Source organism: Ranitomeya variabilis, chromosome 1 (genome assembly GCF_051348905.1).
Source record: "Ranitomeya variabilis isolate aRanVar5 chromosome 1, aRanVar5.hap1, whole genome shotgun sequence".
NCBI classification, from domain to species: Eukaryota; Metazoa; Chordata; class Amphibia; order Anura; family Dendrobatidae; genus Ranitomeya; species Ranitomeya variabilis.
This window is the reverse complement of record NC_135232.1, coordinates 253,391,603-253,535,781: the sequence shown is the minus strand read 5'-3', so window position 1 is coordinate 253,535,781 and position 144,179 is coordinate 253,391,603. Positions and strand designations below refer to the sequence as shown.

Here is a 144,179-nt window from a genome sequence, read left to right as displayed (position 1 = left end):
ATGGGGCAGGATCATGGGACAGATGGGGCAGGATGGGACATCATTTGGGGGCAGAATGGATACTCATGAGGGCAGATTAGGAGAACATATGGCTGGAGCCAGGAATGAGACACAAGGGGGCCAGGATGGGGGATATTATTACCATAGGGGCTAATTAAGGGATATTATTACTGCAGTCATGTGTTTATTTATTTTTTATGAGCATACTGTTATAAATGGGGAGGCGATCCTGTTACTGTGCAGAGCGACACTGTTGCCTTTTTTTCTTCATCTGATGTAGTTTAGAATTTGGGAAAAAACTAAGTTATGTGTTCTGCAAGCGGTGCTCTAGCTAACTGTGTTATTTCCTGCAGAGACGAGCCCTGGCTGGATGAAGTGATGGCGGTGTCTGCTGGATGAAGAGTAAAAGCGAAGATGAGGAACTTCACCTAGAGAAGTCACTGGTGAGTCAGTGTGTTACATGTACACTGACACTATACACTGTATACTATATACAGAGGTGCTGTATGCAATGTCACCAGTGATCACTGTATTACCTTTACACTACACTATATACAGAGCTACTGTGTATAATGTCATTGATCACAGTATAACCTGTACAATATATACAGCGCTCATGTGTATAATGTCACCTGGATCACTGTATTACCTGTACACTGATACTGTATTCATAGCTCCTGTGCATAATGTCACTGGTGATCACTGTATTATCTGTACACCATTCACTATATACAGAACTCCTGTATATAATGTCACCAGTAGTGTTGAGCGATACCGTCCGATACTTGAAAGTATCGGTATCGGAAAGTATCGGCCGATACCGGCAAAGTATCGGATCCAATCCGATACCGATACCCGATACCAATACAAGTCAATGGGACTCAAGTATCGGACGGTATTCCTGATGGTTCCCAGGGTCTGAAGGAGAAGAAACTCTCCTTCAGGCCCTGGGAACCATATAAATGTGTAAAAGAAAGAATTAAAATAAAAAATATCGCTATACTCACCTGTCCGACGCAGCCGGGACCTCAGCGAGGGAACCGGCAGCGTTGTTTGTTTAAAATTCGCGCTTTTACTTGGTTACGTGAATTCCCGGCTTGTGATTGGTCAGGGCGGCCATGTTGCCGGGACGCGGACCAATCACAGCAAGCCGTGACGAAATTACGTCACGGCTTGCTGTGATTGGTCCGCGTCCCGGCAACATGGCCGCCATTAACCAATCACAAGCCGTGACGTCACGGGAGGCTGGACTTGCGCACTTTTTAAAAAACGCGCGTGTCCAGCCTCCCGTGACGTCACGGCTTGTGATTGGTTAATGGCGGCCATGTTGCCGGGACGCGGACCAATCACAGCAAGCCGTGACGTAATTTCGTCACGGCTTGCTGTGATTGGTCCGCGTCCCGGCAACATGGCGCCGTGACCAATCATAAGCCGGGACGTCACTGGAGGCTGGACACGCGCGTTTTTTAAAAAGTGCGCAAGTCCAGCCTCCCGTGACGTCACGGCTTGTGATTGGTTAATGGCGGCCATGTTGCCGGGACGCGGACCAATCACAGCAAGCCGTGACGTAATTTCGTCACGGCTTGCTGTGATTGGTCCGCGTCCCGGCAACATGGCCGCCCTGACCAATCACAAGCCGGGAATTCACGTAACCAAGTAAAAGCGCGAATTTTAAACAAACAACGCTGCCGGTTCCTTCGCTGAGGTCCAGGCAGCGTCGGACAGGTGAGTATAGCGATATTTTTTATTTTAATTCTTTCTTTTACACATTTTTACATTAATGTTGTTTCGATACCGATACCCGATATCACAAAAATATCGGATCTCGGTATCGGAAATTCCGATACAGCAAATATCGGCCGATACCCGATACTTGCAGCATCGGAATGCTCAACACTAGTCACCAGTAATCACTGTATTACCTGTACACAGACAAAGCGTACTAAGTACAGATCTTCTATGTATAATGTGTTGTGAATCTGCTTTTGGGCTCCTTCTGGTGGTGGCTAGTGGTACTGGTGACTCGGGTCTGTTTTCTTTCTCAGTTCACCTGTTTTCATCAGTAGTGGGGTGTTCCTATTTAATCCTGCTCTTCAGTCATTGCCTTGCCGGCCATCAATGTAACTAGAGCCTTTCTGTTGCATGTTCCTGCTCCTAGACTACTGATCAGCTAAGTTGGACTCTTAGTCCTAAGTTTGTTTTGCATTTTTGTTCCAGTTTACAGTTAAGTCTTTCTCTGTAGCTGGAAGCTCTTGTGGGCTGAAATTACCACTCCGGTGTCATGAGTTGACACATGAGTTTTAAAGTAATTTCAGGATGGTATTTTAAAAGGGTTTTCAGCTGACCGTGCAGTTCCCTTTTGTATCTTTCTACTATCTAGTAAGCGGACCTCGCTTTGCTGAACCTACCTTCATACTGCGTATGTCTTTTCCTCTGAACTCACCGTCAATATATGTGGGGGGCTTCTGTCTCCTTTTTGGGGGAATTTCCCTAGAGGTAAGCCAGGTCTGTTTTTTCCTCTACTAGGGTAAGGTAGTTCTCCGGCTGGCGAGAGACGTCTAGGGATAAAACTTAGGCACGCCCCCCGGCCACTATTAGTTGTGTGGTAGGTTTAGCTCACGGTCAGCTCGAGATTCCATCACCCAAGAGCTCGTTCGGTATTTATGTGTCCTGACGTTCCCCTGCCATTGGGAACCATGACAATAATGGCACTTATAGTAATATTAGCATTGTGTTTTTTTTTTATAATGATCAGTATTGTAGTATTCAGTCACTATGTGGAGGTAACATGTTGTGCGGCCAAGGTGTGGTGGTATTTGTTTCTTGTATGTGCTATTATTTGGTCACTATGTGGTGGTAATATGTATTCTGGTCATGGTGTGGTGGTATTTGTTCCTTGTATGTGGTATTATTGATCACCATGTGGTGGTAATATGTGGTCTGGACATGGTGCGGTGGTATTTGTTCCTTGTATGTGTTATTATTGATCACCATGTGGTGGTAATATGTGGTCTGGACATGGTGCGGTGGTATTTGTTCCTTGTATGTGGTATTATTTGGGCACTGTGGTGGTAATATGTTGTCTGGTCATGGTGTGCTGGTATTTATTCCTTGTATGTGGTATTATTGGTCACTGTGGTGGTAATATGTGGTCTGGACATGTTGTGGTGGTCTTTGTTCCTTGTATGTGGTATAGAAGTCACTATGTGGTGGTAATATGTGGTCTGGACATGATGTGGTGGTCTTTGTCCCTTGTATGTGATATTATTGGTCATTTTAAACATTGAAAAATAAATAAAAATATACCTAAATTGTCTACCTTTTGGCAGCTTAAGATATCTTTTGGCCAAAACAAAAGCTGCTGGCTTTATATGTGATCTGGTGATGGGAGCTTTTAATGTATGATTGGTGAGAAGTGGAGTTTTTACAAGAGAGAGCGGTGGGACTGTGGACAGTTCAAGGGGTGGAGGCGGGGCTGAGGTGGAGGCTGGGCCCCAAAATTCCTAAAGGCAGCCCTGACTGACATCACCATTATACCCAGTGATTGCTTTTTACTCTCATATATCAGAGTTGCATTTCATTGGTGCAGTGTTGTAAGTGGTGTGGGACCACTAGTGTTCAGCTCATCAGAGAAGTTAAATTTACATTGCAGCACAGAAATCATTACACAACCAAAGAACAAGCAAACTTGAGAGTTGCAGTTAATATTGGCTGATTGGCTCAATAGCGGTAAATACTCCGACACTCATGTACATATGGATTCAGGTGGTAGAACTGCATGTCCAAAAGTTTTACACATATTAGATGGATATTAGACGTCACCCTCACCACAACAAATATATAACAACATTAACATGGATCTAGAACATTTTTCACAAACTTCTCGTAGTGTAACTGTCCAAAGACCCTGCATAAAGACAGCCATAATGATGCTTACAAAAGCTTAGAACTTGTCTGCCCCGACTTTTGATATTTGTTTTACCCTATGTAGCTGTTAACTGAAGTTGCAGGTACATTTCCTCTGAGCTCAGCAGTGGCTTACTAACAAATGCCAACTTTTTTTTCATAGAACTTGTCATACAGGTGATAACTATTATTTTCAGATTTAAACTTTATATCTCAAGCAGGAGCGGACATACATCTTGTGCTACCAACGTAGTCACACAGGGACCCAAAAGATAAGCGGGCCACTTCTACCTCCAAAGCAGGTGGAATTATGCAGGTACATTATGATGATATATTATTATGATACATATCTTGTTCTTCCACAAGGCCTCTGTCTATTACTAACCTCATGTACCCTAAATAGGCCATGTTTTCAAGATTTCCTCAGATGAAGTTGCTGTTTGTGTTCTTTTTAAAGGATATCTTGAAATCATAACCTGTTATATGTAGAGATGAGCGGATCTAAAAAAAATCTAATTTGTGTAATTCGCCAAATCGCTCAAATTTTACTGTAAAATTCAATTATCAGCTAATTTATTCTCTGCAAATTTATTGTTCCCTATTATGCTCTGGGGTCTCTCCGGACCCTGGAAAATAATAAAGTTTCAGATGTGAAAAGAAATAAAACCTCATACCACACCACACACCTCTCCTATTGTTCCCTGCCAGATGTCTGGTCCTCTGTGACTCCAAAGCACCGAAACTCTGTCCTGGCTTTCATCATAGTCCCAGGTGTCTGGCTGCCAGCAGGCCCTGGGGTTAACTGTATCCAAAAGCCGAGGCCAAGAATGAACTCAGAGCTAGAATACAGGTGCTATGGAGGAGCAAAGGACCAGAAAAAAAGACAAGGAGCAGTGGGGGGTGGCAAGGAAGTTAAGCAAGGAAGGAGGTATGCTCATTTTTTAAATATTTCGCTGTCTCTCTACTGTTCTGCAAGATGATGGATGTCATTTTGCTGAATTTTGAGCAGAGTGAATTAGAAAAAATACTTATTTTCCAGAATGTGGATGTCTGTAAAATTCAAGTGGAATTAAAATCCACGCAAATAAATTAGTACGTCTCTAGTCTATATACTCAAGGATGGCAATATTCACTCCTAGCAGATTTGTATGAAAATTGTTTGCAGCGGGCTCTGCAAAAATACATGCATGGGCTGCAGAAAATAACCCCAGCAAAATGTATGGAATTAATGTTTCAGCAGTTTAAATTTCTGAAACAAATCTGCCAATGAATAAATAAAGCATCTAGCATGTTAAATGCACTTCCACCAATGGCTTATCCCAGGGATCATTTTCTATCAAAAGTCCCAAAAGTCATTTTCTAGCTGTCTTGAAGTAATTAATAGACATTCTAACATAAAAGTACAATTTTCTGCATTTTTTGCTTCTACATTTCCTCCATGATGCTGCTGATGGGATTCTTAAGTCAGTTTTCGAATCAGTCTCTTTCCCCCACTGGCATATTACCACTGACTTTCCCTGCTGAAGAAACTCATCATCTATATTTATAAGCTACAATGCAGCAGCTCAGATTCTTAAAGGAAATCTATCAGCAGGTTTTTGCTGTGTAATCTGAGAGTAGCAAGATATAGGAGCTGAGAAACTGACAGTTTTGCTGTTTCAAGGAAATTAGTGTTTTATCAGCAGGGGATGTTCACTAGAGGACTAGATCTCACATGCCTCCTAGTCCAAAAATGTTCTAATCACTGATAAGCAGCTTTCTGTAATATGCATTGAGCACATAAAGCTCCCAGTCATTGCTGTGGCCGAGGTTATATAAGGGTATGTGTCCATGTTCAGGATTACATCAGGATTAGCTGCGGATTGAACGCTGCGTACAACCACGCATCCGGTGGTCCTGCGTTTCCCGACATGCGGGACGTCTTTTTAGAACGCAGCATGTCCGTTTACCTTACGGCAACGCTGCATCGCCGCAAGGTAAATCACAGGGCCCTATGAATGGGGTGCGGAGATTCCGGATGTGTGCAGTGAACACATCCGGAATCACCGTGCGTATAGAAGGGGGCAGCGCTTTGGGCGGAGCGAGTTTTCCGCTCCGTCTAAAGCACCGGCAATTCGGAACGTGGAACATTACCCTAAGACTTAGTATTTAAGCTCTGCTAGGTCTGCAGCAGAGAAAACATTTATTCTATTACAGCTACTGCACCCAGTAAACTATGTGATACATTCCTGGAATCAAGGGATCAGCTCCTACATCATGCTTCATGCTGCAAAAACCTGCTGACAGATTCCCTGTAATTGTTCAACAGTGATGAAACTATTGAATCTGGCTCTTCAGCAGTGAACAAAGGGAAACAAGGCCAACAAATGGCAGAAACGTGAATGATTGAGCATGAGCATCCATGAACACTTACCTCATTAGGCAGACTTACACATTGCTCTATAATTCGAAGCTAGAGTGATGCTATAATATGCAAGTAAATATCATAATTTGTCTTTGGATTATTTTCTTACAGTATGCAGATGGCCTTTTTTAAGATCATCTTCAATAATCAAATAATAAAAATACATTGTTTCACATAAACAATTGTATACATCTTTACAGGTTAACTTTTTATTTATTTTTATGAGCTTTAATATATTTCATCATTGTAGGCTGTGATTGTTGTGTCTTTTATAATTTTGATTTTACCTACAACTGAAATGTTACTGTTTCTGATATAAATGGCTTTAGCTCTGTGCAAAAGCTCTTTTCATTTCATGGAAAGGGAGTAAAAAATCCTAAGAACATACTTACAGGCTCCAGGAGAAACATTATTTCCAGATTTACAAAGATTTAAATGACACGGCAAAGTTTCTGTTATCTCTAATGCAATTGTAAGCCGTGCTAAGACTACCTTACACTTTTTAAATATTTGAGATACAGTATATTCTCAGAGTTAACTCTGAAAATTCTGCTTTCTGTCCTGATGAAGAAGCAGGTGTGCTTTGAAACATGTTGATAAAGAACCACATTTATACCTTTACATTTTTTCCACTGAATCTTTTACCACTGGTAGGGCAGGTTTATCTCCATGTTCTCCAGTTGCACATATTTATTCTGAAATTAGAAATTTCAGTTAATCTAGTGGGTAACTTCCATGTCTTCTGGTTTAATATCTTTCATCAAATATTTCAAATAAAACAGGGTTGTCTCCTGTCGTCTTGGAAGAGTCATAGAGAAAGCAGATAATATACAGTAGATGCGCTATCCAAGCACTACACTGTGCATAATTATTAGGCAAGTGAATATTTTGACCAATCAGTCCAGAAAACCTTTGAAAAATCAACTTCAAATATTTCTTGGTTCATAAACAACATTTTTGATGGTTCTGAGATCACTCCCCAATATTTATTTAAGACTTGTAAAAATGTTTTACTTTTCAAAGTCAGTTAAATCTTTCCAATTTGCCTGAAGAAAACAAGATGCCAAATAATTCTGCTCACCTGGATAAAGGTATAACAGTCACAAGTTGGATCCTTTGCCTATGGTCATGGTTGGTGGCCATGCCTACAGGCTAGCCACCTACAAAAGTGATGAGCAAAGATGAATATGTGGATGTGTCTGCAATACTGTTCCCTTGTACAGTATATACGCATGTATAAGCCGACCCGAGAATAAGCCGACCTCCCTAATTTTGCCACAAAAACTGGGAAAATGTAATGATTCGAGTATAAGCCTAGGGTGCGAAATGCAGCAGCTACCGGTAAATTTCAAAAGTAAAAATAGATACCAATAAAAGTAAAATTAATTGAGACATCAGTAGGTTAAGTGTTTTTGAATATCCATATTGAATCAGGAGCCCCATATAATGCTCCATAAAGTTTATGATGGCCCCATAAGATGCTCCATATTAAAATATGCCCCATATAATCCTGCATAAATGTTAATAATGGCCCCATAAGATGCTCCATAGACACATTTGGCCAATATTATGCTGCACAATTGTTGATTATGGCCCCATAAGATGCTCCATACAGACACTTGCCCCATATAGTACTGCACAAACGTTGATTATGACCCCATAAGATGATCCATACAGACAGTTGCCCCATTTGCTGTTGCTACGATAAAAAATAAAATCACATACTCACCTCTCCGTCGCTCAGGCCCCTGGCACTTGCAATATTCACCTGACTTCATCCCGGTGCTGCTCCATCTTCAGCATCTTCTGCACTAACGTTCAGGCAGAGGGTGCGCACTAACCATGACATCGCACCTTCTGACCTGAGCATCACTGCAAAAGAAGCTGACCGGAATGGGGAGCAGGTGAATATCACGCAGCGCTCCCCGTTATACTCACCTGCTCCTGGCACGGTGCAGTCCCTGCTTCCCCGGCGCTGCAGCTTCTTCCTGTACTGAGCGGTCACCGTTACCGCTCATTACAGTAATGAAAATGCGGCTCCACCCCTATGGGAGGTGGAGCAGCATATTCATTACTGTAATGAGTGGTACCATGTGACCGCTCAGTACAGGAAGAAGCTGGGGCGCCGGTGAGCCAGGGACCTGCAGGGACCGCGCCAGGAGCAGGTGAGTATAATTAGACATCTCCAGCTCCCCCTCCCCTGCTGACCCCTGTGTATGACTCGAGTATAAGCTGAGAGGGGGACTTTCAGCCAAAAAAATGGGCTGAAAATCTCGGCTTATACTTGAGTATATACGGTATATAGATTGCAAGCAATGTCTGTCATGGTCTTTGTTATGGATTTATACAAAGCTGGTCTTCTATTCATTGCAACATTAATCATGGAAAGCACATGTACTACATACTGATGACATCCACGTGCTGTCCATGATTTTCTTGGACCCATAGACTTGTATAGGTTATGTCACGCTGTATCTTTTTTTTGGTGTGACAATGCATGTCTTTTGCTTTAACCCTTTGCTCCTCTCCCCTTAATTGAGCTGGGATACTGTTGGCTGTTACATGTATGGAGACATAAACACTTAAATTCACAAGCCAATACGCAGATAAAAAGCCAGTTCTTTTGGTTTGCAAAAACATGGTTGTCTGGGAAATTTAGATACAATCTGGTTTCTTCACAGTGTGTGTACTTGAAATGCTGTTCCCAGCCAATTGCTGAGGGGCAGCTCCTATATAAAGTTCCCCTGCCCTATGGGTGGGGCCTGATCTACTCACAAAGCTCCTGAACTTTGCTATGTGTGTTTTGTGTTCCTGCACCTCTCCTGTTTATGTTTTGGCACCAACGTCCTTGCCTTGATTCCTGCTATGTCCTGTTCTGGCACCTGTCCTGGAGGCGGTATATCGAGGCCTGAATCCTTGATCCTAAAAATCCTATAAAAATAAAAAATATGGATATACTCACCCCTCCGACGGACCCTGGACCTCAGCGGTGCAACGGGCAGCCTCCGTTCCTAAGAATGCAGTGAGTGTAGGACCTGCGATGACGTCGTGGTCTTGTGATTGGTCGCGTGACCGTTCATGTGACCGCTCACGTGACCGCGACGTCATCGAAGGTCCTTCACTCTCTGCATTCTTAGGAACGGAGGCAGACGCTTGCAGCGGTGACAGCCAGGGCTCGTCCGAGGGTGAGTATATCCATATTTTTTATTTTTATTCTTTATTTTTTACATGAATATGGATCCCAGGGCCTGAAGGAGAGTTTCCTCTCCTTCAGACCCTGGGAACCATCCAGGATCACTTCCGATATTTGTGTCCCATTGACTTGTATTGGTATCGGGTATCGGTATCGGCGATATCCGATATTTTTTTGATATCGGCCGATCCAATCCGATACCGTTACTTTCAAATATCGGAAGGTATCGCTCAACACTAATCACGATACATCCGGAAGACATTGGCAAGTCGATGATGAAGTCCATCGCGATGTGCCTCCATGGAGCAGGCGGATTGGGAAGAGGCAGAGGATGACCTGCAGGAAGCCTTTTGGGAACCTTGTTGCGAGCTTACAAAAGACAAGCGGCAATGAAATCACTGATATCAAGATGCATCTTGGGCCACCAGTAGTACCGTGAAATCACCTGCATGGCCTTTCTCAGCCCCGCATGACCAGCAAGTTAGAAAAATGCCTCCACTGAAGTACATGTCTCTTGTCCAGGACAGGGACAAACATCCTACCTGGAGGCGGTTGTCACAGCCGGACCGGTGCTACCAAGATCATTTTATGCAGGTCAATGATGTGGTGAGGTTCTTCATCTTGGTCATTGGAGATAAAAAACCTGGAATAGGAATCAGCCTTGATGTTCTTGTCAGCTGGATGGAAGTGCAGACAGAAATTGAACCAGGCGAAGAATAATGACCATCGGGCCTGACAAGGGTTAAGACTCTGAGCCGACTGAAGGTAGGACAAGTTCTTATGATCGGTGTAGAAAATAACTGAATTAACTGCACCCTCCAAAAGGTAACGCCATTCCTCCAAGGCCAATTTGATGGCCAACAGCTCTCTGTCCCCGATGGAGAAGTTGCATTCACAGGGTGAGAATGCCTTGGAGAAGAACCCACAGATCACCATCTGTTGTGAATTCCGTTCTCGAACTCCCTCCTGTGGTCATGAATGGTACTTCGGTGAGTTCTGTCCGTGGACTCCCTCTGGTGGCTGTGAGTGGAGCTGCTGGTTCTGAGATTCCTTCTCCTGCTGCCCTCGTTTGGGGCTAGGCTGATTCTCTATTTAACTCCACTCAGATCGTTACTCCATGCCAGCTGTCAATGTTCTAGTACTGGTTCAGATCTCTCCTGGCTCTTTCTGAGGACCTGTCTACTCCAGCACAAGCTAAGTTCCTGCTTGTTCATTTGTTACATATGGTTTTTCTTGCTAAGTTCTAGTCCAGCTTGCTATCATGAAACTACCTGGCTAGCTGGAAGCTTTGGGGGTGCAGAGTGGCACCACCGCATCGTGAGTCGGTGCGGGGGTATTTTTTGCACACTCTGCGTGGTTTTTGTAGCTTTTTGTGTTGACCGCAAAGATCCCTTTTCTATCCTCAATCTGTTTAGTTAGACTGGCCTCTCTTTGCTAAAACCTATTTCATCCTGTGTTTGTGATTTCCTCTTATCTCACAGTCAATACTTGTGGGGGGGCTGCTTTTACCTTTGGGGAAATTTCTCTGAGGCAAGTAAGGCTTTGTTTCCTTTCTTTAGGGGTAGTTAGCTCTTAGGCTGTGAAGAGGCGTCTAGGCAGAGTCAGGCACGCTCCACGGCTGTTTCTAGTTGTGTTGATAGGAGTAGGGTTTGCGGTCAGCAGAGTTCCCATTTCCCCAGAGCTCGTCCTGATTCCATGTTTAACTATCAGGTCATTCCTGGTGCACCTAACCACCAGGTCCATAACAGTACAGCTGGCCCACAAAGTGTTAATGCATCTCAATAGAGGGAAAAGAGAAGTTCTGAGACCATTTTTTTTTTCTCTGCAGTGTGTTTTGCCTTTCTTTTCCCCTTAGACTCTGGGTGGTTCAGAACTTAGGTGTGGATATGGACATTCAAGGTTTGTCCTCTAGTGTAGATCAACTCGCTGCAAGGGTACAAAACATTCAAGATTATGTAGTTCAGAATCCTATGTTGGAGCCTAGAATTCCAATTCCTGATTTGTTTTCTGGGGATATATCTAAATTTCAGAATTTCAAAAACAATTGTAAACTGTTTCTTGCTCTGAAACCCCGCTCTTCTGGTGACCCTATTCAGCAAGTAAGAATCATTATTTCTTTGTTGCGTGGTGACCCTCAAGACTGGGCATTCGCCCTGGCGCCAGGAGATCCTGCATTGCGTAATGTAGATGTGTTTTTTTCTGGCACTGGGTTTGCTTTATGATGAACCGAATTCTGTGGATCAGGCAGAGAAAATTTTGCTGGCTTTGTGTCAGGGTCAGGATGAAGCGGAGGTATATTGCCAGAAGTTCAGAAAGTGGTCTGTGCTTACTCAGTGGAATGAGTAAGACCCTTTCTGAAAATTGCTGCCAGGGCACATTTTCAGAAAGGGTCTTTCTGAAGCCCTTAAGGATGTTATGGTGGGGTTCCCCACGCCTGCTGGTCTGAATGAATCAAAGTCCTTGGCCATACAGATCGATCGGCGCTTACGTGAGCGCAAAACTGTGCACCATTTGGCGGTATCCTCTGAGCAGAGGCCTGAGCCTATGCAATGTGATAGGACTTTGACCAGAGCTGAACGGCAAGAACATAGATGTCAGAAGGGGCTGTGTTTTTACTGTGGTGACTCCACTCATACTATCTCTGATTGTCCTAAGCGCACTAAGCGGTTCGCTAGGTCCGTCACCATTGGTACTGTACAGCCTAAATTTCTTCTGTCCGTTACTCTGATTTGCTCTTTGTCATCCTATTCTGTTATGGCATTTGTGGATTCAGGCGCTGCCCTGAATTTGATGGACTTGGAGTTTGCCAGGCGCTGTGGTTTTTTCTTGGAGCCCTTGCAGCATCCCATTCCTTTGAGGGGAATTGATGCTATGCCTTTGGCCAAGAATAAGCCTCAGTACTGGACCCAGTTGACTATGTGCATGGCTCCTGCGCATCAGGAGGATATTCGCTTTTTGGTGTTGCATAATCTGCATGATGTGGTCGTGTTGGGTTTGCCATGGCTGCAGGTCCATAATCCAGTATTGGATTGGAAATCAATGTCGGTGTCCAGTTGGGGGTGTCAAGGGGTACATGGGGATGTTTCATTATTGTCAATTTCTTCCTCCACTCCTTCTGAAGTCCCTGAGTTTTTGTCGGATTACCGGGATGTATTTGATGAGCCCAAGTCTAGTACCCTACCTCCTCATAGGGATTATGATTGTGCTATTAATTTGATTCCTGGTAGCAAGTTCCCTAAGGGACGACTTTTCAATTTGTCTGTGCCAGAACACGCCGCTATGCGGAGTTATATAAAGGAGTCCTTGCAGAAAGGGCATATTCGCCCGTCGTCGTCACCATTGGGAGCAGGGTTCTTTTTTGTGGCCAAGAAGGATGGTTCTCTGAGACCTTGTATAGATTACCGCCTTCTTAATAAAATCACGGTCAAATTTCAGTACCCTTTGCCTCTACTGTCTGATTTATTTGCTCGGATTAAGGGGGCTAGTTGGTTTACCAAGATAGACCTTCGAGGGGCGTATAATCTCGTGCGTATTAAACAGGGCGATGAATGGAAAACAGCATTTAATACGCCCGAGGGCCATTTTGAGTACCCGGTGATGCCATTCGGCCTTTCTAATGCTCCCTCTGTGTTTCAGTCCTTTATGCATGACATCTTCCGAAAGTATCTGGATAGATTCATGATCGTATATTTGGATGATATTTTGGTCTTTTCGGATGATTGGGAGTCCCATGTGAAGCAGGTCAGAATGGTGTTCCAGGTCCTTCGTGCTAATTCCTTGTTTGTAAATGGATCTAAGTGTCTCTTTGGAGTTCAGAAGGTTTCCTTTTTGGGCTTCATTTTTTCCCCTTCTACTATCGAGATGGATCCTGTTAAAGTCCAAGCTATTTATGATTGGACTCGGCCTACATCTGTGAAGAGCCTTGAGAAATTTCTGGGCTTTGCCAATTTTTACCGTCACTTCATCGCTAATTTTTCTAGTGTTGTTAAACCATTGACTGATTTGACCAAGAAGGATGCTGATGTGGTGAATTGGTCCTCTGCGGCTTTTGAGGCTTTTCAGGAGTTGAAACGTCGTTTCTCTTCGGCTCCTGTGTTGTGTCAGCCAGATGTTTCGCTCCCTTTTCAGGTCGAGGTTGATGCTTCTGAAATTGGAGCAGGGGCTGTTTTGTCTCAGAGAAGTTCTGATTGCTCTGTAATGAAGCCATGCGCTTTCTTTTCGAGAAAGTTTTCGCCTGCTGAGCGTAATTATGATGTTGGCAATCGGGAGTTGTTGGCTATGAAGTGGGCATTCGAGGAGTGGCGCAATTGGCTTGAAGGAGCCAAGCATCGCGTGGTGGTCTTGACAGATCACAAGAATCTGACTTATCTCGAGTCTGCCAAGCGGTTGAATCCTAGACAGGCTCGTTGGTCGCTGTTTTTCTCCCGTTTCAATTTTGTGGTTTCGTACCTTCCGGGTTCTAAGAATGTGAAGGCTGATGCCCTTTCAAGGAGTTTTGTGCCTGATTCTCCTGGGGTTCCTGAGCCGACTGGTATTCTCAGAGAGGGGGTAGTTCTGTCTGCCATCTCCCCTGATTTGCGGCGGGTGATGCAGGAGTTTCAGGCTGATAGACCTGACCGTTGTCCAGCGGAGAAACTGTTTGTCCCTGATAGAGTTATCTCTGAGGTTCATTGTTCGGTGTTGGCTGGTCATCCTGGGATTTTTGGTACCAGAGATTTGGTGGCTAGGTCCTTTTGGTGGCCTTCCTTGTCGCAGGATGTGCGTTCTTTTGTGCAGTCTTGTGGGACTTGTGCTCGGGCTAAGCCCTGCTGTTCTCGTGCCAGTGGGTTACTTTTACCCTTGCCGGTCCCGAAAGGGCCTTGGACGCATGTTTCCATGGATTTTATTTCAGATCTTCCTGTTTCTCAAAGGATGTCGGTCATCTGGGTGGTTTGCGATCGCTTCTCTAAAATGGTCTATTTGGTACCCTTGCCTAAATTGCCTTCTTCCTCTGATTTGGTTCCATTATTTTTCCAACATGTGGTTCATTTGCATGGCATTCCGGAGAACATCGTGTCTGACAGAGGTTCCCAGTTTGTTTCAAGGTTTTGGCGGTCCTTTTGTGCTAAGATGGGCATTGATTTGTCTTTTTCTTCGGCTTTCCATCCTCAGACAAATGGCCAAACCGAACGAACCAATCAGACTTTGGAAACTTATCTGAGATGCTTTGTTTCTGCGGATCAGGATGATTGGGTGACCTTCTTGCCATTAGCTGAGTTCGCCCTTAATAATCGGGCCAGTTCGGCTACTTTGGTTTCGCCTTTTTTTTGTAATTTTGGTTTTCATCCTCGTTTTTTTTCAGGGCAGGTTGAGCCTTCGGACTGTCCTGGTGTGGATTCTGTGGTGGACAGGTTGCAACAAATTTGGACTCATGTGGTGGACAATTTGACCTTGTCCCAAGAGAAGGCTCAACGTTTCGCTAACCGCCGTCGCTGTGTTGGTCCCCGACTTCGTGTTGGGGATTTGGTTTGGTTATCATCTCGTTATGTTCCTATGAAGGTTTCTTCTCCTAAGTTTAAGCCTCGTTTCATTGGTCCTTATAAGATTTCTGAAACTCTTAATCCTGTATCATTTCGTTTGGCCCTTCCTGCTTCTTTTGCCATCCATAATGTGTTCCATAGGTCGTTGCTGCAGAGATATGTGGCGCCTATGGTTCCCTCCGTTGATCCTCCTGCTCCGGTGTTGGTCGAGGGGGAGTTGGAGTATGTGGTAGAGACGAAAACTTCAGTACTTGGTCAAATGGAAGGGCTATGGTCAGGAGGATAATTCCTGGGTTGTTGCCTCTGATGTCCATGCTGCCGATTTAGTTCGTGCCTTTCATTTGGCTCGTCCTGATCGGCCTGGGGGCTCTGGTGAGGGTTCGGTGACCCCTCCTCAAGGGGGGGGTACTGTTGTGAATTCCGTTCTCGAACTCCCTCCTGTGGTCATGAATGGTACTTCGGTGAGTTCTGTCCGTGGACTCCCTCTGGTGGCTGTGAGTGGAGCTGCTGGTTCTGAGATTCCTTCTCCAGCTGCCCCCGTTTGGGGCTAGGCTGATTCTCTATTTAACTCCACTCAGATCGTTACTCCATGCCAGCTGTCAATGTTCTAGTACTGGTTCAGATCTCTCCTGGATCTTTCTGAGGACCTGTCTACTCCAGCACAAGCTAAGTTCCTGCTTGTTCATTTGTTACATATGGTTTTTCTTGCTAAGTTCTAGTCCAGCTTGCTATCATGAAACTACCTGGCTAGCTGGAAGCTCTGGGGGTGCAGAGTGGCACCACCGCATCGTGAGTCGGTGCGGGGGTATTTTTTGCACACTCTGCGTGGTTTTTGTAGCTTTTTGTGTTGACCGCAAAGATCCCTTTTCTATCCTCAATCTGTTTAGTTAGACTGGCCTCTCTTTGCTAAAACCTATTTCATCCTGTGTTTGTGATTTCCTCTTATCTCACAGTCAATACTTGTGGGGGGGCTGCTTTTACCTTTGGGGAAATTTCTCTGAGGCAAGTAAGGCTTTGTTTCCTTTCTTAGGGGTAGTTATCTCTTAGGCTGTGAAGAGGCGTCTAGGCAGAGTCAGGCACGCTCCACGGCTGTTTCTAGTTGTGTTGATAGGAGTAGGGTTTGCGGTCAGCAGAGTTCCCATTTCCCCAGAGCTCGTCCTGATTCCGTGTTTAACTATCAGGTCATTCCTGGTGCACCTAACCACCAGGTCCATAACAACCATCTTCCCTGAAGGAAGTTTCTGCATGAGTATGACTCCGGCTCCAGAAGAGAAAGCGTCCACCTCCATGAAGAACTGCTTATTGACCATTGGTCTATGGAGAGAAGTAGCAATAGAGAAGGCTTGTTTGAGGGACAGAAAGGAAGACTCCACTTCTGCAGACTACTCCTTAGGATTGGATCCCTTTTGAGTCAGACCGGTGAGAGGTTTGGTCAGGTCCATAGTTACATAGTTACATAGTTATTAAGGTTGAAGGAAGACTTTAAGTCCATCTAGTTCAACCCATAGTCTAACCTAACATGCTCTAACATGTTGATCCAGAGGAAGGCAAAAAAAAACCATGTGGCAAAGAGTAAGCTCCACCTTGGGGAAAAAAATTCCTTCCCGACTCCACATACGGCAATCAGACTAGTTCCCTGGATTAATGCCCTATCAAGGAATCTAGTGTATATACCCTGTAACATTATACTTTTCCAGAAAGGTATCCAGTCCCCTCTTAAATTTAAGTAATGAATCACTCATTACAACATCATACGGCAGAGAGTTCCATAGTCTCACTGCTCTCACAATAAAGAATCCGCGTCTGTTATTATGCTTAAACCTTTTTTCCTCCAGACGTAGAGGATGCCCCCTTGTCCCTGTCTCAGGTCTATGATTAAAAAGATCATCAGAAAGGTCTTTGTACTGTCCCCTCATATATTTATACATTAAAATTAGATCTCCCCTTAGTCTTCGTTTTTCCAAACTAAATAGCCCCAAGTGTAATAACTAGGGTTGAGCGAAACGGGTCGGCAATTTTCAGAAGTCGCCGACTTTTGGCAAAGTCGGGTTTCATGAAACCCGACCCGACCCCTGTGTGGGGTCGGCCATGAAGTCGGCGATCTTCTGAATCTGGAATCGGAATTCCGATACCGATTCCCGATATGTTTAAGATATCGGGAATTGGTATCGGAATTCAGATTTAAGTGTAAAATAAAGAATTAAAATAAAAAATATCGCCATACTTACCATCTGATGCGCCCTGGTACTAACCGGGAACCTTCCTTCCTTAGAATCAGCCTTCCAGGACCTTGCGGTGACGTCGCGGTGACATCGCGGCTTGTGATTGGTCGCGCGGCCGCCCATGTGACCGCTGCGCGACCAATCACAAGCCACGACGTCACCGTGACGTCACCGTAGGTCCTGGAAGGGCTGATTCTTAGGAAGGAAGGCTGCCGGAACGAAGCCGAGGGTGAGTATATTCCTATTAGGTATATACTCACCCTCGGACACGCCCTGCTTCTTTCCGGCAGCCTTCCTTCCTAAGAATCAGCCCTTCCAGGACCTTCGGTGACGTCGCGGTGACGTCGCGGCTTGTGATTGGTCGCGCGGCCGCCCATGTGACCGCTCGCGCGACAAATCACAAGCCGCGACGTCACCATGATGTCACCGTAGGTCCTGGAAGGGCTGATTCTTAGGAAGGAAGGCTGCCGGAACGAAGCCGAGGGTGAGTATATTCGTATTAGGTATATACTCACCCTCGGACACGCCCTGCTTCTTTCCGGCAGCCTTCCTTCCTAAGAATCAGCCCTTCCAGGACCTTCGGTGACGTCACGGTGACGTCGCGGCTTGTGATTGGCTGCGCAGCGGTCACATGGGCGGCCGCGCGACCAATCACAAGCCGCGACATCACCGTGACGTCACCGCAAGGTCCTGGAAGGCTGATTCTAAGGAAGGAAGGTTCCCGCTTAGTACCAGGGCGCATCAGATGGTAAGTATGGCGATATTTTTTATTTTAATTCTTTATTTTACACTTAAATATGGATCCCAGGGCCTGAAGGAGAGTTTCCGCTCCTTCAGACCCTGGGAACCATTGGAAACCCAATGCACTGCATTGGGTTTCGAGTTTCGGCCGACCCCGACCCCGACTTTTTTATAGGATCGGCCGATTTCACTCGACCCGACTTTTGAAAAAGTCGGGTTTCGTGAAACCCGACCCGATCTTATAAAAGTAAAGGTCGCTCAACCCTAGTAATAACCTATCTTGGTATTGCAGACCCCCTGTCCTCTAATAACCTTGGTCGCTCTTCTCTGCACCCGCTCCAGTTCCGCTATGTCTTTCTTATACACCGGAGACCAGAACGGTGCACAGTATTCTAAGTGTGGTCGAACTAGTGACTTGTATAGAGGTTAAATTATGTTCTCCTCATGAGCATCTATGCCTCTTTTAATGCATCCCATTATTTTATTTGCCTTGTAGCAGCTGCCTGACACTGGCCACTGAGTATGAGTTTGTCATCCACCCATACTCCTAGGTCTTTTTCATTGACGGTTTTGCCCAGAGTTTTAGAATTAAGCACATAGTTATTCATCTTATTACTTCTACCCAAGTGCATGACCTTACATTTATCCCCATTAAAGCTCATTTGCCATTTATCAGCCCAAGCTTCTAGTTTACATAAATCATCCTGTAATATAAAATTGTCCTCCCCTGTATTGATTACCCTGCAGAGTTTAATGTCATCTGCAAATATTGAAATTCTACTCTGAATGCCCCCTACAAGGTCATTAATAAATATGTTAAAAAGAAGAGGGCCCAATACTGACCCCTGTGGTACCCCACTGCTAACCGCGACCGAGTCCGAGTGTGCTCCATTAATAACCACCCTTTGTTTCCTATCCCTGAGCCAGCTCTCAATCCACTTACACATATTTTCCCCTATCCCCATTATTCTCATTTTATGTAACAACCTTTTGTGTGGCACCGTATCAAAAGCTTTTGAAAAGTCCATATACACTACATCCACTGGGTTCCCCTGGTCCAGTCCGGAACTTACCTCTTCATAGAAGCTGATCAAATTAGTCTGACATGAACGGTCCCTAGTAAACCCGTGCTGATACTGGGTCATGAGGTTATTCCTCTTCAGATACTCCAGTATAGCATCCCTTAGAATGCCCTCCAGGATTTTACCCACAGTAGAGGTTAAGCTTACTGGCCTATAATTACCGAGTTCAGTTTTTGTCCCCTTTATGAATATTGGCACCACATTTGCTATACGCCAGTCCTGTGGTACAGACCCTGTTATTATGGAGTTTTTAAAGATTAAAAATAATGGTCTATCAATGACTGTACTTAATTCCAGCAGTACTCGAGGGTGTATCCCATCCGGGCCCGGAGATTTGTCAATTTTAGTGATTTTTAGACGCCGCCGTACTTCCTGCTGGGTTAAGCAGGTGACATTTAATTGGGAATTTTTATCACTAGTCATTTTGTCTGCCATGGGATTTTCTTTTAAAAATACTGATGAAAAAAAGTCATTTAGCATATTGGCTTTTTCCTCATCCTCATCCACCATTTCACCCAGACTATTTTTAAGGGGGCCAACACTATCATTTTTTAGTTTCTTACTATTTATGTAGTTAAAGAATATTTTGGGATTATTTTTACTCTCTCTGGCAATGAGTCTCTCTGTCTCAATCTTTGCTGCCTTCATTTGCTTTTTACAGAATTTATTTAATTTTTTGTATTTATTTAATGCCTCCTCACTACCCACTTCCTTTAATTCTCTAAATGCTTTCTTTTTGTCACTTATTGCGCCCCTTACAGCTCTATTTAGCCATATTGGTTTCCTCCTATTTCTAGTATGTTTATTCCCATACGGTATATACTGTGCACAGGTCCTATCCAGGATGCTAATAAACGTCTCCCATTTTCTTTGTGTATTTTTGTGTCTCAGGATATCGTCCCAGTTAGTTGCACCAAGATCATCTCTCATCCATTGGAAATTTGCCTTCCTGAAGTTTAGTGTCCGTGTAACCCCTCTATTACACATCTTATTAAAGGATACATGAAAACTTATTATTTTGTGATCACTATTCCCCAAGTGACCGCCAACCCTTATATTTGATATGCGGTCTGGCCTGTTGGTTAATATTAGGTCTATCAGTGCCCCCCTTCTTGTTGGGTCCTGAACCAGGTGTGAAAGGTAATTGTCTCTCATAGTTGTCAAAAACCGATTACCTTTGCTGGAACTGCATGTTTCTGTTCCCCAATCTATTTCAGGGTAGTTGAAGTCCCCCATAATAATGACTTCTCCTTGAGTCACAGCTTCATCTATTTTTTTTACGAGGATATTCTCCATTGCTTCCAATATTTTTGGAGATTTATAACAAACCCCTATCAGTAATTTATTATTTTTTCCCGGTCCCCTTATCTCAACCAACAAGGACTCCACATTTTCATTAGATTCACCTATATTATCACGCCGGATGGATTTTAAGGACGATTTTACATATAGACACACCCCACCCCCTTGCTTATCTGTACGGTCATTTCTGAACAGGCTATAGCCCTGCAAGTTAACAGCCCAGTCATGGCTCTCATCCAGCCATGTTTCAGACATCCCCACCATGTCATAATTATGTTCCAACAACATTAGTTCTAATTCATCCATTTTGTTGGCGAGTCTTCTGACAGTAATATACATGCACTTGATGTTCCTCTCTGTACCTCTATTATTTCTTAAATTATTAAGTGTTCTAACCCCACCCCCCATGCCACTGCCACCTCCAGCTTCCTTATTTGTGCCCAGGTCTTTATCTGCACTAACTTCCCCTCCTATAAATTGAATACCCTCCCCTCAATCCCTAGTTTAAACACTCCTCCAACCTTCTAGCTATTTTCTCCCACAGCACAGCTGCACCTTCCCCATTGAGGTCCAAGAAGTGTGGGATAAACTGCTGGTAGTAGTTAGCGAATGCTAGGAATTTCTGAATAGTTTTGACTCCCACCGGATGTGGCCACTTGAGTGCAGCCGACACCTTCTCAGGATCCATTTTAAGATCTGTGTCTGAGATTATGTAACAAAAAAAGGGCAGAGAGCTCTGCTTGAAGAGGCACTTCTCAAACTTGGCATACAGACGATTCTCTCTTAGCCGAAGGAGGACCTGACGGACATTCCCTCTATGAGTAGGGAGATCTGGCAAAAACACCAAGATGTCATCCAGATAGAAGACTACACAAAAGTAGAGAAGGTCATGGAAGACATAATTGACAAACTCCTGAAATATCGCTGGCGCGTTTCATAACCTGAAAGACATTACCTGGTATCCGTAGTGACCATCATGTGTGTTGAATGCGGTCTTCCACTAGACCACAGAACTAATCCTAATGAGATTTTAGGCCCCTCGAAGGTCCAACTTGGTGAAGTTCCTGGATCCATGAAGGCAACCAAAGAGCTCTGGAATTAGAGGCAGAGGATATTTATTCTTTACCGTGATAGTTTGAGACCTCATTAGTCGATGCATGGACACAAAGATCCATCCTTCTTTTTCACAAAAAAATGTACGCTGGCCCTTTAAATCACTTGCCAGCAAGCGTGCATGCCCTATGCTCGCTTCCCCGCAATCAGGAAGTGAAGGAGCAGAGGAGACATTCCGGGAGGATGTCACAGCCAGATGGGACCTTGCAGAATTGCGGACAGGGTAAGACAGACTGAGGGAACCAGGGACATAACTGCGGACCTCCGAAACCCAATCTCCCTGTACCTGGAAGACTGAATCTGCCGGCCGGAGTGCTACATTAATTTTGGTTTTATTTTTGTATGTTTTATTGTGAGTCTGCAAAAGTGGCGTAAGACTCTGACAACATTGCTCACAGCAGTGACCTGGGAGTCAGAAATGCTTGCAGGGGTCTTCCCCATGCTGTTCCCATGTCATTTGAGCACTGTTACCATCGATTTCAGCAATTTCTAGTCCCTCTGCAGACTGCTGGGGGGGCTTCTGGAAAAATGCTTGTGCATTCAAAATTGCTCGACCCGAGTAACGCGCACCCGAGCATTTTAGTGCTAGCCCATAACTAGTGTTTATGTGAATGAAAGCTCAACTGAAGAAAAACCGTATCATCCTATTCAAAGACCATTGACAACATCTGTTACTAGCCAGCCAATTTGACTAAATTTGTTTGGGAGGGCACCACAACAAATATAAAGGGATGTACCCAAGGTCAATGCAAAAACATCAGGAATTATGTAGAGAAAAAGCTGCAGTCCAAAAAATGGGGATCACCATAAAAGTACCAGAATAATTTTATTGAATACATGACTGACACATATAATAAAAACATTTAAAAGTAAAAAAACATAACAAATAGAAAACCCAGTTAGCTTGTGATAAAGCTTAGGGCTACTCCTCCAAAGGCCTATATATAGATTTTATACTATAGTTGGTACAGAAAATAGTGTACAAAAATCTCCCCAGCAAATGCTGATGGCATATACATTAGTGTGTGCAAACAACAATAATAACTGTACATTAATACGTGCTGTAAAAATGATGATGGTATGCAAATATTAACACTAAATAGCGGTAAACCACACTGAATTGCGCCACTGTAGCTATAAACCGAATCCAACTACAGTCAGGTAAGTGGCCACTCATAAATCATCTAAAGAGGCAGGCATTACAAATACTTACTTACATAAGCCAGTACCCAAAAACCTGCAAGGAAAAAGGTACAAAACCCTGATATAATAGAAATTGAGTGGTTAATACAGACCCAATGAGGAACAAAATATAAATACGGCCTAAGAATGGGGGAGCCCGTGGAGATGCCTGACGCGTGTTGCCACCGCAAGGTAGCCAGCCAATTTGACTCCCTTTCTTTGGTAGCTGCACAGCGGTACGACTTGTAAATGAGGCTCAAACAGAGCATGTGCTCCAGTGGATGGAGAGTGCAGCATCCAGTGGCCCCTCCTCCTCTTCTACCACCTTAACATCACACATAGTACAATCCTCAGAGGTGGCACCCCAATCATCTTTGCCTCCCCCGCATCAAACATTTTCAAACGCCCAACTGACTGTGGGGAACCTTAGATGAGCCATTCTGAAGAGCTGTTTACACATTCTACTCCATGGGAATCAGAGGTCTGCTTCAAAGAATCACAGGGAAGCATCTGCACCAATGCCCCTAATTGTTTCATGTTGGATCTGTGGCCGGACGAAGTAGGATCCGAGCAGAATTGAGACCCTCATCACCAGAAGTTAACCATCAAGGTTGGAGGTGATCCTGATGAGACTCAGATACCAGGTGTCAGGGCAGGAAGAGGAGGAGGGTAACAATCAGGGTGAGGAGTTTGAGAGCAGAGATAATGATGATGAGGTTGTAGATCCTACTTGGTTTGAACCCAGAAGTACACAGCTGAATAGCATAGCAGAGGAAGTGGATGAGGTGGAAGACGAGGAGGTTACGTTACGGCTTCCCACAAAGACACAAAGTGATGCAACCACGACAAGTACTGCATCTTCATCCCCAAAACTGGCTGTGATCAGCACCGGTTGCAAGTGTGTAGTTCGCAGGGGCAACAAGGGTTGCCTAACCTGGGTGTTTTTTGAGACCGCAAAGGATGACCCAACATATGTTATCTGTCAAATTTGCATAAAAAACACAGTAGAGGCAAAATCTGCAATAATTTGACAACTACATGCATAAACTGGCACATGCGAAATTAACATGCCTTAGTATGAGAATCTCACTGTGCTATAATGCAGACTAGTGGGCCTCGCCAACCACCAGCCATCCCATCAGCCCCATCTGCTGCTGCTTCTTCCTCCTCAGTCACCATTAAAAGTCTTCACACACAGGTCTCTGGCCACAGAAGCTACAATTGCTTATCCACCACAGTCGGGGTGAGTGAGAGCCGGTCAGCTGTTATGGAAGTAGACATGACTGCTGCTTTTCTCTCATCTAGCACAACACATCTTTCTAAATCCACCATAACATCTCCACCTGCACATCACTTCACAGTCTAGCTGTTTGTCCTTTTCGCTGTTCTCCTCCCTGTATCAGCACAGTAACCAGCTCACAGTCTTGCAGTTGTGGTCACGTAAAAGACTGATTCCTCCTACACATTTCAAAGCTAAGAGCTTGAACTCCACCATCTCCAGGGAAAGGGAAATGCTGCCTTTCCACATGGTGGATTCAGACAGTTTCCGAAAGTTGATCGCCATCGAAGTCCCCCAGTTCCAGTTGCCCAGTCACTATTACTTCTCTAAGTTAGTTGTGCCTACACCAGCATGTCGCCGACAACATCACCCATTCTCTGAAAAAATCTTTGCCTGCCAGGGTGCATTTCAACACTAACACAGGGATGAGCAAGAATGGACAGGGTCATTACATCTCAATGACTGGGCACAGGGTGACTCTGGTGGCAGTCAGGGAAGAGGCTGCTCCACAAGTCTTGCAATCTCCAAGGATGGGGACCTAAACCACACCTTAAGATGGATAACTAAACTACTAGACAACAGGGTTTGGAAAACTAAACTACTAAACAACTTGGGTTGGAGAACTGGACCACTACCGCCCTCACCAGGCCCCAGATCCCGAAAAATGGAGATGCTACGGGTCTTGGAAAATGGCGATTTTTTTGTACAAACTTTGGATTTTTTTTCACCAGTTAAATTAAAAAGAACCTATAAATGTTTGGTATCTACAAACTTGTAATGACCTGGAGAATCAAAATAGCAAGTCAGTTTTACCATTTAGTGAACACGTTAAAAAAAATCCAAAAAAACTATTGTGGAATTGAATTTTTTTGCAATTTCACCCCACTTCTAATTTTTTCCCCATTTTCCAGTACACAATATGGTAAAATCAAAAGTGCTGTTCAAAAGTACAACTCGTCTTGCAAAATGCAAGCCCTTGCATGGCTATACTAATGGAAAAATAACAAAGATATAGCTCTGGGAAGAAGGGGAGCAAAGAATGGGAAAAAAAATGTACTCCTGGTCCTTAAGGGGTTAAACAATTTCCCCGCAGATGAAGCCACAGGCGAAACGCGCGTCCGGGTCGGGTCACCGCCATTACTCACAGGTAATTGTTCCTTCATATTCACCTTCTCATGTCTCAGTACTTTAAGGCAAATGTTAGACTTCCTTTAGGGCACTAGGGCCCTTATCTTAACATTCACTCTGCTAAGACCATTTTGGTTATATAGACAAAGGTTCAAACCTTTGGTATAGTGGCGCAATTGATGCAATACCGCAAGACATGTTAGGAAATATGTGCAATAATTGATGAAAAATATTTATATATTTATTATTATTTTTTTACTTACCTTTAAAGGAATATATATCCTCTACATCAATTACTATATGTCATTCACTTACCTGTGTAGCATTTGGTGGTGTCTCTCTATGCAGCTTTATCCCCAATTTTTAACTTTGTTGATATTATAAGAAAATATATATGTTGTTCAAAGGATATATTTAAATAAAGAAAAAGTTTTTTTATATACTCCATGGCTAAATGCTTCTATCTTCTCAAATTAGATGTGTGCATTTATAATGATGTAGTCACTATTGACAGCAGCATCTAAGGGGTTAAACAGATTTGGAAGGTGCAAATACTGATCGTGGCTGATGCAGCAAGTTGTCAGCTATAGTGCACAACTGACAGCTGCAGGATTGTAACCTGTGTGGGGATACTATTCTCTTATATCTCAGGTCAGTTAAAAGACATATTGGCTATCATTAAGGGGTTAAAACTCTATGGATAAGCAAGTCTTATATAACAACGAACTGTACAGAAGAAGATGTAATACCCTATGTATGAGCAATATAATACCGATAAATTTCTGAGCACGTTTTTTTGAAGCTTATAAAGCAACAAAATGTACCCAAAAAGATGTAATACTCTATAGGTGAGCAATATGATTAACAAGTTTCTTAACCATTATATACCAACAGAATGTACTCCAGATGCTGAATTAGCCTACGGATGAGCAATATAATACAGATAAAATTTTGAAAAAGTTTTTTAAGGCTGTTATAACAATGAAATGGACTCCAGATGAGAGATGAGCGAACCTTTCAAAGTTCGGTTTGGTTTGATTCGCCAAATGTTTAGACGGTCACCGAACATGTTCTGAAGACACCACAAAGACGGCACAGACTGTAATAACGTGAGATCAGCATGACACTAAAAAACGACACCAGTCTTAGTCTGCCCAGTTTGCAACTAGAGATCTATGACTTGTTCATTTTGAAGAAAATTAGGCGGTCTACATTTTCAGGGGAGAACCAGATGAGCTTAACCATCAGGATACCACCAGCAGTGTTGAAGACAAGTTCTGAGAGAACCTTGGCTTGGGCATGACCAAACCTCCAAGATGTGACAGGCGAGCTCAGGCCACTCTTCCATTTTTGAAGATTAAAATGCAAAGGGGTCCAAACTCTCCCTGCTGGCATTGATATTGAACTCCAGATACTCCTACACCATCCTCTCTAGTCGTTCACAACATGTCAGACTTGTACTCGGTTCTGCTTGTGCACAGGCTGGTCTAAAAAATGTGTGAAATTACTCACAGATATTGCTTATGCCACTTACGCTCCTGCTGCTAATGTTTTTGCGATGATCTTTGATGTTCCCAGGGTTGGACGTTTAGAACTGGAATACAAACTGTGTGCCTCACTGCTGTCTTGGGGAAAACCACTCTTAAGATTGTCTACAAGCGTTTTTCGATACTCCAGCTTGTGCACATCCCTTTCCGGGGGGGGGGGAGGCATCTGGCTAAACTTACTCTTGTACTGTGGATCTAAAAGAGTGGCAACCCAGTAGCCAGCACTATTTTTAACCCTAAGAATACGAGCATCATGTTGACGATAGTGCAGCAAGTCAGGTGCTTCCATGAGGTCCAAGTCTATGATGTGTTGGTGGCAGGGTAACACTCAAGGTTGCTTCCTCCCTCCAACCATGGACAACAGAGAGGGGATCATTATCCTCTTCATCTCCTAACTTTTGCACATACATCACCTCACACTCCTTCATTTCTTCCTCGGCTCTTGCACCTTCACTAACAGTTTGTCTGGTACCATGAGTCCCCCTTTACAGCCAGGAATATTGTTATCCCTTCTGCATCGTCCTCTGCTTTCACCTCTTCCTCTGGGACCACCACCTCCTCATTCAGATTATTCAAAGTGTGCTCCAGCATGTAGATGACCAGAATAGTGATGCTGATGAGAGCATCATTAGCGCTAACCATATTAGCAGCCATTTCAAAATTATGCACAAGGGTGCAGAGGTCTTTCATCTGTGCCTACTCCAAAAGTGTGATTTGCACCATGTCCAGACTCCGTTGGCCTCATTATGAAGGACATACTGCACCAGTGCTTGTTGCTGCTGTGACATGTGCAGAGTGGAATTGCACCATTGAAAATCAAATTGTTAACCGGTAGGCCGACAGACCTCTGTAGGGATGCAAGTCGATGACCTGCGAAGTACGATTGTCAGAAGCGAGCACACAGCAACTGTACTTTCTGTAGCAGCTCATCCAGAACAGGATACTGGCAGAGAAATTGATGTACCACGCTTGTGTGTGAGGTTGCCCCAGTGTAGTGCCCCGGTGTAGAGCCTCCACCAAGTTTGCACCGGTATCACACACGGCTTTCCCTGGCTCCAGTTTAATTGGAGACAGCCATTGCTTGAATTCAGCCTAGATATCTGTCCACAACTTTTGAGCTCTGTTATTGCGATCTCGAAGGCATATTAATTTGAACCCTACCCAATTGCAGGGTGTCATGACTGCAAACTATGGAGGTGGGGGGATTCTATCTACACTGTTGGAACACGTATCAGATTAAGGGAGAGATTTAGGGAACAGGTGGAGGCCCTAGAAAAGGTGTAGGAGGCAGAAGGAGTGGAGCAACTGTTAGATAAAGAGGTGTGTCCTGCAAGCCTTGGGAATTCAAAGACTTGAGGAGCAGCCCCTTGATTGCCTTCCCCTCAGCCACCAGAGTCACCTAGTGGCCAGTCAGTGATATGTAATGCCCCTGCCCATGTTTGCTGGTCAAGGTGTCAGTGGTGAAATGCACCCTGGCAGACATAGATTTTTTCAGGGAATGGTTGATGCTGTCGGCAACCTGCTTGTGTAGTGCAGGCACAGCTTTCTTAGAGACGTAATGGCAACTGGGCAAAAGGTACTGGAGAACTGCAACTGACATTAACTTTCTGAAACTGTCTTTGTGAAAAGGCAGCATTTCAGTGGCCAAAAGATTGGAGATGGTGGAGTTGAAGGCATGTGTAGGAGGAAACAGTCTTTTATGTGATCTGTTGTGAACTATACTTTTTGGCTCCCTCTTGTGGTTACTAGTGATTTGGCACTTGGATTGTCTTTTACCAGGTTGGTGCTCACCTGCTTCGTTAGGCCTGGGGTGTTGCTATTTAAACTTCCTGGATTCTCAGTCCAGTGCCTGGCATCGTTGTAAACAGTTGACTTCTGTTTGCTCCTGTCTTCAGGTCCTAGTTCTTTGCAAGATAAGCTAAGTTCTGCTTTCGTACTCTTGATCATTTGCATTGTTCATATTTTTTTGTCCAGCTTGTACAATATGTGATTCCTGTTATTGCTGGAAGCTCTAGGGGGGCTGATATTCTCCCCCCACACCGTCAGTCGGTTTGGGGGTTCTTAGATATTCAGCGTGGATATTTTGCAGGGTTTTTTGCTGATTATATAAGTCTTCTTACTATATTCTGCTATTAGTCAGTGGGCCTCTCTTTGCTAAATGTAGTTCATTCTTACGTTTGTCTTTTCTTCTTACCTCACCGTTATTATTTGTTGGGGGCTTGTATTACTTTGGGGTCTTTTCTCTGGAGGCAAGAGAGGTCTTATTTTCCCTGATAGGGGTAGTTAGTTCTCCGGCTGGCGTGAGACGTCTAGGACCAACGTAGGCACGTTCCCCGGCTGCTGTTAGTGTTTGCGCTAGGATCAGGTATATGGTCAGCCTAGTTACCACTTCCCTATGAGCTGGTATTTATGTTTTGCAGACTTTGCTGTAATCTTTGAGGTCCCCTGCCATTGGGATCATAACAGTATGCCAGGCCTATAAATAGTTAATGCATTGCTGAAGTGGGATTAAAAGAAAAGAAGTTCTGAGTTTTTTTTTTTTTTTCTTCCTCCCCTTTATCTCTGAGTGGCTTGAAGCTTTGCTGCAGACATGAATGTTCAGACCTTGATTACTAGTGTGGATCAGCTTGCTGCACGTGTGCAGGGCATTCAGGATTTTGTTGTTAGCAGTCCTATGTCAGAGCCTAAGATACCTATTCCTGAGCTGTTCTCTGGAGATCGATTTAAATTTAGGAATTTTAGGAATAATTGTAAATTGTTTCTATCTTTGAAACCTCGTTCGTCTGGAGATTCAGCTCAGCAAGTCAAAATTATTATCTCCTTCTTGCCTGGCGACCCTCAGGACTGGGCTTTCTCGTTAGCGCCAGGAGATCCTGCATTGGCGGATGTTGATGCGTTTTTTCTGGCGCTCGGATTGCTTTATGAGGAGCCTAATCTTGAAATTCAGGCAGAAAAAGCTCTACTGGCCATCTCTCAGGGCCAGGATGAAGCTGAGGTGTACTGCCAAAAATTTCGGAAATGGTCCGTGCTTACTCGATGGAATGAATGTGCTCTGGCCGCAAATTTCAGAAATGGCCTTTCTGAAGCCATTAAGAATGTGATGGTGGGTTTTACAATTCCTACAAGTCTGAATGATTCTATGGCACTGGCTATTCAGATTGATCGGCGTTTGCGGGAGCGCAAATCCGCTAAACCTCTGGCGGTGTTGTCTGAACAGACACCTGTCTCAATGCAATGCGATAGAATCCTGACTAGAACCGAACGACAAAATCATAGACGTCAGAATGGGCTGTGTTTTTACTGTGGTGATTCTACACATGTTATATCAGCATGCTCTAAACGCCTAACCAAGGTTGTCAGTCCTGTCACCATTGGTAATTTGCAGCCTAAATTTATTTTGTCTGTGACTTTAATTTGTTCATTGTCTTCCTACCCTGTTATGGCATTTGTGGATTCAGGTGCTGCCCTGAGTCTTATGGACTTGTTGTTTGCCAAGCGCTGCGGTTTTGTCCTGGAGCCTTTAAAGGTTCCGATTCCTCTCAGAGGAATTGATGCTACGCCACTGGCGGAAAATAAACCGCATTATTGGACACAAGTGACCATGTGCATGACTCCTGAACATCGGGAGATGATTCGTTTTCTTGTTCTGCATAAAATGAATGATTTGGTCGTTTTAGGTCTGCCATGGTTACAGACCCATAATCCTGTTTTGGATTGGAAGGCTATGTCTGTCTCAAGTTGGGGTTGTCAGGGAATTCATTGCGATTCTCCGCCGGTGTCTATTGCTACTTCTACTCCTTCAGAAGTTCCTGAGTATTTGTGTGACTATCAGGATGTATTCAGTGAGTCCAGGTCCAGTGCTCTTCCTCCTCATAGGGACTGTGACTGTGCTATAGATTTGATTCCTGGCAGTAAATTTCCTAAGGGATGATTATTTAATTTGTCTGTACCCGAGCATGCCGCGATGCGTTCTTATCAAGCGATAGAAGAACAGCGCTCCATCCAGGTGTGTAGTATAAAAAAGAAGTTTTATTTTGCCATACAACAGCATGCTTGATAAAGGCCCTTAGGGCCGAAACGTTGCTGTTGTATGGCAAAATAAAACTTCTTTTTTATACTACACACCTGGATGGAGCGCTGTTCTTCTATCGCTTGATATTTCTATGGTCCTGGATGGTTCCCTGGACTTGGACGGGCGCCCCAGCTAGTGCGTGCTGTCAGCCTTCTGTTTATCTTTTGCAATGCGTTCTTATGTCAAGGAGTCTTTGGAGAAGGGGCATATTCGTCCATCCTCTTCCCCTCTCGGTGCGGGATTCTTTTTTGTGGCCAAGAAAGACGGGTCTTTGAGACCTTGTATAGACTATCGGCTTCTGAATAAAATCACTGTTAAGTTTCAGTATCCATTGCCGCTATTGTCAGACTTGTTTGCTCGGATTAAGGGCGCCAAGTGGTTCACCAAGATAGATCTTCGTGGTGCGTACAACCTTGTGCGCATTAGGCAGGGAGATGAATGGAAAACTGCATTCAATACGCCCGAAGGTCATTTTGAATACTTGGTGATGCCCTTTGGGCTCTCTAATGCCCCTTCAGTGTTTCAGTCCTTTATGCATGATATCTTCCGGAAGTATCTGGATAAATTTTTGATTGTGTATCTTGATGATATTCTAGTTTTCTCGGATGATTGGGATTCTCATGTAAAGCAGGTCAGGATGGTGTTTCAGGTTTTGCGTGATAACGCTTTGTTTGTGAAGGGCTCAAAGTGTCTCTTTGGAGTGCAGAAGGTTTCCTTTTTGGGTTTTATTTTCTCCCCTTCTGCCGTGGAGATGGACCCAGTCAAGGTCCGAGCTATTCATGATTGGACTCAGCCCACGTCTGTTAAGAGTCTTCAGAAGTTCTTGGGGTTCGCTAATTTCTACCGTCGCTTTATCGCTAATTTTTCTAGCGTTGTTAAACCTTTGACGGATATGACCAACAAAGGTTCTGATGTGGCTAATTGGGCTCCTGCAGCCATGGAGGCCTTCCAGGAGCTGAAGCGCCGGTTTACTTCGGCGCCTGTTTTGTGCCAGCCTGATGTCTCACTTCCCTTTCAGGTTGAAGTGGATGCTTCTGAGATCGCTGCTGGGGCTGTTTTGTCACAGAGAGGCTCTGGTTGTTCTGTGATGAGACCATGTGCCTTTTTCTCTAGGAAGTTTTCGCCTGCTGAGCGGAACTATGATGTTGGTAATCGGGAGTTGTTGGCCATGAAGTGGGCATTTGAGGAGTGGCGTCATTGGCTCGAGGGTGCTAAGCATCGTGTGGTGGTCTTGACTGATCACAAAAATCTGATGTATCTCGAGTCTGCTAAGTGCCTGAATCCTAGACAGGCTCGTTGGTCATTGTTTTTCTCTCGTTTTGACTTTGTGGTCTCATACCTGCCTGGTTCGAAGAATGTTAAGGCTGATGCTCTCTCTAGGAGCTTTGTGCCTGACTCTCCTGGAGTCTCGGAGCCAGCTGGTATTCTCAAAGAGGGAGTGATCGTGTCGGCCATATCTCCGGATTTGCGACGTGTGTTGCAGAGATTTCAGGCTGGTAGACCTGACTTGTGTCCACCCGACAGACTGTTTGTTCCTGATAAATGGACCAGCAGAGTCATTTCCGAGGTTCATTCCTCGGTGTTGGCAGGGCATCCGGGAATTTTTGGTACCCGAGATTTGGTGGCTAGGTCCTTTTGGTGGCCTTCCTTGTCACGGGATGTGCGGTCATTTGTGCAGTCCTGTGGGACTTGTGCTCGGGCTAAGCCTTGTTGTTCTCATGCTAGCGGGTTGCTTTTGCCCTTGCCCGTCCCGAAGAGGCCTTGGACGCACATTTCCATGGATTTCATTTCTGATCTTCCGGTGTCTCGGGGAATGTCTGTCATCTGGGTGGTGTGTGATCGTTTTTCCAAGATGGTCCATTTGGTACCCTTGCCTAAGTTGCCTTCCTTTTCCGATCTGGTTCCTTTGTTTTTTCAGAATGTGGTTCGTTTACATGGCATTCCGGAGAATATCGTGTCCGACAGAGGATCCCAGTTTGTGTCCAGATTCTGGCGATCTTTTTTTGCTAAGATGGGCATTGATTTGTCGTTTTCATCTGCCTTCCATCCTCAGACTAATGGTCAAACCTAGCGAACTAATCAGACACTGGAGGCTTATTTGAGATGTTTTGTTTCTGCGGACCAGGATGATTGGGTGACCTTCTTGCCATTGGCGGAGTTTGCCCTTAATAATCGGGCTAGTTCCGCTACTTTGGTTTCGCCATTCTTCTGCAACTCTGGTTTTCATCCTCGTTTCTCCTCGGGTCATGTTGAGTCTTCTGACTGTCCTGGGGTGGATTCCGTGGTGGATAGGTTGCAGCGGATTTGGAATCATGTGGTGGACAACTTGAAGTTGTCACAGGAGAAGGCTCAGCGTTTTGCCAACCGCCGCCGCGGTGTGGGCCCCCGACTTCGTGTTGGGGATTTGGTTTGGTTGTCTTCTCGGTATGTCCCTCTGAAGGTTTCCTCTCCTAAGTTTAAGCCTCGCTTTATTGGTCCTTATAAAATTTTGGAAGTTCTTAACCCGGTTTCTTTTCGTTTGGATCTTCCGGTGTCGTTTGCCATTCACAACGTGTTCCATAGGTCTTTGTTACGGCGGTACGTTGTGCCTGTGGTTCCTGCTGTTGAGCCTCCTGCTCCGGTGTTGGTTGAGGGCGAGTTGGAGTACGTGGTGGAGAAGATCTTGGATTCTCGTCTCTCTAGACGGAGGCTCCAGTATTTGGTCAAATGGAAGGGCTATGGTCAGGAGGATAATTCCTGGGTGGCCGCCTCTGATGTTCATGCGGCCGATTTGGTTCGTGCCTTCCACGCTGCTCATCCTGGTCGCCCTGGTGGTCTTGGTGAGGGTTCGGTGACCCCTCCTTAAAGGGGGGGTACTGTTGTGAACTATACTTTTTGGCTCCCTCTTGTGGTCACTAGTGATTTGGCACTTGGATTGTCTTTTACCAGGTTGGTGCTCACCTGCTTCGTTAGGCCTGGGGTGTTGCTATTTAAACTTCCTGGATTCTCAGTCCAGTGCCTGGCATCGTTGTAATCAGTTCACTTCTGTTTGCTCCTGTCTTCAGGTCCTGGTTCTTTGCAAGATAAGCTAAGTTCTGCTTTCGGACTCTTGATCATTTGCATTGTTCATATTTTTTTGTCCAGCTTGTACAATATGTGATTCCTGTTATTGCTGGAAGCTCTAGGGGGGCTGATATTCTCCCCCCACACCGTCAGTCGGTTTGGGGGTTCTTGGATATTCAGCGTGGATATTTTGCAGGGTTTTTTTGCTGACCATATAAGTCTTCTTACTATATTCTGCTATTAGTCAGTGGGCCTCTCTTTGCTAAATCTAGTTCATTCTTACGTTTGTCTTTTCTTCTTACCTCACCGTTATTATTTGTTGGGGGCTTGTATTACTTTGGGGTCTTTTCTCTGGAGGCAAGAGAGGTCTTATTTTCCCTGATAGGGGTAGTTAGTTCTCCGGCTGGCGCGAGACGTCTAGGACCAACGTAGGCACGTTCCCCGGCTGCTGTTAGTGTTTGCGCTAGGATCAGGTATATGGTCAGCCTAGTTACCACTTCCCTATGAGCTGGTATTTATGTTTTGCAGACTTTGCTGTAATCTTTGAGGTCCCCTGCCATTGGGATCATAACAGTGATCACAACTGCAGGACCAAGGGCTGTGCTAAAAGAGGGTGGAGAACAGGACAAATTGCTGTGAGTGACGTGCAGGGGGAGATGTTATGGTAGATTTAGAAAGATGAGTTGTGCTAGGTGCACAAAAGCAGCAGTCATGTCCACTTCTGTAACAACTGATAGGCTCTCACTCACCCTGACTGTAGAGGGTAAACAATTGTAGTTTCTGCAGCTGGAGACCTGTGTGTGAAGACTTGGCATGGTGACAGGGGAGGGAGAAGCAGCAGATGGGGATGATGAGATGGCTGGTGGTTGGCAAGGTCCGCTATTCCACATTTTCGTGCAGTGAGATTCAAGTACTAAGGCATGTTGATTAGTGTTGAGCATTCCTATACCACAAGTATCGGGTATCGGCCGATATTTGCTGTATCGGAATTCCGATACCGAGATCCGATACTTTTGTGGTATCGGGTATCGGTATCGAAACAACATTAATGTAAAAATGTGTAAAAGAGAGAATTAAAATAAAAAATATTGCTATACTCACCTCTCCGACGCAGCCTGCACCTTACCGAGGGAAGCGGCAGCGTTCTTTGTTTAAAATTCGCGCTTTTCTTTCCTTACGTGAAGTCCCGGCTTTGTGATTGGTTGCGTCGCAGTCACATGGGCGACGCAACCAATCACAGCAAGCCGTGACGTAATTTCAGGTCCTTAAGGATTTTAAAATTACGTCCCGGCTTGTGATTGGTTGCGTCGCGATCAACCAATCACAAGCCGGGAGGCTGGACACGCGCGCATTTTAAAATGCGCGCTTGTCCAACCTCCCGTGACGTCCCGGCTTGTGATTGGTTGCTTCGCGATCAACCAATCACAAGCCGGGAGGCTGGACACGCGCGCATTTTAAAATGCGCGCTTGTCCAACCTCCCGTGACGTCCCGGCTTGTGATTGGTTGCTTCGCGATCAACCAATCACAAGCCGGGAGGCTGGACACGCGCGCATTTTAAAAAAATTTTAAATGCATTTTAAAATGCGCGCGTGTCCAGCCTCCCGTGACGTCACGGCTTGTGATTGGTTGCGTCGCCCATGTGACTGCGACGCAACCAATCACAAAGCCGGGACGTAATTTTAAAATCCTTAAGGACCTGAAATTACGTCACGGCTTGCTGTGATTGGTTGCGTCGCCCATGTGACTGCGACGCAACCTATCACAAAGCCGGGACTTCACGTAAGGAAAGAAAAGCGCGAATTTTAAACAAAGAACGCTGCCGCTTCCCTCGGTAAGGTGCAGGCTGCGTCGGAGAGGTGAGTATAGCAATATTTTTTATTTTAATTCTCTCTTTTACACATTAATATGGATCCCAGGGCCTGAAGGAGAGTTTCCTCTCCTTCAGACCCTGAGAACCATCAGGAATACCATCCGATACTTGAGTCCCATTGACTTGTATTGGTATCGGGTATCGTTATCGGATTGGATCCGATACTTTGCCGGTATCGGCCGATACTTTCCGATACCGATACTTTCAAGTATCGGACGGTATCGCTCAACACTAATGTTGATCATTCATGTAGTTGTCAAATTATTGCAATTTTTGTCTGTACTGAGTTTTGCTTTACAAATTTGACAGAAAACGTGTGTTGGGTCATCCTTTGAGGTCTCAAAAAAGGCCCAAGCTAGACAATCCTTGTCGCCCCTGTGAACTGCATAATTGCGACCACTGCTGGCCACAGCCAAAGTTGGGGCTGATGATGCAGTGCTTGTTATGGTTTCATCACTTTGAGTCTCTGTGGGAAGCTGCAACATAACCTCCTCATCTTCCACCTCCTCTGCTGAGCTACTCAGCTGTGTACCTCTGGGTTCACAACAAGTGGGTTCTGCAACCTCATCGTCATCCTCTCTGTTCTCACACTCCTCACCCTGAGAGCCACCCTTCTCCTCTCCCTGCCTTGACACCACAGTACAGTTAATGTGCGCCTCTGTTATCTGAGTCTCATCAGGCTCACCTTCACATTTGGTGGTTAACGTCTAGTGACAAAGATCTGGATTCTGATCGGACCCTACTTCGTCCGGTCAGAGATCCAACATAAAAAAATGTTCAGCATCGTGCAGATGCTTTCCTCCTTTTAATTTTGTGATTCTTTCTTTCAGAATGGCCCATCTGAGGTTCCCCACAGTCAGTAAGGTGTTTGGAAATTTTTGACACAGGGGGAAACAAGAGTGATTTTTGTGCCAACTCTGAGGATTGTACTGTGTGTGATGTTAAGGTGGAGGAAGTGGAGGAGTGTGGCTGCTGTGTGGCTGCCAAAGAAAATGTTCAGTAACAGATGCTGGCAGTTGTCTTTGGATAGGATGTATAGTTGTTTGTTCAGCTGACATTTCAACACCTAACCCACATACACATCGAACACCAAGCCTATTCCCCCTTCCACCATGACCTTGCTTTTTCCCACTCATACTGTAAGTAGCCTTCCCCTCTTGAACCCTGCTGTTTGACAAACTTAGGCCCACACCTGTAACTAAATGAAAAATCACTATTTATTTTCTTAGATAGTGTGTCTGAACAACACTGTTATATCTAATAATTTTTAAGTGGAAATCTGGTCTTCTGATTTCACACTGAAACACTCTTTTATCACAAACAGGGAAGGGCAATGATGGATGTGGTGGGGAGGACAATGATGCAGGTGGTGGAGAGGGCAAAGATGGAGGTGGTGGAGAGGGAAATGATGGAGGTGGGGGAGAGGGCAATGATGGGGTAGTGGATAGGGCAATGATGTGGGTAGTAGGGGAGAACAATGATTGAGGTGGTGGAGAGGACAATGATGGAAATTGTGGAGAGGACAATGATGGAAATTGTGGAGGGGACAATGATGGGGTGGTGGGGGAGAACAATGATTGAGGTGGTGGAGAGGGCAATGATGGAGTTGGTAGGGGAGATCAATGATTGGTGTGGTGGAGAGGACAATGATGGATGTGGTGGAGAGGCCAATGATGGAGGTGGTGGAAATGGCAATGATGGAGTTGGTGGAGAGGGCATTGATGGAGGTGGTGGAGAGGGTAGTGATGGGTGGTGGTGGAGAGGGAAGTGATGTTGGGCAATGATGGAAGTGGGGGAGAAGACTGATGGAGGTAGGGGACAAAGCAATGATGGAGGGTGAGGAGGACAACAATGAGGGATATGGGGGATTGGGATGGGATGAAGGGGGACTTATAATGGACTTATGGGGAGGGGAAGGAGCATGTTAGATATGAAAGTAATATGAATTGGGTTGTGGATTAGGGTGCTAAGCCCATGATAGCATCCTCCTCCATCTCACAATTCATTGTGATGCTATCGGGAACATAGCATTTATTGGAGAGTGAGAATGTAGGCAGTAATATGCATTAGACACTCTCTAATGAATGGAAAGGTCAGAGAAGATGCTGTCAGGGACTTATAATGAATTGAGAGGTGGCGGAGGATGTTCAGTACTTGATAGTGTTTTCTCCCTTCCCCAAATTCATTATGATATTATCAGGGACTTATAATTAATGGAGGGACACAGGAAATGGACTAAGGGTATGTGCACATGTTCAGGATTTGCAGGCAAACATTTTACTGCATATCCTAATGTGTTGGCAGGAGGTATGCTGCATAAAATACATTTATTTTTTTGCAATGTTTTTTACATTCTTTTGCTTTTGTTACGTATTTCCCCCCACTCGTTAGTATGGGTGAAATCCGCTGCAAGAAATGACATTATGCAGATTTGAATCTGCTGCAAATCTGTAAGGAAAAAATAAGCAACCTGTGCCGGAGACTTCAGGGATCTCATTCACTTTGCTTTTACTGTAAAACCTTGCACATTTTCCATGTGTGTATAGCCTTACAGTTAATTGGGGAGAGTCAGAGAGACTAAATAATTTATATTGGGTGGCAGAGATTATAATTAATAGAGGGAACATTGCTGATTATCACTTTATATTTTTAATGGTGGGGTATATATCTGTATTCAGGGGGAAGACACATGTATGTATACAATGTATGTGACCTTGTTATTTTCAGGGCGATGATCATCGTGACAAGATGAATCATTGCTGTGAGATATCGACATGAAGGTCTGTCCACATAGAGAAGAAACAGCAGAACATGGCTCTGATCAGATGAGACATTAGCGGTAAATACCTGGATGTAATTATTATCCCTAAGTATACAGTACAGCATACTCTCTTATTATATATAGTTCCTTAGTATATAGTATACTCAATTATTATGTATAGCACAATCCCTTAGTATATAGTGTACTCATACCATTGGTTTTCTGTGCCTGCTTAAATCTAAGAATTTTGTGAACCAGCAATCCTTCTATATTATTTCAAAACACTCTTTTTCAGTGATTACTTTGTATCTCCATTCATACTGCACCCATACACACAAATGATACACCATTTGAAAGGTAAACTTGCCCCTTCAGCATGAAAATAGCCAAACAAACCACACATCCACAATGTGATCACAAAATACACTTTAAACATTAATTTTCATAAACCTGTAGTAAAGAAAAAGGACCTGCAGGTGGCACCACACTACCCCAAAGCATACTAATACAAAGCTGAAACAAATCCTAACATTTGCCTTGGGGGCTTTCCAGCTTGCCGAACTCCTTGCCCAGCCGATTTCAGGCAGGTACATATAAAACATTTGCTACATGTGCGGAAGTAGAATAAAAGTAAAACTTTACCTGTTTAAGACTTAAGCTTTAAAACTGAAGATATAAGTGAATGTAGCCTAAAAGGAACCGGACAGGTTCTGAACCATCAGATTTTCCGTATTATTGGACAGTCATTGAAAAGTCTATCTTCCTTCTAAGGTTACAGCTTATTGGTCACCTGGAGTCACCTCTGATTCCAAGTAAAAAACTGCAGCGTTGACATAACTCAGACTGTACATTGTTTCCCGATGGGAGAGATTGGTGGAAACAACCTTGCAAAAATTGAAAAAAAAAATCCAACCGTAGGGAAAAAAAGGTAAAATAATCTGCAGATATTACTTTTTTAAAAAGGGATATTCCCAATTATTATGCAATGGTGTAAATACGCTCAATGTTGGGGGATCTCCTTTAGGCTGGAGTCACACTCATCATATAAAAAAATCGGTCCATTTTACACGGCCGAGAATTGCAAAAATGTTCCCTAAACTGTGATCCATATGTCGTCCGTCTGCAGTGCGAGAATGCGATTTTCTTGCAAGTAAGCATCCGTGTGACTTCCGTATGACATGAAAATGGACATATAATGGATCTATAGGCTCAAATATTCATGAAAACACACATATATATATATATATATATATATATATATATATATATATATATATATATATATATATACAGTACAGACCAAAAGTTTGGACACACCTTCTCATTTAAAGATTTTTCCGTATTTTCATGACTATGAAAATCGGTAAATTCACACTGAAGACATCAAAACTATGAATTAACACATGTGGAATTATATACTTAACAAAAAAGTGTGAAACAACTGAAAATATGTCTGATATTCTAGGTTCTTCAAAGTAGCCACCTTTTGCTTTGATGACTGCTTTGCACACTCTTGGCATTCTCTTGATGAGCTTCAAGAGGTAGTCACCGGAAATGGTCTTCCAACAATCTTGAAGGAGTTCCCAGAGATGCTTAGCACTTGTTGGCCCTTTTGCCTTCACTCTGCGGACCAGCTTACCCCAAACCATCAGGTCATCTGGCATAGCACCCCATCCCTCTCCTTCTTGGTCAAATAGCCCTTACACAGACTGGAGGTGTGTTTGGGGTCATTGTCCTGTTGAAAATAAATGATGGTCCAACTAAATGCAAACCGGATGGAATAGCATGCTGCTGCAAGATGCTGTGGTAGCCATGCTGGTTCAGTATGCCTTCAGTTTTGAATAAATTCCCCACAGTGTCACCAGAAAAGCACTCTCACACAATCACAACACCTCCTCCATGCTTCACGGTGGGAACCAGGCATGTAGAGTCCATCCGTTCACCTTTTCTGCGTCGCACAAAGACACGGTGGTTGGAACCAAAGATCTCAAATATGGACTCATCAGACCAAAGCACAGATTTTCACTGGTCTATTGTCCATTCCTTGTGTTCTTTAGCCCAAACAAGTCTGTTCTGTGTGTTGCCTGTCCTTAGCAGTGGTTTCCTAGCAGCTATTTTACCATGAAGGCCTGCTGCACAAAGTCTCCTCTTAACAGTTGTTGTAGAGATGTGTCTGCTGCTAGAACTCTGTGTGGCATTGACCTGGTCTCTAATCTGAGCTGCTGTTAACCTGCGATTTCTGAGGCTGGTGACTCGGATAAACTTATCCTCAGAAGCAGAGGTGACTCTTGGTCTTCCTTTCCTGGGGCGGTCCTCATGTGAGTCAGGTTCTTTGTAGTTCTTGATGGTTTTTGCAACTGCACTTTTGATGCCTTCAGTATGAATTTAGTTTTCATAGTCATGAAAATACGGAAAAATCTTTAAATGACAAGGTGCGTCCAAACTTTTGGTCTGTACTGTATATATATATATATATATATATATATATATATATATATATATATATATATATATATATATATATATATATACTGTATATATATGTCTGTGACACACATACTTCTCTGTGTTCATCATCTCATTAAATTCATTTACAATTGACCAGCTTGATTCTCCTGAAATTGCCTGCTCCCCCGACAACCAAAGTGTGAAAATTTTGCAAAGGACAACTAGTAATTAAGTATTGCAAAGATAAACAATTATACGTTTTCAAGGATCATTGTCTATAAAGACTTGGAGATGCCTGGGTTATGAAAATATCGTATCTATGGAACATCAACTATGTCTTAAAATACTTGCTAATAATAACTGCAGTCTAAGCCTTGCTTTCATTTAGCTGAAAAAAAAACCCACATGATTTTATTAAACTGGTACCTAGCTGACATAAAACAAGTAATAAAACACATTGGCAAATTATGACTTATAAAAGATGTATTGATTATACTCTCTATCATGTGTATTACAACCCCTGGCAAAAATTATGGAATCACCTGCCTTGGAGGATGTTCATTCAGTTGTTTAATTTTGTAGATAAAAAGCAGATCACAGACATGGTACAAAACTAAAGTGATTTCAAATGGCAACTTTCTGGCTTTAAGAAACACTGAAAGAAATCAAGAACAAAAAATGTGGTAGTCAGTATTGGTTACTTTTTTAACCAAGCATAGGGAAAAAATTATGGAATCATTCAATTCTGAGGAAAAAATTATGGAATCATGAAAAACAAACAAACAAAAAAACACTCCAAAATATCACTAGTATTTAGTTGCACCACCTCTGACTTTTATAACAGTTTGCAGTCTCTGAGGCATGGACTTAATGAGTGTCAAACACAGGGCCGGCTCCAGGTTTTTGAGGGCCCCGGGCGTCTCAGTGGCCCCCCCCTTTAACACAAACCACGATTCATGATGCACAGATACAGCAGAGAAATATAGGTGTAGTACAATGCCAGATTAATAGCCCATGTAGTATATAACAGCCCACGTAGTATATAGCACAGCACACGTAGTATATAGCACAGCCCACGTAGTATATAACAGCCCACGTAGTATATAAGACAGCACAAGCAGTATATAACACAGCCCACGTAGTATATAGTATAGCCCACATAGTATATAGCACAGCCACGCAGTATATAGCACAGCCTGCCATGTAGTATATAGCAGCCCACATAGTATATAGCACAGCCACGTAGCATATAGCACAGCCCACATAGTATATAACACAGCCCATGTAGTATATAGCACAGCCCACGTACTATATATCACAGTCCACATAGTATATAGCACAGCCCACGCAGTATGTAACACAGCCCATGTATTATATAGCACAGTCCACATAGTATATAGCATAGCCCACATACTGTATAGCACAGCCCACCTAGTATATAACACAGCCATGTACTGTAGTATCTAGAGACAGTAGTCTACAAGTCCCAGCATCACTCACTCAGATGCCATACTGTATGTCTGCCTTTGCTCCAGGAAGGAAGACTGCTTCACTTTCACCATCATGGACACCCACAGGTGCTGCACGTCTTTCTGCTTGGCAACATGGGGCTCATGCTCTGGGCACTGGACGGTAGGACGATGAGGATTCCCAGGGCTGGACAGACCGTTCTGAGCTCTTAGAATAACGAGCTCATCCTCACTCTCACCCGGAAGTGACGACCCAGACCGGAAGTCACTTTGCGTATCCATGGTGAGACTGCTAATCAACGGCGACGCATCATGGCTCTCCAGCAGCTGCAAATCTCTCAGCTCTGTGCCGCCTGCTGCTGGGGATGTGCTCCGAGTTCTGGGAGTTGTACTGTGTATTATAGGGGACAGGGGATGCAGTCCGGCTGCGGGGGCCCCCCAGGATCCTCAGTATTATACCGTCAATGGGCCCCCCGTCTCGCCAGGACCCCGGCACTTGCCCGGGTATGCTGGGTGCTGACGCCGGCCCTGGTCAAACAGTACTCTTCATCAATCTGGCTCCAACTTTCTCTGATTGCTGTTGTCAGATCAGCTTTGTAGGTTGGAGCCTTGTCATGGACCATTTTCTTCAACTTCCACCAAAGATTTTTTGCAGGCCATGGCATTGACCTTATGTGTCTTTTTTCAAGGAATGTTTGCACAGCTTTTGCTCTATGGCAGGATGCATTATCATCTTGAAAAGTGATTTCATCATCCCGAAACATATTTTCAATTGATGGAATAAGAAAAGTGTCCAAAATATCAACATAAACTTGTGCATTTATTGACGATGTAATGACAGCCATCTCCCCAGTGCCTTTACCTGACATGCAACCCCATATCATCAATGACTGTGGAAATTTGCATGCTCTCTTCAGGCAGTCATCTTTTTAAATCTCATTGGAATGGCACCAAACAAAAGTTCCAGCATCATCACCTTGCCCAATGCAGATTCGTGATTCATCACTGAATATGACTTTCATCCAGTCATCCACAGTCCACGATTGCTTTTCCTTAGCCCATTGTAACCTTGTTTTTTTCAGTTTAGGTGTTAATGATGGATTTCATTTAGCTTTTCTGCATGTAAATCCTATTTCCTTTAGGTGGTTTCTTACAGTTCGGTCACAGACGTTGACTCCAGTATCCACCCATTCGTTCCTCACTTGTTTTGTTGTGCATTTCCTGTTTTTGGGGACATATTGCTTTAAGTTTCAGGTCTTGACACTTTGATGTCTTCCTTGGTCTACCAGTATGTTTGCCTTTAACAACCTTTCCATGTTGTTTGTATTTGGTCCAGATTTTAGATACAGCTGAACAACCAACATCTTTTGCAACATTGCGTGATGATTTACCCTCTTTTAAGAATTTGATAATCGTCTCCTTTGTTTCAATTGACGTCTCCCGTTTTGGAACCTTGATTCATGTCAGTCCAGTTGGTGCAACAGCTCTCTAAGTTGTGACCACTCCTTTTTAGATGCAGACTAACGAGCAGATCTAATTTGATGCAGGTATTATTTTTGAGTTTGAAAGTTTACATGGTGATTCCATAATTTTTTCCTCAGAATTGAGTGATTCCATAATTTTTTCCCTATGCATGGTTAAAAAAAGTACTAATTACTGGCTACCACATTTTTTGTTCTTGATTTCTTTTAGTGTTTCTTAAAGCCAGAAATTTGCCATTTGAAATGACTTTAGTTTTGTGCCATGTCTGTGATCTGCTTTTTTTCTACAAATTTAAACAATTGAATGAACATCCTCCAAGGCCAGTGATTCTATAATTTTTGCCAGGGGTTGTACAATATGTGTTATACTAAATAAATTTTATTAATAAAACATTGTGCATTGTTATTAAATTAAGGAAAACATTTTTCTATGGCACCTTCACAGTGTAATTAAATAACCCCTATGTTAGCAAACCATCAGGACGCATACTAAAATGTTTCATGCTGCTTTGAAACAATTTGTATGGTTTTTATTGTCACTACCTATAATGCTTTAGTTATTTCTCATGCTAAATGGATATTATATGCAGTAATTGAATAACGATTGTTTAAATATCACATGTATCTTACGCCAGTATCACACATCAGTGTTTCCGGTACTCATGGTGATAGTTTTCACATGTACCGGAGACACTGACACACGTAGACCCATTCAATTGAATGGGTCTGTGCACATATCTGTGTTTCTTCACAGACTGTGTGTCAGAGTGACACACACGTGCAGCTGCATGGAACACACGGACCCATTCAAGTCAATGGGTCCGTGTAAACACGTACCGCACACGAATGCCGTCTGTGTGATGCATCAGTATCAAACGGACGGCCGCCGGGGAAGAAGCGCTACAGTAAGCACTGTTCCCCAGTGGCTGGTGCTGAAGCTGGCTCTCATCATTCTCCCCTGCTTTGCCGGCGCGAGGAGAATGATGTCCGGACGATGACAGCAGGTGGGGGCTTTTGGGACTCTTACCCCATCATCTGACACCTGCAGCTGCTAATAACAGTGACAGAGGAGCGGAGGATGGGGGTATTCCACAGCTTCCACCTGCGATCTAACTAAATAAATTAATGAAAAACTAGACGTGGGTTCCCCTCTATTTTCTTGAACCAACCAGTCAAAACTCACAGCTGGGCAACTCACAGCTGCAACCCCCAGCTGTCAGCTTCAGCAAGGTTGGTTATCAAGAATAAAGGGGTCCCCACGCTGTTTTTTTAATTATTTAATTATTTAATTATTATTATTATTATTTAATTATTAATTATTTTAATTATTTAAATAAATAATAAATAAATAATTTAAAAAAACAGCATGGGGTCCCCCATTTTTGACAATCAGCCTTGCTGTAGCTCACAGCTGGGGGTTGCAATTCTCAGGCTGGTAACTTGCCATGGATTTTACTTCCAGCCTAAAACAGCAGCCCGCAGCTGGCCAGAAAGGTGCATCTATTAGATGTGCCAATTCTGCTGCTTTGCCTGGCTCTTCCCACTTGCCCTGTAGCGGTGGCAAGTGGGGTTCATATTTGTGGGGTTGATGTTGCCTTTCAGGTGACATCAGTTCCACGGCTTAGTAATGGAGAGGCATATATAAAACACCCATCCATTACTAATCCTATAGTTGTATTATTTGTAAATAAAGACACAGCCAGAATACAGTCCTTTATTTGATAAAAAATGACACAGACTCCTTTATTAATCTCAATTAAACCATACTAACAACCACGCCTAATCCAAGCAAAGCCCTCGATCTCCTGTAATAAAAATAAAATAAAAAAGCAACACTATACCGTGCCTGTTCGTCATTGTGTCCCACACCGTAATCCACGTCTGGGGGATATACAGTTTTCAACCTGGACGGTGGTAAGATGCAACCGTCCCAGCTGAAAAACACTGGCGAATGAGCTGCTGAGAGCGCAGCATCATTCACCAACAGTGACATCATCGAGGCTGGGCTGAACTGCGGTGACCTCCGGACCACGGAAAAATGCCGGTGATGACCATGTATGCATGTATGACCATGTGATATTTCAGGTTTTTTTTTGTATTAAATTTGCAAAAATTTCTGCATTTCTGTTTTTCAGTCAAGATGGGGTGCATAGTGTACATTAATGTGAAAAAATGAACTTTTTTGAACTTACCAAATGGCTGCAATGAAGCAAAGAGTGAAAAATTTAAAGGGGTCTGAATGAATACTTTCCGTACCCACTAAAAATACAGTTGAAACTAGAAGTTTACATACACTATATAAAAAGACACATATGCATGTTTTTTTCAATATCTGTCATGAAATCAGAATATATATAGAAAAACCTGGCACTCAACTTATATTTATGCAAGCGTTATTTTTTTTCATTCCAAAGTACAGTAACAGTACATATGTTTATCTCTATATATGAAATAAAAAAAAAACCTTTATCATTTTTGGTCAAAAAAGGTTTACATACTTATTAATATTTATGAAATGCCAGAATAATGAGAGAGAGAGAATGTTTAAAATATGCAAATTACCTCTTCTGAGAAATAGAGGAGTTAAACTCTATAGCGCCACCTGTTGGAAGTAGTAGAATGTTTTAAGGCATTTCTATTACTGCAAAGTCAAAAGTTTACATACATTTCATTAGTATTTTGTACCATTGCCCTTAAACTGAATGACTTGGGTCAAACATTTGAGATATCCTTCCACAAGCTTCTCACATTAGTTGGTCAGAATTTGGGCCTATTTCTCCTGACAAAAGTGGTGTAACTGATCCAGGTTTGTAGGTCGACTTGATGACACTTTTTTATTCAGCTTTGCCCCTCCTGCAGCAAAACAACCCCACAACATGATGCTGCCACCCCGGAGTTTCACAGTTGGGATGGTGTTCGTAGGCTTCCAAGCTTCTTCCTTTTTCTTCCAAAGGTAACGATGGTCATTATGCCCAAAAAGTTAAATTTTAGCTTCATCAGACCACAGGACATGTCTCCAAGAATGTTCCTGTGTACATTTGCAAACATTAATCTGGCTTTTTTATGTTTCTGTTGGAGTAATGGCTTCTTCATGGCAGAGTGGCCTTTCAGCACCTGTTGATACAGTACTCGTTTTACTGAGGATATTGGCACAATCTTACCAGCTTCCAATATCATCTTCACAAGGTTTTTTTGCTTTTGTTGTTGTGTTGATATGCCCATTTTGTACCTAAGCACATTCACTTTGGGACACAGAATCTGTCTCTTTAATGAGCGGTATGATGGCTGGACATTCCCATCTTATTTATGCCTGCAAATAATTGCTTATACAGATGAACGAGGTACCTTCAGGTATCTTGAAATTGTACGTAAGGATGAACTAGACTTGTGCAAGTCCACAATTCTCTTCCTGATGTATTGGCTGACTTCTTGAGACTTTTCCATGATGCTACACAAAGAAGCAGTATGTTTCAGGTGTGCATTAAAATACATCCACAGGTGTGTCTCTAATTAACTCAGATGTTGCCAAAAACAGAAGCTTCCAAACACATGGCATTATCATATGGACAGTCCAGAATTGTTTAAAGGCATAGTAATCTTAGTGAATGTAAACTTTTGACTTTGCATTAAGAAATAAACATGTCTTAATACATTCTCTCTCAATATTCTGGCATTTGGCAAATATTAATAATTATGGTAATCCTAATAGACCTAAAATGGGAAAGGTTTATTCTGATTTCATGTCAGATAATGAGAAAAGCTTGCATTTGTGTATTTTTATATACTGTAGGTAAACTTCTAGTTTCAACTGTAAATGCCCTGTTGTGTCATGTGGTCAACCAACCACATGTTGGCAATATTTAGTACCACAATCATGAAGCACCAGTATATGTTGTAGCCATGAGCGGATAATACCGATTTTCCCAGAGCACCCCACGGGCGCCCAAACACCGGGACCACTCCAAAACAATATCAACAAAAAAACACGGAGCAAAAAAGTCCACATCAGCATAATTATATATAAAATCTGCAAAATTTTATTGGTTATAACAATATCAATATTGTATCAATACACACAAATGTTATAATAATTCAGCATATACGTGCTGTCTGCACTAGCATATAGCAGGGGACAATAAGGAGGAGACATGACGATAGCCAAGTTAAGGGGGGATGCTACAATACATCCTTATGGTACCAGCATGAATCAGTAGTAGAAAAATCTATACGTGGTCAAACAAATCTCCAATAAAGTGTATAAGCATGTATGGCAATATACTGACTCAGACCACCCCCATATGTAACATCATACAGTTACACATGACTCATGCTTACCCATCGGTAGTCAGGAAAGACAACCCCATCTCTCTCGGCACCCCCGGACGTGCGTTTCGCGTTCTTAGCTTTTTCAACAGGGTCTATTCGTGACTCGTCTCATTGTGTTTAAATATAGATAAAACCGGAAGTGGCACCGGTGAAGCGGCGCATGCACAGCAGCATCCAGAGTACGTCTATCATCAAGGCCATCACAGGAGGGCGTGGGTGGGGGCGGAGCTCTGCCATAAGACATCCAGTGACGCACACGCCCAACTGTTACTGACAGCCACGGTGAAGGACGGAAACAATGGATGGTACCGGGCATGCGCACCACCGGCACCCATTTTCTAAAAGATCATGGCGGCAGCCATTTTTGTAGTGATTTATCAATCAAATCGCTGCAGAATCCCAGATACCCCCATACATGGAATGTTCTGTGCAAAAATAGTGAACGATATATGAAAGGGGACAATAGTGACCCATACCATTACTATGGGTATACAAATATGGGAACCATAATCATAATACAGATTCCAATTAAATATCAATATATATAATATACAAATAACAATAATAAAGTGACATGTGCAAAAATAGTGAACAGGTGATATATATCATAGATGTACACAATTAACAAACAGCTATCAGCAGGACTTCTGGTTCCTTTGTGCACTTTGGGAGGTGAGAGGTATTGATGGAGGGATCAGGGGTGGCAACATGGTTAAAATACATGCACAACGTGAGTGCAAGTGGATTGTCACCTTTGATACCCTCGCCCCTAAGGGACTGAATGAGCAGCTAAGTTTTGCTCCTTTTCTGTGACTTATTCCTCTTATAATTTTACTCTCTTTATTATACTCCACCTTCTCAGTAGCTTCGTCGTGCCTGTGTGGCACAAGATGTAGTGTACTTTTATGACTTTTTGTCTTACTTCTCTCTCTGACATAACATTCTTTTTAATATTGTATATTAATTGTCTTGTTTGTGTTTTTTTTTCTTTTTTAGTATATATCTTCCAATATCCATGGCTTTAGATGCAATATAGGCTGCATTGAACTCCCTCTGTCCCCTCTATGGAAATTATAAAGGAACCAGAAGTCCTGCTGATAGCTGTTTGTTAATTGTGTACATCTATGATATATATATCACCTGTTCACTATTTTTGCACATGTCACTTTATTATTGTTATTTGTCTATTATATATATTGATATTTAATTGGAATCTGTATTATGATTATGGTTCCCATATTTGTATACCCATAGTAATGGTATGGGTCACTATTGTCCCCTTTCATATATCGTTCACTATTTTTGCACAGAACATTCCATGTATGGGGGTATCTGGGATTCTGCAGCGATTTGATTGATAAATCACTAAAAAAATGGCTGCCGCCATGGTCTTTTAGAAAATGGGTGCCGGTGGTGCGCATGCACGGTACCATCCATTGTTTCCGTCCTTCACCGTGGCTGTCAGTAACAGCTGGGCGTGTGCGTCACTGGATGTCTTATGGTGGAGCTCCACCCCCACCCACACCCTCCTGTGACGGCCTTGATGATAGACGTACTCTGGATGCTGCTGCGCATGCGCCGCTTCACCGGCGCCACTACCGGTTTTATCTATATTTAAACACAATGAGACGAGTCACGAATAGACCCTGTTGAAAAAGCTAAGAACGCGAAACGCACGTCCGGGGGTGCCGAGAGAGGTGGGGTTGTCTTCCTTGACTACCGATGGGTAAGCATGAGTCATGTGTAACTGTATGATGTTACATATGGGGGTGGTCTGAGTCAGTATATTGCCATACATGCTTATACACTTTATTGGAGATTTGTTTGACCACGTATAGATTTTTCTTCTGCTGATTCATGCTGGTACCATAAGGATGTATTGTAGCATCCCCCCTTAACTTGGCTATCGTCATGTCTCCTCCTTATTGTCCCCTGCTATATGCTAGTGCAGACAGCACGTATATGCTGAATTATTATAACATTTGTGTGTATTGATACAATATTGATATTGTTATAACCAATAAAATTTTGCAGATTTTATATATAATTATGCTGATGTGGACTTTTTTGCTCCATGTTTTTTTGTTGATATTGTTTTGGAGTGGTCCCGGTGTTTGGGAGCCCGTGGGGTGCTCTGGGAAAATCTGTATTATCCGCTCATGGCTACAACATATACTGGTGCTTCATGATTGTGGTACTAAATATTGTTTTTCTGTGTTTCCCACAGCAACTAATCTGAAGCCAATGGATTTTCGTACTCGAGACCAGACTTGGTTGTCTTGATTGCAGGAGATTTTTAAGGAGGATAGTGTCGGTTCTGTAATTACGAATGGTGGTGACTCTAGAGAGAGGATTGTTAGACTGAAGTCATTGTTACACAGGCGGACGAAGCTATGGTGGAATAGGGCGACCCTGGGACAGTACCTGGCCCGTAATCTGATCCCAAGAGGTCTACGTGTCCAAATTTTCCCCTCCTTCCCTATTGAGGTTGAATCATTTAGATCTGAGTGGGAAAATATTGCTACCGCATGCTCTAGAGGATTCATCGAGCTACTTGTTAAATTGGATGAAACTAAATTGGGAGAAGTAGAGAAGGAAATTGATACCATTCAAATAGCTATAAAAGATGATCTGACACCAGAGGCATTGGAGAAATTGAACAATGATTTGGAAAATGATTTCCTGAAACGGGAACAAGAGATCAGTGCTGTTAAAACGAAAAAATTACAAAGAGATAACTCAGACTATCGTGATAATCGAGTGTACCGTTGGAGGACAGGGAGAATCAGAACTTGTCCGGTATCACAGATAAGATCGGGATCCATCTCATCTGTGACATCAGTAGATGAGTCCAGTGTGGCATCTGATCAATCTAAGGCAACATATGGAGATAGAGGGAGAAAGATACAGCCAAATAGAGCGGCTAAAGGAAAATATGCTGCACAAAAGTGGACATTCACCTCTCCACCGATTTACGATCGGAAGGCGAAAAGTACTAATTTAGAGGTGATTAACTTATCTACTCACACTCTATCCGAAACACAGTCTGAAGTTCTGAAGCTTGGTCTTAATTTTGTTCCATCTAACCAATTTAATTTTTTTACAGATGTAAAAGACACCCATTTATTTTGTCGCAAATTACTACTTAAGAAACTGCATGGCCAAAAAAATCTTGGTGATAAATCTCTTAATGAAGCGGAGGCCATTGCTTTATCGGCCCTGGAGGATTTACTCAAGGAACAACAATCCGATCCAATAGGTAAATTTCCTTCTTCGGTTATGCCCAGATCGTCCGCTTTCCCCCCCTTGTCTCTTTGCCCGCAGGTAGATATTTTTTGCAAATTAGTCATTGATGACTTAATGAAAATACCAAGAGGGTTATATAATGACAACTTGACACCAAAACAGAGAAAAGCACTAGGAGAATTGCAGGCATTAGATACAGTGGTCATTAAACCAGCAGACAAGGGGGGGAATGTGGTGATCTGGCCAATCGAAAAATATGAAAGGGAAATATTCCGGCAGCTAAAAAACAAGGACACATATCGTGTTCTACCCCAAAACCCTACTCAAATCTTCTCTGGGAGGTTGGAACACATCTTGGGGTCGGCATGTGTTAAATATGCTTATTTTGCACATTTATTTAATCAAGACTATTCACCAGGTGTATTACTCTTAAAGAAAAATGTCATGATATTCTCATGAAAAAGGTAGTGGTTTATTGAATTGTCCACAGAATAACCACATTGCAGTAAGACATAAAAATAGACAAAATAGTTACGAACAGATTGTCCATGTGTAGATATCAGCATTTGATACTCAGCTTTCTCGAAGTTTGAATGGTAAAAGCAGTCTGTCTGTGTGAAGTCTGAAGTTTGAAGGTCTTCATGGCTACTGCTGCCAGCTGTCCTTCCTTGTGACTTGTCAGATATCCATGGAGAATGATGTGAAGGCGGGAGGTGACAGTCCCACGTGACAAAAGGCCCCCACCACCCTCCTAAGAGGTGTTTATATATGGGTCTACAGACCACGTGTTACCCTGTATATGGAGTGGACTTATGCTCTGAGCTCCTATATACATAAATAGCTTTTGTAACGTCAGCAAGAAGCAATATGCTCGGTACAGGATTGAGATTTAAGAATAATTCAATAATTAATATTTAACAGCATGCGAGTCAGGTATTGTCCCAAAGAAGGTCCTCGATGGACTTATGCCAAAATTTTCCAGGGTTGCCACCTTCTATGCCCTGCCCAAAGTGCACAAAGACGATGGGAACCCACCTGGGCGGCCAACTGTCTCTGGCATAGGGGGTTGTGTGATAACATCTGTAAGTTTGTTGATTTCTATTTGAAGCCTCTAGTGGAAACACTTCCCTCCTACGTCAGGGACACCACTGATGTACTGAGGAGGGTCGACAGACTGTCTCTTTAGGCGGGTATGATCTTGGTTACCATTGATATTGAATCGTTATATACATCAATTAGACATGAGGATGGATTAAGGGCTGCCCGCTTTTTCCTTGAGACTACCAACTGGGATGGCCATTTTTCTGAATTTATTTTGGAGTTGTTTGAGTTTATTTTGACTCATAATTATTATTTTTTTAAAGACAGGTTTTATTTACAATTACAAGGTACTGCGATGGGCGTGGCGTGTGCACCGTCTTATGCAAATCTCTTTTTGGGCTACTGGGAGAGACACATCTTCCAGGGTGACGGCGCACATGCCGCGGACCCTGTGATAGGCTGGTTTCGCTACATTGATGATGTTTTGATGATTTGGAATGGTGGCAAGACCAGCCTATCCAAGTTTATGCAGGAACTGAACACTAATAACTTTAATTTAAAATTCACTTACACTTGGCATACTAACAAAATTAATTTCTTGGATATTACTTTATGTGTTGCTGAGGATGGCTCTATTGAAACTGACTTATATCGGAAAGAATCATCTGTAAATTCATTGTTACATGCCTCCTCGGCACACAACTACTTGGTTATTAAGGCCATCCCAGTTGGGCAATTCTTGAGGAACAGGCGGGTATGCTCTACGGAGGCCCGGTTTGAGAGACAGTCCGCCATCCTCACTGAGCGCTTTAAGGCACGGGGTTACAGTCGTCGGTGCATTAGGGTAGGGTATGGACGGGCTAAGTCAACATGTAGAGAGGAGCTATTGCTGCAATCCAAAAAATCTGGAGTGAATAGTAGAGTTGAGCGACTTTCATTTTTTTAAGATCGAGTCGGGTTTTGTGAAACCCGATTTTGTCCAGAGTCGAGTCGAGTGCAGTCGGCCGATTATCGCTAAAAGTCGGGGATCGACCGAAACACGAAACCCAATGCAAGTCAATGGGGAAGCATAGTCGGCAGTGAGTGGAGGCCAGGAAAACACCTACAGTGCCCATTTTAATGCCAAAAACATCCATTCTTGTTTCTGAAGCTTGTCAATCTTAATTAACTTTATAATAATAGTTGGGCATAGGGAATTGGGGGTCATTTGGCAAAAGTTGTGGGGGGAGTAGGGCCGGCTCAAGTTTTTCGTGGGCCCAGGAAATGCGGACTACGTCACGGCGGTGTTGCAGGGAAAGGTAAGTATTTCAACGTTGCAAGTGCTGTGATCCTGAGCAAGCAGGGGGGGCCCACTCGTTCGCATTGGCACTGGCACAGGGCCCCTCAAAGTACAGCGATGTGTGTTTGCATGGCGGGGGCGCCTCCCACCAGCAGCGACACTTTTGCGTACTCTGAGGGGCCCTGTGCCAGTGACGTCGCCAACGAGTATGCCCCCCCACCTGATGAAGGAACCTGCACTTTCATCTGCACCTTCCTCTCTGTCCCTGTGTAAGGTGGTATAACATGCGGGAAGGGGAACCTTACTTTCAGCAGGGTCAGATTCTGGCTGTGTAGAGTATAAGGGGAATGTAGTGGTCTAGGTCAATGTACCAGCAGACTCATCTAGCAGTGGCTGGGCAATGGGCAGGATGAGGAGGAAACAGATATAGGGCCAAAGAATAAAGTAGGCTAAATGCAGTTCAAAATTGGTAACAGGACTAAACAGGCGGCATTGCTTTGTTCAGTGGAGTAGCAAACCCAAGAGCAGCAGACACTGTTTCAAGGGCATAACCACACTAGTAGGCCAAATGCAGTTTAATATCTGATAGTATAGGGCGAAAGCCAGAATGTGGAAGCTCAGCTTTGTTCAGTTGAGGACAACACCAGGCAGGGGCAGACAGACACCTTTAGTAGGCCGGAACAGCCAATTGCATTTTTAAAAATGGTAATTTGGAACTGAAGGTTGAAGCTCAGCTTTATTCAGTTGAGGACAACACCAGGCAGGGGCAGACAGACACCTTTAGTAGGCCGGAACAGCCAATTGCATTTTTAAAAATGGTAATTTGGAACAGAAGGTTGAAGCTCAGCTTTATTCAGTTGAGGACAACACCAGGCAGGGGCAGACAGACACCTTTAGTAGGCCGGAACAGCCAATTGCATTTTTAAAAATGGTAATTTGGAACTGAAGGTTGAAGCTCAGCTTTATTCAGTTGAGGACAACACCAGGCAGGGGCAGACATTCACCTTTAGTAGGCCGGAACAGCCAATTGCATTTTTAAAAATGGTAATTTGGAACAGAAGGTTGAAGCTCAGCTTTATTCAGTTGAGGACAACACCAGGCAGGGGCAGACAGACACCTTTAGTAGGCCGGAACAGCCAATTTTTTTAAAAAACAGCAGTTAGTAAGAGGCAGAAGGTAGAAGCTCAGCTTTATTCAGTTGAGGACAACACCAGGCAGGGGCAGACAGACACCTTTAGTAGGCCGGAACAGCCAATTGCATTTTTAAAAATGGTAATTTGGAACAGAAGGTAGAAGCTCAGCTTTATTCAGTTGAGGACAATGGAGCGCCCCCACACCGCCGCAGGGCCGAGGGGTACCCGGAGCCGGGCCTCTAGGTCTCAGTCCTGGGGTTGTCACGGTGGCTAGACCCGGTCCGTGGCCCTGTCTGTCAGTGGGGGACGTCCGGTGCAATAAGTGATGTTGTAGCGGTGCAGTTGTGGGGTGCAGGTCGCGGTAAATAACGAGGACACCAGGTTGCAGTCTCTTTACCTCTTTACTGAAGCTCTCTGGGTCCTCAGTCCGGAATACGGCTCACCAGGCTGCGCAAGTCCGGCCGGTCCAATGGCACTTCCAGAGCTCTCCTTGCAGGTGGAAATCGGTGCCTTCCTTCTAGCGCTATGTGTTGCAGTCCTTTCCTGCTGTGCTTACGGAAAGTACCCCACAACTGTTGTGTCTGTTTCTCGTGTTCCCTCACAACAACTTAATTCGCAATGATCTTCCTCGTCCCTCCAGATACTATGGTAGGAACGCACCCGTATGACGGGGAGCCTCGGAGATCTTCCGGGACTCTATCTGCGCCCCTCTCCTGTTGGTACCCCCCTTTGCCTTCCTGGGTGATGCGTGAGACAGTCCGCCTCAAGCTAACTGCCCTGCCGTAGGTCTGAGGTATGGCTTGAAACTCTTTACCTCCTCGGCGTTCCGGCCACCGGTAGTGCGCCTCAGTAAGGTGCTGCCTCTTTCAGCACAACCCTCACTGGTATCTCCTTTCGCTTGATTTCGTTTCTCACTCAGCACAATCTATCTCGCTTCTTAGTCCTTCCTTGGGCACCGCCGCTATGCTGAGCAGGCACGGTCCCTTTACGTTCTTTCCATGCCAAGCCTCTGCCAGGATCCCACCCCTGGCAGAGACCCTACAGTCTCTCCCTTCACAACACCCTCTGCCACCAGGTGTTGCTCCGTTCAATCCCGTCAGCGTTCTCTCTAACTTCCTGCCTGACCCCCAGTTTACCCACTATGGTGGGGAGTGGCCTAATGAATAGCACCCTTAGCTCCCCCCGGAGGCCCAGCTGTGAAATGTATTGGTGACTGTGATACCTGCTCAGAGAACTCCTTCCGTGCCATCGAACGCAGCATGGCCCCCCTTAGTGGCTGAACCATGCTACTGCAACGACCAGGACTCTGGGGCGCTGCACTCCCCCCTGGTTAAACACAGTACTCCGGGACTGGGAAGAAAAACAACAATACAGGTTAGCAAAAAGACATACAATTTTGTTGAGTGCAAAACAATAAGTATACTTGAACAGGCTTCCCTTTATGGGAGGTGAGGACACTTTTAACGTTACAAACATGGTCAACATTATAAATTACAGGCTATGCATAACTCTTGTTACCCAACCGGGTATTCTATTTAGTGCAATTTTTGAAATAATAACTTAACATTGCCTTTAAGAAACTCACACTCTTAGTCTATCAAAGGCCTTCCTATAATCACATTATAAGGCATTTCAACTTTACATTCTCCTTCTTGTGAACCTGCAGGACCGCCTGTCCCTACGGCACCAGACCTACTGCCTCTCCTTTCTTCTACAGGACCGCCCTGTTCAGCCAGGGCCTACTGCCTTTCGCTACTATACACAGTATAGACATAACATTCCTTTCGTTTAAAGAACTCTGAGCCTGCTCTACTCGGCTCCTTTAAGGACTCACTCTCTAACCCCTACGGGTCCACTCTCTGTCCTTAGCAATAAAGTAACTTTTCAATGGGGACGCAGGGTTTACCTTCTATCCTCACCCTCATTATTACTTCTTTACTTTCAACTGTGCAGATCTCTACTTCTACCCCTACGGGCTCTCTGCATCTTTCCTGTCTTCAAAACATTATTCAAATTTCACATTTTAACAAATTCAACACATATAACTCGGCATTAGTGTTGAGCGATACTTTCCGATATCGGAAAGTATCGGTATCGGAAAGTATCGGCCGATACCGTCACAGTATCGGAATCCAATCCGATACCGATACCCGATCCCAATGCAAGTCAATGGGACGAAAATATCGGAATTAAAATAAACCCTTTATACACTTGTAGGTTCATTCTACATGAAGGAAAACAACTAAGAATATTGTAGGATGTATTGGGGGACGTGGCGGAGATATTAAAGGGACAGAGGTTTAGCCCAATGTAATAGAATAGCAGGATTTTTTATTTTTTTTTATGAAGTTCGGCGTTAGAAAGAATTTGACTATGTTTTTTTTTTTTTTTTTATGTCAGATATTGATGTTTCACTACTTCCACGCCCTTCACCTTCTTTTTTACTTCTCCCACGCTTTCTTCTTAATTATCCTCATCATCAGCTTCTTTGACATCAACTTCTTCACCTTATTCATCTTCTTCTTCATCTTCTACCTATTATTTTTTGGGTTACATTGTTCATATTCTTTTTATTTTACTATTATCTTCATCATATTCAACTTCTTCATCATATTCTTATTTGTGACAGGCATTCCCGTAGTTGTTATCTATAAAAGTTTGAAGATTACACCTTCCGTTCTGCCTGTCACAAAACAGTTACATTTGTCCGCGTTCAGTTTGGCCTGCAGCATCAGGCTTTATCCAGGGGCACCACGAGGAGGAACGGACTCACCCCCATACACTGCTTAGTCTTCTTCTGCTTATAATTTACATAATATTTTTTGCTCTGATATTTTGTGTTATGCTTAATGTCCTTCTGCTCTTTGTTCTGCAGCCTCTTGTTCTTCTGCTTCTCGGTCTTCCAGGTCGTCGTCGTCTCCAGGGTCGTCGTCTCCGGGGTCGTCGTCATCGGGGTGGTCTTCAGGGTCGTCGTCTCCGGGGTCGTCGTCATCGGGGTGGTCTTCGGGGTCATCGTCTCCAGGGTCGTCGTCATCACGGTGGTTGTCGTCTCTGGTGTCGTCGTCATCTTAGGGGTGGTCTTCTGGGTCATTGTGTTTAGTCTCTTGAACTTGGAAATGTAGCAGAAGGTACAAGAAGGCTGAGAAAATGCCGAGAACCAGCTGATGGAACTGGAACTCGGATGGCTACCCGAAGGTCCAAGAGCCAATGGAACTACCGAGGACCAGCTGACGTTACTGGAACCCGGTTACTAAGCAGGAGGTACCTGTGCTGAAAGCACTACCAAGGACCACCTGACGTTGGTGGAACTCGGATACCCAGAGGGAGGCACCTAAGCCAAAGGCTCTGCCCGGAACCAGCTGACGGTACTGGAACCAGGATGGGGAGCAGAAGGTACAAGAGCAAAAGACACTGCCGAGAACCAGCTGACGGTGCTGGAACCCGGATGGGTAGCCGAAGGTCCAAGAGCCAATGGAACTACCGAGGACCAGCTGACGTTACTGGAACCCGGTTACTAAGCAGGAGGTACCCGTGCCTGAAAGCACTACCAAGGACCACCTGACGTTGGTGGAACTCAGATACCAAAGGGAGGCACCTAAGCCAAAGGCTCTGCCCGGAACCAGCTGACGGTACTGGAACCAGGATGGGGAGCAGAAGGTACAAGAGCAAGTGTCTGCGTGGCTTTTGCAGGACACGATGCCGGCTGCACAGCAGGGGAACAGCTGGCGGTGCTGGACCCCACTGACACATTGGCGAGGTGTTTTTCTCTGTGCAGCTAGCACATCTGGGCCCCAACTGGCGGTTTGTTAGAGCCCAGGGTCAGCAGGAGGAGGAGCAGGAGGAGGAGGAGCAGGGGGAGGGGAGTGTAGGCCGAAGCCTGCACTGGCGGCAGCTTTGGGTCTGTTGTGTCTGCGTGGCTTTTGCAGGACACGTTGCCGGCTACACAGCAGGGGAACAGCTGGCGGTGCTGGACCCCACTGACACATTGGCGAGGTGTTTGGCTCTGTGCAGCCAGCACTTCCGGACAGCAACGATCGGTGTTGGAGCCCGGGCTCTGCAGGGGGAGCAGAGTGTAGGCCGAAGCCTACTTGAACCGATTTCAAAGGTCACCTTTAACCCCCCCTCAGGGGTTAGAAAGTAGAAGAGCCACAGCTTATGCAGCAGTAGTGCTGCACAAGTCAAAGGTTGCTCTTTTAATTTTTCTCCTTGCACACGCTGAATGAAACACGTATAACATTTAGCCCTTTATACAGTCAAACTGTGTTGGAGGCGCGAGTTCCCTTTGTAATGAGACGCAGCACAGATGTCAAGAATCCCACCTTGGTGCTGGGTGCAGCCTCCCGAGCGTTGTTATTTGCTGTACAGGAGTCTGCGCTGTCGTGTTATCCCCTGGCCTAGCGCCGTTAGCGCTGCCCATCTTCTGGCATCATGTAATGTCGGCCGGTGCGGTTCGCGATGCCCATGAATCCCAGCCCCGCAGTGTCTTAACATTGTTAAAACACTGCGGGGCTGGGATTCAGGGCCTGGCGCAGCACATATGTTGGCCTCTCACACTCGGGTCCTTACACCCGCTTCAGACTGTGCGGCGTCATCTGATCCCTTATCGCATGCCACGGCCATGAAGCCGCACAGTCCGAAGAAGGCGGAAGGAGAGGAGGGACAGGCGAACTGATGCACTGATCCTGCCCATGAATCACACCCTCGCAGTCCCAATAAATAAGACACCGAGGGGCGTTGTGTGGGTCAGGGCGGCCGCAGAGGCGCAGGCAGCCAAACAATGATGCCAGAAGACGGGCAGCGCTACCAAGGGGGTTGCAGCGTGTCATTACAAAGGAAAGTCACACCACCGGGACGGTTAAATGGTCACACAGAGGACACATTTCAGACGTGTTTTCAGTTCCACATGTGCGAGGAGAATACGTTTCTGAGCCACCTTGCACACATGCAGCATTACCGCTGTACAAGGTGGCTGGATAACGTAAAAACGCCTGGGGGAGGGGGGACAGGTTCCCTTCAATTTCAGTTCTTGTGTCTGCGTGGCTTTTGCAGGACACGTTGCCGGCTGCACAGCAGGGGAACAGCTGGCGGTGCTGGACCCCACTGACACATTGGCTGGTGTTTTTCTCTGTGCAGCTAGCACATCTGGGCCCCAACTGGCGGTGTGTTAGAGCCCAGGGACAGCAGGAGGAGGAGCAGGAGGAGGAGGAGCAGGGGGAGGGGAGTGTAGGCCGAAGCCTGCACTGGCGGCAGCTTTGGGTCTGTTGTGTCTGCGTGGCTTTTGCAGGACACGTTGCCGGCTACACAGCAGGGGAACAGCTGGCGGTGCTGGACCCCACTGACACATTGGCGAGGTGTTTGGCTCTGTGCAGCCAGCACTTCCGGACAGCAACTAGCGTTGTTGGAGCCCGGGCTCTGCAGGTGGAGCAGAGTGTAGGCCGAAGCCTAATTGAACCGATTTCAAAAGTCACCTTTAACCCCCCCTCAGGGGTTACAAAGTAGAAGAGCCACAGCTTATGCAGCAGTAGTGCTGCACAAGTCAAAGGTTGCTCTTTTAATTTTTCTCCTTGCACACGCTGAATGAAACACGTATAACATTTAGCCCTTTATACAGTCAAACTGTGTTGGAGGCGCGAGTTCCCTTTGTAATGAGACGCAGCACAGATGTCAAGAATCCCACCTTGGTGCTGGGTGCAGCCTCCCGAGCGTTGTTATTTGCTGTACAGGAGTCTGCGCTGTCGTGTTATCCCCTGGCCTAGCGCCGTTAGCGCTGCCCATCTTCTGGCATCATGTAATGTCGGCCGGTGCGGTTCGCGATGCCCATGAATCCCAGCCCCGCAGTGTCTTAACATTGTTAAAACACTGCGGGGCTGGGATTCAGGGCCTGGCGCAGCACATATGTTGGCCTCTCACACTCGGGTCCTTACACCCGCTTCAGACTGTGCGGCGTCATCTGATCCCTTATCGCATGCCACGGCCATGAAGCCGCACAGTCCGAAGAAGGCGGAAGGAGAGGAGGGACAGGCGAACTGATGCACTGATCCTGCCCATGAATCACACCCTCACAGTCCCAATAAATAAGACACCGAGGGGCGTTGTGTGGGTCAGGGCGGCCGCAGAGGCGCAGGCAGCCAAACAATGATGCCAGAAGACGGGCAGCGCTACCAAGGGGGTTGCAGCGTGTCATTACAAAGGAAAGTCACACCACCGGGACGGTTAAATGGTCACACAGAGGACACATTTCAGACGTGTTTTCAGTTCCACATGTGCGAGGAGAATACGTTTCTGAGCCACCTTGCACACATGCAGCATTACCGCTGTACAAGGTGGCTGGATAACGTAAAAACGCCTGGGGGAGGGGGGACAGGTTCCCTTCAATTTCAGTTCTTGTGTCTGCGTGGCGGTCGCAGGACACGTTGCCGGCTACACAGCAGGGGAACAGCTGGCGGTGCTGAACCCCACTGACACATTGGCTGGTGTTTTTCTCTGTGCAGCTAGCACATCTGGGCAAAAACTGGCGGTGTTAGAGCCCAGGGTCAGCAGGAGGAGCAGGGGGAGCGGAGTGTAGGCCGAAGCCTGCACTCGAGCAAGTTGAAAGGAAACCTTTAACCCCCCCCCCCCCCAGGCGTTTGTAGCTGAAAGAGCCATTGTGTACAGCACTAATGCTGGAAAAGGTAAACTTAGCTCTTTTAATTATGGTCCTTGTACATGCGGAACCTAACATTTATGAAATGTGTCTCCTCACAGCGTTAAACCGTCCGGTAGGTGGAACTTTCCTTTGTCGTGTGACGCAGCACAGCCATCATTTTTACCCCCTTGGCGCCGTGCGCCGCCTCCTCAGCGTTGTTTGAATCTGTCCCGGAGCCTGCGCTGTTAGGTTAGCCCTTGGCCATGCACACATGTTGCGCTGCCCGTCTTCTGACCTCATTTGGTGTCAGGCTGGCTGCGCCTGTGCGGGTGCGCTGGCCGAGATCCCGCCTCGCAGTGTCGTCTAATGTAATCCCACCGCGGGCCTGTGATCCGTGCCCGTGCGCAGTGCATATCCTCTCCTCTCACTCCCCTCCCTACGGCTTTTTCAGACTGTGCGGTGTCACGGCCGTGGCATGCTATTAGGGACCAGCTGACATCGCACAGTCTGAAGAAGCCGTAGGGAGGGGAGTGAGAGGAGAGGATATGCACTGCGCACGGGCACGGATCACAGGCCCGCGGTGGGATTACATTAGACGACACTGCGAGGCGGGATCTCGGCCAGCGCACCCGCACAGGCGCAGCCAGCCTGACACCAAATGAGGTCAGAAGACGGGCAGCGCAACATGTGTGCATGGCCAAGGGCTAACCTAACAGCGCAGGCTCCGGGACAGATTCAAACAACGCTGAGGAGGGGGCGCACGGCGCCAAGGGGGTAAAAATGATGGCTGTGCTGCGTCACACGACAAAGGAAAGTTCCACCTACCGGACGGTTTAACGCTGTGTGGGGACACATTTCATAAGTGTTAGGTTCAGCATGTGCAAGGAGCATCACGAAAAGAGGCACTTTTTCCCTTTGCATCATTACTGCTGCACAAGGTGGCTCCTTCAGTAACAAACGCCTGGGGGGGGGGGGGGTCAGGTTCCCTTACATTTAACTTGTTGTGTCTGCGTGGCGGTCGCAGTACACGTTGCCGTATACACAGCAGGGGAACAGCTGGCGGTGCTGAACCCCACTAACACATTGGCGAGGTGTTTGGCTCTGTGCGTACAGCACTTCTGGACGGCAACTAGCGGTGTTGGAGCCCAGGGACAGGTGGAGGAGGAGGAGGTTGGAGGAGGTTGGAGGAGGTAGGAGGGATTGCCACACACACAGCAGGGGAACAGCTGACGTTACTGAACCCCAATAACAGAGGAGGGACTGTTGACTGTGCGTACAGCACTTCTGGACGGCAACTGGCGGTGTTGGAGCCCAGGGACAGGTGGAGGAGGAGGAGGTTGGAGGAGGTTGGAGGAGGTAGGAGGGATTGCCACACACACAGCAGGGGAACAGCTGACGTTACTGAACCCCAATAACAGAGGAGGGACTGTTGACTGTGCGTACAGCACTTCTGGACGGCAACTGGCGGTGTTGGAGCCCAGGGACAGGTGGAGGAGGAGGAGGTTGGAGGAGGTTGGAGGAGGTAGGAGGGATTGCCACACACACAGCAGGGGAACAGCTGACGTTACTGAACCCCAATAACAGAGGAGGGACTGTTGACTGTGCGTACAGCACTTCTGGACGGCAACTGGCGGTGTTGGAGCCCAGGGACAGGTGGAGGAGGAGGAGGTTGGAGGAGGTAGGAGGGATTGCCACACACACAGCAGGGGAACAGCTGACGTTACTGAACCCCAATAACAGAGGAGGGACTGTTGACTGTGCGTACAGCACTTCTGGACGGCAACTGGCGGTGTTGGAGCCCAGGGACAGGTGGAGGAGGAGGAGGTTGGAGGAGGTTGGAGGAGGTAGGAGGGATTGCCACACACACAGCAGGGGAACAGCTGACGTTACTGAACCCCAATAACAGAGGAGGGACTGTTGACTGTGCGTACAGCACTTCTGGACGGCAACTGGCGGTGTTGGAGCCCAGGGACAGGTGGAGGAGGAGGAGGTTGGAGGAGGTTGGAGGAGGTAGGAGGGATTGCCACACACACAGCAGGGGAACAGCTGACGTTACTGAACCCCAATAACAGAGGAGGGACTGTTGGGACTGTGCGTACAGCACTACCAGGCAACAACTAGCGGTGTTGGAGCCCAGGGACAGGTGGAGGAGGAGGTGGAGGAGATAGGAGGGATTGCCACACACACAGCAGGGGAACAGCTGACGTTACTGAACCCCAATAACAGAGGAGGGACTGTTGACTGTGCGTACAGCACTTCTGGACGGCAACTGGCGGTGTTGGAGCCCAGGGACAGGTGGAGGAGGAGGAGGTTGGAGGAGGTAGGAGGGATTGCCACACACACAGCAGGGGAACAGCTGACGTTACTGAACCCCAATAACAGAGGAGCGACTGTTGACTGTGCATACAGCACTTCTGGACGGCAACTAGCGGTGTTGGAGCCCAGGGGCAGGTGGAAAAGCAGAGGAACACAATGTAGGCCGAAGCCTGAGAAAGTCGAAAGGGAACCTTTAACCCCCCCCCCAAGGCGTTTGTAGCTGAAAGAGCCAGCTTGTGCAGCACAAAAGATGCAAAAGGAAAAGGTGGCTCTTTTCATCATGCTCCTTGCAAACACAGAACTAAACACTTATAAAATGTGTCCCCTGAAGCCGTGAAACCGTCCCGGAGGTGGGACTTTCCTTCGTAATATGACGCAGCACAGCCATCATTACTACCCCCCCGCCGCCGTGCCCCGGCTCCTCAGCGTTGTTTGATTCTGTCCCGGAGCCTGCGCTGTTATGTTATCCCGTGGCCAGGCACACTTAGCGCTGCCCATCTTCTGACATCATTTGGTGTCAGGCTGGCTGCGCCTGTGCGGCCGCGCTGGCCGAGAGCCCGCCTCGCAGTGTCTTCTGATGTAATCCCACTGGGGGCCTGGGATCCATGGCCATGCGCAGTGCATATCCTCGCCTCTCACTCCCCTCCCTACGGCTTCTTTTCCAGACTGTGCGGTGTCACGGCCGTGGCATGCTATTAGGGACCAGCTGACACCGAACAGTCTGAAGAAGCCATAGGGAGATGAGTGAGAGGTGGAGGTTCAGATATGCACTGCGCATGTCCATAGATCCCAGGCCCCCAGTGGGATTAAATCAGAAGACACTGCGAGGCGGGCTCTCGGCCAGCGTGGCCGCACAGGCGCAGCCAGCCTGACACCAAATGATGCCAGAAGACGGGCAGCGCTAAGTGTGCCTGGCCACGGGATAACATAACAGCGCAGGCTCCGGGACGGAATCAAACAACGCTGAGGAGCCGGGGCGCGGCGCCGGGGGGGTAGGAATGACGGCTGTGCTGCGTCATATTACGAAGGAAAGTCCCACCTCCGGGACGGTTTTACGGTATCAGTGGACACATTTTATAAGTGTTAAGTTTTGCGTGTGCAAGGAGCAAAACCAAAATAGCTACCTTTTTCCTTGTGCAGCATTACTGCTGCACAAGGTGGCTCTTTCAGTAACAAACGCCTTGGGGGGGGGGGGACAGATTCCCTTACATTTCAGTTGTTGTGTCAGCGTGGCGGTCGCATGACACATTGCCGGCTACACAGCTGGGGATCAGCTGACGTTACTGAAACCCAATAACACTGGGTCGTATGTTTTGACTGTGCAGACGGCACGTCTGAGCCTCAACTGGCGGTGTTGGAGCCCAGGAATTTAAGTTCAGGTGGTAGAAAGATGAACACAACAGGAGACCTGGATAACGTATACAGTGACCTAATTATTTAATCAGGAGGAGGAGTGGCAAATTCCTGCGAGATCCAGGCCTTGTTCATTTTCAGGAAAGTAAGCCGGTCAACGTTATCGGAGGATAGTCGCATGCGACGGTCAGTTAGTACACCACCTGCAGCACTAAAGACACGTTCCGATAATACACTGGCCGCAGGGCAAGACAGCACCTCCAATGCATACTGGCTTAGCTCTGGCCATGTATCCAGCTTTGAGACCCAAAACTTGAAAGGGGAAGAGCCGTCTGGGAGTACAGCAAGAGGGCAAGACATGTAGTCTGTCACCATCTGACGGAACCGTTGCCTCCTGCTGACTGGAGCCGTCTGTGATGGTGTAGACTTTTGTGGGGGGCACACAAAACTGTGCCACAGTTGGGCCATACTGGTCTTGCCTTGGGCAGAGGCACTGCTTCTGCTCCCTCTTTGTGCAGAGCCTCCACCACTGCCTGGACGCACTGAGCTGCTTTGGAATGCAGTAGCAGCACTTCTCTCAGTTGGAATGGAGAAGATGATGGAACTGACCAGTGTGTCTTGGTACTCCCGCATTTTTCGCTCCCGGTTCAACGGTGTGATGAGGCTTTCTACGTTGTCCCGGTAGCGAGGATCGAGGAGGGTGAACACCCAATAATCAGACATGTTGAGAATGTGGTCGATGCGGCGGTCGTTTCTCAGGCACTGCAGCATGTAATCCACCATGTGCTGCAGACTGCCAACTGCCCAAGAAACGCTGTCCCCAGCTGGAGGCGTGATCTCTGCCCGCTCGTCATCACCCCACCCTCGCTGTACACACTGAGTACTGGACAATTCGGGAACTCCCTCCTCTGGACGGATGTCTTCCTCCTCCATTGACTCCTCCTCATCCTCCTCACAAACTGTCCCCTGCCTACGCGTTTGTGAGGAACCACGTGGCGCTGACTGTCCAGAAGATGATGGAAGTGGTGAATCCTCATCCTCCACCTCTTCCACAACATCATCCCTTAGCGCTTGCAGTGATTTTTCAAGCAGGCAGATAAGGGGGACAGTCATGCTGACTAGTGCATCATCTGCACTCGCCATCCGCGTGGAATAATCAAAGGGACGCAAAACCTGGCAGACATCCTTCATAGTGGCCCACTCTGTGGTTGTGAAGTCTGTACGGCGCTGACTGCGACTTTTTTGCGCCTGATACAGCTGGTACTCCATTACAGCTTGCTGCTGCTCACACAACCGCTCCAACATATGTAACGTGGAATTCCACCTGGTAGGTAGGTCACATATGATGCGATGTTCCGGCAGGCGGTGTCGGCGCTGCAGAGCCGCAATGCGCGCTTTTGCCGTGCTGGAACGCCGCAAGTGAGCACACTCTAGGCGGACCTTGTGCAGCAGTGCATCAAGATCCGGATAGTCCCTCAAAAAACTCTGCACGACCAAATTGAGCACATGTGCCAGACATGGGATGTGAGTGAGGTTGCCGAGGCCCAGGGCTGCCACCAGATTTCGGCCATTATCACACACTACCATGCCTGGCTGGAGATTCGCTGGCTCAAACCACACATCGCTCTCCTGCTTGATGGCATTCCAGAGCTCCTGCGCTGTGTGGCTACGATTCCCCAAAAAAATTAATTTCAAGACGGCCTGTTGACGTTTGGCCACGGCTGTGCTCATGTCGGTCGTAACAGGTACACGTTCATCACGGGTCCATGTGGAGGTGGACTGTGACGGCTCCTGCAGCGATGATTCTGAGGAACTGGTGTAAGAGGAGGAGTCAATGCATACAGAATGGATTCCTGCAATCCTTGGAGTGGGCAGGACACGTCCTGCGCCACTCGCACGGTCTGTACCCGGCTCAACTACATTAACCCAATGGGCAGTGAGGGAAAGGTATCGCCCCTGTCCATGTTGACTGGTCCACGCATCGGTGGTGAGGTGGACCTTGCTACTGACGGCGTTCAGTAGCGCGTGTTTTATGTGTCCCTCAACATGCTTGTGCAGGGCAGGGACGGCTTGCCTGCTGAAGTAAAAGCGGCTGGGCACACTGTACTGTGGGACTGCCAATGACATCAAGTCACGGAAGCTGTCAGTCTCCACCAGCCTGAATGACAGCATTTCCAGTGACAGAAGTTTGGCAATGCCTGCAGTCAGAGCCTGTGCTCGTGGGTGGTTTGACGAGAAAGGCCGCCTTTTCTCCCATGCCTGTACTACCGATGGCTGTAGACTGGGCTGGGAGTGTGTGGTTGACTGGGAAAGTGGTGCTGCGGGTGGAATGACAGCGGGTCTCTGGACAACAGGGCCAGAGGTTCTTCCACGGCGATCCTGGGAGGAAGCCGAACCAGCTGCGTGTGAGCTAGAGGAAGAGGCAACACGAGCTGAAGAGGTGGTAGCTGCCGCTGTTGGTTGGCCTAGCTCTTCAGTGTGTTTGTCTAACTCCGCCGGGTGCCTGTTGCGCACATGTTTCCACATGTTGGAGGTATTGAGGTTGGCGACTTTTTGACCTCTTTTGATTTTTTGATGACACACCTTGCATCTGACATAGCAAATGTCATCTGCAACTGTGTCAAAAAAGGACCAGGCACTGCAAGTCTTGGGAGCCCCCCTTTTGACTTTTGGAAGAGACATGCTCCTTACGGGTGCCAAAGCGGAGGCTGCAGGATCCGCAGTCTTCCCCCTCCCTCTCCCTCTTTGGGCCGTACGGGGAATCTCTTCCTCAGAGCTGCTCCCACCACCTTCCTGTCCCTGACGCCAAGATGGGTCAAGGACCTCATCATCTACACTACCCTCTGCCCCCAACTGCTCCTCCTGGGTAGTCTCAGCAGCAGAGCACGCACCAGTAAGTGGCACCTGAGTGTCATCATCAGCTGATGCGGCCTGCGAGGTGGTGACCGGAGCCACTGGCCCACCCGCCTCTTCAGAGGAAGACAGAAAAAGCGGTTGGGCATCACTGCACCCTGCCTCTTCTTCCATTTCTCCAATGCTGCTTGGCTGGCCCCCTGTTTCCAAGCCAAGAGATGATTCAGAGAACAGAAGTAGAGACTGCTCCTGTCCTGGGATCTCTGTCTGCCTGGGCAATTTTGCAGGTGGTGAAGAGACAGATGGCTGCTCTCCAGTGCTCTGTGTCTGAGAGGATGTGGCACTAATGGAAGTTGATGCATTAGCTGCCATCCATCCCACAACGGCTTCAATTTGGTCTTGACGCAGCAGCGGTGTACGGCGCTCGGCGACAAAGCTGCGCATGAACGACTGTTCCCTTGTGAAAGTGGGTGCTGATGACTCACCGGTGCCCGCAGCAGGCACAGAATCCCCACGTCCCCTCCCTGCTCCGCGCCCACGCCCACGCCCACGTGCCTTACTCACTGCCTTCTTCATCTTGGTTGACTGATAAAGATAAGCAGAAAAGTACTAACGGCTTTGTGTGCTTATTCCTGAGCAACTCCTCCTAACAGGTATAAGACACACTAATTTTCTAAAGTGTGGACTAGACTTGAATATGAGCTAATGTGGCCTACACAAATGTAAAGTGGTGTAACTGGTGTGTTTGGTGAACTTTATTATTTATTTATTTTTTTGGGGCTGAACTGACAACGGATAGAGCTGCAGTCACACGGAGACCGTGCAGACAGACGTAAACGGCGCTGCAAGGCCCAAAAACCCTCCTCTACTTTATCCTATGTAGTGTTTTTCCACAAATTAGCTGGAGACGGGTGGAAAGACACTAATAGGATTTTTTTAAATTAATTAGCAGCAGACTACACTACTTGAAAACAAAATGAAAATTGATTTGGCGGTATGACGCAGTGAACAACCCTGAGCTGGAGACAACCAAGCTACGGCTGCTCACAGGCTACAGGGCGAGCTGCAGTCACACGGAGACCGTGCAGACAGCCGTAAACGGCGCTGCAAGGCCCAAAAACCCTCCTCTACTTTATCCTATGTAGTGTTTTTCCACAAATTAGCTGGAGACGGGTGGAAAGACACTAATAGGATTTTTTTAAATTAATTAGCAGCAGACTACACTACTTGAAAACAAAATGAAAATTGATTTGGCGGTATGACGCAGTGAACAACCCTGAGCTGGAGACAACCAAGCTACGGCTGCTCACAGACTACAGGGCGAGCTGCAGTCACACGGAGACCGTGCAGACAGCCGTAAACGGCGCTGCAAGGCCCAAAAACCCTCCTCTACTTTATCCTATGTAGTGTTTTTCCACAAATTAGCTGGAGACGGGTGGAAAGACACTAATAGGATTTTTTTAAATTAATTAGCAGCAGACTACACTACTTGAAAACAAAATGAAAATTGATTTGGCGGTATGACGCAGTGAACAACCCTGAGCTGGAGACAACCAAGCTACGGCTGCTCACAGACTACAGGGCGAGCTGCAGTCACACGGAGACCGTGCAGACAGCCGTAAACGGCGCTGCAAGGCCCAAAAACCCTCCTCTACTTTATCCTATGTAGTGTTTTTCCACAAATTAGCTGGAGACGGGTGGAAAGACACTAATAGGAATTTTTGGAAAAAATGTGCAGCAGCCTGCACTACTTCAAAAAAAAAAAAAAAAAGGACAGTATGAGGCAATGAACCACCCTCCCTGAACTGAATACAACCAGCTATGGATGGCCTATGTGGCTGCACTCAGACTAGAGAGTGGGCTGCACTCACACACACACACAGAGAGACCTTGCAGATCGCTGTGAAAACAGCGCTACAAGGCAAAAGGAAGGTGATTAGTAGGTGAACACAGCGGTTGCTAAATTAGCCTTTGGAAAGCACAAAGAAGCAAATCGCTATCTCTAAACTGTCCCTCAGTCAGCAAACAGCGTCCTGTCACTAACTGAATTCACAGCAGAGTGATCGCAAAATGGCGCCAGCGACTTTTAAACTGCATCATGACATCATTTAAGCAGCCAATCACAGCCTTGCCAGTAGTTTCATGCCCTCCATGCTAAACAGGATGTGCCCACACTTGGAATCTTTCTCATTGGCTGAATTTCTGAATTTTGAATCATGGAACTTCCGATTCCGGTATCCGATACGCGCCAAGTATCGGAATCCCGGTATCGGAATTCCGATACCGCAAGTATCGGCCGATACCCGATACTTGCGGTATCGGAATGCTCAACACTACTCGGCATGCAAAACAGTTACATTTTCTTTTTAAGGCATCATTACCACATTACTGTTCTGTAACAGTATCGCTTTCAAGTACAATTTTTCACATCCCCTTTAAGAGGGGACCAGGTCTCTCTGAGGTAGCTCGTCTTCTCAGCCTACCAGTCTCATGCAAAGTTCCGGTCCGGTATCTTCACAAAGTGTCTTTAACTAGGACCAGTAGGAACGGTTTCTTCGCAAAGTGTCTTTTGACTAAAACCAGTAGGGAGCACCTTTAAGAAAGTGCAAACTATTTACAAGGGAAAGTTTGAATCATGCGCAGTTCATGATTTCTGCAGTTCTCTTTAAACTTGTGCAAAAATTTTAGGAAAACTCAGAACAAACACAGGGATCCCGGGTCAACAAAGGGATCCATTAACCCTGGGCGGGTTTAGCAGCAACAGGAACAAAAGAACAAACAGTAACTATTTACATTTTCATGGTATCGAGGTTTATTCTTTTTCTGGGGGCTTGGGTTCCTGAACCCCAGCCACTGTAGCACGGACACCAGCGGCAATCTCCGCAGGGACCACCTGGTCGCCTGCTGTCTGAATTTGAAGCCTAACTCTGTCGGCCAGTTCAGGAGCTGCTACAAAGCGTACAGTAGAAACAGTAACAAGATCTGGCAGCCCTGGATTGACCACAGTTGGGGCCGCAGGTGCCATTCTCTCAGACTCGCATCGCTGAACTTTCCGGGCACGCCATCCTTATGTGTTCCAGTGGCGGGTATATGTCACCTGATCCCCCTCCCGGAGTGGTTCACCTTCTCGATCACAGCAGGGGGTCTCCACATCATAGCCGGCAACGAAGATGCCAGTAGGTAGACCCGATTCCCAAATGGAACCCCACCCCTTCTTTGGGTGGAATGCCGCCACCGTCCCTCGCCTGACAGCATCCGTCCCATCATAGATCATTTTTTTACTCTGCAGTTCCCGTTTTTCAACTTCAGTGCGCTGCCCCCAATGCTGGAGCACGCATTGTTTGTATTGGTCCCAGGTAAGTATCGCAATAGTGAGACCTTCCATTGGAATCCCATCCTGCTCGACCCAGGGAACATCCCATCGGAACATCACCCCTCCTGGGTCCATTTCTATGGGCTCTCCCCACCTGGTTGGCAATGGTGGTAACAACTTCCCCAACGCGCCGGGGGTGAGAACCGCTCGGTCGATTGTAAACGCGGGGTTACTGTTGTGGGGAGGCTCGGTCGGGAGAGCAGAACCGTCCCGGGGAGTAGGGGCGCCGCCCATACCTGCGCCTGATGTGGTTCCATCGGTGTCGCCCCGGTCCGTTAACGAGGACGCTGGAGTCTGCTGCAGCCCGGACCGGGGCTCCTCCAATGGGATGCTCGGACTCGGCTCCGCTGGCTGCGGTTCCTCCTCCTCTAACTCCGAGGTCGGGATTGGTGGACGTAACTCCGCTATCGGGTCCGCAGGCTTCCGGTCCATCTCCGGTGAATAAGGGCAGGCCGGAACTGCTTCTTCCTCGCTCAGGCACTCGCCGTTCATCATTGCCGCCTGATAGTCGCTGGCAGTGCATGCACCTAACTCCGCCATTTCTCTGAGGTCGGGCTTCTCCGTCACCAGCCTCTCGCCGTTGCATATCAAGGGGTGTTTCTCTTCTGCTTTGGGGCAGGTCATTCCTCTGCAGCCAGAAGTGCAGGGGGCGGTAGCCATTTCTCGCGCCACACTGGGAGTCTCCGCCCATAACACGCCCTCCTTCCCCTTGGGTGTAGCAATGGCGGCGCCTTTTGGCGGGAACTTTTGGCGGCTAATGGCGCAGCACAGTCTTTCCAATAAAGTACGGTTTAAGTACAGTAAATCACAGTCTCTAGGCACACATGACCTGATTCTTCAGGCTTAAGTAGATCCTGTTCGTGACGCCAAGTTGGAGCGCCCCCACACCGCCGCAGGGCCGAGGGGTACCCGGAGCCGGGCCTCTAGGTCTCAGTCCTGGGGTTGTCACGGTGGCTAGACCCGGTCCGTGGCCCTGTCTGTCAGTGGGGGACGTCCGGTGCAATAAGTGATGTTGTAGCGGTGCAGTTGTGGGGTGCAGGTCGCGGTAAATAACGAGGACACCAGGTTGCAGTCTCTTTACCTCTTTACTGAAGCTCTCTGGGTCCTCAGTCCGGAATACGGCTCACCAGGCTGCGCAAGTCCGGCCGGTCCAATGGCACTTCCAGAGCTCTCCTTGCAGGTGGAAATCGGTGCCTTCCTTCTAGCGCTATGTGTTGCAGTCCTTCCCTGCTGTGCTTACGGAAAGTACCCCACAACTGTTGTGTCTGTTTCTCGTGTTCCCTCACAACAACTTAATTCGCAATGATCTTCCTCGTCCCTCCAGATACTATGGTAGGAACGCACCCGTATGACGGGGAGCCTCGGAGATCTTCCGGGACTCTATCTGCGCCCCTCTCCTGTTGGTACCCCCCTTTGCCTTCCTGGGTGATGCGTGAGACAGTCCGCCTCAAGCTAACTGCCCTGCCGTAGGTCTGAGGTATGGCTTGAAACTCTTTACCTCCTCGGCGTTCCGGCCACCGGTAGTGCGCCTCAGTAAGGTGCTGCCTCTTTCAGCACAACCCTCACTGGTATCTCCTTTCGCTTGATTTCGTTTCTCACTCAGCACAATCTATCTCGCTTCTTAGTCCTTCCTTGGGCACCGCCGCTATGCTGAGCAGGCACGGTCCCTTTACGTTCTTTCCATGCCAAGCCTCTGCCAGGATCCCACCCCTGGCAGAGACCCTACAGTCTCTCCCTTCACAACACCCTCTGCCACCAGGTGTTGCTCCGTTCAATCCCGTCAGCGTTCTCTCTAACTTCCTGCCTGACCCCCAGTTTACCCACTATGGTGGGGAGTGGCCTAATGAATAGCACCCTTAGCTCCCCCCGGAGGCCCAGCTGTGAAATGTATTAGTGACTGTGATACCTGCTCAGAGAACTCCTTCCGTGCCATCGAACGCAGCATGGCCCCCCTTAGTGGCTGAACCATGCTACTGCAACGACCAGGACTCTGGGGCGCTGCAACAACACCAGGCAGGGGCAGACAGACACCTTTAGTAGGCCGGAACAGCCAATTGCTTTTTTAAAAATGGTAATTTGGAACAGAAGGTTGAAGCTCAGCTTTATTCAGTTGAGGACAACACCAGGCAGGGGCAGACAGACACCATTAGTAGGCCGGAACAGCCAATTTTTTAAAAAAACAGCAGTTAGTAAGAGGCAGAAGGTAGAAGCTCAGCTTTATTCAGTTGAGGACAACACCAGGCAGGGGCAGACAGACACCTTTAGTAGGCCGGAACAGCCAATTGCATTTTTAAAAATGGTAATTTGGAACAGAAGGTAGAAGCTCAGCTTTATTCAGTTGAGGACAACACCAGGCAGGGGCAGACAGACACCTTTAGTAGGCCGGAACAGCCAATTGCTTTTTTAAAAATGGTAATTTGGAACAGAAGGTTGAAGCTCAGCTTTATTCAGTTGAGGACAACACCAGGCAGGGGCAGACAGACACCTTTAGTAGGCCGGAACAGCCAATTGCATTTTTAAAAATGGTAATTTGGAACAGAAGGTTGAAGCTCAGCTTTATTCAGTTGAGGACAACACCAGGCAGGGGCAGACAGACACCTTTAGTAGGCCGGAACAGCCAATTTTTTAAAAAAACAGCAGTTAGTAAGAGGCAGAAGGTAGAAGCTCAGCTTTATTCAGTTGAGGACAACACCAGGCAGGGGCAGACAGACACCTTTAGTAGGCCGGAACAGCCAATTTTTAAAAAAAACAGCAGTTAGTAAGAGGCAGAAGGTAGAAGCTCAGCTTTATTCAGTTGAGGACAACACCAGGCAGGGGCAGACAGACACCTTTAGTAGGCCGGAACAGCCAATTTTTTAAAAAAACAGCAGTTAGTAAGAGGCAGAAGGTAGAAGCTCAGCTTTATTCAGTTGAGGACAACACCAGGCAGGGGCAGACAGACACCTTTAGTAGGCCGGAACAGCCAATTGCATTTTTAAAAATGGTAATTTGGAACAGAAGGTTGAAGCTCAGCTTTATTCAGTTGAGGACAACACCAGGCAGGGGCAGACAGACACCTTTAGTAGGCCGGAACAGCCAATTGCATTTTTAAAAATGGTAATTTGGAACTGAAGGTTGAAGCTCAGCTTTATTCAGTTGAGGACAACACCAGGCAGGGGCAGACAGACACCTTTAGTAGGCCGGAACAGCCAATTTTTTTAAAAAACAGCAGTTAGTAAGAGGCAGAAGGTAGAAGCTCAGCTTTATTCAGTTGAGGACAACACCAGGCAGGGGCAGACAGACACCTTTAGTAGGCCGGAACAGCCAATTTTTTTAAAAACAGCAGTTAATCAGAGCCAGAAGGTAGAAGCTCAGCTTTATTCAGTTGAGGACAACTTGAATTAGGGACTGCAGACAGACTTTGCAGGCTGTCCCCTGTGTGGACCATGCATCCAATACATTAACCCATTTAGCCACAAAGGACACGTAACCTTCCGTGGCCAGGCCTACAGGTCCATGTGTCTGTTGTCAGGTATACCTTTGGACTGACAAATTGACAGAATGCAAGGACAATGCGGTCTTTAACATGCAGGTGGAGGGGTGGGATGGCTTTTCTCGCAAAAGAATTGTCAACTGGGTAGCTCATAGCGTGGTATATCGTAGTTCATCCTGGCTTTATTAATATTAAATTAAATAAAAAAATAGGCTCTAGGCACTTTATTATTGGTTCCAGGGGTACACGGGCAGCAGTGGTCAGGTGAGTGGAGGCCTAGTGGAAGGAGGGACCTTAGACAGGCTTCGAAGGCCTAACATAATAAAATGGGCTGGCGGTAGGCACTTTATTATTGGTTCCAGGGGTACACGGGCAGCAGTGGTCTGGTCAGTGGAGGCCTAGTGGAAGGAGGGACCGCAGACAGGCTTCAAAGGCCTAACATAATAAAATGGGCTGGTTGTAGGCACTTTATTATTGGTTCCAGGGGTACACGGGCAGCAGTGGTCAGGTGAGTGGAGGCCTAGTGGAAGGAGGGACCGCAGACAGGCTTCGAAGGCCTAACACAATAAAATGGGCTGGCTGTAGGCACTTTAAAATTGGTTCCAGGGGTACACGGGCAGCAGTGGTCTGGTCAGTGGAGGCCTAGTGGAAGGAGGGACCGCAGACAGGCTTCGAAGGCCTAACACAATAAAATGGGCTGGCTGTAGGCACTTTAAAATTGGTTCCAGGGGTACACGGGCAGCAGTGGTCTGGTCAGTGGAGGCCTAGTGGAAGGAGGGACCGCAGACAGGCTTCGAAGGCCTAACACAATAAAATGGGCTGGCTGTAGGCACTTTAAAATTGGTTCCAGGGGTACACGGGCAGCAGTGGTCTGGTCAGTGGAGGCCTAGTGGAAGGAGGGACCGCAGACAGGCTTCGAAGGCCTAAAATAACAAACAATAGGCTCATGGCAGTTTTACAGCGGTTACATGGATACACGGGCAGCTTGGTGGTGAGTGGAGGAGTATTTAAAGTAGGGACCGCAGACAGGCTATCAAAGGCCTAAAATAACAAACAATAGGCTCATGGCAGCTTTACAGCGGTTACATGGATACACAGGCAGCTTGGTGGTCAGTGGAGGAGTATTTAAAGTAGGGACCGCAGACAGGCTATCAAAGGCCTAAAATAACAAACAATAGGCTTATGGCAGTTTTACAGCGGTTACATGGATACACGGGCAGGCAGCTTGGTGGTCAGTGGAGGAGTATTTAAAGTAGGGACCGCAGACAGGCTATCAAAGGCCTAAAATAACAAACAATAGGCTCATGGCAGTTTTACAGCGGTTACATGGATACACGGGCAGGCAGCTTGGTGGTCAGTGGAGGAGTATTTATAGTAGGGACCGCAGACAGGCTATCAAAGGCCTAAAATAACAAACAATAGGCTCATGGCAGCTTTACAGCGGTTACATGGATACACAGGCAGCTTGGTGGTGAGTGGAGGAGTATTTAAAGTAGGGACCGCAGACAGGCTATCAAAGGCCTAAAATAACAAACAATAGGCTCATGGCAGCTTTACAGCGGTTACATGGATACACAGGCAGCTTGGTGGTCAGTGGAGGAGTATTTAAAGTAGGGACCGCAGACAGGCTATCAAAGGCCTAAAATAACAAACAATAGGCTCATGGCAGCTTTACAGCGGTTACATGGATACACAGGCAGCTTGGTGGTGAGTGGAGGAGTATTTAAAGTAGGGACCGCAGACAGGCTATCAAAGGCCTAAAATAACAAACAATAGGCTCATGGCAGCTTTACAGCGGTTACATGGATACACAGGCAGCTTGGTGGTCAGTGGAGGAGTATTTAAAGTAGGGACCGCAGACAGGCTATCAAAGGCCTAAAATAACAAACAATAGGCTTATGGCAGTTTTACAGCGGTTACATGGATACACGGGCAGGCAGCTTGGTGGTCAGTGGAGGAGTATTTAAAGTAGGGACCGCAGACAGGCTATCAAAGGCCTAAAATAACAAACAATAGGCTCATGGCAGCTTTACAGCGGTTACATGGATACACAGGCAGCTTGGTGGTCAGTGGAGGAGTATTTAAAGTAGGGACCGCAGACAGGCTATCAAAGGCCTAAAATAACAAACAATAGGCTCATGGCAGCTTTACAGCGGTTACATGGATACACGGGCAGGCAGCTTGGTGGTCAGTGGAGGAGTATTTAAAGTAGGGACCGCAGACAGGCTATCAAAGGCCTAAAATAACAAACAATAGGCTCATGGCAGTTTTACAGCGGTTACATGGATACACGGGCAGGCAGCTTGGTGGTCAGTGGAGGAGTATTTAAAGTAGGGACCGCAGACAGGCTATCAAAGGCCTAAAATAACAAACAATAGGCTCATGGCAGCTTTACAGCGGTTACATGGATACACAGGCAGCTTGGTGGTCAGTGGAGGAGTATTTAAAGTAGGGACCGCAGACAGGCTATCAAAGGCCTAAAATAACAAACAATAGGCTTATGGCAGTTTTACAGCGGTTACATGGATACACTGGCAGGCAGCTTGGTGGTCAGTGGAGGAGTATTTAAAGTAGGGACCGCAGACAGGCTATCAAAGGCCTAAAATAACAAACAATAGGCTCATGGCAGTTTTACAGCGGTTACATGGATACACGGGCAGGCAGCTTGGTGGTCAGTGGAGGAGTATTTAAAGTAGGGACCGCAGACAGGCTATCAAAGGCCTAAAATAACAAACAATAGGCTCATGGCAGCTTTACAGCGGTTACATGGATACACAGGCAGCTTGGTGGTCAGTGGAGGAGTATTTAAAGTAGGGACCGCAGACAGGCTATCAAAGGCCTAAAATAACAAACAATAGGCTCATGGCAGCTTTACAGCGGTTACATGGATACACGGGCAGGCAGCTTGGTGGTCAGTGGAGGAGTATTTAAAGTAGGGACCGCAGACAGGCTATCAAAGGCCTAAAATAACAAACAATAGGCTTATGGCAGTTTTACAGCGGTTACATGGATACACGGGCAGGCAGCTTGGTGGTCAGTGGAGGAGTATTTAAAGTAGGGACCGCAGACAGGCTATCAAAGGCCTAAAATAACAAACAATAGGCTCATGGCAGCTTTACAGCGGTTACATGGATACACGGGCAGGCAGCTTGGTGGTCAGTGGAGGAGTATTTAAAGTAGGGACCGCAGACAGGCTATCAAAGGCCTAAAATAACAAACAATAGGCTTATGGCAGTTTTACAGCGGTTACATGGATACACGGGCAGGCAGCTTGGTGGTCAGTGGAGGAGTATTTAAAGTAGGGACCGCAGACAGGCTATCAAAGGCCTAAAATAACAAACAATAGGCTCATGGCAGTTTTACAGCGGTTACATGGATACACGGGCAGGCAGCTTGGTGGTCAGTGGAGGAGTATTTAAAGTAGGGACCGCAGACAGGCTATCAAAGGCCTAAAATAACAAACAATAGGCTTATGGCAGTTTTACAGCGGTTACATGGATACACGGGCAGGCAGCTTGGTGGTCAGTGGAGGAGTATTTAAAGTAGGGACCGCAGACAGGCTATCAAAGGCCTAAAATAACAAACAATAGGCTCATGGCAGCTTTACAGCGGTTACATGGATACACAGGCAGCTTGGTGGTCAGTGGAGGAGTATTTAAAGTAGGGACCGCAGACAGGCTATCAAAGGCCTAAAATAACAAACAATAGGCTTATGGCAGTTTTACAGCGGTTACATGGATACACGGGCAGGCAGCTTGGTGGTCAGTGGAGGAGTATTTAAAGTAGGGACCGCAGACAGGCTATCAAAGGCCTAAAATAACAAACAATAGGCTCATGGCAGTTTTACAGCGGTTACATGGATACACGGGCAGGCAGCTTGGTGGTCAGTGGAGGAGTATTTAAAGTAGGGACCGCAGACAGGCTATCAAAGGCCTAAAATAACAAACAATAGGCTCATGGCAGCTTTACAGCGGTTACATGGATACACAGTATAGCGAACTAGGAGAGACTAGAGTGGACCCTCTGGACCGTGGGGAGCCCTACCCCTGGGCGAGTGACCTAGGAGATAACGACCCCTATACAGGGACCGCAAGGAGCAAGCCCAGAGGTCACTTACCCACGGTGAGATACCAGTAGGGACGGCTCCAGGAAGAGAGATAAACGAAGGCAGGATACTGAGGAAAAATACGGGAAGCAGCTAGAGAGCCCGGAGGGCTGGGAGGCAGGAATGGAGCTGAGCTGAGGGAAGGAAAACAAAACAAAGACCATAGGAAAACTACAGGAAAAGAAGAACGGGGACTGCAGGTAACAACAAGGAGGAAACGGAGTGAACCAGAGAGAACCGGAAGGTAGCACGGTAAGGCACAGAGTGCAGGTACTTGAGCAGGGAATACGAAGGGCCAAACGTAATAGCAAACGTGCTAAAACAATCAGGCACCAGGAAGCAGGAAGAACTACCTTTTATAGGAGGAGCAGGAACAGGATTGGATGGAAAGAACACCTGCAGAGGAGCGTGCAGACCGGGACGCTGGAGCGATGGAACGAGGACGCTGGAGCGTAGCGGAGGATGTAACAGTACCCCCCTTCTTACACCCCCCTTTACGAAGAGTAGCAAAAAACCTATTGAGAATACGAGGAGCATCAATGTTCTCCAAGGGCTCCCAGGACCTCTCCTCCGGACCAAAACCCTTCCAGTCCACCAGAAAAAACTCTTTTCCCCGAACCTTTTTAACAGCCAAAATGTCCTTAACCTCAAAAATGTTGTCCGTGCTGGCAGGTTGAGAAGAGGAACAAGAGGGAGAATGAAAACGGTTAAAGACGGCTGGTTTGAGAAGAGAGACATGAAACGTATTGGGTATACGGAGCGAAGCAGGCAATTTCAGCTTGTAGGCGACATCGTTGACTCGACGTAGAATCTCAAAAGGACCGATGAACCGTGGACCAAGCTTGTAGGAAGGAATCTTGAGTCTGATGAATTTTGAAGAAAGCCAAACTTTGTCACCAGGAGAAAAAGGAGGAGAATCTAAACGCCTCTTGTCTGCTTGTCTCTTCATTCTAGAAGAAGCTAGATTTAAGGTCCCTTTGACCTCGCTCCAGATGGAAGAAAAGTTGAGAGCCGTAGAGTCAGCAGCTGGAACACCAGAGGCAGGAGAAACCGGTAGGGGAACACTTGGATGCCGTCCAAAAACAACAAAAAATGGAGACTTTGCGGAGGATTCGCTGGAATGGTTGTTATAGGCAAACTCCGCCCAAGGAAGTAGTTCGACCCAGTCATTATGGTGAGCATTAGAAAAATGCCGAAGATAAGCAGCCAAGGTTTGGTTGGTACGTTCTGCTTGACCGTTAGTTTGAGGGTGATACGAGGAAGAGAAGTCCAGATTCACCTTTAAAAGTTTGCACAAAGCTCTCCAAAAGCGGGAAGTAAATTGAACCCCTCTGTCTGACACGATGTGCTGAGGAAGACCATGGAATTTGAAGATGTTAAGAATAAAAATGTTAGCCAACTCAGGAGCTGAAGGTAAACCGGATAATGGAATGAAGTGAGCCATCTTAGAGAATCTGTCCACAACGACGAGGATGACCGTGCAGGCGGAAGAGCAAGGTAGATCGGTGATGAAGTCCATTGCGATGTGTTGCCAAGGTGCGGATGGAACAGGAAGAGGAAGGAGATTTCCATGCGGTAGTCGCCTGGGTACCTTGTTTCTGGCACAAGAAGGACAAGAGGCTACGAAGTCCTTTACGTCTTGACGTAAAGTAGGCCACCAATAGTAACGCGAAATGAGAAGAAAAGTCTTTCTAGTACCGGCATGACCAGCCAATTTGGAAGAATGGCCCCAAGATAAGACCCTCTTAGTGTCTTCATCCAAGACAAGAGTTTTGCCCGGAGGAGGTTGGAACATCCGTAAAGGGGCTACGGTGACCATCTTAGTAGGGTCAATGATGTAAGCTGGCTCCTCTACGATATCTGACGATTGGAAGGACCTGGACAGGGCGTCAGCTCTTATGTTTTTGTTGCCGGGCCGAAAACGAAGTTCGAACTCAAAGCGAGCAAAGAACAAGGACCATCTAGCTTGACGTGGATTCAATCTTTGCGCAGTCTGTAGGTAAGTAAGATTCTTGTGATCGGAGAAGATTACAAACGGGTGCACCGAGCCCTCCAGTAGATATCTCCACTCGCCTAGAGCCAATTTGATGGCCAGCAATTCTCGATCTCCAATTGTGTAATTTCGTTCAGAGGGTGAAAAGGCTTTTGAGAAGAAGCCGCACGGTGCCGTTAGACCCTCAGGAGTCTTTTGTGAGAGCACAGCTCCAGCTCCGGTAGAGGAGGCGTCAACTTCCAGAATAAAAGGCTTGTTCACCTCCGGGTGATGCAAGACTGGGGCAGAAGAAAAAGATCTCTTGAGAAGGACAAAGGACTTCTCGGCCTCAGGAGACCAATCCTTGGAGCAGGAACCTTTGCGAGTGAGAGAAGAGAGAGGACGAATCATGGAGGAGAAATGTGGGATGAATTGCCTGTAGTAATTAGCGAATCCGATGAAGCGTTGAATGGCTTTCACTCCGCAGGGCCGTGGCCAGTTAATAATGGCATTCACCTTCTCAGGGTCCATCTTAAGGCCGGAGTCAGAGACAATGTAACCAAGGAAAGGTAGTGAGGTTTGCTCAAACAAGCACTTCTCTATCTTGGCATACAAGTGGTTTTCTCTTAGGCGTTGCAAGACCTCGCGGACACTCCTGCGATGTGACGGAAGATCAGAAGAAAAAATAAGGATATCATCCAAATAAACCAAAACACAAGAGTACAGAAGATCCCGGAACACATCGTTAACGAACTCTTGGAAAACCGCAGGAGCGTTGCAGAGACCGAAAGGCATGACTAAATACTCGTAGTGTCCATCCCGGGTGTTAAAAGCTGTTTTCCACTCATCACCAGAGCGGATCCGGACCAAATTGTAAGCGCCTCGTAAATCCAACTTAGTAAAAATACGAGCGCCACGGAGGCGATCGAAGAGCTCTGGTATAAGGGGCAGAGGATACCGATTCTTAATCGTGATGCTGTTCAAACCCCGATAGTCTATACAAGGTCTTAAGGAACCGTCCTTCTTCTTCACAAAGAAGAACCCTGCTCCAGCAGGGGAGGAGGATTTCCGGATGAATCCTTTAGCTAGGTTCTCTTGTATGTACTCAGACATAGATTTGGTCTCAGCTGCAGAAAGCGGGTAAATCCTTCCCCTAGGTGGAGAACGGCCGGGAAGAAGCTCCACAGGACAATCGTAAGAACGATGGGGAGGAAGATTCTCAGCCTCTCGCTTGTTGAAGACGTCAGCGTAAGACCAGTAAGGAGAAGGTAACCCGTCAGGAACTTCAGCAGGCTGGGTACGAGAAACCGGACATACAGACCGAAGGCAACGATCATGGCACGAAGGACCCCACCGAAGTACATCTCCAGTGCGCCAATTCAGTGTGGGCTCATGTAGTCGAAGCCAAGGGAGACCCAGCAGGAAGGCGTAGGAAAGGTTAGGCAGAACATAAAAAGCGATCTTCTCGCGATGAAGGGCCCCAATTTGTATCTCCACCTCTTCAGTGATGAGGGAAATTGCATCTTGTAAAGGTCTTCCATCCACAGAGGCGATTAGACGGGGGGTGTCCAAAGAGATTACTGGTACGCGAAGCCTCCGAACCGCCTCAAGACTGATAAAATTGCCTGCCGCTCCAGAATCCACATACGCCACCTCGGAAGATTGATGCTGGTTAGAGAAAAAAAGAATGGAAAGAGTCAAAGGTTGAGAGGAAACGCGGGCACCTAGGGAGGCCTCTCTTACCTGTCCTAGGCGGAAGAGTTTTCCGGTCTGTCAGGGCAACTGCGGAGTAAATGGGTTGCACTACCACAATAGAAGCAGAGGCCCTGGGTGCGTCTCTCTTTGCGGCGTTGTTCCGCCATTTTAACTCGATCCACTTGCATAGGTTCAGAGGTTGGAACAGTAGAGGGAACAGAAACGGGAGCACGAGAAATACTAGACTGACGGAAGGTAGCGGAGACAGGCATAGATCTCCTCTCTCTAGCAGACTCCCGCGAACGCTCCTGGAAGCGGAGGTCGATCCGAGTGGCGAGAGAGATAAGGTCCTCCAGGGTAGTTGGAGTGTCACGACCGGCGAGCTCGTCTTTAATACGGCTGGACAGGCCTCGCCAGAAAGCACCCACAAGAGCCTCATTGTTCCACCCTAACTCCGAGGCCAAAGTACGAAAGCGGATGGCATATTGTCCAACGGAAGAAGAACCCTGACGCAGATTAAAGAGAGACTCGGTCGTAGAGGCTAAACGTCCGGGCTCATCGAAAACTTTCCGAAACGTCTCAAGAAAGTCCTCCAGGTGGCTGACAACGGGATCGTCACGCTCCCATAAGGGGTTCACCCAAGCTAATGCCTCCCCCTCAAGATGAGACACTATGAACGCCACTCTCGCCCGATCTGATGGATACTGAAGTGGGAGAAGCTCAAAGTGGAGGCGGCATTGATTTAAAAAACCCCTGCAAAGTTTTGGATCGCCAGAGTACCTGGGAGGTTTACCCAAACGAGGGGGAGGGTGAGCGGTAGACGGAGGACTGGAGTCAAGGGAAGAGGCTTGTGTGACCACAGCTGGGGCAGACTGGAGATTAAACAAACGGTCATCAATAGAGGCCATATAACTCAGCATGCGGGATTGGGTATCGCGTTGCTGGGCAAGCTCTTGTTGGAGACTAGCTAACTGGGCAGCGTTAACTGGGTCTGAAGTCTGTATCGAGGTAAGGCGGGACTCCATAGACTTCATAAAAGCCATTATGCACCGTTGGTTTTCACGCAAATGGGCTAGCTCTTTCTGGGCCGAGAAAGGGGTACCCGCGGGGTCCATGGCCTGATTGTACTATAGCGAACTAGGAGAGACTAGAGTGGACCCTCTGGACCGTGGGGAGCCCTACCCCTGGGCGAGCGACCTAGGAGATAACGACCCCTATACAGGGACCGCAAGGAGCAAGCCCAGAGGTCACTTACCCACGGTGAGATACCAGTAGGGACGGCTCCAGGAAGAGAGATAAACGAAGGCAGGATACTGAGGAAAAATACGGGAAGCAGCTAGAGAGCCCGGAGGGCTGGGAGGCAGGAATGGAGCTGAGCTGAGGGAAGGAAAACAAAACAAAGACCATAGGAAAACTACAGGAAAAGAAGAACGGGGACTGCAGGTAACAACAAGGAGGAAACGGAGTGAACCAGAGAGAACCGGAAGGTAGCACGGTAAGGCACAGAGTGCAGGTACTTGAGCAGGGAATACGAAGGGCCAAACGTAATAGCAAACGTGCTAAAACAATCAGGCACCAGGAAGCAGGAAGAACTACCTTTTATAGGAGGAGCAGGAACAGGATTGGATGGAAAGAACATGTGACTTCAGGAGGAGGTAACAGAGACGCTGGGCCTGCGAGCTACAGGGAAGCTAGAGCGCCTGCGCAGAGAAAGAACACCTGCAGAGGAGCGTGCAGACCGGGACGCTGGAGCGATGGAACGAGGACGCTGGAGCGTAGCAGAGGATGTAACACACAGGCAGCTTGGTGGTGAGTGGAGGAGTATTTAAAGTAGGGACCGCAGACAGGCTATCAAAGGCCTAAAATAACAAACAATAGGCTCATGGCAGCTTTACAGCGGTTACATGGATACACAGGCAGCTTGGTGGTCAGTGGAGGAGTATTTAAAGTAGGGACCGCAGACAGGCTATCAAAGGCCTAAAATAACAAACAATAGGCTCCTGGCAGCTTTACAGCGGTTACATGGATACACAGGCAGGCAGCTTGGTGGTCAGTGGAGGAGTATTTAAAGTAGGGACCGCAGACAGGCTATCAAAGGCCTAAAATAACAAACAATAGGCTCATGGCAGCTTTACAGCGGTTACATGGATACACAGGCAGCTTGGTGGTCAGTGGAGGAGTATTTAAAGTAGGGACCGCAGACAGGCTATCAAAGGCCTAAAATAACAAACAATAGGCTCATGGCAGCTTTACAGCGGTTACATGGATACACGGGCAGGCAGCTTGGTGGTCAGTGGAGGAGTATTTAAAGTAGGGACCGCAGACAGGCTATCAAAGGCCTAAAATAACAAACAATAGGCTTATGGCAGTTTTACAGCGGTTACATGGATACACGGGCAGGCAGCTTGGTGGTCAGTGGAGGAGTATTTAAAGTAGGGACCGCAGACAGGCTATCAAAGGCCTAAAATAACAAACAATAGGCTCATGGCAGTTTTACAGCGGTTACATGGATACACGGGCAGGCAGCTTGGTGGTCAGTGGAGGAGTATTTAAAGTAGGGACCGCAGACAGGCTATCAAAGGCCTAAAATAACAAACAATAGGCTCATGGCAGCTTTACAGCGGTTACATGGATACACAGGCAGCTTGGTGGTCAGTGGAGGAGTATTTAAAGTAGGGACCGCAGACAGGCTATCAAAGGCCTAAAATAACAAACAATAGGCTCATGGCAGCTTTACAGCGGTTACATGGATACACGGGCAGGCAGCTTGGTGGTCAGTGGAGGAGTATTTAAAGTAGGGACCGCAGACAGGCTATCAAAGGCCTAAAATAACAAACAATAGGCTCATGGCAGTTTTACAGCGGTTACATGGATACACGGGCAGGCAGCTTGGTGGTCAGTGGAGGAGTATTTAAAGTAGGGACCGCAGACAGGCTATCAAAGGCCTAAAATAACAAACAATAGGCTCATGGCAGCTTTACAGCGGTTACATGGATACACAGGCAGCTTGGTGGTCAGTGGAGGAGTATTTAAAGTAGGGACCGCAGACAGGCTATCAAAGGCCTAAAATAACAAACAATAGGCTCATTGCAGCTTTACAGCGGTTACATGGATACACGGGCAGGCAGCTTGGTGGTCAGTGGAGGAGTATTTAAAGTAGGGACCGCAGACAGGCTTTCAAAGGCCTAAAATAACAAACAATAGGCTTATGGCAGTTTTACAGCGGTTACATGGATACACGGGCAGGCAGCTTGGTGGTCAGTGGAGGAGTATTTAAAGTAGGGACCGCAGACAGGCTATCAAAGGCCTAAAATAACAAACAATAGGCTCATGGCAGTTTTACAGCGGTTACATGGATACACGGGCAGGCAGCTTGGTGGTCAGTGGAGGAGTATTTAAAGTAGGGACCGCAGACAGGCTATCAAAGGCCTAAAATAACAAACAATAGGCTCATGGCAGCTTTACAGCGGTTACATGGATACACAGGCAGCTTGGTGGTCAGTGGAGGAGTATTTAAAGTAGGGACCGCAGACAGGCTATCAAAGGCCTAAAATAACAAACAATAGGCTCATGGCAGCTTTACAGCGGTTACATGGATACACGGGCAGGCAGCTTGGTGGTCAGTGGAGGAGTATTTAAAGTAGGGACCGCAGACAGGCTATCAAAGGCCTAAAATAACAAACAATAGGCTTATGGCAGTTTTACAGCGGTTGCATGGATACACGGGCAGGCAGCTTGGTGGTCAGTGGAGGAGTATTTAAAGTAGGGACCGCAGACAGGCTATCAAAGGCCTAAAATAACAAACAATAGGCTCATGGCAGCTTTACAGCGGTTACATGGATACACGGGCAGGCAGCTTGGTGGTCAGTGGAGGAGTATTTAAAGTAGGGACCGCAGACAGGCTATCAAAGGCCTAAAATAACAAACAATAGGCTTATGGCAGTTTTACAGCGGTTACATGGATACACGGGCAGGCAGCTTGGTGGTCAGTGGAGGAGTATTTAAAGTAGGGACCGCAGACAGGCTATCAAAGGCCTAAAATAACAAACAATAGGCTCATGGCAGTTTTACAGCGGTTACATGGATACACGGGCAGGCAGCTTGGTGGTCAGTGGAGGAGTATTTAAAGTAGGGACCGCAGACAGGCTATCAAAGGCCTAAAATAACAAACAATAGGCTCATGGCAGTTTTACAGCGGTTACATGGATACACGGGCAGGCAGCTTGGTGGTCAGTGGAGGAGTATTTAAAGTAGGGACCGCAGACAGGCTATCAAAGGCCTAAAATAACAAACAATAGGCTCATGGCAGCTTTACAGCGGTTACATGGATACACAGGCAGCTTGGTGGTCAGTGGAGGAGTATTTAAAGTAGGGACCGCAGACAGGCTATCAAAGGCCTAAAATAACAAACAATAGGCTTATGGCAGTTTTACAGCGGTTACATGGATACACGGGCAGGCAGCTTGGTGGTCAGTGGAGGAGTATTTAAAGTAGGGACCGCAGACAGGCTATCAAAGGCCTAAAATAACAAACAATAGGCTCATGGCAGTTTTACAGCGGTTACATGGATACACGGGCAGGCAGCTTGGTGGTCAGTGGAGGAGTATTTAAAGTAGGGACCGCAGACAGGCTATCAAAGGCCTAAAATAACAAACAATAGGCTCATGGCAGCTTTACAGCGGTTACATGGATACACAGTATAGCGAACTAGGAGAGACTAGAGTGGACCCTCTGGACCGTGGGGAGCCCTACCCCTGGGCGAGCGACCTAGGAGATAACGACCCCTATACAGGGACCGCAAGGAGCAAGCCCAGAGGTCACTTACCCACGGTGAGATACCAGTAGGGACGGCTCCAGGAAGAGAGATAAACGAAGGCAGGATACTGAGGAAAAATACGGGAAGCAGCTAGAGAGCCCGGAGGGCTGGGAGGCAGGAATGGAGCTGAGCTGAGGGAAGGAAAACAAAACAAAGACCATAGGAAAACTACAGGAAAAGAAGAACGGGGACTGCAGGTAACAACAAGGAGGAAACGGAGTGAACCAGAGAGAACCGGAAGGTAGCACGGTAAGGCACAGAGTGCAGGTACTTGAGCAGGGAATACGAAGGGCCAAACGTAATAGCAAACGTGCTAAAACAATCAGGCACCAGGAAGCAGGAAGAACTACCTTTTATAGGAGGAGCAGGAACAGGATTGGATGGAAAGAACACCTGCAGAGGAGCGTGCAGACCGGGACGCTGGAGCGATGGAACGAGGACGCTGGAGCGTAGCGGAGGATGTAACAGTACCCCCCTTCTTACACCCCCCTTTACGAAGAGTAGCAAAAAACCTATTGAGAATACGAGGAGCATCAATGTTCTCCAAGGGCTCCCAGGACCTCTCCTCCGGACCAAAACCCTTCCAGTCCACCAGAAAAAACTCTTTTCCCCGAACCTTTTTAACAGCCAAAATGTCCTTAACCTCAAAAATGTTGTCCGTGCTGGCAGGTTGAGAAGAGGAACAAGAGGGAGAATGAAAACGGTTAAAGACGGCTGGTTTGAGAAGAGAGACATGAAACGTATTGGGTATACGGAGCGAAGCAGGCAATTTCAGCTTGTAGGCGACATCGTTGACTCGACGTAGAATCTCAAAAGGACCGATGAACCGTGGACCAAGCTTGTAGGAAGGAATCTTGAGTCTGATGAATTTTGAAGAAAGCCAAACTTTGTCACCAGGAGAAAAAGGAGGAGAATCTAAACGCCTCTTGTCTGCTTGTCTCTTCATTCTAGAAGAAGCTAGATTTAAGGTCCCTTTGACCTCGCTCCAGATGGAAGAAAAGTTGAGAGCCGTAGAGTCAGCAGCTGGAACACCAGAGGCAGGAGAAACCGGTAGGGGAACACTTGGATGCCGTCCAAAAACAACAAAAAATGGAGACTTTGCGGAGGATTCGCTGGAATGGTTGTTATAGGCAAACTCCGCCCAAGGAAGTAGTTCGACCCAGTCATTATGGTGAGCATTAGAAAAATGCCGAAGATAAGCAGCCAAGGTTTGGTTGGTACGTTCTGCTTGACCGTTAGTTTGAGGGTGATACGAGGAAGAGAAGTCCAGATTCACCTTTAAAAGTTTGCACAAAGCTCTCCAAAAGCGGGAAGTAAATTGAACCCCTCTGTCTGACACGATGTGCTGAGGAAGACCATGGAATTTGAAGATGTTAAGAATAAAAATGTTAGCCAACTCAGGAGCTGAAGGTAAACCGGATAATGGAATGAAGTGAGCCATCTTAGAGAATCTGTCCACAACGACGAGGATGACCGTGCAGGCGGAAGAGCAAGGTAGATCGGTGATGAAGTCCATTGCGATGTGTTGCCAAGGTGCGGATGGAACAGGAAGAGGAAGGAGATTTCCATGCGGTAGTCGCCTGGGTACCTTGTTTCTGGCACAAGAAGGACAAGAGGCTACGAAGTCCTTTACGTCTTGACGTAAAGTAGGCCACCAATAGTAACGCGAAATGAGAAGAAAAGTCTTTCTAGTACCGGCATGACCAGCCAATTTGGAAGAATGGCCCCAAGATAAGACCCTCTTAGTGTCTTCATCCAAGACAAGAGTTTTGCCCGGAGGAGGTTGGAACATCCGTAAAGGGGCTACGGTGACCATCTTAGTAGGGTCAATGATGTAAGCTGGCTCCTCTACGATATCTGACGATTGGAAGGACCTGGACAGGGCGTCAGCTCTTATGTTTTTGTTGCCGGGCCGAAAACGAAGTTCGAACTCAAAGCGAGCAAAGAACAAGGACCATCTAGCTTGACGTGGATTCAATCTTTGCGCAGTCTGTAGGTAAGTAAGATTCTTGTGATCGGAGAAGATTACAAACGGGTGCACCGAGCCCTCCAGTAGATATCTCCACTCGCCTAGAGCCAATTTGATGGCCAGCAATTCTCGATCTCCAATTGTGTAATTTCGTTCAGAGGGTGAAAAGGCTTTTGAGAAGAAGCCGCACGGTGCCGTTAGACCCTCAGGAGTCTTTTGTGAGAGCACAGCTCCAGCTCCGGTAGAGGAGGCGTCAACTTCCAGAATAAAAGGCTTGTTCACCTCCGGGTGATGCAAGACTGGGGCAGAAGAAAAAGATCTCTTGAGAAGGACAAAGGACTTCTCGGCCTCAGGAGACCAATCCTTGGAGCAGGAACCTTTGCGAGTGAGAGAAGAGAGAGGACGAATCATGGAGGAGAAATGTGGGATGAATTGCCTGTAGTAATTAGCGAATCCGATGAAGCGTTGAATGGCTTTCACTCCGCAGGGCCGTGGCCAGTTAATAATGGCATTCACCTTCTCAGGGTCCATCTTAAGGCCGGAGTCAGAGACAATGTAACCAAGGAAAGGTAGTGAGGTTTGCTCAAACAAGCACTTCTCTATCTTGGCATACAAGTGGTTTTCTCTTAGGCGTTGCAAGACCTCGCGGACACTCCTGCGATGTGACGGAAGATCAGAAGAAAAAATAAGGATATCATCCAAATAAACCAAAACACAAGAGTACAGAAGATCCCGGAACACATCGTTAACGAACTCTTGGAAAACCGCAGGAGCGTTGCAGAGACCGAAAGGCATGACTAAATACTCGTAGTGTCCATCCCGGGTGTTAAAAGCTGTTTTCCACTCATCACCAGAGCGGATCCGGACCAAATTGTAAGCGCCTCGTAAATCCAACTTAGTAAAAATACGAGCGCCACGGAGGCGATCGAAGAGCTCCGGTATAAGGGGCAGAGGATACCGATTCTTAATCGTGATGCTGTTCAAACCCCGATAGTCTATACAAGGTCTTAAGGAACCGTCCTTCTTCTTCACAAAGAAGAACCCTGCTCCAGCAGGGGAGGAGGATTTCCGGATGAATCCTTTAGCTAGGTTCTCTTGTATGTACTCAGACATAGATTTGGTCTCAGCTGCAGAAAGCGGGTAAATCCTTCCCCTAGGTGGAGAACGGCCGGGAAGAAGCTCCACAGGACAATCGTAAGAACGATGGGGAGGAAGATTCTCAGCCTCTCGCTTGTTGAAGACGTCAGCGTAAGACCAGTAAGGAGAAGGTAACCCGTCAGGAACTTCAGCAGGCTGGGTACGAGAAACCGGACATACAGACCGAAGGCAACGATCATGGCACGAAGGACCCCACCGAAGTACATCTCCAGTGCGCCAATTCAGTGTGGGCTCATGTAGTCGAAGCCAAGGGAGACCCAGCAGGAAGGCGTAGGAAAGGTTAGGCAGAACATAAAAAGCGATCTTCTCGCGATGAAGGGCCCCAATTTGTATCTCCACCTCTTCAGTGACGAGGGAAATTGCATCTTGTAAAGGTCTTCCATCCACAGAGGCGATTAGACGGGGGGTGTCCAAAGAGATTACTGGTACGCGAAGCCTCCGAACCGCCTCAAGACTGATAAAATTGCCTGCCGCTCCAGAATCCACATACGCCACCTCGGAAGATTGATGCTGGTTAGAGAAAAAAAGAATGGAAAGAGTCAAAGGTTGAGAGGAAACGCGGGCACCTAGGGAGGCCTCTCTTACCTGTCCTAGGCGGAAGAGTTTTCCGGTCTGTCAGGGCAACTGCGGAGTAAATGGGTTGCACTACCACAATAGAAGCAGAGGCCCTGGGTGCGTCTCTCTTTGCGGCGTTGTTCCGCCATTTTAACTCGATCCACTTGCATAGGTTCAGAGGTTGGAACAGTAGAGGGAACAGAAACGGGAGCACGAGAAATACTAGACTGACGGAAGGTAGCGGAGACAGGCATAGATCTCCTCTCTCTAGCAGACTCCCGCGAACGCTCCTGGAAGCGGAGGTCGATCCGAGTGGCGAGAGAGATAAGGTCCTCCAGGGTAGTTGGAGTGTCACGACCGGCGAGCTCGTCTTTAATACGGCTGGACAGGCCTCGCCAGAAAGCACCCACAAGAGCCTCATTGTTCCACCCTAACTCCGAGGCCAAAGTACGAAAGCGGATGGCATATTGTCCAACGGAAGAAGAACCCTGACGCAGATTAAAGAGAGACTCGGTCGTAGAGGCTAAACGTCCGGGCTCATCGAAAACTTTCCGAAACGTCTCAAGAAAGTCCTCCAGGTGGCTGACAACGGGATCGTCACGCTCCCATAAGGGGTTCACCCAAGCTAATGCCTCCCCCTCAAGATGAGACACTATGAACGCCACTCTCGCCCGATCTGATGGATACTGAAGTGGGAGAAGCTCAAAGTGGAGGCGGCATTGATTTAAAAAACCCCTGCAAAGTTTTGGATCGCCAGAGTACCTGGGAGGTTTACCCAAACGAGGGGGAGGGTGAGCGGTAGACGGAGGACTGGAGTCAAGGGAAGAGGCTTGTGTGACCACAGCTGGGGCAGACTGGAGATTAAACAAACGGTCATCAATAGAGGCCATATAACTCAGCATGCGGGATTGGGTATCGCGTTGCTGGGCAAGCTCTTGTTGGAGACTAGCTAACTGGGCAGCGTTAACTGGGTCTGAAGTCTGTATCGAGGTAAGGCGGGACTCCATAGACTTCATAAAAGCCATTATGCACCGTTGGTTTTCACGCAAATGGGCTAGCTCTTTCTGGGCCGAGAAAGGGGTACCCGCGGGGTCCATGGCCTGATTGTACTATAGCGAACTAGGAGAGACTAGAGTGGACCCTCTGGACCGTGGGGAGCCCTACCCCTGGGCGAGCGACCTAGGAGATAACGACCCCTATACAGGGACCGCAAGGAGCAAGCCCAGAGGTCACTTACCCACGGTGAGATACCAGTAGGGACGGCTCCAGGAAGAGAGATAAACGAAGGCAGGATACTGAGGAAAAATACGGGAAGCAGCTAGAGAGCCCGGAGGGCTGGGAGGCAGGAATGGAGCTGAGCTGAGGGAAGGAAAACAAAACAAAGACCATAGGAAAACTACAGGAAAAGAAGAACGGGGACTGCAGGTAACAACAAGGAGGAAACGGAGTGAACCAGAGAGAACCGGAAGGTAGCACGGTAAGGCACAGAGTGCAGGTACTTGAGCAGGGAATACGAAGGGCCAAACGTAATAGCAAACGTGCTAAAACAATCAGGCACCAGGAAGCAGGAAGAACTACCTTTTATAGGAGGAGCAGGAACAGGATTGGATGGAAAGAACATGTGACTTCAGGAGGAGGTAACAGAGACGCTGGGCCTGCGAGCTACAGGGAAGCTAGAGCGCCTGCGCAGAGAAAGAACACCTGCAGAGGAGCGTGCAGACCGGGACGCTGGAGCGGTGGAAACGGCGATGCTGGAGCGTGCAGACCGGGACGCTGGAGCGATGGAACGAGGACGCTGGAGCGCAGCGGAGGATGTAACACACAGGCAGCTTGGTGGTGAGTGGAGGAGTATTTAAAGTAGGGACCGCAGACAGGCTATCAAAGGCCTAAAATAACAAACAATAGGCTCATGGCAGCTTTACAGCGGTTACATGGATACACAGGCAGCTTGGTGGTCAGTGGAGGAGTATTTAAAGTAGGGACCGCAGACAGGCTATCAAAGGCCTAAAATAACAAACAATAGGCTCATGGCAGCTTTACAGCGGTTACATGGATACACAGGCAGCTTGGTGGTGAGTGGAGGAGTATTTAAAGTAGGGACCGCAGACAGGCTATCAAAGGCCTAAAATAACAAACAATAGGCTTATGGCAGTTTTACAGCGGTTACATGGATACACGGGCAGGCAGCTTGGTGGTCAGTGGAGGAGTATTTAAAGTAGGGACCGCAGACAGGCTATCAAAGGCCTAAAATAACAAACAATAGGCTCATGGCAGTTTTACAGCGGTTACATGGATACACGGGCAGGCAGCTTGGTGGTCAGTGGAGGAGTATTTAAAGTAGGGACCGCAGACAGGCTATCAAAGGCCTAAAATAACAAACAATAGGCTCATGGCAGCTTTACAGCGGTTACATGGATACACAGGCAGCTTGGTGGTCAGTGGAGGAGTATTTAAAGTAGGGACCGCAGACAGGCTATCAAAGGCCTAAAATAACAAACAATAGGCTCATGGCAGCTTTACAGCGGTTACATGGATACACGGGCAGGCAGCTTGGTGGTCAGTGGAGGAGTATTTAAAGTAGGGACCGCAGACAGGCTATCAAAGGCCTAAAATAACAAACAATAGGCTTATGGCAGTTTTACAGCGGTTACATGGATACACGGGCAGGCAGCTTGGTGGTCAGTGGAGGAGTATTTAAAGTAGGGACCGCAGACAGGCTATCAAAGGCCTAAAATAACAAACAATAGGCTCATGGCAGTTTTACAGCGGTTACATGGATACACGGGCAGGCAGCTTGGTGGTGAGTGGAGGAGTATTTAAAGTAGGGACCGCAGACAGGCTATCAAAGGCCTAAAATAACAAACAATAGGCTCATGGCAGTTTTACAGCGGTTACATGGATACACGGGCAGGCAGCTTGGTGGTCAGTGGAGGAGTATTTAAAGTAGGGACCGCAGACAGGCTATCAAAGGCCTAAAATAACAAACAATAGGCTCCTGGCAGCTTTACAGCGGTTACATGGATACACAGGCAGCTTGGTGGTCAGTGGAGGAGTATTTAAAGTAGGGACCGCAGACAGGCTATCAAAGGCCTAAAATAACAAACAATAGGCTCATGGCAGCTTTACAGCGGTTACATGGATACACAGGCAGCTTGGTGGTGAGTGGAGGAGTATTTAAAGTAGGGACCGCAGACAGGCTATCAAAGGCCTAAAATAACAAACAATAGGCTCATGGCAGCTTTACAGCGGTTACATGGATACACAGGCAGCTTGGTGGTCAGTGGAGGAGTATTTAAAGTAGGGACCGCAGACAGGCTATCAAAGGCCTAAAATAACAAACAATAGGCCTATGGCAGTTTTACAGCGGTTACATGGATACACGGGCAGGCAGCTTGGTGGTCAGTGGAGGAGTATTTAAAGTAGGGACCGCAGACAGGCTATCAAAGGCCTAAAATAACAAACAATAGGCTCATGGCAGCTTTACAGCGGTTACATGGATACACAGGCAGCTTGGTGGTCAGTGGAGGAGTATTTAAAGTAGGGACCGCAGACAGGCTATCAAAGGCCTAAAATAACAAACAATAGGCTCATGGCAGCTTTACAGCGGTTACATGGATACACGGGCAGGCAGCTTGGTGGTCAGTGGAGGAGTATTTAAAGTAGGGACCGCAGACAGGCTATCAAAGGCCTAAAATAACAAACAATAGGCCTATGGCAGTTTTACAGCGGTTACATGGATACACGGGCAGGCAGCTTGGTGGTCAGTGGAGGAGTATTTAAAGTAGGGACCGCAGACAGGCTATCAAAGGCCTAAAATAACAAACAATAGGCTCATGGCAGCTTTACAGCGGTTACATGGATACACAGGCAGCTTGGTGGTCAGTGGAGGAGTATTTAAAGTAGGGACCGCAGACAGGCTATCAAAGGCCTAAAATAACAAACAATAGGCTCATGGCAGCTTTACAGCGGTTACATGGATACACGGGCAGGCAGCTTGGTGGTCAGTGGAGGAGTATTTAAAGTAGGGACCGCAGACAGGCTATCAAAGGCCTAAAATAACAAACAATAGGCTTATGGCAGTTTTACAGCGGTTACATGGATACACGGGCAGGCAGCTTGGTGGTCAGTGGAGGAGTATTTAAAGTAGGGACCGCAGACAGGCTATCAAAGGCCTAAAATAACAAACAATAGGCTCATGGCAGCTTTACAGCGGTTACATGGATACACGGGCAGGCAGCTTGGTGGTCAGTGGAGGAGTATTTAAAGTAGGGACCGCAGACAGGCTATCAAAGGCCTAAAATAACAAACAATAGGCTTATGGCAGTTTTACAGCGGTTACATGGATACACGGGCAGGCAGCTTGGTGGTCAGTGGAGGAGTATTTAAAGTAGGGACCGCAGACAGGCTATCAAAGGCCTAAAATAACAAACAATAGGCTCATGGCAGTTTTACAGCGGTTACATGGATACACGGGCAGGCAGCTTGGTGGTCAGTGGAGGAGTATTTAAAGTAGGGACCGCAGACAGGCTATCAAAGGCCTAAAATAACAAACAATAGGCTCATGGCAGCTTTACAGCGGTTACATGGATACACAGGCAGCTTGGTGGTCAGTGGAGGAGTATTTAAAGTAGGGACCGCAGACAGGCTATCAAAGGCCTAAAATAACAAACAATAGGCTTATGGCAGTTTTACAGCGGTTACATGGATACACGGGCAGGCAGCTTGGTGGTCAGTGGAGGAGTATTTAAAGTAGGGACCGCAGACAGGCTATCAAAGGCCTAAAATAACAAACAATAGGCTCATGGCAGTTTTACAGCGGTTACATGGATACACGGGCAGGCAGCTTGGTGGTGAGTGGAGGAGTATTTAAAGTAGGGACCGCAGACAGGCTATCAAAGGCCTAAAATAACAAACAATAGGCTCATGGCAGTTTTACAGCGGTTACATGGATACACGGGCAGGCAGCTTGGTGGTCAGTGGAGGAGTATTTAAAGTAGGGACCGCAGACAGGCTATCAAAGGCCTAAAATAACAAACAATAGGCTCATGGCAGTTTTACAGCGGTTACATGGATACACGGGCAGGCAGCTTGGTGGTCAGTGGAGGAGTATTTAAAGTAGGGACCGCAGACAGGCTATCAAAGGCCTAAAATAACAAACAATAGGCTCATGGCAGCTTTACAGCGGTTACATGGATACACAGGCAGCTTGGTGGTGAGTGGAGGAGTAGTGCAAGGAGTGTCTGTCCCAGTACTCCCAAAATATATATAGATGTTAATGTCTCGCAAAACAACCAAAACAAAAAAAAAGGTGGCATACTTAGGTACAGGGGTGGGCTCATCTACTGAGTTTCTGACATAGTAATTTGGCAGTAACTATTTAATGGTGCCAATATAGGACACAGACACAGACTACTTTAAGTTGCATCATAGATGTCTACAAATTTGTATTGTCAGTGCCAGACATTGAATGATGTCAGCGAATAGACTAAAGATTGGTGGAGCTGTGCGACATAATTTTGCACGTGGTAGAGCACATTTTGAGCTGGGGTAGGGGGGAACTCTCTTGAGGCCGGCGGGACCGCCCCAGGGCCCCTCATGTTACAACGGTGTGTCTGACGTTGGGTGCGCACCACCACCGCCAGAGACACTACATTGTACTATGAGGGACCCAGTAGCAATGCCGTCAACCAAAAGCGAGCACACCCACCTCTTCAGACAAACAGCAGTCTCACGGGTGCTTGCGCCAAGTCGCGATACCACGGCCCCGTGTGGGGAGTTTTGCCATTTAGGGAGGTGTAAACATGTCGTATGCTGTACAATCAGCTGCAGCAAATTAGACATTAGAAAAGTAATTCACAGGCAAGAGCTTTTCATAGGAAAGCTAGGTGTCGGCCGGGCAAGGTGGGGCAAAAGATTTCGAAATCCAGTTGTGGTTCATTTTAATGAATGTTAGATCGTCAACATTTTGGGTAGCCAGACGAGTCCTTTTTTCGGTTAATATTGAACCTGCAGCACTGAATACTCTTTCTGATAGGACACTTGCTGCCGGGCAAGCAAGCTCCTGCAATGCATATTCTGCCAATTCTGGCCAGGTGTCTAATTTGGAGGCCCAGTAATCAAATGGGAATGACGGTTGAGGGAGAACATCGATAAGGGATGAAAAATAGTTAGTAACCATACTGGACAAATGTTGTCTCCTGTCACTTTCAATTGATGCAGCAGTACCTGTCCTGTCTGCGGTCATAGCAAAATCACTCCACAACCTGGTCAGAAAACCCCTCTGTCCAACGCCACTTCTGATGTGTGCACCCCTAACACTCCTAGTCTGCTGCCCCCTGGAGCTCGTGTGAGAACGATCACGTGCGCTGTGTGCTGGGAATGCCTGAAGCAAACGGTCAACAAGAGTTGATTGTTTGGTTGCTAATATTAGTTCCAAGTTCTCATGTGGCATAATATTTTGCAATTTGCCTTTATAGCGTGGATCAAGGAGGCAGGCCAACCAGTAATCGTCATCGTTCATCATTTTCGTAATGCGTGTGTCCCTTTTTAGGATACGTAAGGCATAATCCGCCATGTGGGCCAAAGTTCCAGTTGTCAAATCTCCGGTTGTGATTGGTTGAGGGGCAGTTGCAGGCAAATCTACGTCACTTGTGTCCCTCAAAAAACCAGAACCCGGCCGTGACACGCAACCAATTTCCTGTGCCCCCGGGAAAGGTTCGGCATTAAAAATATACTCATCCCCATCATCCTCCTCGTCCTCCACCTCCTCTTCGCCCGCTACCTCGTCCTGTACACTGCCCTGACCAGACAATGGCTGACTGTCATCAAGGCTTTCCTCTTCCTCTGGTGCAGACGCCTGCTCCTTTATGTGCGTCAAACTTTGCATCAGCAGACGCATTAGGGGGATGCTCATGCTTATTACGGCGTTGTCTGCACTAACCAGCCGTGTGCATTCCTCAAAACACTGAAGGACTTGACACATGTCTTGTATCTTAGACCACTGCACACCTGACAACTCCATGTCTGCCATCCTACTGCCTGCCCGTGTATCCTCCCACAAATAAATAACAGCACGCCTCTGTTCGCACAGTCTCTGAAGCATGTGCAGTGTTGAGTTCCACCTTGTTGCAACGTCTATGATTAGGCAATGCTGGGGAAGGTTCAAAGACCGCTGATAGGTCTGCATACGGCTGGCGTGTACAGGCGAACGTCGGATATGTGAGCAAAGTGCACGCACTTTGAGGAGCAGGTCGGAGAACCCAGGATAAGTTTTCAATAAGCACTGCACCACCAGGTTTAAGGTGTGAGCCAGGCAAGGAATGTGTTTCAGTTGGGAAAGGGAGATGGCAGCCATGAAATTCCTTCCGTTATCACTCACTACCTTGCCTGCCTCAAGATCTACTGTGCCCAGCCACGACTGCGTTTCTTGTTGCAAGAACTCGGATAGAACTTCCGCGGTGTGTCTGTTGTCGCCCAAACACTTCATAGCCAATACAGCCTGCTGACGCTTGGCAGTAGCTGGCCCATAATGGGACAACTGGTGTGCAACAGTGTCATCTGCCGATGGAGTGGTTGGCAGACTGCGTTCTGTGGAAGAGCTGTAGCTTCTGCAGGAGGACGAGGAGGAGGAGGAGGAGGGGGTGCGAACGCCTACAGCCAACTGTTTCCTAGACCGTGGGCTAGGCACAACTGTCCCTAAATTGATGTCGCCTGTGGACCCTGCATCCACCACATTCACCCAGTGTGCCGTGATGGACACATAACGTCCCTGGCCATGCCTACTGGTCCATGCATCTGTAGTCAGGTGCACCTTTGTACTCACAGATTGCCTGAGTGCATGGACGATGCGCTGTTTAACATGCTGGTGCAGGGCTGGGATGGCTTTTCTGGAAAAAAAGTGTCGACTGGGTAGCTCGTATCGTGGTTCAGCGTACTCCATCAGGGCTTTGAAAGCTTCGCTTTCAACTAACCGGTAGGGCATCATCTCTAACGAGATTAGTCTAGCTATGTGGGTGTTAAAACCCTGTGTACGCGGATGCGAGGATAAGTACTTCCTTTTTCTAACCAGAGTCTCATGTAGGGTGAGCTGGACTGGAGAGCTGGAGATCGTGGAACTTTCGGGTGTGCCGGTGTACATGGCAGACTGAGAGACGGTTGGAGACGGTATTGTTTCCGCCGGTGCCCTAGATGCAATATTTCCTCCTACAAAACTGGTGGTTCCCTGACCCTGACTGCTTTTGGCTGGCAAAGAAACCTGCACAGATACTGCCGGTGGTGCGGAAAATGGTGGCCTTACAGTGACGGAAGGGATGTTGCGTTGCTGACTAGCTTCATTGGCCGAGGGTGCTACAACCTTAAGGGACGTTTGGTAGTTAGTCCAGGCTTGAAAATGCATGGTGGTTAAGTGTCTATGCATGCAACTAGTATTTAGACTTTTCAGATTCTGACCTCTGCTTAAGCTAGTTGAACATTTTTGACAGATGACTTTGCGCTGATCAGTTGGATGTTGTTTAAAAAAATGCCAGACTGCACTCTTCCTAGACTCGGATCCCTTTTCAGGGATTGCAGACTGAGCTTTAACCGGATGGCCACGCTGTCCTCCAACAGGTTTTGGCTTTGACACGCGTTTTGGGCCAGATACGGGCCCGGCAGATGGAACCTGTTGCGATGTTGATGCCTGCTGCGGCCCCTCCTCCACCTCCGCTTCTGAACTACTGCCGCCTGCACCCTGTTCCCCCAATGGCTGCCAATCGGGGTCAATAACTGGGTCATCTATTACCTCCTCTTCGAGCTCGTGTGCAACTTCGTCTGTGTCACTGTGTCGGTCGGTGGTATAGCGTTCGTGGCGGGGCAACATAGTCTCATCAGGGTCTGATTGTGGATCTGTACCCTGAGAGGGCAATGTGGTGGTCTGAGTCAAAGGAGCAGCATAGTACTCTGGCTGTGGCTGTGCATCAGTGCACTCCATGTCAGAATATACTTGTAATGGGCATGGCCTGTTAAATGTTTCACTTTCTAAGCCAGGGACGGTATGTGTAAAGAGCTCCATGGAGTGACCCGTTGTGTCGCCTGCTGCATCCTTCTCTCTTGTTGTAGTTTTTGCTGAGGAGGACAAGGAAGCGACTTGTCCCTGACCGTGAACATCCACAAGCGACGCGCTGCTTTTACATTTACCAGTTTCAGAAGAGGAGGCAAAAGAGCTAGAGGCTGAGTCTGCAATGTAAGCCAAAACTTGCTGTTGCTGCTCCGCCTTTAAAAGCGGTTTTCCTACTCCCAGAAAAGAGAGCGTTCGAGGCCTTGTGTAGCCTGACGACGAAACTGGCTCCACAGCTCCAGACTTAGGTGGAATATTTTTATCCCCACGACCACCTGATGCTCCACTACCACTACCATCATTACCAGCTGACAATGAACGCCCACGACGACCTCTTGCACCAGACTTCCTCATTGTTTTAAAATCTTAACCAAAGTAACTTTATTTGTTGCTGTCAAACAACTTACACGGTGAGCTATAACTTCAGTATGATTTCAATATCCCTTAACAGGTTGGTGAGACCACAAGGAAAATCAGGCACAATGTTACACACTCTGTTTTCTGTGGCACAAAATCACAGAGATGACACACACGCAGGACTGTCACTCAAGCACTAATGTCAATATTAATCTCCCACCTAATTTATTTATTTTTTTTTTTCAGGGAGACTTTAGAAACCAAATAATATTAAAAAAACCAAAAAAATAAATAGGCTTTCTATGGCCCACTGAATGAGAGAGAGGTGGCACACCCAGGAGTCAAGACTGGCACACAAGCTGAAAGGGCAATATTACTCTCCCACTGTTTTTTTTTTTTTTTTTTTTTCAAGGAGACTTTAGAAACCAAATAATAAGAAAAAAAATAAATAAATAAATAGGCTTTCTATAGCCCACTGAATGAGAGATAGCACACACAGCAGTGGCACACAAGCCCTGACTGAGGCCAATATTTTTCTCCCACTGATTGATGTAGTGTTTTTGTGTTGAGGTAGATTTTAGAACACAAATCAAGGAAAAAAAAAAAATGCTTTCTATGGCCCACTGAATGAGAGAGGTGGCACACCCAGGAGTCAAGACTGGCACACAAGCTGAAAGGGCAATATTACTCTCCCACTGTTTTTTTATGTATTTTTTGTTTTTTAAGGGAGACTTTAGAATCCCAATAATATTTAAAAAAATAAATAAATAGACTTTCTATAGCCCACTGAATGAGAGAGGTGGCACACCCAGGAGTCAAGACTGGCACACAAGCTGAAAGGGCAATATTACTCTCCCACTGTTTTTTTATGTATTTTTTGTTTTTTAAGGGAGACTTTAGAAACCCAATAATATTTTAAAAAAAAATAAATAGGCTTTCTATGGCCCACTGAATGAGAGAGGTGGCACACCCAGGAGTCAAGACTGGCACACAAGCTGAAAGGGCAATATTACTCTCCCACTGTTTTTTTAAGTTTTTTTTTTTTATTTTCAGGGAGACTTTAGAAACCAAATAATATTAAAAAAACCAAAAAAATAAATAGGCTTTCTATGGCCCACTGAATGAGAGAGAGGTGGCACACCCAGGAGTCAAGACTGGCACACAAGCTGAAAGGGCAATATTACTCTCCCACTGTTTTTTTTTTTTTTTTTTTTTTTTTCAGGGAGACTTTAGAAACCAAATAATAAGAAAAAAAATAAATAAATAAATAGGCTTTCTATAGCCCACTGAATGAGAGATAGCACACACAGCAGTGGCACACAAGCCCTGACTGAGGCCAATATTTTTCTCCCACTGATTGATGTAGTGTTTTTGTGTTGAGGTAGATTTTAGAACACAAATCAAGGAAAAAAAAAAAAAATGCTTTCTATGGCCCACTGAATGAGAGAGGTGGCACACCCAGGAGTCAAGACTGGCACACAAGCTGAAAGGGCAATATTACTCTCCCACTGTTTTTTTATGTATTTTTTGTTTTTTAACCCCTTCACCCCCAAGGGTGGTTTGCACGTTCATGACCGGGCCAATTTTTACAATTCTGACCACTGTCCCTTTATGAAGTTATAACTCCGAAACGCTCCAACGGATCTTAGCGATTCTGAGATTGTTTTCTTGTAACATATTGTCCTTCATGATAGTGGTAAAATTTCTTCGATATTACTTGCGTTTATTTGTGAAAAAAAAGGAAAATTGGCGAAAATTTTGAAAATTTGGTAATTTTCCAACTTTTCATTTTTATTCTGTTAAACCAGAGAGTTATGTGACACAAAATAGTTAATAAATAACATTTCCCACATGTTTACTTTACATCAGCGCAATTTTGGAAACACAATTTTTTTTTTTTAGGAAGTTATAAGGGTTAAAATTTGAACAGCAATTTCTCATTTTTACAACATAATTTACAAAACCATTTTTTTTAGGGACCACCTCACATTTGAAGTCATTTTGAGGGGTCTATATGGCAGAAAATACCAAAAAGTGACACCATTCTGAAAACTGCACCCCTCAAGCTGCTCAAAACCACATTCAAGAAGTTTATTAACCCTTCAGGTGTTTCACAGCAGCAGAAGCAACATGGAAGGAAAAAATTAACATTTTACTTTTTAGTCACAAAAATGATCTTTCAGCAATAATTTTTTTAATTTCCCAAGGGTAAAAATAGAAAATGGACCTTAAAAGTTGTTGCCCAATTTGTCCTGAGTACGCTGATACCCCACATGTGAGGGAGAACCACTTTTTGGGCGCACGGCAGAGCTCAGAAGGAAAGGAGCGTCGTTTGACATTTTCAAGCTAAAATTGGCTGCAATTGAAATCGGACGCCATGTCGTGTTTGGCCAGCCCCTGATGTGCCTAAACAGTGGAAACCCCCCATAAGTGACCCCATTTTGGAAACTAGACCCCCTAAGGAACTTATCTAGATGCGTCGTGAGCACTTTTATCCCCCAAGTGCTTCACGAAAGTTTATAACGCCCGGGTGTGAAAATAAAAAATCCTATTTTTTCTACAAACATGATCGTTTAGTCCCCAATTTTTTATTTTCTCAAGGGTAGCAGGAGAAATTGGACCCCAAAAGTTGTTGTCCAATTTGTCCTGAGTACACTGATACCCCATATGTGGGGGGGAACCACTGTTTGGGCGCATGGCAGGGCTCAGAAGGAAAGGGGCGCCCTTTCACATTTTCAAGCAAAAATTGGCTGGAATTGAGATCGGATGTCATGTCGTGTTTGGCGAGCCCCTGATGTGCCTAAACAGTAGAAACCCCCCATAAGTGACCCCATTTTGGAAACTAGACCCCCTAAGGAACTTATCTAGATGTGTCGTGAGCACTTTTATCCCCCAAGTGCTTCACGAAAGTTTATAACGCCCGGGTGTGAAAATAAAAAATCCCATTTTTTCTACAAACATGATCGTTTAGTCCTCAATTTTTTATTTTCTCAAGGGTAGCAGGAAAAATTGGACCCCAAAAGTTGTTGTCCAATTTGTCCTGAGTAGGCTGATACCCCATATGTGGGGGGGAACCACTGTTTGGGCGCATGGCAGGGCTCAGAAGGAAAGGAGCGCCCTTTGACATTTTCAAGCTAAAATTGGCTGGAATTGAGATCGGATGTCATGTCGTGTTTGGCGAGCCCCTGATGTGCCTAAACAGTGGAAACCCCCCATAAGTGACCCCATTTTGGAAACTAGACCCCCTAAGGAACTTATCTAGATGTGTCGTGAGCACTTTTATCCCCCAAGTGCTTCACGAAAGTTTATAACGCCCGGGTGTGAAAATAAAAAATCCCATTTTTTCTACAAACATGATAGTTTAGTCCTCAATTTTTTATTTTCTCAAGGGTAGCAGGAAAAATTGGACCCCAAAAGTTGTTGTCCAATTTGTCCTGAGTAGGCTGATACCCCATATGTGGGGGGGAACCACTGTTTGGGCGCATGGCAGGGCTCAGAAGGAAAGGAGCGCCCTTTGACATTTTCAAGCTAAAATTGGCTGGAATTGAGATCGGATGTCATGTCGTGTTTGGCGAGCCCCTGATGTGCCTAAACAGTGGAAACCCCCCATAAGTGACCCCATTTTGGAAACTAGACCCCCTAAGGAATTTATCTAGATGTGTCGTGAGCACTTTTATCCCCCAAGTGCTTCACGAAAGTTTATAACGCCCGGGTGTGAAAATAAAAAATCCCATTTTTTCTACAAACATGATCGTTTAGTCCTCAATTTTTTATTTTCTCAAGGGTAGCAGGAAAAATTGGACCCCAAAAGTTGTTGTCCAATTTGTCCTGAGTACACTGATACCCCATATGTGGGGGGGAACCACTGTTTGGGCGCATGGCAGGGCTCAGAAGGAAAGGGGCGCCCTTTCACATTTTCAAGCTAAAATTGGCTGGAATTGAGATCGGATGTCATGTCGTGTTTGGCGAGCCCCTGATGTGCCTAAACAGTGGAAACCCCCCATAAGTGACCCCATTTTGGAAACTAGACCCCCTAAGGAACTTATCTAGATGTGTCGTGAGCACTTTTATCCCCCAAGTGCTTCACGAAAGTCTATAACGCCCGGGTGTGAAAATAAAAAATCCCATTTTTTCTACAAACATGATCGTTTAGTCCTCAATTTTTTATTTTCTCAAGGGTAGCAGGAAAAATTGGACCCCAAAAGTTGTTGTCCAATTTGTCCTGAGTACACTGATACCCCATATGTGGGGGGGAACCACTGTTTGGGCGCATGGCAGGGCTCAGAAGGAAAGGGGCGCCCTTTCACATTTTCAAGCTAAAATTGGCTGGAATTGAGATCGGATGTCATGTCGTGTTTGGCGAGCCCCTGATGTGCCTAAACAGTGGAAACCCCCCATAAGTGACCCCATTTTGGAAACTAGACCCCCTAAGGAACTTATCTAGATGTGTCGTGAGCACTTTTATCCCCCAAGTGCTTCACGAAAGTTTATAACGCCCGGGTGTGAAAATAAAAAATCCCATTTTTTCTACAAACATGATCGTTTAGTCCTCAATTTTTTATTTTCTCAAGGGTAGCAGGAAAAATTGGACCCCAAAAGTTGTTGTCCAATTTGTCCTGAGTAGGCTGATACCCCATATGTGGGGGGGAACCACTGTTTGGGCGCATGGCAGGGCTCAGAAGGAAAGGGGCGCCCTTTCACATTTTCAAGCTAAAATTGGCTGGAATTGAGATCGGATGTCATGTCGTGTTTGGCGAGCCCCTGATGTGCCTAAACAGTGGAAACCCCCCATAAGTGACCCCATTTTGGAAACTAGACCCCCTAAGGAACTTATCTAGATGTGTCGTGAGCACTTTTATCCCCCAAGTGCTTCACGAAAGTCTATAACGCCCGGGTGTGAAAATAAAAAATCCCATTTTTTCTACAAACATGATCGTTTAGTCCTCAATTTTTTATTTTCTCAAGGGTAGCAGGAAAAATTGGACCCCAAAAGTTGTTGTCCAATTTGTCCTGAGTAGGCTGATACCCCATATGTGGGGGGGAACCACTGTTTGGGCGCATGGCAGGGCTCAGAAGGAAAGGAGCGCCCTTTGACATTTTCAAGCTAAAATTGGCTGGAATTGAGATCGGATGTCATGTCGTGTTTGGCGAGCCCCTGATGTGCCTAAACAGTGGAAACCCCCCATAAGTGACCCCATTTTGGAAACTAGACCCCCTAAGGAACTTATCTAGATGTGTTGTGAGCACTTTTATCCCCCAAGTGCTTCACGAAAGTTTATAACGCCCGGGCGTGAAAATAAAAAATCCTATTTTTTCCCCACAAAAATGATCTTTCAGTCCCCAATGTTTTATTTTCCCAAGGGTAACAGGAGAAATTGGACCCCAAAAGTTGTTGTCCAATTTGTCCTGGGTACGCTGGTACCACATATGTGGGAGAAAACTACTGTTTGGGCACACTTCGGGGCTCGGAAGGGAAGTAGTGACGTTTTTGGAATGCAGACTTTGATGGAATTGTCTGCGGGCATCATGTTCCATTTGGTGAGCCCCTGATGTGCCTAAACAGTAGAAACCCCCCATAAGTGACCCCATTTTGGAAACTAGACCCCCTAAGGAACTTATCTAGATGTGTCGTGAGCACTTTTATCCCCCAAGTGCTTCACGAAAGTTTATAACGCCCGGGCGTGAAAATAAAAAATCCTATTTTTTCCCCACAAAAATGATCTTTCAGTCCCCAATGTTTTATTTTCCCAAGGGTAACAGGAGAAATTGGACCCCAAAAGTTGTTGTCCAATTTGTCCTGGGTACGCTGGTACCACATATGTGGGAGAAAACTACTGTTTGGGCACACTTCGGGGCTCGGAAGGGAAGTAGTGACGTTTTTGGAATGCAGACTTTGATGGAATTGTCTGCGGGCATCATGTTCCATTTGGTGAGCCCCTGATGTGCCTAAACAGTAGAAACCCCCCATAAGTGACCCCATTTTGGAAACTAGACCCCCTAAGGAACTTATCTAGATGTGTCGTGAGCACTTTTATCCCCCAAGTGCTTCACGAAAGTTTATAACGCCCGGGCGTGAAAATAAAAAATCCTATTTTTTCCCCACAAAAATGATCTTTCAGTCCCCAATGTTTTATTTTCCCAAGGGTAACAGGAGAAATTGGACCCCAAAAGTTGTTGTCCAATTTGTCCTGGGTACGCTGGTACCACATATGTGGGAGAAAACTACTGTTTGGGCACACTTCGGGGCTCGGAAGGGAAGTAGTGACGTTTTTGGAATGCAGACTTTGATGGAATTGTCTGCGGGCATCATGTTCCATTTGGTGAGCCCCTGATGTGCCTAAACAGTAGAAACCCCCCATAAGTGACCCCATTTTGGAAACTAGACCCCCTAAGGAACTTATCTAGATGTGTCGTGAGCACTTTTATCCCCCAAGTGCTTCACGAAAGTTTATAACGCCCGGGCGTGAAAATAAAAAATCCTATTTTTTCCCCACAAAAATGATCTTTCAGTCCCCAATTTTTTATTTTCCCAAGGGTAACAAGAGAAATTGGACCCCAAAAGTTGCTGTCCATTTTGTTCTGAGTACGCTGGTACCCCATATGTGGGAAAAAACTGTTTTGGCACTTCGGGACTCAGAAGGGAAGCAGTGACGATTTGGAATGCAGACTTTGATGGACTGGTTCTGAGGGCGTCATGTTCCGTTTGCAGAGCCCCTGATGTGCCTAAACAGTAAAAAAAACCCACAAGTGACATCATTTTGGAACCTAGACCCCCATGGAACTTACTTAGATGTGCCCCCTCTTTGGAACTAATCTACTGGTTCCTAATTAGTAGTGCATGGAGGTGTGGTACAATTTGAAGCAGTCCTTCATACACAGGCCAGGTTTGTCGGGGCAGGTGTCGCATTGATAGATGGTGTCCTTGCGTACTCCTCGTTTGTAGCACACTCGGCACCTTTTTTGCGGCTTACCTTTTCTACCAGTTGGCGGGACCACCCCCGGAAAATGCTGACCTGGTACAATACGAGCACCTTCAGTTCCGGAAGTACTGGGGCCCGCTCCTTCCCTCGTGCCAAACATCAGGGCCTTAACCACTACCTCCTGGAACTGAAGGTACGTCGTATCGGTGTGGCGTGCACATCGTGACAGCAGGAAAGCGTTAAGCATTGCCATTTGTACGATGTACACCGACAGCTTTTTGTACCACACCTTGGCCTTCCTCAAAGCACTGTACGGTTGGAGGAGTTGATCGGAGAGATCAACGCCCCCCATGTTTTTGTTGTACCCCAGTACACAGTCCGGTTTGCAGACCTGTGTAGAGGTACCCCGTACAGTGCTGAGGGTGCTGCCATCACCGTGTATGGTGGTCAACAGAAGGACATCCCTCTTGTCCTTGTACTTGACCACCAGCAGGTGGTCGCTACATTGGGCTTTGCTCTCACCTTTTCTGAGCATCTGCCCAAGTAGCGTCTTCGGGAGGCCTCTCTGATTTTTGCGGACAGTACCGCAGGCTGCGGTACCTCGCGCAGAGAGGGATTTGTAGAGTGGGATGCTGGAATAAAAGTTATCGGTGTAGAGGTGATAACCTTTATCCAGCAGTGGGTGCACCAAATCCCACACTATTTTCCCACTCACTCCCAAGACAGGGGGACACTCAGGCGGTTCAATCCTGCTGTCCTTCCCTTCGTAAACTCTAAAGCTGTGGGTGTACCCTGAGGTACTCTCACACAGCTTGTAGAGTTTGATTCCATACCTGGCCCTTTTGCTGGGCAGGTATTGACGGAATCTGAGCCGCCCCTTAAAATGAACCAAGGACTCATCCACACAGATGTCCCTTTTGGGCACGTACACTTCAGCAAACTTTTTGCTGAAGTGTTCGATGACCGGCCGAACTTTGAACAGACGGTCAAAATTGGGGTCATCTCGTGCGGGACACTGTGCATTATCGGAATAATGCAGGAATTTGTGGATGGCCTCAAAACGCGTCCGAGCCATGACCATTCGGCACACTGGAGTGTTATATAAAATATCCACACTCCAATATTGCCGAAGTTCTGGCTTCTTCACGATCCCCATGTGGAGGACCAGGCCCCAAAACTGCATCATTTCAACTGCGTCTACAGGAGACCAGTTAGAAAATGATGAAACGGGGTTTTGCTCCAAAAATTGCCAAGCATATAAATTAGTTTGCTCCACCATGAGGTTAACAAAATCCTCAGAGAAAAAGACTTTGAAAAAGTCTATTTCTGTGAGGCCGGTGGTGTCAAACCTGATTCCTGATTCTGCCACAAAATCAGGAATCAGTGGCTCGTAATTTTCGGGGGCGAGGTCCATATGGGGTCCGAAGAAGGGCGCGCTGGTTCATCTTCAGGAGTGGGTGCTGCGTCATCTTCTCTCCTGGGGCGTCTGCGAGGCGGTTCCGCAGGACCCGAGGAGGAAGATGAGGAGGAGGAGGAGGAGGAAGAGGATGAAGAATCTGAAGAGTAAAGGAATGTGGGATCCTCTCCCTCGCTATCAGTGTCGGAGGCAAGAAAAGAATATGCCTCCTCTGCTGAATAGCGCTGCTGGGACGAACGGGACGAACGGGACATTTTTTGTGTGAATATGGTGCTTGGGTGCAATTTATTGGAACTATGTGTACGTGTGTGGGGGGGTAGTGTTTGGTGCAAACTTCTGAAAAGTAAAAGCTAAAAGAAAAAAAGCAAATAGGGAAAAAAAATACCTGTGAAAGGAAAAGTCTAAAACAGCAGGCCCTAGCTCTGATAAGTGAACTGCGTCACTTATCAAAGTTCGGCGCCTGCTGGGTGTGTGAATGGGGATGTGGAAAAAACGCCAGGCACGAGAGCTCTGATAAGTGAACCGAGTCACTTATCAAAGTTCGGCGGCGGCGGCTGGGTGCGCGGACGGGGATGTGGAAAAAAAAAAAAAGAAACAAAAGGCACGGGTTCAGACGCAGCGGCGGGGTGCGCGCAAGGGGATGTGGGAAAAAAAAAAAGAAACGAAAGGCACGGGTTCAGACGCAGCGGCGGGGTGCGTGCAAGGGGATGTGGGAAAAAAAAAAAAGAAACGAAAGGCACGGGTTCAGACGCAGCGGCGGGGTGCGCGCAAGGGGATGTGGGAAAAAAAAAAAGAAACGAAAGGCACGGGTTCAGACGCAGCGGCGGGGTGCGTGCAAGGGGATGTGGGAAAAAAAAAAAAGAAACGAAAGGCACGGGTTCAGACGCAGCGGCGGGGTGCGCGCAAGGGGATGTGGGAAAAAAAAAAAGAAACGAAAGGCACGGGTTCAGACGCAGCGGCGGGGTGCGCGCAAGGGGATGTGGAAAAAAAAAAAAAGAAACGAAAGGCACGGGTTCAGACGCAGCGGCGGGGTGCGCGCAAGGGGATGTGGAAAAAAAAAAAAGAAACAAAAGGCACGGGTTCAGACGCAGCGGCGGGGTGCGCGCAAGGGGATGTGGGAAAAAAAAAAAGAAACGAAAGGCACGGGTTCAGACGCAGCGGCGGGGTGCGCGCAAGGGGATGTGGGAAAAAAAAAAAGAAACGAAAGGCACGGGTTCAGACGCAGCGGCGGGGTGCGCGCAAGGGGATGTGGGAAAAAAAAAAAGAAACGAAAGGCACGGGTTCAGACGCAGCGGCGGGGTGCGCGCAAGGGGATGTGGGAAAAAAAAAAAGAAACGAAAGGCACGGGTTCAGACGCAGCGGCGGGGTGCGCGCAAGGGGATGTGGGAAAAAAAAAAAGAAACGAAAGGCACGGGTTCAGACGCAGCGGCGGGGTGCGTGCAAGGGGATGTGGGAAAAAAAAAAAAGAAACGAAAGGCACGGGTTCAGACGCAGCGGCGGGGTGTGCGCAAGGGGATGTGGAGGAGAAAAGTGAGCACGAGTGTTGATCGGTGAACTGCGTCACCAATCAACGCTCGGCGGCTGCTAAATTTGGGCACGGACGGACGCGGCGCAAAGTGGGGGTGGAGGGGGGATGGGGGGGGGTAAGGGGGGATGGGGGGGGTAAGAAAGATCGGGCCGGGATCGGGGTATCAACACTTACGGTTGTAGTCTCTCTTCTTTCTTCTGTCTTCTTTCTTCTGTCTTCTTTCTTTTGTTTTTTTTAGCGAGAATTATGGTGTCACAGGCTACTGTGGCACCACAAGTCTCAGCACAGGAGGGGGATCTGACAGCGTGACCGCTCTGCAGGAACCCTCACCAAGTGTGAGGATTCCTGAAGAGCGGTCAGACAGGTCAGGGACAGGTGGACACAGGTCACAGAGCGGTCACACCGCTGCTGTGACCTGTGATTGGTGGGATCGATGATCACATCGATCCCACCAATCAGGGGAGGCCCTGGTGACGCCGGTGTTGCTAGGCACCAGCCTATGATCGGAGCTCACAGCTCCGATCATAGGCAGGTCACCGGCAGGTCACCAGTAGGTGACCGGCAGGTGACCGGTAGGTCACCCCCAGGACACCATCAGGGCACAGCGCGGGCACACCGCTGCTGTGCCCTCTGATTGCCAGAGGATCCGGAGATGAGGCAGGGCTGTGGCTGCATTTATATTCAAGCAGGGCACAGCGCGGTAACATCGCCGCTGTGCCCCGCCATTGGCGCGATCGATGTGATCGTCGATCGCGCCAATGCGGCGGGTCTGTGCCCTGATTGACGCGATCGACGATCACATCGATCGCGCCAATCAGCTGCAGGATCCGGACACATGAGGACGCAGGGCAGGGCAGAGGGGGCGCCGGTCCAGGCAGGGCACAGCGCGGTAATACCGCCGCTGTGCCCTGCGATTGGCGCGATCGATGTGATCGTCGATCGCGCCAATCCGGGGGGTTTTGGCCGGTGCCTGGCGTTACCAGGCACCGGCCCCAGGATCGAGTACATCGGTACTCGATCCTAGCCTGGGACCTCACTGTTTCAGCCAATCTGATTGGCTGAAACAGTGAGAAAGGCTGTGATTCGCTGTTCAGAATTGAACAGCCAATCACAGCGATCGGGAGGCCGGGGGGGCGGCGCCATACCCCGAAATGCCGAGGCCATCTTCCCCCAGGTGAGATGGCGTCGGAATTTTAATGCGATCACCGCGACTTAAGTCGCGGTGTCGCATTAAAGGGCATGACGTACTATCCCGTCGGCGGTCATACGGGCCCACCCCACCTCGACGGGATAGTACGTCGGATGTCAGGAAGGGGTTAAGGGAGACTTTAGAATCCCAATAATATTTTTTTAAAAAAATAAATAGACTTTCTATGGCCCACTGAATGAGAGAGGTGGCACACCCAGGAGTCAAGACTGGCACACAAGCTGAAAGGGCAATATTACTCTCCCACTGTTTTTTTATGTATTTTTTGTTTTTTAAGGGAGACTTTAGAAACCCAATAATATTTAAAAAAATAAATAAATAGGCTTTCTATGGCCCACTGAATGAGAGAGGTGGCACACCCAGGAGTCAAGACTGGCACACAAGCTGAAAGGGCAATATTACTCTCCCACTGTTTTTTTAAGTTTTTTTTTTTTTATTTTCAGGGAGACTTTAGAAACCAAATAATATTAAAAAAACCAAAAAAATAAATAGGCTTTCTATGGCCCACTGAATGAGAGAGAGGTGGCACACCCAGGAGTCAAGACTGGCACACAAGCTGAAAGGGCAATATTACTCTCCCACTGTTTTTTTTTTTTTTTTTTTTTTTCAGGGAGACTTTAGAAACCAAATAATAAGAAAAAAAATAAATAAATAAATAAATAGGCTTTCTATAGCCCACTGAATGAGAGATAGCACACACAGCAGTGGCACACAAGCCCTGACTGAGGCCAATATTTTTCTACCACTGATTGATGTAGTGTTTTTGTGTTGAGGTAGATTTTAGAACACAAATCAAGGAAAAAAAAAAAATGCTTTCTATGGCCCACTGAATGAGAGAGGTGGCACACCCAGGAGTCAAGACTGGCACACAAGCTGAAAGGGCAATATTACTCTCCCACTGTTTTTTTATGTATTTTTTGTTTTTTAAGGGAGACATTAGAATCCCAATAATATTTAAAAAAAAAAATAAATAGACTTTCTATGGCCCACTGAATGAGAGAGGTGGCACACCCAGGAGTCAAGACTGGCACACAAGCTGAAAGGGCAATATTACTCTCCCACTGTTTTTTTATGTATTTTTTGTTTTTTAAGGGAGACTTTAGAAACCCAATAATATTTAAAAAAAAAAATAAATAGGCTTTCTATGGCCCACTGAATGAGAGAGGTGGCACACCCAGGAGTCAAGACTGGCACACAAGCTGAAAGGGCAATATTACTCTCCCACTGTTTTTTTAAGTTTTTTTTTTTTTATTTTCAGGGAGACTTTAGAAACCAAATAATATTAAAAAAACCAAAAAAATAAATAGGCTTTCTATGGCCCACTGAATGAGAGAGAGGTGGCACACCCAGGAGTCAAGACTGGCACACAAGCTGAAAGGGCAATATTACTCTCCCACTGTTTTTTTTTTTTTTTTTTTTTTTCAGGGAGACTTTAGAAACCAAATAATAAGAAAAAAAATAAATAAATAAATAGGCTTTCTATAGCCCACTGAATGAGAGATAGCACACACAGCAGTGACACACAAGCCCTGACTGAGGCCAATATTTTTCTCCCACTGATTGATGTAGTGTTTTTGTGTTGAGGTAGATTTTAGAACACAAATCAAGGAAAAAAAAAAAATGCTTTCTATGGCCCACTGAATGAGAGAGGTGGCACACCCAGGAGTCAAGACTGGCACACAAGCTGAAAGGGCAATATTACTCTCCCACTGTTTTTTTATGTATTTTTTGTTTTTTAAGGGAGACTTTAGAAACCCAATAATATTTTAAAAAAAAAATAAATAGGCTTTCTATGGCCCACTGAATGAGAGAGGTGGCACACCCAGGAGTCAAGACTGGCACACAAGCTGAAAGGGCAATATTACTCTCCCACTGTTTTTTTAAGTTTTTTTTTTTTATTTTCAGGGAGACTTTAGAAACCAAATAATATTAAAAAAACCAAAAAAATAAATAGGCTTTCTATGGCCCACTGAATGAGAGAGAGGTGGCACACCCAGGAGTCAAGACTGGCACACAAGCTGAAAGGGCAATATTACTCTCCCACTGTTTTTTTTTTTTTTTTTTTTTTCAGGGAGACTTTAGAAACCAAATAATAAGAAAAAAAATAAATAAATAGGCTTTCTATAGCCCACTGAATGAGAGATAGCACACACAGCAGTGGCACACAAGCCCTGACTGAGGCCAATATTTTTCTACCACTGATTGATGTAGTGTTTTTGTGTTGAGGTAGATTTTAGAACACAAATCAAGGAAAAAAAAAAAATGCTTTCTATGGCCCACTGAATGAGAGAGGTGGCACACCCAGGAGTCAAGACTGGCACACAAGCTGAAAGGGCAATATTACTCTCCCACTGTTTTTTTATGTATTTTTTGTTTTTTAAGGGAGACTTTAGAATCCCAATAATATTTAAAAAAAAAAATAAATAGACTTTCTATGGCCCACTGAATGAGAGAGGTGGCACACCCAGGAGTCAAGACTGGCACACAAGCTGAAAGGGCAATATTACTCTCCCACTGTTTTTTTAAGTTTTTTTTTTTTATTTTCAGGGAGACTTTAGAAACCAAATAATATTAAAAAAACCAAAAAAATAAATAGGCTTTCTATGGCCCACTGAATGAGAGAGAGGTGGCACACCCAGGAGTCAAGACTGGCACACAAGCTGAAAGGGCAATATTACTCTCCCACTGTTTTTTTTTTTTTTTTTTTTTTTTTCAGGGAGACTTTAGAAACCAAATAATAAGAAAAAAAATAAATAAATAAATAGGCTTTCTATAGCCCACTGAATGAGAGATAGCACACACAGCAGTGGCACACAAGCCCTGACTGAGGCCAATATTTTTCTACCACTGATTGATGTAGTGTTTTTGTGTTGAGGTAGAATTTAGAACACAAATCACGGAAAAAATAAATAGGCTTTCTATGGCCCACTCAGTGAGAGATGGCACACACAGGGATGGCACTGTAGCAGAAATGCCAATCTTAATCTCCCACAAAAAAAAAAAAAAAAAACAGGGACTGTCCTACAATTACTATCTCCCTGCAGTAATCTAAGCCAGGTATGGCAGGCAGCAATAGGAGTGGACTGATGCACAAATTAAATAAAAAGTGTGGACAAACAAAAAAGATAGCTGTGCAGAAAGGAACAAGAGGATATGTGCTTTGAAAAAAGCAGTTGGTTTCCACAGTGGCGTACACACAGCAATACAGCTATCACGGAGCCTTCTAGGGCAGCCCAATGAGCTACAGCGCTGAGGAAAAAAAAAAAAAAAATAGCTTCCACTGTTCCTGCACACCGAAGGTGGTGTTGGACAGTGGAAATCGCTACAGCACAAGCGGTTTGGTGGTTAGTGGACCCTGCCTAACGCTCTCCCTGCTTCTGACGAAGCGGCAGCAACCTCTCCCTAAGCTCAGATCAGCAGCAGTAAGATGGCGGTCGGCGGGAACGCCCCTTTATAGCCCCTGTGACGCCGCAGACAGCAAGCCAATCACTGCAATGCCCTTCTCTAAGATGGTGGGGACCAGGATCTATGTCATCACGCTGCCCACACTCTGCGTTCACCTTCATTGGCTGAGAAATGGCGCTTTTCGCGTCATTGAAACGCGACTTTGGCGCGAAAGTCGCGTACCGCATGGCCGACAAGCACAGGGGTCGGATCGGGTTTCATGAGACGCCGACTTAGCCAAAAGTCGGCGACTTTTGAAAATGATCGACCCGTTTCGCTCAACCCTAGTGAATAGTGAACCTGGGGTTAGATTTATCTCTACCTCTAACTGCCAATGGAATCGCATTCGTGAAATACTTAATCGACACTGGTCCGTGTTACAGACTGACGATGTCTTGGCTTCGCATTTGACGGAATCCCCTTTGATGACACAGCGGAGGGGTAAAAATCTGAAAGATAATTTGGCGAGAAGCCACTACGTAGCAACAAACAAAAAATTCTTTGATGTGGGTAGTCCAAGACAGGGTTGTTTTCCTGTGGTTCATGCGTCGCGTGTCCGAACATTCTCAGATGTGGGACCTTTAAGACCTCAGATGGGAGCAGGGAATTTAAAATACGAGAATTTATCTTGTGTAATACAACATTTGTGGTATATTATGCTACCTGTCCCTGCTCCCTGATCTATATCGGTCTCATGTCTAGAGAATTGAAGGTTCGGACACGCGAGCATGTAAGAGACATCTTGGCTGCTAAGGAAGTGATAGATCCGTCGGGTCTAAAGACTATACCAAGACACTTTCGGATGTTCCACGGATCAGATCCCAGGGGTTTTAAAGTGAGAGGTATTAATAGGATACATGGAGGGATCAGGGGTGGCAACATACTGGCACAACGTGAGTGCAAGTGGATTGTCACCCTTGATACCCTCGCCGCTAAGGGACTGAATGAGCAGCTAAGTTTCGCTCCTTTCTTGTGACTTAATCCTCTTATAATTTGACTCTCTTTATTATACTCCACCTTCTCAGTAGCTTCGTCGTGCCTGTGTGGCACAAGATGTAGTGTACTTTTATGACTTTTTGTCTTACTTCTCTCTCTGACATAACATTCTTTTTAATATTGTATATTAATTGTCTTGTTTGTGTGTTTTTTTCTTTTTTAGTATATATCTTCCAATATCCATGGCTTTAGATGCAATATAGGCTGCATTGAACTCCCTCTGTCCCCTCTATGGAAATTATAAAGGAACCAGAAGTCCTGCTGATAGCTGTTTGTTAATTGTGTACATCTATGATATATATATATCACCTGTTCACTATTTTTGCACATGTCACTTTATTATTGTTATTTGTATATTATATATATTGATATTTAATTGGAATCTGTATTATGATTATGGTTCCCATATTTGTATACCCATAGTAATGGTATGGGTCACTATTGTCACCTTTCATATATCGTTCACTATTTTTGCACAGAACATTTCATGTATGGGGGTATCTGGGATTCTGCAGCGATTTGATTGATAAATCACTACAAAAATGGCTGCCGCCATGGTCTTTTAGAAAATAGGTGCCGGTGGTGCGCATGCCCGGTACCATCCATTGTTTCCATCCTTCACCGTGGCTGTCAGTAACAGTTGGACGTGTGCGTCACTGGATGTCTTATGGCGGAGCTCCGCCCCCACCCACGCCCTCCTGTGATGAACTTGATGATAAACGTACTCTGGATGCTGCTGTGCATGCGCCGCTTCACCGGCGCCACTTCCGGTTTTATCTATGTTTAAACACAATGAGACGAGTCACGAATAGACCCTGTTGAAAAAGCTAAGAACGCGAAACGCGCATCCGGGGGTGCCGAGAGAGGTGGGGTTGTCTTCCCTGACTACCGATGGGTAAGCATGAGTCATGTGTAACTGTATGATGTTACATATGGGGGTGGTCTGAGTCAGTATATTACCATACATGCTTATACACTTTATTGGAGATTTGTTTGACCACGTACAGATTTTTCTACTACTGATTCATGCTGGTACCATAAGGATGTATTGTAGCATCCCCTCTTAACTTGGCTATCGTCATGTCTCCTCCTTATTGTCCCCTGCTATATGCTAGTGCAGACAGCATGTATATGCTGAATTATTATAACATTTGTGTGTATTGATACAATATTGATATTGTTATAACCAATAAAATTTTGCAGATTTTATATATAATTATGCTGATGTGGACTTTTTTGCTCCGTGTTTTTTTGTTGATACATGTTGGCAATATTTTGTTTATAAACCAACAAAGGATATGCTAAAGGAATAATATATTTACAGTATATTGATTTCTTTGCCTGGGTGGATTGGATGGTTGTTACTGATATATGGTGATAATTTCATGTCAACGGCACCTTTAGAAATATATTTACTTAAAAAATTGGTGACGTGTTCAATACTTACTTTATTCGTTGTATATTCATATATACTGGGTACAATACAATATGATCATGTGTAGTTTTATTCTATTCATCCACATGTATATTTGAGACACAGCCCATAAGTGTGAAATAAAGCTTTTAAGTCAGTCTGTGCTTAGTCCTTGAATTGTCTGATTAAAAATGGCTAACTTAGGATTTTCATATCAAATATAGAACAGCACCATTTATTTTGTAGAACTCAAAATACCCTTTTTTATTGTTAATTTAATTTTTAGGTTTTTTTTTTACTTTACACTATGTAGATAGCAACAGCATCAATGGTAATTATTCCATGAAGATCTTCTGTCATCATAATCCAAGCCATAATTTCTTTTCTGTATTATTCTGATTTACTGTTTTCTGTATGGCTGACACAATGCATTCAAATGATGTTATTGTGCTCTGCATTCATTGTCTCAGCTCCAATGCTTTGGCTGTACAGACTCACTGCGTCAAACAAATAGGCTTGGTTTATTTTGCTAAATCCCACAAGATTCTAAAGACTTATTAAATTTCCCATCGGCTCCCTCCATACTAAATCTATGCATCATAGATAATATTCATTTGCTTGTATTGTGTTGTATCTTTTCAATTTCCAAGATACATTTCCTCTCCTGTGGAGAGCAGTACATGCTGATGGAATAAATATACCGACAACTAGATGTGGTCACAGTGGGAAAATTGTAAGCAATGGTTTCGGTGCGTCTTTTTTTCTTGTGAGCTGGATCATTTTTATTCCTCACTCTTTATCTCTCCACCTCGTGTAACCCTCACCTTCCTGAGCTCAATGTGGGATGCTTTCCAAAGCTGTGAAAGGAACAACTCTTGGTACAAATGAAATAAATCACAGTTGTTATGTTTGTAGGCTTGAGGGCTTCATTTTGTTTCACAACCAGCCCACAGAGGTGAATGTACAGTCTGTTCTCCTAATATGTATGCAATTTTGCCAATATCCGATGCAGCCAGCAAAGGAATAACATTAGTAAAAATGTTGTAGAAAGCTTTATTTTACTTTATTGTGACATTGTTTCAATCTTTCACAGCGTGTGCCACTTGACAGGTCTTGAGCCCTCTTCTATCCTCTCTGCTTCACACTCTAGAAACCCTGTCAACGCCCGGTTCCAGCCCAGTGCACTCCCTGCTTCCATTTCCCCACAACTCATTTACAAGCCAAAGCAGCTCCTGGCTGTCATTTCACCCCTGTGATATTCCATTACAGCAGCATTCTATTTTACCAGAACTCTGCAGTTGATTTTCAAAGCTGACATAATTTCAGATCCCCCAAGAATTTAGCTATTCCTAACAATTAAGCAACCATTTTCAGCTATGAAACATTATGTCTTAGTTACACATTTGTATCTTCTCTCCAGAAAAAAAACTAGTAAATAATATATGTACAATGATAAACAGCACATTTTTAATATCAGGATTGTGTGAGCTTTTCTGATATCTGACTTTGAACTCTGGCATTAAAGGGAACCTGTCTTGTAAAATAACACTATTAACCTGCAGATATGGGGTTATTTTCCCCTGGCAGTGTTCAGTTTCCAGTCACCGCTCTGTGTTTTGAGTGAGTAAGCTGTAACTGCACCTTGGCACTGACTGTCATGGTTAGGACATGGTTAATTTCCTGTTCTCTCTCAGGGTTAATGTTGTTGGCCTCTCTTTCAAGATAGGAGGGGTATTTATACTCGCTCCTAACCTGGTTTCTTTGTCAGCTATATGTTCTGCTTCAGTCTGTATGCTTGACCTCTGGAGTGTGTGCCGGCTTGCATAGTATTTATCTTGCTTTCCGTGCTTTACTCTGTTTGTTTTCCTGGATTACTGAACTCTGGCTTTGCTTCTGACTATCCCCTGTCTCTACCTTCTGGTATATCGTGATCTCCTGGCTATGGCCTCTGCTTGTTTGATTATCCTTTAGTGCTTGTCCCTTCTCTGTTTCCTGGCGTCTGGCTCTCCCCCCTGGCCTCCTCCCACTCTGTCACATGTCTAAAGTCCTGTTGGTGATCAAATTAGTTACTCTGCGTCTTGCTCAGCTCCTTTGCTGCTGTGTGCAGCTTCCCCTGCAGCATTAATACCCGGGCAATGTGACATTATAGCTGACCGCACAGTCTTTTTCCCTGGTGGGGGTGTGTGTTGGTATGCCATGGATCCGGGACAGGTTCTCATGGGATAGATTAATGAGCTCTCCCAGCTGTTGCAGAAGCTGTTCGCGGAACAGCAAGCCCTGGTCTACTCACACCAGCAGGTGAAGAGAAATGTGGCAGGTGCTTTACGGATTTCTGCTCAGTTGGGATTCCGGGAGGGGGGCCCTACTGATGTATCCCTAGTGGACCCTGAACCACCAGTAAAGTTACCTGATACTATTTCTGGGGATAAAAAGTTGCTCAGGGTCTTTAGGGAGGGATGCAGGTTGTTTTTTGAGTTGCATCCCCAGGCCTCTGGAAATGAAAGAGAGGGTGTGGGTAGTAATGTCCTTGTTAAGGGGGGCTCCACAAGCATGGGCTTTCTCTCTACCTTCTTCTTCTCCTGGATGCATGTCTGTGAACCTGTTCTTTGATGCTCTGGGGCATATTTATGATGAGCCTGATAGTGTACATCTGGCGGAGGATATGGTGATGAGTGTGACACAGGGGAGGCACTGCACTGAATAGTTCTGCTCTGAGTTTAGGCATTGAGCAGCCAAAGTTTCTTGGAAAGACGCAGCCCTGAGGGGGTTATTCTGCAAGGGTCTGTCTGACCGTCTGAAGGACGCTCTGGCACTTTATCCTCCTCCTAATACTCTGGAGGATGCCATGACACAGGCAGTCCGAATGGACTGGAGACTCCGTGCTAGAGGAGTGATGCAGCAAGAGAATTCCTTGTTCTCCAAACAGTGTGACACTGCACCTGTACCTGAGCCCAAGGAGATTGGGTCAGTCTCGGTTATGGAGAAAGAGAGAAGGCACCATAGAGACAACCAACTATGCTTTTACTGTGGAGCCTCTGGATATTGGAAAACGAACTGCCCCTCCTGCCCTTATTCTGTGAAGCCGTCTGAGAAACGACTGAGTCTGGGCAACAATCGAAGAGGTTGTCCAGACTCCCAGGTACATTTTTTCTTGCTTGCCAAAATTGTGCTTCAAGTGGAATTGGATCTTGCTGGCAGTCCTGTGGTGACCACTGCCTTTGTTGACTGCGGTTCTTCCATTAATTTGATTGATGTCCAAGTTGTGACTCGTAATAAGATAGGGACAGTCAGGCTGAAAGACCTGTTAAAATTGTGGCTGTTGATTCATCCCCTCTTACCCAGGATGGAATTTGTTTCGGGACTGATGTTTTTTCTCTGAAAATGAGTACCACTCACGTGGAAAAATGAAGTTGTTTTGTGATGAAAAATCTGCCTGCAGGACTGGTACTGGGAATGCTCTGGCTGCAACACCATAATCCTGTGATTGATTGGCTGGCTGGGAGATCACTCAATGGGGATGTAAGGGTAATGGTCTGTGTTGTAACCTCGGATCTCTTGTTAACCCAATAAAGTCTGTATCTGTGTCATGTGTCGGTCTGGAGGGTATTCCAGAGAACCTGAAGGACTTTGAAGATGTGTTTTACGAAAGTGTGGCTGAGGCGCTTCCACCACATTGACCCAGTGATTGTGCTATTGATTTAATCCCAGGAGCCAAATTACCCAAGGCTCATTTGTACAATTTGTCTGGGCCTGAGCGCCAAGCCATGAAAGAGTACATCACAGAGAGTCTCTGCAAGGGGCATATTCGGCCTTCTGTCTCACCAGTGGCAGCGGGGTTTTTCTTTGTGAAGTCGCGGTCCGAGTCCAGGGCCTCCCATCTTCATATGATGACATAGTAACATAGTTATTAACCCCTTTCTGACCTCGGACGGGATAGTACGTCCGAGGTCAGAAGCCCCTCTTTGATGCGGGCTCTGGCGGTGAGCCCGCATCAAAGCCGGGACATGTCAGCTGTTTTGAACAGCTGACATGTGCCCGCAATAGGCACGGGCAGAATCGCAATCTGCCCGCGCCTATTAACTAGTTAAATGCCGCTGTCAAACGCAGACAGCGGCATTTAACTACCGCATCCGGCTGGGCGGCCGGAAATGACAGCATCGCCGACCCCCGTCACATGATTGGAGATCGGCGATGCTTCAGTACTGTAACCATAGAGGTCCTTGAGACCTCTATGGTTACAGATCCCCGGCAGCTGTGAGCGCCACCCTGTGGTCGGCGCTCACAGCACACCTGATTTTCTGCTACATGGCAGCGAACAGCAGATCGCTGCTATGTAGCAGAGCCGATCGTGCTGTGCCTGCTTCTAGCCTCCCATGGAGGCTATTGAAGCATGGCAAAAGTAAAGAAATTTTTTTTAAAAAAATGTGAAAAAAAATAAAAAAATACAAAAGTTTAAATCACCCCCCTTTCGCCCCAATCAAAATAAATCAATAAAAAAAAAAAATCAAACCTACACATGTTTGGTATCGCCGCGTTCAGAATCGCCCGATCTATCAATAAAAAAAAGCATTAACCTGATCGCTAAACAGCGTAGCAATAAAAAAATTTGAAACGCCAGAATTACTTTTTTTGATCGCCGCGACATTGCATTAAAATGCAATAACGGGCGATCAAAAACACATATCTGCACCAAAATTCTACCATTAAAAACGCCAGCTCAGCATGCAAAAAATAAGCCCTGAACCGACCCCAGATCATGAAAAATGGAGACGCTACGAGTATCAGAAAATAGCGCAATTTTTTTTTAGCAAAGGAATTTTTTTTCACCACTTAGGTAAAAAATAACCTAGTCATGTTAGGTGTCTATGAACTCGTAGTGACCTGGAGAATTATAATGGCAGGTCAGTTTTAGCATTTAGTGAACCTAGCAAAAAAGCCAAACAAAAAACAAGTGTGGGACTGCACTTTTTTTGCAATTTCACTGCACTTGGATTTTTTTTCCCGTTTTCTAGTACAAGACATGCTAAAACCAATGATGTCATTCAAAAGTACAACTCGTCCCGCAAAAAATAAGCCCGCACATGGCCAAATTGACGGAAAAATATAAAAGTTATGGCTCTGGGAAGGAGGGGAGTGAAAAACGAACACGGAAAAACGAAAAATCCCAAGGTCATGAAGGGGTTAAGGTTGAAGGAAGACTTTAAGTCCATCTAGTTCAACCCATAGCCTAACCTAACATGCCCTAACATGTTGATCCAGAGGAAGGCATAAAAAACCCATGTGGCAAAGAGTAAGTTCCACATTAGGGAAAAAAATTCCTTCCCGACTCCACATACCTCAATCAGACTAGTTCCCTGGATCAACGCCCTATCAAGGAATCTAGTATATATAACCTGTAACATTATACTTTTCAAGAAAGGCATCCAGTCCCCTCTTAAATTTTAGTAATGAATCACTCATTACAATGTCATACGGCAGAGAGTTCCATAGTCTCACTGCTCTTACAGTAAATAATCTGCGTCTATTAGTATGCTTAAAATTTCTTTCCTCCGGACGTAGAGGACGTCCCTGTCTCAGGTCTATGATTAAAAAGATCATCAGAAAGGTCTTTGTACTGTCCCCTCATATATTTATACATTAAAATAAGATCACCCCTTAGCCTTCGTTTTTCCAAACTAAATAGCCACAAGTGTTATAACCTATCTTGATATTGCAGACCCCCCTGTCCTCTAATAACCTTGGCTGCTCTTCTCTGCACCCTCTCCAGTTCAGCTATGTCTTTCTTAGGCTACGTTCACATTAGCGGCGGACGCCGCAGCGGCGCCGCATGCGTCATGCGCCCCTATATTTAACATGGGGGCGCATGGACATGCGTCGCACTTGCGTTTTGCGCCGCATGCATCGCTGCGGCGCCCGCGTCCGGGCGCAGAGGACGCAGCAAGTTGCATTTTTGCTGCGTCCAAAATCAATTAAAAAAAGGACGCATGCGGCGCAAAACGCAGCGTTGTGCATGCGTTTTGCTGCGTTTTTGTTTGCGTTGTGCGCTGCGGCGCCCAACGCAAATGTGAACGTAGCCTTATACACTGGAGACCAGAAATGTACACAGTTTCTAAGTGTGGTTGCACTAGTGACTTGTATAGAGGTAAAATTATGCTCTCCTCATGAGCATCTAAGCCTCTTTTAATGCATCATATTATTTTATTTGCCTTTGTAGCAGCTGCCTGACACTAGCCACTAAATGTGAGTTTGTCATCCACCCATACACCCAGGTCTTTTTCATTGATGGTTTTGCCCAGTGTTTTACAATTAAGCACATAGTTATACATCTTATTTCTTCTGCTCAAGTGCATGACCTTACATTTATCCCCATTAAAGCTCATTTGCCATTTGTCAGCCCAAGCTTCTAGTTTACATAAATCCTCCCGTATTATAAAATTGTCCTCCTCTGTATTGATTACCCTTCAGAGTTCAGTGTCATCTAATATTGTCAAATATATTATTATCAAATATTATTATCAAATATTGAAATTCTGTCCTGTATGCCCCCTACAAGGTCATTAATAAATATGTTAAAAAGACGCGGGCCTAATACTGACCCCTGTGGTACCCCACTGCTAACAGCGACCCAGTCTGAGTGTGCTTCATTAACCACCCTTTGTTTCCTATCCCTGAGCCAGCTCTCAACCCACTTACACATATTTTCCCCTATCCCAATTGTTCTCATTTTATGTATCAACCTTTTGTGTGGCACCGTATCAAAAGCTTTTGAAAAGTCCATATACACTACATCCACTGGGTTCCCTTGGTCCGGAACTTACCTCTTCATAGAAACTGATCAGATTAGTCTGACAGGAACGGTCTCTAGTAAACCCATGTTGATATTGGGTCATGAGGTTATTCCTCTTCAGATACTCCAGCATAGCATCTCTTAGGATACCCTCCAGGATTTTACCCACAGTAGAGGTTAAGCTTACTGGCCTATAATTTCCGAGTTCAGTTTTTGTCCCCTTTTTGAATATTGGCACCACATTTGCTATACGCCAGTCCTGTGGTACAGACCCTGTTATTATGGAGTCTTTAAAGATTAAAAATAATGGTCTATCAATGACTGTACTTAATTCCTGCAGTACTCGGGGGTGTATCCCATCCGGGCCCGGAGATTTGTCAATTTTAGTGATTTTTTGACGCCGCTGTACTTACTGCTGGGTTAAGAAGGTGACATTTAACGGGGAATTTTTTTTAGCACTGATCATATTGTCTGTTAGGGTTGGCGGAACGCACCGAATATATATATATATATAAAGACAGTAGGTGCGTTCGCAACCCGGGGTCCACCGCGCAGGAGAGAAAACTGCTGCTAGTAACAGGCGGTACTATATGGCGGTATAAGCAAACTCTGTTACTTCACAGATTCACTACGAAAAGAGAACGCCGTGCCCTGTTAACCTCACAGGAGATCACAGCTACCTAATAGAGCCAACAGTGGTCATGCAGTCAGAATAGCACACAACCAACTCCTCTTCAGTGGAGCCAGAATTCTAATGGCTGTACACCAGCCCTGAATCCACATACGCAAAACTCCTGACCGGAGGTGCCGGTATTCTAGGGGCTTATTTCAGCCAAACCCTGACCACATACAACCATGACCACACTGGCGCTGAGCCCATAACATAGGTTTGATACTAACCTTTTATAGATTTAGCACTCAAGGACCTTCCTAGTGGTCCAACAGGAGCCGCTTCAGGACCTGCGCATGTGACCACCGACCTCCAATGGGAGGTCGTCCCGTGGGCATGCCCAGTATGGGAAAAGCAAGACTTAGTCCCAGAAAGATCTGCTCGCTGCTGATCAGCGCTGGCTACAAAGGCAGAGCCTGGAAGAACAGTAGTAACCAGTTGCCCAGTATTGGCCTGAGTCAGATGCTGGGAGTGATGTCTCCGCTGAGCAGGCTCCACTGCGGCTGAAAACTGAATTGGAGACCGCAGCGGAGATGGTTTGAGATTCCCCTTGTGCAGAGGTGGGAACTCGACACCTAACATTGTCTGCCATGGAATTTTCTTGTGTAAATACTGATGAAAAAAAGTAATTTGGCTTTTTCCTCATCCACCATTTCACCCATAGTATTTTTAAGGGGGCCAACACTATCATTTTTTAGTTTCTTACTATTTATGTAGTTAAATAATATTTTGGCATTATTTTTACTCTCTCTGGCAATGAATCTCTCTGTCTCAATCTTTGCTGCCTTGATTTGCTTTTTACATAATTTATTTAATTTTCTATATTTCTTTAATGCCTCATCACTACCTACTTCCTTTTATTCTCTAAATGCTTTTTTTTTGTCCCTTATTGCGCCCCTTACAGCTCTATTTAGCCATATTGGTTTCCTCCTATTTCTAGTATGTTTATTCCCATATGGTATATATTGTGCATAGGTCCTATTCAGGATGCTAACAAACATCTGCGATTTTCTTTGTGTATTTTTATGTCTCAGGATATCGTCCCAGTTAGTTGCACCAAGATCATCTCTCATCCGTTGGAAATTTGCCTTCCTGAAGTTTAGTGTCCTTGTAACCCCTCTACTACACATCTTATTAAAGGATACATGAAAACTTATTATTTTGTGATCACTATTACCCAAGTGACCCCCAACCCTAACATTTGATATGCGGTCTGGCCTGTTGGTTAATATTAGGTCTAGCAGTGCCCCCCTTCTTGTTGGGTCCTGAACCAGTTGTGAAAGGTAATTGTCTCTCATAGTTGTCAAAAACCGATTACCTTTGCTGGAACTGCAGGTTTCTGTTCCCTAATCTATTTCAGGGTAGGTGAAGTCCCCCATAATAATGACTTATCCTTGAGTCGCAGCTTCAACTATTTGCTTTACGAGGATATTCTCCGTTGCTTCCATTATGTTTGGAGACTTATAACTAACCCCTATCAGTAATTTATTATTTTTTCCCCTTCCCCTTATCTCCACCCACAGGGACTCTACATTTTCATTAGATTCACCTATATTATCATGCAGGATGGGTTTTAAGCATGATTTTACATATAGACACACACCTCCCCCTCGCTTATCTGTTCGGTCATTTTTGAACAGACTATAGCCCTGCAAGTTAACAGACCAGTCATGGCTCTCGTCCAGCCATGTTTCAGATATCCCCACCATGTCATAATTATGCTCCAACAAAATTAATTCTAATTCAACAAATTCGACCTAATTCGACTAATACATTCTTTTCTTTACTTCCTGCCGCGGCTCCTGTGCAGGCGTACTTTATCTGCCCTTTTGAGGGCAGCGTAAAGTACTGCACTGCACAGGCGCCGGGCCTCTCTGACCTTTCCCGGCACCTGCGCACTGCAGTACTTTGCTCTGCCATCAACAGGGCAGGTAAAGTTCGCCTGCACAGGAGCCATGGCAGTGAGCAAAGAGGACGTCATCGTATGAAGATGGAAGGTGCTGGACCTGGCTCATGACGCCCATCGGACCGGATTGCATCGGGACCGCCCCTGGGTGAGCATAATATAACCTGTTTTTCTTATCTTTCAGTTGACATCGGGGGCTTATCTATAGCATTACAGAATGCTGTAGATAAGTGCCTGATGCCTGTGGCCTTAGCTTATAGGCAAATTTTGGGGTGACAGATTCCCTTTAATACCTGGGCGCCATGACACTGACTGACAACAGGATCAACATTAGAGATCTTCATTAGAGCCGGTTGTCAGACAGTACCAGGGCATGGTTACATCCACTCCTCTCTATACATAGAGCAGTGACTGAAACCATGCTGGCACCACCCATATGAAGCCAAATCCTGCCAGGTGGAGGAATAAAAGCATTAGCTCCTGGCAGTGGAGCTCCCAGTGCTAGTGCCGCACGGTGTCAGAACGCTAATAGCCTGCAGATTAGCCTCATATCAACAGGTTAATAGTGATATTTAAATGACAGGTTCTCTTTACACACAGATTGCTTGATTAAATTGTTGCATAGTTTGTCACTTTTTCAGTTGTTAGAGAGTTAAATACTAAAGCTGACTAAATTTGCAAATCTTTATATGTAGCAATTTAATATGTATATGCAAGGGAAAAGGGAAGGGGAAATATTCAGCTCACCCGATTGAAGCAGAAGTCCTTGTGTGTAAACTTACACAGGAACAAACGTCTTGATTAACTCAGAATGAAATTCGCGCACGGAGGTGCCTGGATCAGAGGCGTTGTCCACAACAGAAGAAAAAGGGAAGTAAATCCCCAGCATGAAACTTAGATAAAAGTTCAATTTATTTAGACAAATCCATTAAAATCCTTGTTTCATAGTGGTAGAGCAAATAGTTGAGTACATGATGCGACCAACACGTTTTGACCTGTTAGGCTCTTAATCATGGTATGATTATGGTATACCATGATTAAGACCCTAACAGGTCGAAACACGTTGGTCGCATCATGTACTCCAATATTTGTTGTACCACTATGAAACAAGGATTTTAATGGATTTGTCTAAATAAATTTAACTTTTATCCAAGTTTCACGCTAGGGATTTACTTCCTTTTTTTCTTCTGTTGTAGCAATATAATACTTGCAAAATATTATATTTTTGCTATTTTCTCATTGGCCAATGACCAGTTAATGTTTTTAAATCTTTTTCAAGTTCACTTTGTTTGCATGCACATTATTTTTTCTGTATGCATAATTTTTCCAGTAATCCAATTAATATTTGATGAGTTGAGGGGATTTTTTAAGATAATACAATTTATACGAATCAATGGGGCTGTCTGGTCTACATTGATTGGAGACATTCTGTGTGACTGCAGATTTATGAATCCCCCTAGCACACACAGTGTGTGATGCAAGGATTTGATGATTTCTGAGCCAGTACTGGCGGTGTCAGGATTTCAACCCAGCAGCTACTGTGCACCAAATGGCACTTCTTCCCTCTTAGCTATTCAGCTTGCTGGACAGTTCTGTGCTAACCCAAATACTTGTACCTATGTTGCTGCGGATGTCTCTACCCTGAGCTCCTGTTGGTCCCCACCCTCAGTTTCTGATTGGATCATCCTGATTGCACACCCTATTTAAACCTGGCCTTGCTCAACTTTCCTTGCGTGATTTATTGAGCTACCTGCCTCTAGTCAAGCTTCCTGCCTTCTGCTAATTAAAACAACTATTAAACAATTTAAACAACACTGCTGCTCCTGGTAATGACTTCTGGCTGCCTTGACTATAATTTCTGCTTATTCCTTCATATGACACTACTGCTCCTGGTAATGACTTCTGGCTTCCTTGACTATGATTCCTGCTTATTCCTTCAAACTACATTGCTGTTCCTGTGTAATGATTCCTTTGCTATACCAAACTAGGCTACCTGCCAGTGCTGCCCCTAGTGGTTACAATTTCACTACTCCAAACCAGGTCAGTCCATAACAGGTGGGTACATGTACAATCAACTCTGATTCTCAAAGAGGAGTTGTGTGCAACAGCTCTCTTTCCTTATATTTCCTACTGCTACAGTCAACACACAGGAAGGAGACCCAACCAGGAGTCTACACATTTCCAAAAATTAGTGGCAGGCACCAACAAAGTGGCATCAATTGCCATAGAGTAGAACTAGTATAATGGAGACCGACACCACTTCCACTACAGCCAACCCAGCAGATGGATTGGACACTAGTGATGAGCTAATACATTTGGCACTATTCGTTACTCGCACGAATAGTGTGCTATTTAGGCTTTTCATTACTCGGTGAATAATTTGGCATTTGTTTTGGTATATTCGAGTGACCCACTCAGCATGTTGGACTTGCTTGCCAATCACAGTAATGCTGGCGCCATCTTTGGTGTGGCATTACTGGAATTGGCTGGCCTTACAGCATCATAGGGGATATTTAATCCCTGCCGGTGACATCTAACGCACATTGCAACCTGAAACAGCGTAGGGAGAGCATAGTGTGAGCGTAGGGATTGAGGGAGGGATCTTCCAAGTGTAGGAGTGAGAGCTCTCCCAAATGTATGATACAGGGCCACCTGAGGATCCTTCCCAATCTCAGGTTTCAAGGCACCTGCTGGCCCTCTGAAAATGTCAAGCGAGTGCCGCATAATGACATGGCAGTGGACGTTGTGATGGTGGACAAAACCCAAAATTCAATTGGGCATGTTTTAGCTGGCATTGTAAAGTAATGGGGAATATGTATTCAACTATCTAGCCCTCACAAATGTTAAAGAAAAAAATACAGCCAAAACGCTCCATGTGATCATATGCTAAAGGGAAAGTATCATTTTTATTTATTCTTTTTATTTTGCATTATCTACATGTAATTATAAAGGTAAAAATGTTTCTTAGCATTTTTCCCTTTTAAAAAAAATGTACCTTTGGTTTATAAATCCATAAAGCTGGCGCAATAGTCTGACAACATTATTCCCAGATACCATATGCGTGTCAGAAAGGCATGCAAGCATCTTTTGCATGTTGTTCCCATTTAGTTTTAGCTCTTTCCCATCCATTTCAGCTTTTTTCTCGTGCCCCCAGACCTGTTTTTTGGATCCAGCAGAATAATATTTGTCTTTCCTATTGACTTGGATTGGATTCGGTATTCGATACGAATACAATGATATTAGGAATTTTTTTCGTGTCGATTTTCCCAAATCCAAATATTTCACTATTTGCTCTTCACTATTGGAGACCCAATTAGGAGTCTTCAAATGTAAAAAAATTAGGGTCGGACACCACTAAAGTGGCATCAATTTCACCAGCTTAGAAATATTATCATGGGGACGGACACTTCTTCCACTACAGTCAACCCAGCAGTTGAAGATCCAACAAGGAGTGTTCACATTTCCAAAAAATAGTGGCAGACAACAATAAAGTAGCATCAATTTCACCAGAGTAGAAATAGTATAAGGACTGACACCTCCAGATGTGTTCAGATTTCCACAAAATATTGTCAACATCTGCAGCAGCAACAGAAGGCTCAGAAGCCCTACTAATGAAGTCACAGACTGCAATTATGCAAGATCAATGCAGCACATTAAAAACTACAACATCGCGTAGTGTGTACAGTCTGCGATTGGGGTGCAAAAGTACTTGGAGGTCCATGACTTGTTCGTCTTGATGAAAGTTAGGCGGTCTACACTTTTAGGGGACAGCCAGCTGCGCTTATCCTTTAGGACACCACTAGAGATGAGCGGTGTTCGAGTCAAACTGTTCGCCAATTTCAAATTCGAGCTGTTTTGGGCGGTGTTCGAGTCGTTCGACGAACCCGAACAATTTGCTTAAAATTCAGCTGTTCGAGTTTCTGTTCGATAACTGTTCGTTCACCAAAAGCCTAGCTTGATTTGCACATTAAAACTGTTTATCATTGTTAATGGACTGTTTCAGTGTATAGTGGGCGGGGGATAGATCTGTGCTGAAATAACGCCGATCTCCATTTTTTTTTTCTTTCCCGCATTTACAGAGGGGCGGTGCAGTCTCTCAGCCTATCAGTAGTGCACACACACACAACAATGTGCATGTGATGCACACAAGCAAGGGCATGTGTCATTGGCTGTGTATGTCACATGTCCTTGCCCTATAAGAACCAGCCATTTGCCCCATCGCCACCATTTCCTCACTGCTGCAGCTTAGTGTTAGACGGCACCGCTGCTGCTGTGGGCGCTATACAGACTAAGTGTTTTTTTGGAGGGAATTGTCAGAGAGATAGGTTTAGGGAGTCGGGAGGAGTCGGGACTAGTTGTAATATCAGCCCTTTTCAGGGTAGGTTACAGCAGTTCATAGCACTGTTTGCCAGGCAGGTCTGAGCCAGTGCTGTGCAAGTGTTAGTCACAGCATTTGGTGTAATCTAGCTCAGCCAATCCTTTTGGGCTAGTAGCATTGTCTGATAGTCATCTGAGTAGCCTGCCTGTGAAGCTAGCTACACCGCCTGTGTATCTCAATTTTTACTGCATCTAACCCAGTAAATCGTTTTGGGGTTTTGGGCTTAGTAGCAGTGTCTGCACGTCAGCAGAGTAGCCCGCCTGTGAAGCTAGCTACACCGCCTGTGTCTCTATTTTCACTGCATCTAATCCAGTAAATCATTTTGGGGTTTTGGGCTTTTGGGCTTAGTTGCAGTGTCTGCACGTCAGCAGAGTAGCCCGCCTGTGAAGCTAGCTACACCGCCTGTGTATCTCAATTTTTACTGCATCTAACCCAGTAAATCGTTTTTAGGTTTTGGGCTTAGTAGCAGTGTTTGCACGTCAGCAGAGTATAGACAGGAAAAGCACCTGGCGCACTACCATAACATGATTATAAATGGTGAATACCGAATTGTATAATGTAGAAAAAAGCACCACTGTAATAATGCACACCACGTCATATGTACACAAAATACAAAAGAGGCTTTTATTGATACAACACACGGGTTAAAACAGCCCCCCCCTTCTCTAACGTTCAGGTCATACCCCCCTTTTTTACGCATGTGCGGCATCATTCGCATGTGCCTTGTGGCCCTCTTGGCATGCAGTACTGCGTTCCAACTCACGCAGGTGCTGGATTTCTGCTCCACCCAGCCGCGCGTGGGGCATTACGTGGCTCTTTTCTTCGGCGCTGCGGCCGCATTTCTGCGCACGCGCGGCAGTTTGCTTGTGTGCCCTGGGGCTCTTCATTCCTCCTGGTATGCATTTTGCGCTTCAGCTTGCGCAGGCACGGTTGCGTGCCTGCTGACCCCAGCCACATACACGCAGCTGCACGGCTCCCCCTTTCCTTCCTTTTTTTTTTTTCTGCTCAGGTGCAGCTTGTTACTCATCCTGCTACCAGGCTCATCCACCGTGGCCTATTTAAACAGAGGCCAACAGGTACACCACACTTCCCCTGACGAAGCCCGCTCTGGAGGGTGATACGCGTGGGGCCTTGTTCCTGGGTCCGTCCACTTTGTGCATGGGGTGACCTGCCTCTGCCAATATCTACAAACGGGTAATCTATACTCCTTTCTGATCTCTAGGGTTTCTGCTGTATGGGCCTTTGTGTTAATTCACAGACATTTCCCGGCCAGGGGCTTTTCAGCCCTGGGAATGTTCGTGCTCTATTCCTCCTTTTGTAGGATATATATATTACTCTGTCAGAGTCATACTTGTGTGACGGTTTATAAAGTTCAGATTAGCAGTCCCATGAGCCAGTAGTTGTATAGGCCATGTTTAGGTATTTTATTATGCATGAATTGTTATGTGGATTTCATTTATAATGGACCAGGTTCTCTGCTGTGTTGCATTTTTAGTTATGTTTTAACCCATGTGTGTTGTATCAATAAAAGCGTCTTTTGTATTTTGTGTACATATGACGTGGTGTGCATTATTACAGTGGTGGTTTTTTCTACATTATGCACGTCAGCAGAGTAGCCCGCCTGTGAAACTAACTACACCGCCTGTGTATCTCTATTTTCACTGCATCTAATCCAGTTAACAGTTTTGGGCCTAGGAGCAGTGTCTGCACGTCAGCAGAGTAGCCCGCCTGTGAAACTAACTACACCGCCTGTGTATCTCTATTTTCACTGCATCTAATCCAGTTAACAGTTTTGGGCCTAGAAGCAGTGTTTGCACGTCAGCAGAGTAGCCTGCCTGTGAAACAAACTATACCGCCTGTGTATCTCAATTTTCACTGCATCTAATCCAGTTAATAGTTTTGGGCCTAGGAGCAGTGTCTGCACGTCAGCAGAGTAGCCCGCCTGTGAAACAAACTATACCGCCTGTCTATCTCAATTTTCACTGCATCTAATCCAGTTAATAGTTTTGGGCCTAGTACCACAGTTTGGCCATTCAGTTCTGCTCGGTTTTCATCCATCGGTTGTTGTGCCAACAACTACAGATATAGAGTTGCCAATTAGTTAAGCACTAAAATGAGTGGCAAAACACCTGCTGCTGGTGGAATGAGGAATAGGCGTGTTGGAAAGGGAAAAAAAAGTTGTGTCCGTGGGGTAGGTGGTAAAGCAACAGTAACATTTGCAGAAGAAAGACCATTTTCCAGCCAAAGTAAGATGTCTACTTCTTTTCGTGGACAATCTGATATGATCCCTTTCTTACGACCATCACTACAAGCATCGCCAAAAATTCCAGATGAGGCACAAAAACAGCAGGTGCTTGAACGGATATCAAGTGCTCGTTCAAGTGGGCTCTCCTCCATGTCAACTTCAATATCACAACTACTCCAGTCCTCAGAGTTGTCACCCCAATCGCATTTGCTTCCTCACAGCTCCCAAGTCTCCAGCTGCCTGTCTGAGCATGGGGTAACACACATGGTTGAGTCTGTAGAGCTGTTTATGCATACTATAGCCTGGGAATCAGAGGTCTGCTCCAGAGCTTCTGTGAATCCAGATGAGGAAATTATCTGCACTGATGCCCAGAATCTTTGTGAGTCGGATCCAGGCCCAGATGAAGAAGGTTCTGAGCATAATGTAGACCCTCATTCCCAAACTGTAACTCCTGTTGGTGGAGACCATGCCATTGGTTTTTGCCTTTTGGTAAACCAGGTTCCTTGGTTTAAGTATTGGGACACTGGATTACTGCCTGTGTCCTTTTAGTAATCTTTATTAGTACTGATCTACGTATGGTATGTCAAATATTTGAACATACTCAGTGGTACTTTTTATTGACACGTTATTGGTGACACATTCTTTCATTTTTCATTTTTTATTGTTATTTAATAAAAGTTAGGTTTTAATTCCTGCTGTAGCTATGTTCCCTAAATTTTGGTAGGATCATGTGATTTATCACACATTATTATTTATTGCTGTTTTCGCGTGATGCTAATTATGGCATCATCGCCGCTCACCATCTTGGTGCAGTCCTCAAAGTTTTGGTGGATGGTTCATATGTCAGACATCCATGTCTGCTCCTGAGGTCTTATGTGTGGAGTCTGAACTTAATATCGACGGCCTTGTTGATGTTGGTAATCAACAACTGACCTCCTCTGCTCACAAATCCTATTCAACATATGCAGTGTAGAGTTCCAGCGTGTGGGGACATCACACACCAGCCGGTGAGCTGGAAGCTGCAAACGCTGCTGAAGCATGGCAAGGGCGGTTGAAGCTGCAGCTGACTTTCTAAAATGGGCAGACAGACGGCGTACTTTGACTAGCAGATCCAGCAGCTCTGGGTAGCTTTTGAGAAAACGTTGAACCACGAGGTTAAGCACATGGGCCAAGCAAGGTATGTGTGTGAGCTCATCTTGCCTCAGAGCCTCAACCAGGTTACAGCCATTGTCACACATGACCATGCCTGGTTGTAGGTTCAGCGGTGTCATCCAAACATCTCTTCTGCATTGTGAGGTTTGTCACCTATGCAGATTAGCTTCAGCACAGCCTGTTGCCGCTTGGCTGAGGCAGTGCTGCAGTGCTTCCAGCTTCCGACTGATGTGTTGATTTCAGAGATGGAGAATGAAGAGGAGGAGAGGGTGGTGCAGGAGTAGTTGACTGTGGGGGCAACCCTGATTGACGTAGGGACAGCAATCCTCAGCTTGGGAGGATGTGTTCCATCCCAAGGTCCAACTGGGTCCCATCTTCCACTATGTTAACCCAGTGTGCCGTCAGTGAGATGTACCATCCCTGCCCACAAGCACTTGTCCATGTGTCTGTGGTTAGGTGGACTTTTCCTGTAACAGCATTTTTGAGAGCACGGGTAATGTTGTGGGACACATGCAGGTGTAATGCCGGTACGGCACACCGGGAGAAATAGTGGCGACTGGGGATCGAGTACCTTGGGATGGCCGCTGCCATCAGGTTGTGGAAAGCTTCCTTCTCAAGAAGCCTAAAAGGCAGTATTTCTAGCGCAAGCAGAAGAGAAATATTAGAATTTAGGACTGTGGCCTGTGGGGGGTTGGCAGTTTGTCAGGACATTTCCACTTGCATTCCAAAGACTGGGCTATAGACAACTGAAGGCTGTGCTGGGACAAGGATGTGGATAGGCTTGATGATGGTACTGCTTGACTGTGGGCCACAACAGGTACAGGGCTAGAGGCATCTTCACATGCACGGTGAACTGGGATTGGCTTCTAAGCAAAACAGTGGAAGAAGCAGTGGTGTCACCTGCAGACAGTGGTCCTGGAGCTTGGGGTTCAGCCCACAAAGTCGGGTGCTTTGCTGCCATGTTTCTGATTATGCTGGTGGTGGTCAGGCTGGTTGTTTTCCTACCCCCGCTGATGCAGGCATGGCAGGTGCTGCAAATGGCCTGTTTGGGGTTATCGGCAGAGTCTTTAAAAAATAACCAAACTCGGGAAGATCTAACAGTTGGAATGGCAACTTCCCTCACGTTGATGTTACGGGGAACTGATGCACGACTTCTGTCTGTTGTCACCACACTGCTTTTTCCTGTCTGTTGGGGTGATATGCCTCCTTCCCGTGTGTACTGCTGCCCTCGCTCTGCATGTCCTCCTGCCAGGTTGGGTCAGTCACATAGTCATCCACCACCTTGTCTTCAACATCCGCACCCTGCTCCTCCTCCTGACTTTCTGGCAATTGTGTCTCATCATCGTCCATTTCTTCTGACACTTTCCCACCATCGCCTTCGTGTGACCGGGGCTGGTCAAAGCTTTGGGCATCTCTACATGCGATCTCATCTTTCCCCACTTCAAGTTGACCAGCCGAGAGTTCGGAATCTTGAAATGGAAAACTGAACAGCTCTTCAGAGTGTCCAAGTGTGGGATCAGTTGTTTTAGGGCACTCAGCATGGTGGGAGGAAGGGATCAGGGTGAGGTATATCTGTGCCACACTCACGGCTACTAAGACTTCACCGTGTGGAAGACATGGTGGTGGTGGTGGTGACTAAGTGACTGGAAGCATTATCCACTGTCCAAACAACAACCGTTTCACACTGCTCTGGCTTCAATAGTGGTGTGCTGCGGTTCCCTAGAGATTTGGACAGGAAGGTCGACTGAGAAGATGTGGGTCTTTGTTGTTGCCCACTTTCACCTTGGCCACAGTCTCGTCCTCTGCATGCACCATCAGCATCATGTCCACTTCCCCTCCCTTTCCTTGCCCATTTTAAATGGACTACTGCACTATTTCAAATGCTCAACACAAATGTATTTATTAGTAGCAAAATAATATCTGATCAGCATGCCTGCAAATCTATGATTTTTCAAACCCAAACACCAGGCGGGCCTCAGCCTGACATAACAGACTGTATTCAATTTTTGGGGGCTTTTTGTAAAGTTAATTTATGCAAAATTGTGCTGTATATAATTAGAGTATCAGACTGCAAAAAAAGTGGTACACCGGCCTACAATGCCCAAACTTGGAGCACGCAGATATATGAGGCCTGTCATGGAAATACCACACTGGCAAATATGTGTCATTTTTATATTTTTTAAGCTAAATAGTGCGGTATATAATTAGAGTAGCAGACCACAAAAAAAGTGGTACATCAGCCTACAATGCCCAAACTTGGGGCACGCAGATATATGAGGCCTGTCACGGAAATACCACACTGCCAAATATGTGGCCTGTATTTTGTTAATGCAAAAGAGTGCTGTATATAATTAGAGTAACAGAAAACAAAAGCAGTGTGCAAAACGGCCTACAATGCCCAAACTTGGAGCACACAGATATATGAGGGCTGTCACGGAAATACCACACTGGCAAATAAGTGGCCTTTTTATATTTTTTATGCTAAATAGTGCTGTATATAATTAGAGTAACAGACAGCAAAAAAAGTGGTCTACCGGCCTACAATGCCCAAACTTGGAGCACGCAGATATATGAGGGCTGTCATGGAAACACCACACTGGCAAATATGTGGCCTTTTTATATTTTTTAAGCTAAATAGTGCTGTATATAATTAGAGTAACAGACAGTAAAAAAAGGTGTTACACCGGCCTATAATGCCCAAACTTGGAGCACACAGATACTGTATATGAAGGCTGTCACGGAAATACCACACTGGCAAATATGTGGCCTGTTTTTTTTTAAATGCCAAATAGTGCTGTATATAATTAGAGTAACAGACAGCAAAAACAATGGCAAAATGACCTAAAATGCCCAAACTTGGAGCACGCAGATATATGAGGCCTTTTTTTGGTCAATTTAAAACACACAAAATAAAACAGTGGCACAAGGCTAGCACACACAACTATGCTACGCATGCCTGACAAACTATGATTTTTAAACAGGCCTCAGTCTGACAGAACACACTGTATATTTTTTTTGGGGGGTGAATTTTTGGGGAAAAAAATGAAACTAGGTATATAGTAAAGAAGCTGCAGCAGCAGCAGACAGTTATGGAGCTTTAGGAGGGATGCAGTGGTAGCAATGTACGCACCTATAGTGCCTGCAGGCCTTGCACTGATGTGGATATTCTGTGCCCTGCCTACGTAGCGCTGCAATATTGTGACCCACGAATTAGCCCTAAAAAGGACTGTTGGTTTCTCAGGAGATGTGGATTTAACAGTTTCAGACCTACACTAACTATAAAAACCACGATTCTGACCCTATCTCGGCAGCAGCTCCCCCTACTCTCGCTGAATCTGGAGCAGAATGTGGCGACCAGGGCGGCGCCAGGTCTCTTATACTCAGGATGAGGCTGTGTGGCCAAGCCAATCACTGTACTACCACAACAAGATGGCTGCGGCATTTCATGGCCTGGCAGACAATCCCTGCAGCGTGATTGGGTCTCTAAAGTCCGCCAAAAATGCTGGGTGGAGACAACAGTTACCGCCGAATAATCTCGGAAATGCTCTGTGCTCGCCGAGTACACTGAGCATAGTGATACTCAAGTAATGAGTAGTGGCGAGCACGTTCACTCGTCACTAATAGGGAAGCTGTGGTGAATCGTTCTGTGCATAGAGGAGCTGTGGAGGCATCACACTGTACATAGGGGAGCTGTGGTTGCATTACATTTTCCATAGGGGAGTTGTGGGGGCTTTATACTGTGCATAGTGGAGCTGGGAATCACACTTTGTATTGAGAAGCTATGGGTTACCATAATGTACATGTGGAGACATCATACTGTGTATACTGGAGTTGTACATGCAGGGGTTTAGGGGACATTATTACTGTAAATGATGTACTTAGGGGACATTATTAAATATTAGGTGGACACTTAAGAAGCATTGTTATAAGGGCCCTCAGGATATTGTTGAGGAGAGCCATAAGATCAAATACTTAATTGACCTCAAGACATAAGAGATTGAGAGAAACAACCAATAATGTGTATTGTTTCACCTTACATAAACTTGCTCAGATCAAAGTGAGACACTAAAGATGGCTGCCATTTAATGTTTCACCACACACCATGTGCTGGTATCCAAGATGATCAAAGTGTGAGACTAAAGATGGCTGCCATTTCCTTTTTCACCACACCATGTGCTGATATCCAAGATGACGCCCACCCCGATGACCTCATGGATCTATCCATGGTGACGCCCACCCTGATGACCTCATGGACTAACCCATCCTGATGACCTCATGGATCCGCCCACAGTGACACCCACCCTGATGACCTCATGGATCAACCCACCCTGATGACCTCATGGATCCACCCACAGACTAGCTCATTGCCCAACCCACTAACCAATGGAATACATTTGATCCCTCCCATTTTAGAGCTAACCGAGCCCCCCTTACAGGGGTTATATAAATCTATGTTCAGATTAAATAAAGGTCCTTGGAGCTGAGATACACAGCTGCAGCTTGGAAAACCAAACTGTTGCACAACTCTTGGGGAAAACAGTTAATATCAGCTTGAAGAGTGTAACCCAATATATATTAATACATAACTTTTAATAACCTCATTAAAATAGGACATACAAAAAAACAAAAGAGTGCTCACGCCGATAACAGTGCAGATAAAAAACTGGTTGGATCTCACCAATTGCAGACTAGGGAAACCCACGTAGATGATAGAGGGTCCCAGGGAGGGTCCAGAAGAGATGGAGAAATGTGTGAGGGGGTGGGGACCTATTTGCTACTCCTCTGTCGTGCCCCAGCATTTACTCCTGTCCTAACAAGGACAGGCCCAGATGAGCCTTAAACTGGACACCCCCCACCAAATGTGTAGTGATAAACGCCTCTTGGGAGCACTCTTTTGTTTTTTTGTATGTCCTATTTTAATGAGGTTATTAAAAGTTATGTATTAATATATATTGGGTTACACTCTTCAAGCTAGTCCTTGGAGCTGAGCCATAGATTGATCAAGGAGAGTTTACATCCGACTGTGTGCTGTCTGATGAATTCTTTAACGTGCACCTGATCAATATCCATTAGGCTAGGAGTAGGCAACTAGAGTGAACATTTCTTATTGTTCAATCTTACAATATGATACCTGTCAATTGTGCACAGAGCTGGCTGTATTACGTTCTAGGAAAAAATGTGAGCACTGTTTTTAGGGCACTTGCACAGGGCAATAATATTTTTAGGAGGGCAATTTTATCATCTAGAGAGTACAAAGGAGACATTTTACTTTGAAAGGGGAACAGTTTGGGCGTTATTATGTGGGAAATAAGAGATACATATGGCAGCAGTATCAGTATTGTAATGAGCTTGTGCAGGTTGGGAATAGATTGGGATAGTGCTTTGAAATGTGAGAGGTCATAATTGTCTATGTTGTAAACTCTGCAGACCAGGCGTGGCTGTAAGAAGTTGTGTTGGCACTCTGTGCTAGATGAAAAATACGGGAAAAATGACTTCATCAGAAGGAACATAACCTGAAAGTCATTATCTATAACTTTAGAGTAATCCTTCATGGTGTGCAGGACTCATATCTACCACTATATGGTCTCAATATAGTCTTCCCTAGACTCCTCTCTCTTCTCTAGACTCATCTCTAGACTCCAGAGTAAGCAGACGTGCCTATCTGCTCTCTGCAAGTCAGAGGAGATAATAAGGTGCCATGCAACTGGCAGCCCATTGCAGCAGCAGCTACTCTTTTGTTTCTTTTGTCTCTATATGTTGTCTGTTCTTTTGGACTTTCTACTGGCTTTGGTACCTTTATGGACTCCTAGTTTGTAACCACGGATTGATGGATGGTTTATACTCTGTGGATCGCACTGTTCCTGTATGACAGACCATTGTGGGAAGGAGGAAACCACTTACCCATACAACCAACTGCCTCTGGACATGCAGCGCTGGATCAGCTCCCGGATCTGCAACTACTACATACATCCCCCTACAGGTACATGCAACTCCTAAATGGATACCAGTAATGCGACACACCCAAGGATATGAATCTAATGCAACCACTATCAGCTACAGTTCCACAATACACACAGCTTCTATCTTGTTAGTTACTGATGCAGCCATCTGTGTACAGAGGAGAACACTGGAAACAGTCAGATACTAGTGGAGCAAAGGACAGGGACACTGATCTACTGGTTGCCCCTAAGTCTGTCACTAAACGTGTTGTGTATTCAAGGGATCGATTTCTGGAGCTGAGCAGGATGAAGGCTACTCCAGCTGTAGCCATACCACTTGAAGTGAAGTGTGGAGACCTTTCCGAGGCAGCAGAGCAGGAAAAAAGAGCAGTCCAGCTGAAGAAGGTTTAAACCAGCAGGAAAATAAGACGGATGAACTGCTAGCCCTGTGTAAAACCCAGATGGAGTTCAAGGAATGCAGTCTCATTTGCTTTGCAGAAACCGGGTTACATGGGGAGGTCCTTGATTCAAATGTCTCGATTCCAGGGTATCACATGGTCCGGGCTGATAGAGACAAAGCTAAGTGTGGTAAGAGGAAGGGTGGTGGGGTGATACTATACATTAATAACAGATGGTGCAATCAGCGGCATATTACTGTTAAGGAAAGTCACTACAGTCAAAACATTGAACTCTTAGTTGGCCTCAGGCCCTACTATGTACCTAGAGAATTCTCCATTTGCATTACAGTAGTAATGTATATACCTCCATTCGCAAACCAAGAGGCAGCTAGGGAAGAATTGTCAGGGGTGTTGTATCGCATTGAGACAAAACACCCAAACTCATTAACTGTACTCTCTGGGGACTTTAACAGAACCATGATCTCGAAGGCTCTTGCAAAGTTCTATTAATATGTAAAATGTACCACAAGGGACAACAGTATATTGGATCTCCTCTATGCGAATGTTAAAGACACCTATTCATCGTCTGCACTGCCCCCCGGGGAAATCAGACCACAACCTCATACTATTGTCACCTTCATACCAACCTGTTGTTAGCAAACAACCAGCAACAATAAAACTAATCAGGAAGTGGACTCCAGCAGCTAAGGAGGCTCTATGAGACTGCTTTGACCTCACAGACTGGGAGGTGATATGCGACAGGGGAGAGCATGATGATGTAAATTATATTGTCAGGCGAGTAACAGATTATATAAATTTTTGTACTGACACTGTTGTACCAGCTAAAAAGATTCGATGTTATGCAAATAACAAGCCTTGGATTACAAAAGAATTGAAATACTTACTAAACAAGACAAAACTGGCATTTAAAATGAAGGATACAAAGAAACTGAAATTGATACAAAGGGATTTAAAGGGGAAAATTAAGAATGCCTGTGAGGCGTTCCGAATAGTGACTAGCGAATATACTCGTTACTCAAGATTTCCCAAGTACGCTCGGGTGTCCTCCGAGTATTTGTAAGTGCTCGGAGATTTAGTTTTCATCGCCGCAGCTGAATGTTTTACATCTGTTAGCCAGCTTGATTACATGTGGGGATTCCCTAGCAACCAGGCAACCCACATATGTACTTATGCTGGCTAATAGCTGTAAATCATTCAGCTGCAGCGATGAAAACTAAATCTTCGAGCACTTACAAATACTCGGAGACCACCCGAGCATGCTCTGGAAATCTCGAGTAACGAGTATATTCGCTCATCACTAGTGTTGAGCGATATCGTCCGATACTTGAAAGTATCGGTATCGGACAGTATCGGCCAATACCGGCAAAGTATCGGATCTCGCCGATACCCGATACCAATACAAGTCAATGGGACTCAAGTATTGGAAGGTATTCCTGATGGTTCCCAGGGTCTGAAGGAGAGGAAACTCTCCTTCAGGCCCTGGGATCCATATGAATGTGTAAAATAAAGAATTAAAATAAAAAATATTGATGTACTCTCCTCTCCGACACAGCCTGGACCTTACCGCTGTGAGCCGGCAGCCTTCTTTGCTTAAAATGAGCGCGTTCAGTACCTTCCATGACGTCACGGCTTCTGATTGGTCGCGTGCCGCTCATGTGACTGCCACGCGACCAATCAGAAGCCGTGACGTCATCCCTCAGGTCCTAAATTCCTAGAAGGGAATTTAGGACCTGAGGGATGACGTCGCGGCTTGTGATCGGTCGCGTGGCGGTCACATGAGCGGCACACGACCAATCAGAAGCCGTGACGTCATGGAAGGTACTGAACGCGCTCATTTTAAGCAAAGCAGGCTGCCGGTTACTACCAGGGCGCGTCAGAGGGTGAGTATATCCCTATTTTTTATTTTACTTCTTTATTTTTTACATGGATATGGATCCCAGGGCCTGAAGGAGAGTTTCCTCTCCTTCAGACCCTGGGAACCATACACTGGGAACTTCCGATTCCGATTCCCGATACCACAAAAGTATTGGATCTCGGTATCGGAATTCCGATACCGCAAGTATCGGCCGATACCCGATACTTGCGGTATCGGAATGCTCAACACTACTCATCACTAGTTCTGAATTAAATTAGAAAATAAATTGTCACACAACAATTCCATGGTGTGGTTGGGCATGAAACAGCTAACTGGGTTTAAAGCAAAGCTGGAGCTTGGGGAAGTGGATCTGCCCTTGGCTAATGAAATGAATGAGTTTTTCAACAGATTCACCAACACAAGCACAGTATCATCAGGAATGGGGGATGGAGCTGGGAAACAATCGGCAGCATTGACATTGGGGGATAAACTGCCTGCTTTCACTGTCTCCCGAAGAGACGTGAGAAAACAGTTTAGTAGACTTGTTATTGGCAAAGCAGCTGGGTCTGATGGCCTCAGCCACGTGTCCTCAGAGCATGTGCAAACCAACTGTGTACTGTCTTCCAGCACCTGTTTAACTGGATCCTTCAATCACAGGGTGTACCAAAACTGTGGAAGACCACCTGTCTGGTGCTGATTCCTAAGACCACTTTTCCAACTTCCCTACAAGACTATTGTCCAGTGGCCTTAACATCACATGCTATGAAGTCCTTGGAGAGAATAATACTCGCTTACTTGTGTCCGAGGGTGAGGGCTTTTACTGACCCCCACAGTTTGCGTACCAGCAGAGATTGGGGGTGGATGATGTGGTAGTGTCTCTGCTACATACAGTACATTCATTCTTGGACAATGATGGATCTGTAGTGCGCGCTATGTTCTTTGACTTCTCAAATGCTTTCAATACCTTACAGCTGCCCTTACTACTTAATAAGTTGCCTGATATGGCGGTAGATGAGGGAATGGTGAACTGGATAAATGACTACCTGACGGACAGTTTGTAAAGATGGGGGAGGTGGTATCTGGCAGGGTATGGAGCAGTGTGGGAGCCCCTCAGGGGACAGTGCTGTCGCCCTTCCTCTTCACATTGTATACAGCTGACTTTCAGTATAAATCAGATCTTTGTCACCTCCAAAAATTCTCAGATGAGTCAGTGATTGTAGGGGGCATTGTGAGGGGCCCGGGGGAGGAGGAATACAGAAGGGTGGTTCCTGACTTTATGGATTGGTGCCAGACTAATTGTCTAGAACTAAATGTAAAGAAAACCAAGGAGTTAATGGTGAGTTATAGAAAGAAAAAGGAGGATTACTTACCGATCTATATTGCTGGCCAGGAGGTTGAGATT

General features: G+C 46.1%; 1 protein-coding gene across 1 annotated transcript; it reads right to left on the bottom strand.

The window, feature by feature from the left end:
* Window positions 1–50,697: 50,697 nt before the first annotated feature.
* LOC143794136 (uncharacterized) lies at window positions 50,698–111,202 on the bottom strand. Its single transcript, XM_077280945.1, has 6 exons — window positions 111,175–111,202; window positions 90,379–91,084; window positions 89,230–90,312; window positions 81,899–82,390; window positions 80,750–81,832; window positions 50,698–50,770 (listed from the first exon to the last, which is right to left on the bottom strand). The coding sequence occupies exons 1-6, from the start codon at window positions 111,200–111,202 to the stop codon at window positions 50,698–50,700; spliced, it is 3,465 nt and encodes a 1,154-aa protein (XP_077137060.1).
* Between the last annotated feature and the right edge of the window lie 32,977 nt (window positions 111,203–144,179).

Excerpts from the sequence above, each read along its gene's own strand:
- LOC143794136 (XM_077280945.1), bottom strand. The coding sequence starts at position 111,202 with ATGTGTCCGGATCCTGCAGCTGATTGGC. Across the intron at positions 90,313-90,378 it reads TCCTCCCCTGCTGGAGCAGG|CATCACGATTAAGAATCGGT; the intron begins GTTCTTCTTTGT and ends GGGTTTGAACAG. Across the intron at positions 82,391-89,229 it reads CTGTCCAGGTCCTTCCAATC|ACCTTTACAAGATGCAATTT; the intron begins GTCAGATATCGT and ends TGTGGATGGAAG.